Here is a 106131-nt window from a genome sequence, read left to right as displayed (position 1 = left end):
TAGGTATCACCATGTCGGCATCGGTGTCGGCATCCAGGAAACGGTTTCTGTGCGATAACTTAATTATTTATTGTCCGATTTCAACCAAATTTAGTATACTGCTTTATATCAATGAGATCCCGGATGAGTTCGATAATGGTCAAAATCCAAAATTCAAAATATTTGCAAGAGTTATTTGCAAGAGTTACGGGACTTTAAGATTGTCAAAGCAGATCAATTCATGGTTTCCGGTCAATAACTTTAGTATTTATTGTCCAATTTCAACAAAATTGTATAAGTTGCTTTATATCAATGAGATCTCAGATGATTTCAATAATGGTTGAAATCCGTCAATATTTGCAAGAGTTACGGGACTTTAAAATCGTCAAAACAGATAAATCCATGGTTTCTGCTCAATTACTTTAATATTTATTGTCCAATGTCAACCAAATTTGGGATAGTGCTTTATATCAATGAAATCTTAGATGGGTTCGATACTGGGCAAAATACGTCAATATTTGCAAGAGTTACGGGACTTTAAAATCGTCAAAACATGGTTTCCGCTCAATAACTATAGTATTTATTGTCCGATTTCAACCAAATTTGATGTATTGCTTTATATCAATGATATCTAAGATGGATTCGATACTGGTCAAAATCCATCAATATTTGCAAGAGTTACGTGATTGGATATCTTCACCTAATTATTAACAAGGACATAGTCATTCAGATCCCCCTCCAATGGAGATATCAAAGCTGAAGTAAGTTTGATTGTGGAGACTTATGTGTATGAAAAAAAACAGGAAAAAGGAAGTTGAGCTAAAGAAATATGGAGTATAATTCAAGTAGAGCGGGACTGCAATTGTTGAATCAGGTATACAGCCTTGACATTTATATTAGACTATATACACAAAGATGGGTGGAGTTTTGCAAAGTAACATTTACCATTTACCATGATATTTTCAGCAATGTTTTCATGGTAACGGAAAAAGTGCAAAAAATGAAAACCTTAAAATAGCAAAAGGTACTACTAGACCATAAAAAAAATGTGTCTATGAAGTTTCGAGGAAATGTCTCTGCTGGTTTTAGAGTTATGCTCCGGAAATGATCCTGCCACAAAAATGATATTTTCAGCAATGTTTCTATGGTTACAGAAAAAAGCACAAAAAGTGAAAACCTAAAAATAGCAAAAGGCACTACTAAACCATAAGAACAATGTGTCTATGAAGTTTCATGGAAATATCTCTGCTGGTTTTAGAGTTGTGCTCCGGAAACAATTCTTACACAAAAATCTGCCATTTTCAGCAATGTTTCCATGGTTACAGAAAAAAGTACAAAAAGTGAAAACCTTAAAATAGCAAAAGGCACTACTAGACCATAAGACTAATATGCCTATGGAGTTCCGTGCATATATCTCAACCGGTTTTCCAGTTATGCTGCGGAAACGAACCTGGTACAAAAATATGATATTTTCAGCAATGTTTCCATGGTTACGGAAAAAGTGCAAAAAATGAAAACCTAAAAATAGCAAAAGGCACTACTTGACCATAAGAACAATGTGTCTATAAAGTTTCATGGAAATATCTCTGCTGGTTTTAGAGTTGTGCTCCGGAAACGATTCTTACACAAAAATCTGCCATTTTCAGCAATATTTCCATGGTTACAGAAAAAATGCAAAAAATGAAAACCTAAAAATAGCAAAAGGCACTACTAGACTATAAGACCAATGTGTCTATGAAGTTTCGTGGAACTATCTCTGCTGGTTTTAGAGTTATGCTCCGGAAACGAACCTGGTACAAAAATATGTTTTGGTTTGTTTATTTTTACGTCCTATTAACAGCCAGGGTCATGTAAGGACGTGACAGGTTTGTTGGTGGAGGAAAGCCGGAGTACCCGGAGAAAAACCACCGACCAGCGATCAGTACCTGGCAACTGCCCCACATGGGATTCGAAAAATAGCAAAAGACACTACTAGACTATAAGACCAATGTGTGTATGAAGTTTTGTGGAAATATCTCTACTGGTTTTAGAGTTATGCTCCGGAAACGAACCTGGTACAAAAATATGTTTTGGTTTGTTTATTTTTACGTCCTATTAACAGCCAGGGTCATGTAAGGACGTGACAGGTTTGTTGGTGGAGGAAAGCCGGAGTACCCGGAGAAAAACCACCGACCAGCGATCAGTACCTGGCAACTGCCCCACATGGGATTCGAACCCGGTTCCCAGAGGTGGAGGGCTTGTGGTAATATGTCGGGACATCTTAACCACTCGGCCGTCCACCGCGGGCCCCCACTTATATATGAAAATATGATATTTTCAGCAATCTTTCCATGGTTACTGGAAAAAAATGCAAAAAATGAAAAACCTAAAAATAGCAAAAGACACTACTAGACTATAAGACCAATGTGTGTATGAAGTTTTGTGGAAATATCTCTACTGGTTTTAGAGTTATGCTCCAGAAACCATTCGTACGGACGGACAGACGGGTGGACAGATGGACGGAACCAATTTGTATATCCCCCGCCAACTTCGTTGGGCGGGGGATAACAATATTTTCAACTGTAAATAACTGTTTTTTGTGATGCTTTGCAGGCGACACATCCACTTCCATGGAATTCTTGTTATTGCTATCCCTTAAAAACACTAGACTAAAGCAAGAATAAAATATCTTTGGAGGGGGATTCAAAAGGAACTCTTTCCAAAATATATAATTATAGAATGCTATACACCACTTTAATTTTGCAAGATACAAATTTTCACTTAAAGTTGCGTAAGAGCTTGAACATAAATTGAAATGTTTTGTGAATAATTGTATATATAAAATGTTTACATTTAAATGAATGCATGTTTATCAGTAAGAGCCTCTAGGTCGTTCATTAATTTTTTTCAAAATAACAAAGACATAAACTATTGTATACATAACAAGAGGCCCATGGGCCTTAACGGTCATCTGACTATTAGCACAACACAATGTAGTCGTTTAAAGATTTTAGCATATTTGACCTCTGTGACCTTGAATGAAGATCAAGGTCATTCATTTGAACAAACTTGGTAGCCCTTCATCCCAGCATGTCATAGGCCCAATATCAGGTCTCTAGGCCTCCTAGTTATTCTCAAGAAGTTGATTAAAGATTTTAACCTTTTTGACCCCTGTGACCTTGAATGAAGGTCAAGGTCATTCATTTGAACAAACTTGGTAGCCCTTCATCCCAGCGTGCTGCAGGCCCAATATGAGTATCCTGGGCCTTTTGGTTCTTGAGAAGAAGTTATTTAAAGATTTAAGCCAATTTGACCCCTGTGACCTTGAATGAAGGTCAAGGTCATTCATTTTATCAAACTAGGTAGCCCTTCATCCAAGCATACTGCAAGCTCAATATGAGTATCCTGGGCCTTTTGGTTCTTGAGAAGGTGTCCTTTAAAGATTTAAGCCTTTTTGACCCCTGTGACCTTGAATAAAGGTCAAGTCATTTATTTTAACAAACTTGGTAGCTCTTCATCCCAGCATGCTGCAGGCCCAATATCAGGTCTCTAGGCCTCTTAGTTATTCACAAGAAGTTGTTTAAAGATTTAAGCCTATTTGACCCCTGTGACCTTGCATGAAGATCAAGGTCATTCATTTAAACAAACTTGGTAGCCCTTCATCCCAGCATACTACATGCCCAATATCAGTACCCTGGACCTACTGCTTCTTGAGAAGAAGTTGTTTAAAGATTTTAGCCTTTTTGACCCCTGTGACCTTGAATGAAGTTCAAGGTCATTTTTGAAAGATTTTAGCCTTTTTGACCCCTGTGACCTTGAATGAAGGTCAAGGTCATTCATTTGAACAAACTTGGTAGCCCTTCATCCCAGCATGCTACAGGCCAAATATCAGTACCCTGGGTCTTCTGGGTCTTGAGAAGAAGTTGTTAAAATTTTTTAGCCTTTTTGACCCCTGTGACCTTGAATGGAGGTCAAGGTCATTCATTTGAACAAATATGGTAGCCCTTTATCCCAGCATACTACAAGCCAAATATCAGTACCCTGGGCCTTTCGGTTATTGAGAAGAAGTCGTTTGAATGAAGAGTTTATGCACGGCGCACGACGTCGGACGGTGCATGATGACAAGATGACCTAAAAATTAAGTGGTTTAAGTCCTTATATTGATATTCTGAAGTAAATACGATACATTTCACATATCATTTCCCAAAAGCAGTTAGTTAGTTGGTTAAACAAAGCATACCAAAATTTGTCTTTGACCTTTCACCCCAAAGCCCTGGACCTAATTGACCAACTTTTTTGCTTAATTATAATTTCAAGAGAAAATACAAAGTTTGACCTTGGGATCGTCAACTCAATCATCTGACCATCTTTGTCAAATTTCAGTTTGACCTTTAATCTAAATAGCAATCCATAAATAAGAGAAAGTCACTAGTCCAACTCGATTTGCGCTCTTCTAAGCAGAGAAATCTTCTCAAATCGAGAGAACGGCAGTTATATTCTTGAAGTAGAAGAGATAGGACAAATCAAGTTAGGCTACTGTTTTCTGGAAGTTCAACAAGAGGCCCAGAGGGCCTGTATCGCTTACCTGCCCGAAGGGCAAGTGAGCTTATGCTATGGTGCAGCGTCCCTCCGGCCGTCCGGCGTCAACTTTTCCATTTAAACAACTTCTTCTCCAAACCTTGGAGACCTAGAGTCCTGAAATTTCAGTTATAGCATGCTGATGAAGGGCTACCAAGTTTGTTCAAATGAATGACCTTGACCTTCATTCAAGGTGACAGGGGTCAAATAGGTGAAAATCTACAACAGACTTCTTCTATATAACCAAGAGGCCTAGAGACCTGAAATTGGGCCTGTGACATGCTGGGATAGAGGTCTACTAAACTTGTTGAAATGAATGACCTTGACCTTCATTCAAGGTCACAAGGGTCAAAAAGGCTAAAATCTTTAAACGACTGTACCTGCTGCCCCTATTGCATGATCGTAAAAGGCGACTAAATTTAGGATCTTATCTTTTCTTTCTTCCTAACTGACTTTTGTCTTTCCTAATGCCTACCTTGGCACCGCCTCACTTTTGGCCTTGGGTTGAGCGTTCGCCCCTGTGAGGAAGGCTTTGGGTTCTGTCCCCTGGCCGAGACACACCAAAGTCTATTAAAGTGGTAGTTTCTACTCCTGCTTAGCGCTCAGCAAACAGGGAGTGGGACGACTGGTTTGCCCGTTGTCAGTATAATGTGACCGGGTGGGGTGTGTTGCTTTGTGTCTTCGGCGGCATGCTTCAGTGATATAGCACTATAAAAAGGGCAACAGTTCCACTATACAAGAAGACACAACACGAATATACCACAGTCTCCCAAAACACGCACATCGCACACATACACGCAACACACCACATACATGGGAGGCCGTCCTTACATGACCATAGCTGTTAACAGGACGTTAATGAATCAAACAAACAAACAAACAAAACAAACTTAATTACCAAACAGCCCAGGGACCTGATATTGGGCCTGTGGCATGCTGGGATGAAGGGCTACCAAGTTTGTTCAAATGAATGACCTTGACCTTCATTCAAGGTCACAGGGGTCAAAAAGGCTGAAATCTTCAAACGACTTCTTCTTAATAACCAAACAGCTTAGGGACCTAATATTGGGCCTGTGGCATGCTTGGATGAAGCGCTACCAAGTTTGTTCAAATGAATGACCTTGACCTTCATTCAAGGTCACAGGGGTCAAATAGGCTTAAATCTTTAAACGACTTCTTCTTGATAACCAAGAGGCTTAGAGACCTGATATTGGGCCTGTGACATATTGGGATGAAGGGCTACTAAGTTTGTTGAAATAAATGACCTTGACCATCATTCAAGGTCACAGGGGTCAAATAGGCTTAAATCTTTAAACGACTACTTCTTCTTAACTAAACAGAATAGGGACATGATATTGGGCCTGTGGCATGCTGGTATGAAGGTCTACCAAGTTTGTTCAAATGAATGACCTTGGCCTTCATTCAAGGTAACAGGGATCAAAAAGGCTGAAATCTTCAAACGACTTCTTCGTAATAACCAAACAGCTTAGGGACCTAATATTGGGTCTGTGGCATGCTTGGATGAAGCGCTACCAAGTTTGTTCAAATGAATGACCTTGACCTTCATTCAAGGTCACAGGGGTCAAATAGGCTTAAATCTTTAAACGACTTCTTCTTGATAACCAAGAGGCTTAGAGACCTGATATTGGGCCTGTGACATATTGGGATGAAGGGCTACTAAGTTTGTTGAAATAAATGACCTTGACCATCATTCAAGGTCACAGGGGTCAAATAGGCTTAAATCTTTAAACGACTACTTCTTCTTAACTAAACAGAATAGGGACATGATATTGGGCCTGTGGCATGCTGGTATGAAGGTCTACCAAGTTTGTTCAAATGAATGACCTTGGCCTTCATTCAAGGTCACAGGGATCAAAAAGGCTTAAATCTTTAAACGCCTTCTATTTAATAACCAAGAGGACTAGGGACCTGATATTGGGCCTGTGACATGCTGGGATCAACGGCTAAGGTCACAAGGGTCAAAAAGGATAAAATCTTTAAATGACTTCTTCTTGATAACCAAGAGGCCTAGAGACCTGATATTAGGCCTGTGGCATGCTGGGATGAAGCGCTACCAAGTTTGTTCAAATGAATGACCTTGACCATCATTCAAGGTCACAGGGGTGAAAAAGGCTAAAATCTTTAAACGACTTCTTCTTAATAACCAAGAGGCCTAGGGACCTGATATTGGGCCTGTGATATGCTGGGATCAATGGCTACCAAGTTTGTTCAAATGAATGACCTTGATTTTCATTCAAGGTCACAGGGGTCAAATATGCTAAAATCTTTTAAACGACTTCTCCTTAATAACCAAACACCTAGGGACCTGATATTGGGCATGGGACATGTTGGGATGAAGCGCTACAAAGTTTGTTCAAATAAATGACCTTGACTTTTATTCAAGGTCTCAGGGGTCAAATAGGCTAAAATATTTAGATGACTTCTTCTTAATAACCAAGAGGCCTAGGGACCTTATATTAGGCCTGTGACATACTGGGATAGAGGGCTACCAAGTTTGTTCAAATGAATGACTGTGACCTTCATTCAAGGTCGTAGGGGTCAAATAGACTAAAATCTTTAAACGACCTCTTTTTATTAACCACAATGTAAAGGGGCCTCTAATGTGCTTAGGGATGATTTAAATTCTTATTTACTCTATTTGTTAAATATGAACCACGCATGATTACCAAATTGCAGGTGAGCGAATTCGGGCCCATTGGGCCCTTGTTTTTAGTAATTATTACAAAGACTCTGAAAATTAGAATTTTTTTTTAGCAAACTTGACTCCAAAAGTTTTGATTTTGAATCACAACCATATAATGATGTTATCAATACCATACAAATATGCTATCCAATACATAGGTTCAGAGAGGAAGTAATTTATATGAAAATAGTAGCCTAATTGACCTTTTGGACCCCACGTCTATTGCCGTCTAAGGCCCCAAGGATCAAGCCCTATCATTTGTACAATTTCAAATCCCAACCCTATAAGGATGCTACCATTGTATTATGAGTGTTCTTCCATGCTTAGTTGCAGAGAAGAAGTTGTTTATATGGAAATAGCTAAATTGATCCCTTTTGACCCCACCCTTCAGGGGGTCAGCCCCATCATTTCCAAAATTTTGAATCCCAACCCTTTAAGGATGTAACCATTGCATTATGAGCGTAACCATTGCATTATGAGCGTAATCCCACGTTTAGTTGCAGTGAAGAAGTCATTTATACAGAAGTATTCAAATTGACCACTTTTGACCCCACCCCTCAGGTCCGGGGGGTCAGTCCTATCATTGCACAATTTGGAATCCCCATCCTATAAGGATGCTACCATTGCATTATGGGTGCTATCCCATGCTTGGTTTCAGAGAAGAAGTCGTTTATATGGAAATAGCCAAACTGACCCCTTTTGGCCCGCCCCTCACGCCCCTAGGGGGGTCAGCCCCATCATTTGTACAATTTACAGTTAGTAGCCCATAAGGATGCTACCAGTCAAATTTTGTTGAAATCCAACCAGTGATTATGGAGAAGAAGTCGATTGTTGAAGGACGCCGCGGTATCCCATAAGCTCAAATCAGTCCTTCGGACCAGGTGAGTTAAAAACTCAAAATTTAAAACTCTATTTCAATTCCTTTTATTTTGTCAATAAATGCATTCTATACAACCATATTCTACACACATCACAAACACTTCTCTCGTTCACCGTTTCCCCATTAGAGGACTATCGGGCAGGTTTTCACCTCATAATTATATTGCATGCTTTGTCTTTCATTTGAAAACAAATGTTTGTTCATAATATGTATCTTTTCTCTTCATATCTTATCTTTAAAAATGATAAATATTATTATAGATAAACTGCCCATAAATAAAACTTTAAAGGGTAGTTGTCTTTAACTGATAATGGTGTGGGGCTTTTTAACATGTAGGGATACAACTTGTGCAGAAAACATTAAGTTTACATGTACGTAACCGGTATATACAAAAAATATTCGTGAATGACCTAACGTTAAATCAGCTGTGTCAAAACATTGTGCACACACAAACATTACCATGTTCAGGTATATCTACTCACAATTGTAAACTATAGGAGCTCAGCACAAGAATTCAAAATCATTAATTTTATGAAATTTTCAATTATAATTTCTTTCACAAAGATTACAACATAGTGTATATACTGGTCATCACCCTTAATCTCCAAGTCATACTGTCCACATGCACAGTGATAGTAACCCCTGTAGTATCAAGGGTGACTGGACAGAGACTGAACAGGTGTAAAATTTTTGACAACTTTGTCAGATAAAAGTGACGGTGGTCACACCGTACTAACCATCAAAACGTCACATGAAATGTTCACAGGTTGTGTAACAAAACCATAACACAAACTATACTTTACAACCTGAAGAAAATGTTTTCAGAAATTTTGACAAAATAATTTTTTGAAAATTTATTTAATAGCTATAAAAATCTTGATTCAAAATGAATAGTTTTAAATGACAAATCATCGTAAATGTAATGACACACGGTAATGATTTGCAATACTTTTGTTCCTTACTTACTATTTTTTATATAAAACAAAAAAAGATGCATTTTTAAGTCATTAAAATGATTTAATGTGTTCAAATATGTTAATGCAAAGTGAAATAGTCACATTTTATTCCAAAGAAGGAACTGTATAGATCAATGATAAAATGTTAGTTTGATGATGAAAATTATGCTCCAGGCCAAATCCCGGATATAATTTTAGGATCTATACGATATATAGATCCTTAAAAGCTTGCTATAGTCAAGTATATCAATAAAAACGAAAAATTCAACAAAAAATTCTCCTAAAATTTCTAGTATAAAAATGTTGTTAAAGATAAATGCATTCAATACTATCACAATAAATATTTACATGGTTTTACAAGCGTCTTGGGCCTCCTTATATTCTTTAACCCAAACCTCCCCCCACCCCAATAAACAAAAGAAGGGAAAAAACACCCAAAAAGATTTATATGACATGATCCTACAGATTACATACAAACATGCCTATCTGCACATATAACTCAGAGCTCAATGAACACAACTACATTAGGGTAAATTTTTACATTAAAGTCTTTACTGAAAGAAACCTATATTCAAATTCAATATTATTTGAAACATCACGTATACACGAAATTTCATATGTTTTTAGCAGAGTTCAGTAACTGATACGGTTAGTTCCTTCCTCCACTCATCAGCACATGCATTGTAGCTTGCTTATGTAACCAGACACTTGCTTCACAAAAAAAACATTTCATCAGAAATAATAACAACCAACAAAGTACCATCCTCGATACTCCAAGGGTTACTATCACTGTCCTCATGGACTACGTCATAGTGAAATTCAGAATAATTGAGAGAAAAATCACAGAAAACCAAGATAAACAACTTCAAAGTTATACAGTATACTGTTATTCAATTCTTTTGATGTACATAAAAGGACTTAACTACATGACTGTATTATCTGTTGTCACACACAGAACCTTCAGTTTTGCTATGGCATAATGTAAAGGTGGATATAATGGCAGTGATAGTAACCCTTGGAATATCGAGGATGAAAAAGTATACAATGTATATACTAAATCTACATGTGTCTCCACACATACTGGTATATCAATCTGAAAGTACCCTGCATATCATGCATACGAAACTCAACACAAATTAACAAAGCTCATTGGTCCATTCATCACCACTTATCAGAAAGTTGAAAATGAGGTATCAAGGTTTTCTAATAAGTTAACAAGCAATATGGAAAACTGTCAAGGCCTCAAAACTATGAATAATTTTCTTATAGAAAATTCAGATGTAATGATTACATGAATTCCAAATGAGAAATCAAAATGAGTTGATTTCAAAACAATAGCTTTAGATAAATATAAATGAAATGTAAGTGAAATTGCTTGCCACATTAATTACCATTCAGTACCTCTACATTTAGAAACAGAGCTTAATTTGGTTGAATCAAATATGACACGGATGCTGTCAGAAAGGTAAACCTCTGAATTAAATCGAGATGCTCTTAATTACATCAACTCAAAATTGATAATTGTCTATGAACCTCACAGTAACAGCCACAGAAGTACATTTTCAACATTAAAGTTAAATAATGTCTTGTTTCATATATTCTGTATTTGCATATTACAGAGTTTCTACTCTAGCGGGTAGGTATTAACTTTGATGTCAGTGCCCACAAAATAATAATGCCACAATCGATACATACCTGCAAGGGAGGTAAAACGGAATATTTGGTCAATGTTGCGACTTTGGATCTACAAAGCACTAATAACGTGAAATGTCTATGGTAATAATATCTATGTAGGGGTGTCAGGTGGGGAGGCTGTGTCCGTCGATACTTTCCTCTTGGCAGGTGGATCTTCTGTACTTTCTGCTGCACGTTTCTTAGGTGGTGTAGGCTGTGGATAATAAATAATCCTTCAACATATTTTTTCATGAGGAAATCATTTTAAAACTATAAAGTGCTTTCATTTCTGGAGTCTAAATTTCACATTTTCAAATCTTTGCTTTACAGTAATTGTATGATTTATTTATACTCCTTATCGATGATTCCTAAATGATGCAAAAATGACCAGAGTAAACATGAAATAATGAATTATTATATGTAATGTAATTAATATCTTTGAAATTTGTCTTGAAAACACTTTATACTAGTTTATATACATAACTATCATTTTACCGGGTACTAACAAAATTACAGAAACATGTAGTGATTTACCAGAGAAGATGGAGGCGCCATGCCCTCGTGTTCCGGATATAACAGTTTGTTGGCCTTTTGTTTCATCTCTTCATCCTATGATCAATTAACAAATGTTATAATATCTACCATATTCCACATCATTTACAGTTACACAAATCATTTTGTGTTCACAGTTACACAACCTGTTATTCCATGCTTAGTTAAATGTTTTCAACTGACATTACAAATTTCATCTTTGCATATTATAAATATACTGCACAGTTAAGTATAGATAATTAATTTTTAAGCGAAACTCACATTATTTTCTTTTAAATTTATGACGTTTTGCTCATGTAAGCATGAGATTACAATCCATATCTCCCCCATTAATTAGGGAGATAATTCTGTTGTATTTAAAAACGGAGTAGTCAACAGAGAAATATTCTAGTTTCCATCATTATTCTAATACATATCAATTACTGGATTGGTAGTAAACAGAATCTTCCACTTGTTAGAATCTATAGGCTCAAATTATGGAATCTGTTGAACACTTCATGTAATCGTATCCATTTACATCTCACCAACCAAAGAAAGTAAAGCCAAATTACCTTGAACCAGGGGTGATTCACAGCTTCAGATAGCGTGATTCTCTTCTTAGGGTCCACTGTCATCATCTTTTTAATCAGGTCTATAGCTGTAACAGAAAACACATGTTATTTTCTCTTACTCTGGACAGGAATATCTTCAATTTTACCGGTGTGAGATTTTTCTATCCCACCCTAGGGTAAAGACAAGCTGCACATGCTCACGTAGGGTAAGAGAGAAATAATAATTCACCATCTTTGGGGTAAGACAGGAGATCTCAACCCTCGTGATAAAATTCTGAAGCTGTCAAACACTCAGCAAAGCCTGGAGTTTGATAGCTTAAGAATCTTACCCTTCAGGTTGATATTCTCCTGTCTCACTCCAAAGAGAGTGAATGATTGTTTTGTCCTACATCATTTTACTTCATGTTGCACACTCAGAATGTTTGCATGAAATACCGAAACAAAGTGGTGAGAGATCAATTTACCATCCATTAGTCCTACTTTCCAGTAATTGTGACATCATCTTTTGATGTGTTTTGAGTGACATCATAATCATCATTTTGGAGTCTCGAAACCCCACTATAAGGTTAACTAGATCATTTGTATTTAGTGTAGAAGGATTATCTCCCCTGTAAAGGAGCTTTAACTTATCAATTAAAACCACAAAGTCAAGAGTTACAGTGTCATATTTTGCAATATTGACATCTTTGTGATATAAGTTTGGCTATGAAATCAATATTTAATATAACACATCAACTTACCATTTATAAGACCATATAGCCATCTTAACTGATTTTCAATGGCGATATTATTCAATTGCATATTACAGAGTTATTTGCCATTGTATTTAGGTATTAATTGTTACATCTCAATATTATAAGTGTAACATCATATTTTTCACAGAAAACACGGTCATTTTTGCTCACAAAGTTGTGATGTCACAATAGATACCTACCAGCAAGGGAGATAACTCTGTAATTATGCAACACGGAATAAGTTATTGCTGTCTTTACTTACCATTGTCCGAGATGCCGGCCCAGTACTGTTTCGGAAAGGAGTAATGAGCCCCAGTGATTTGTTTGGGTAGGTCCATATCCTTCCTTTCATCAGAGAAAGGGGGATAACCCGCTAGACTGTAAGTTGAATTAAATATTAATGAGCCCCAGTGATTTGTTTGGGTAGGTCCATATCCTTCCTTTCATCAGAGAAAGGGGGATAACCCGCTAGACTGTAAGTTGAATTAAATATTAATTAACAAGTAAAATTTTAAACTTAGAACCCAGATTTAGAAAGAAAAGTTATTTCTGTTTAATGAATAGTAATTTGGTCTAGTGTTATTATCCTGAATTTTGCCTGCTGGTCAAATGTTTTACATTGACATCTTGCATCATCAATCTAAACACAAAAAGCTAGTCTAGGAGTCAAAATCATAATAATGCCATAATTACAGTAAAACTATTATATATATATATATATCTTAATCTTAGTGATGAAAATATTTCATCACTTTTTGCGCTCTAAGACTCTTACTAATTTAAAACCATGTCAGTGCTAAAATCTGATCAAGGAAAAATAATAATTTTTAATTTTGAATCTCTTCATGTAAAAAACGTTTCATGATCTGTATCTAGATAAAATGATGGATTAGATTTGAGACTGAATTCACAATCGGTGAGATGAAGTCAACCATACCATATGAAGAGTATAACACCGAGACTCCAGCAGTCGATACTGTTCGTGTAAGCTCCCGAGCCTGCTGTAAGGAGGATCTCCGGAGCTAGGTAGGTCGGAGTTCCACAAAATGTCTTCATGATTGACCCAGCATCCACAAACTTAGACAACCCAAAATCTGTGACCTGTAGAGAAAAGTACATTTTATAACTTATAAATTTGTTTAAGTTTTCTCTTTAAATCTAATGCATATGTAAAGCAGTGCTAAGCTTTTTCCAACAATGTATCAGAGAAATTGCAAAATTAATTGTATTACACTAGGCCCACCCTTGATACTCCATGGGTTAATATCACTGTCATTAAATTCACCCCTGGAATATGTCATTGCAAATGCTACAACAGATTAATAGGTAGTTTGGTCCTCTGATATACATCTGAATAATCAAATAACGGTACATTGTATGACTTGCTCTCTCTAAATATTCAAATCTGCAGACCTGTGGTTGGTCAGTTTTTTCCCTCTGAAATGACTTTTTATTATGAAATAGTCAAAGGGTGGACATAACATCAGTGTCAGGTGATAGAAACACCTGGAATATCGAGGATGGTCTAGCAAAAGTATTCAGCAGATTTACCGAAATTGGAAATGTTTATACATGCACACATTTCAGTATGTTATTGCTTTTAACATCAGCACACAGTGATATATCATAACATATTAGATATGCTCTGATTTTCTGCTATCTCATTGGCTGGTACACAGTCACCTGGAGGGCAATATTTAGCATATTGACTAAAGGTTTCCATTTTTACAAAGCATATTGACTCAATATTTCCATTTCTAGAAACACCGAGTCAATATTCCCATTGTGACGTCACTCCCAAGTCAATTTTGCGATTATGGCATCACAATACCCAGATGTCAAGTTCTTTGGGAAGATGTAGTCGAGCCATTCTCCAGGCATTTCTGTATTCCTTAGCACAAAGCAAACATTTTTAATAATTATTAAATCTAATATAAAAATTAAGGACCTTTTGTTTTTGTCCATATGGTGTTATATTACCCTTGTAGAATTTCAAATAATGACCTCGGGCTACACCCTCCGTCCTTATTTATTCTACTGGGCAATATAAAACCATATGGATCTCAACAAATGTCCATAAATGATATATATGTAGATAATACTTACCTTGATTAATGTTTCATTACTGTCTGTGGCAAGAAGTATATTTTCTGGCTGAAAACACAAATATTCAGTTTAAAAAGCTTGTCTTGTTATTGAGCCTAGAAATGCAACTTTGAAAGTTAGTGAATTTACCTGTTGCATTAAAGAGGTATACATTCTGTATTTTCATATTACAGAATTTATTACTTCCCTTTTCCGGAAGGTTATCAAAGTTATGTTATTGTTTGATAGCGAAACTCATACGATTTTTTTCTGTAAAGTATATATGAAGGGCAGATAACTCGAATATGCAAATGCAGAATAACATGAGTAGTAAATATCACTATTTAGGCAATATGTACAGCTGTGGGATTATTCAATGTAACTAAAGCTGTGTGCACGCATTTTGCATATATCACACTTTTTGTAACATTTCCACATGTTATAATACCTTAAATAAGTGGTAGATGCATGAATATAACAGGTTTCTTTTTAAAAACAATTGTACACATCCAGCAAACATGACTTACCTTTAAATCTCTGTGTGTAATTCCTTGATCGTGAAGATACTGAAACAACACCAATAATATCCTATTTAATGTAATTTAAGTGTTTATTTTAAGCCTGACAATCAAGGCTGGACGAAACATTAATAAATCATGATCTGTCACTAATATTAATTAAAAGCCAATAGATCTCCCTTACATACTCCGTAACGTCATATGTGTACAGTACGTATATTGCAGTTCCATTCTTTATATGTTAAATGAAAATTACATTCAACTTCCTTCCACAACTAAGTGAACAAACTCTTTATACAAATTACAAATATTATAAGATTAGATTTGGATTAAGTAGTTAAACATCCTATTAAAAGCGGGGGCTATTTAAGGATGTGTCAGGTTTAGATGGTAGAGAAAAGGCCATCAACCAGCAGTAAGTACAAGGCACCTGCCCCACATGAGATTTAAACAAACGAACCAGAGGTAGAGTGCTTATGGTAATATGTCCATGTTGCGACATCTTCACCACTTTGGCAGCCCCTCTCAGATTGAAACATCTCATTATATAATTACAGGTCTGATTAAATGATCTAAGAAGGACATGCTTGGTAACTTACCTTGCAGGCTAACACCATTTGGTAGAATAGGAGCTTGGCTGTTGGCTCATCATATTGTCCTATACTAACAACCTTGTCAAACAACTCACCTCCATCTACACTGAAAAAGAATCCAATCTTACATCAAAGATCATGGATCATGACGATAAAAACCTTTTATCTCATATCATCAGTATCAAACTAAAGTTTGGTCAATAAATCTTTTGAACAAGTATCAGTGTATTGAAAGGTTTGTCTCAAAAAATTATTTTGGACTGGCTTAGACTATGTAGAGACAGAAGGCAAGAAACAAATACATTTTGTATAACCATTTTATCTTCATTCTATCTTGCGAACAACAGATACATTAATAGAATCTTTCAGGGTGTGACAGGGAAATCTCATGTCAAACAGATGATTTTAAGCTGTTCACTTTCTAATCAATCTAATATCAATATTGTATAAATTATATAAATTTTATTAATATTCGAATGCTATGGATATGACGTCAACACAGCATTGTAATGAAGTCATAGTATTATTGTCATGACATCAAAGAATTGTTTTGTGTGTGCAGGATGTCTTGCCCTAGGTATGCCCTGGGTAAGATAGAAATATCTGAGTAAGATAGAGTTATCTTACCCTCACAGGAAGTATGGACATGTCTGTCCAGGTTAAGAGAAAACACTTCAGTACAGACTTACACTTCCAGGACTATATATAGTGTATCTGGGGTGTCAATCACATCCTCTATTCGAATAATGCCTGGCTGGAATGTAAAATTTACTGTCAGTATTGGTAAAAGATGATTAATCTATACCTGTAGTGTAACATAGCCTAATGATAAAGCTTTACTAATTTCAGAAGTTCGCGGATTCTCAGTTAATTTTATTTGAATAATTTATTATCTACAGGTGAATATTCCGCCTTTGGCATATTACAGACTTAAAATAAATGTACCTAACTTACAGGTACATGTAGGTATCTATTGTGACATTATTATGTGAAAAGTATGATGTACGCTTGCAAACACATAATGTTACCATCAATACCTACACACAAGGGCAGATAACTCTGTAATTTGCGTTTGCAGAATCTTCACGTAGTACGCATAACCTCATATTATACTATTTGTTTAATTAAAATGTCAATGATGAGAAAAAGATATATATAAAGATTAATGAATTAACATAATATACTTACATGTTTTAAAGATTTCAAAATATTTACTTCAGTCATTACTTGTTTACTTAAATTCTGGAAAATAAAGAAAATACCTTCATAAATTTATATTTGAACACAAATGGTAGGAAATCATAATCGTTTTATTTTTCAGGACTATATTTATTCTTTACTTAGTACCGTATTCGACCCAATAAGCGCCCATGTCCCTATAAGTGCCCCTCCCCCTTTTTGAGGCCTCAATTGCAATTGCTCAGGCATAAATAAGGACCAAAACTACATAAAACGGTATAAATTTGCAATAATTTTGACTTATTAGCACCTTTTCATTTTTATCAATTTTTTAAGCGCCCTGGGCGCTTATTGGGTCGAATACCGTAATCATTTTTAACAATTAACTAAATAATGGGTTTCTTTTCTACCTATATCAGATAGTGCAATAAAATAGCATCCCTTCCCAAAAGGATACAACATGTTTTTTAATAAACACATTCATCCCTGAAGACACATTTTATGTACTCTTCAAAATCAAAGACTAGATCAGTTCATTATGAAATTTCATATTAAGCTACAAAATTATTTATTTTGGGATTATGAATATTTAAGTATAAGACAGTTGATTTTTTGCAAGATAAGAGTATGGGCGTTATCTGGTCACAAGATATACATATTAGTCACTTGATATGAATTTTTTTATCAAAACAGCTATGTTCATGTACACAGCTGACATTTTTATCCTAATTTGAAATGCCTTTTCAAACCACATTTCTGCACCTTGCTGTATGCGAATTACTGAGAACATATTTGTATGTTTATATAGATTTTGAGAAAATTGAAAACTTACAACTTGTGATTTGCCTCCAATGGAGAATTTCTTTTTTGATATGATCTTAACAGCAAACCTCTCACACGAGCCCTTGGCGAATGCGAGTTTTACTTCTCCACATGCCCCTCTGTTGGATGTAAATACAGGTCAACAATGAGACTAATTCATATACGTTTGTGCGGGACTAGTATCTCTAGTGGTAATGAAATGTAACTCTTTGTAATCTTTCCGCTGAAATGACGTTAGTGCGGGATATCATCTTTTGATGTCATTTCATCACCAATAGAAACAATAATCCCGCACAGGTATCATGTGGTATGTGAATAAGTCCCATTCATTGGTAGTTATATTTCACAATTACGATAACATAATACATTTAAATTTGTGTACTAGAGGCTTCCAACCTGCCTACCATAATCAATTTTTATACATGATCTTTTAAAAAATATTAAAAAACAAAAGTTTTAGAAAACTGTAAAAACATTGGACTATGCTCTAAATATCAAATTATTGATTTGAAGAGTGACAGACAAAAGCAACAGAAGTAACACATTAGTATTTTAAATTTTTTGAAAGTTTCCTTTAAAGTGAATAGTCGGGCAAGGAAGGCTAAAGTTGGTAAAAATGGTGTGAATGTATCCAGTATAATTTCTTATGAAATAGAAAAATAAAATCTCTCGTTAACATCTCTCTGCATGCGAAGAAATGAATTTTAATTGTGGGAATCCTAAAACGTCCTCCCGGCTAGCTATGTCTGTGGTTACATTTCCACGGAGCCTCGCTTTCAAAGAGTTATTTTTAGAACTTTTCCATTATTTCAATGGTCAGAACTGGGCAACGTAAGCAGAACTTGACTGTCGTTTTGATATGTGACGACTTTTGGAAGGTCAATGAACGCTTTTTGGACTGGTTTTCTTTGCCCAACTATTGACTTTAACACTGAAGGAATTTACTGATGTCTGCTCACTATATACTCACCGACCGAGAGTTTTCGTTAGTGTATACTTTTCGCGTATTTCCTTGGGTAGACTAGTGTCCTCATTGGCGTTATGATCTAGGAACATGTATGCTGGAATCATACAATAATATATGTATATACTTAACCATCGTACATGACTTTCATCGTCGGAACCCATGAGTCACCATTCTATCATTTGTGACCTCTGGGCTATAACAGACGGTGTATCTCTGTTTCTCCAAAAAGATGTCTATTTGGAGATTTTAACCAATCAGAATTGCTCTTACTGCATCGTAACAAACAATAGAGCGGTAACTTGTAAGTTTCCGACAATGAAAACTTTGTAGTACTCTGTTATACAGTGAAAATCATGTAAGATTATAGTGTGAAATGTTTATGATATCATAAAATGTATTATAAATTCATTAATTTCCAGTCCCAACACCGATTATGTCAGCTAAAAAATACATGGGTCATTTTCAAGATAATGACAATTATTGAAGAAAACATTAACAAAGAAATAAAAAGAAAATTCCTGAATTATAGGGGCCAATGGCCAAAGGGCCTATCCAAAATGATACTTGTAGGCCTGTTTGAAATTTCAGGAGGGAATGAGCAAAATCTCCATAATGCGATTGACTACTGAATGCAGTGATTTTCTTGAGTATATTGTTATTGAAACCTCAAAGAACGCATGTTAATTAAGCATGTACCTTTATTTTTCTTCACGGCGAGGGATACCTCGTCATTGTTCCCCAATACTTGTTTGTTTCCTTTACCTGTTTAAAAGAAAAAAAAACAAATAATCATCTTTTCACTAATTATTCATGTACCACATTAAATACAATATTAAAAATCTGGGATAGACACTATCTTTCTCCCTAGCAGACCAGAGAGCTGCCATATTGGTATCTTTGGTAGCCCTGATTCTGTTGTGGGGGCTTACGGATACAAGCATCAAAGCAGTGATTTTTCTCCTTATATAACTGGGGTCGGTAAACGACCCCATTCCCAATGCCAAACCTCCTATTTCTTTCCCAATTACAATGAAAAATTCCCAAATCAAATCACTGAAAAACAAATAAAACCCGAAAATCTCTCCCCTCGTTGTCTAATCTAAAACAAACTACTCTGAAACTGTTTTGATGGTCGTCACCTTTTGATAAAATGAAACAGTTTACTGTTTTACAATATCTAATCACCTATAATACCATGTTTAGTAACTTTTTCCCAAAACTGCTCTTTTTGAGATTAAAAATTCCCAATTTGTTACAAAATCTTTTCCCCCAAAATAACCTGAAAAATCACTGCGAAAATTAAAAACAAGCAATATATTATGTAGGGGTCAAGAGTACTTTTTTGGGTACTGAATTTGCAGATTACAAAACATACCTTTTTTCTTTCTCAACTAAACAAGCACATATGGCTGAAATGTAACAGGCAGCCTGTGGAGTAGCTAATGTATTTTGACATTTTGTGTATTACCGGCTCAACGTAATAGCAAAACAGTTATTTAAAAAAACAAGTGCAATGAAAATTAAATAACTTGCTAGTAAAGTTATCAGTAATTGACACTGAAAGTTTTTTACCAGACCTACACTGCTGTATTTATATTAAGTATTTTTAATTTTGTTTTGTTTTTTGAGGTTTTTTTTTGTCTGTAACACGATACATACCAACTTTTTCTCCATTAATGAATGTTCCGTTTCCGCTTGTGTCTTCCAGAAAAATGTGAAACCCAGTACTTGTTTTTTGCTGAAAAATATAATATGTAATAGTGTGATAATAATATCATACAAAATCAACAAATTTCTTAGCATTCACTTTTTTTTTTACCCTAATTCATCAGTTTCGATATACGAAAATGATGTGGGGTAATTGTGATTGCGGTCGATAAGTCCAACCTTCTGGTGATTGTGACGTCATAAAAATCACATCAAAATATGACATCCCAAGCATCGAAAAGTTGGGCTAATCAATGGTAAATTGTACATAATCCACATTGTTTTAGTATCTCAAAACTGATACATTGAGCTAGCTGCAATCAGATTCAAACCTAATCTGTGATAGTCCCTTCATAGCATAAAGGATGAGTGTCAATTTGGGCCCTCTGGTGGCCATGACGATAAGCATTGTTTTTTGTTTACAGATACCCGGGGGTTAGGACATCATGATATGACATATTATTAAGGTCAGGTCGGAGTCCCTTGTGAGTTATAGGGGGTTAAACAGGAGGGGCAATTTTCTGTTTTGTCCCGTTTTTTTCGAACCAAATTATATATTTGAATTATTTTTTTATGAATTATAATGCATTTACAGTGTATATGTTAAAATGTAAAGATTTTGAAAAAAATATACTTTAAGTGTCAAAAAATAGGTCACAGTGACCTACAGTGTAATTTTGTAAAATGTCAATTATTTAAAAATAAAGTTCATCTGGTGCCATAATATACCTTACAAAATATGCTATACACATTATATCATATTGCATTGAGCAATATATTTGCATGTTATAAACTTAGGCAAAGAATAATGTGGATCAGAAAGGATTGGGGAGGGGGAGCAGGGGGGAGAGGCGAGGGGGATTTTTATTCATAAACAAGAGGCCCAGAGGGCCTGTATCGCTCACCTGGTTTTTTGTTAGTAATTATCACAAGACTCAGACAATTAGAAAAATAAGCAAAATTGACTCCCAAAGTTTAATTTTGAATCACAACCATACAATGATGCCATTGATACCATACAAATATGCTATCCAATACATAGGTTCAGAGACAAAGTAATTTATATGAAAATAGTAGCCTAATTGACCTTTTGACCTCGCATCTATTGCCGTCTAAGGCCCCGGGGGTCAGCCCTATCATTTGTACAATTTCAAATCCCAACCCTATAAGGATGCTACCATTGCATTATAAGTGCTCTTCCATTCTTAGTTGCAGAGAAGAAGTCGTTTATATAGAAATAGCTAAATTGACCCCTTTTGACCCCACCCTTCAGGCCCCCGGGGGGTCAGCCCCATCATTTGCAAAATTTTGAATTCAAACCCTATAAGGATGTAACCATTGCATTATGAGCGTAATCCCATGTTAAGTTGCAGAGAAAAAGTTATTTATATGGAAATTGACCACTTTTGACCCCGCCCCTCAGGCCCCCGGGGGGTCAGCCCTATCATTTGCACAATTTTGAATTCCCACACTATAAGGATACTACCATTGTATTATGGGTGCTATAACGTGCTTAGTTTCAGAGAAGAAGTCGTTTATATGGAAATAGCCAAATTGGCCCCTTTTGACCCCGCCCCTCAGGCCCCCTGGGGGTCAGCCCCATCATTTGTACAATTTTGAATCCCCATCCTATAAGGATGCTACCATTGCATTATGGGTGCTATCCCATGCTTGGTTTCAGAGAAGAAGTCGTTTATATGGAAATAGCCAAATTGAACCCTTTTGACCCCGCCCCTCAGGCCCCCGGGGGGTCAGCCACATCATTTGTACAATTTTGAATCCCCAACCTATAAAGATACTACCATTGCATTATGAGTGCTATCTCATGCTTAGTTTCAGAGAAGAAGTCGTTTATATGGAAATAGCCAAATTGACCCCATTTGACCCGCCCCTCAGGCCCCCGGGGGTCTGCCCCATCATTTGTACAATTTTGAATCCCCACCCTATAAGGATGCTACCATTGCATTATGGGTGCTATCCCATGCTTGTTTTCAGAGAAGAAGTCGTTTATATGGAAATAGCCAAATTGAACCCTTTTGACCCCGCCCCTCAGGCCCCCGGGGGGTCAGCCACATCATTTGTACAATTTTGAATCCCCATCCCTATAAGGATGCTACCATTGCATTATGGGTGCTATCCCATGCTTGGTTTCAGAGAAGAAGTCGTTTATATCGAAGTAGCCAAATGGACCCCATTTGACCCCGCCCCTCAGGCCCCCAGGGGGTCAGCCCCATCATTTGTACATTTTGAATCCCCACCCTATAAGGATGCTACCATTGCATTATGGGTGCTATCCCATGCTTGGTTTCAGAGAAGAAGTCGTTTATATGGAAAATAGCCAAATGGACCCCATTTGACCCCGCCCCTCAGGCCCCCGGGGGGTCAGCCCCATCATTTGTACAATTTTGAATCCCCACCCTATAAGGATGCAATGCATCCCAGAGGTTGAGGGCTTGCGGTAATATGTCGGGACATCTTAACCACTCGGCCACTGTAGCCTCAATTATTTTGATTGATCAAGATAATATTGCTGTAACGGTTCTGGATCAAATACAGTATGCCAGAGACCAAGTAGTTCAAATGATAAAGCACTCCAACTTAGTGTTTGAAGGGCCCCAGGTTTGAACCGCAGTCTGACTGTACATTTTTCCACTCCTGCTTGGTACCTGATAAAAACCCTGTTTCAAGCATTTGCATAGAGGTACACTTTACAGGAGATACCTGAACCTATGAGGTTTTGTGTGGAGTCATCAGAGTGAAGAATTTAGAAAGGGAAGAAGAGGGGTCCGTTCGGAATGGTTCTAACATCGGCCATGAAAGAAAAGGTTTGTCAGGGCCATGTAAGGACGTGCCAGGTTTGTTGGAGGAAAGCCGGCGCAGTACCCAGAGAAATACCACTGATCAGTGGTCAGTATGTATACCTGGTAACTGCCCCACATAGGATTCAAACCTGCATCCCAGAGGTTGAGGGCTTGCGGTAATATGTCGGGACATCTTAACCACTTGGCCACTGTAGCCTCAATTATTTTGATTGATCAAGATAATATTGCTGTAACGGTTCTGGATCAAATACAGTATGCCAGAGACCAAGTAGTTCAAATGATAAAGCACTCCAACTTAGTGTTTGAAGGGCCCCAGGTTTGAACCGCAGTCTGACTGTACATTTTTCCACTCCTGCTTGGTACCTGATAAAAACCCTGTTTCAAGCATTTGCATAGAGGTACACTTTACAGGAGATACCTGAACCTATGAGGTTTTGTGTGGAGTCATCAGAGTGAAGAATTTAGAAAGGGAGAAAGGTGTAATGTTCTGGCAGGGATTGTACAATCAGCAAAGACCAGACAGCTCAATTGGTAGAACATGCACACTGCGACTATGGTCCTGAGGTCCAGTGTTCAAATGCTGGTCTAGACAAGCATTTACACTCCTACCTCCTATCTCGCCGCAGCACTGTACACGTTTCATATACTTACTCTGATCAGTTTAAAATGCACTTTGCTGTATGCTTGAAAGTATGGATGTTTCTTTGTAGGTGCAATGAATGGAACATCACAGTTTTCTCCTCTGCCAAATGTATATTCGTCTTTGTTTAGCTCTGTGAATAGGTAAATGGAAAAAAAAATGAAAAAAAAAGAAGATAATTTTCTAATTTTCTAAGTCAAGATATTATTCTGTTAATTTGTTTATAGAAATTGTACATACAGACAGAAATTTATATAATTAGATGACTTGTATTTATATCTCTGATACTGGTATGTAGCAAAAACAAACAGTTACTCAAATATGGCATTAACTAAATGGGCTTAAATAAATCAATAAAATATTCTTTCAGAATAAAGGGGACATAACTCGTGACTTGAAATCATGGCTTCAGACGAGCGAGTGTGAAGATTTTGAAAATCAATATCAGGATGCTCTGTATTTTCCATAAAACCTACCAGTATGTCTCATGAACTGAACATTGCAGAGCACATAGCTCTGACACTGACATGGACAAAATATGCATCAATGACTGATCGAATATATACAGTACAAAATATGTAAAACATGCGGTGTCAGCTCCTAAACTAACCGATTGCTGTAAAACTCTGTCCTAGTGGAAATAGTTTGCCCCAGCAATCGTCGTCCTGTGAATCGTCTTCCTCGCTGAAATCTCCGTCTATGAAGTCTGCAGGAACAGTCTCCATGCTTGCAGTCGAAGAGCTTTCTTGTGATTGTCCAGCTACCCGTGTTACGGTAGCCTTCTCTAGATCTGTTTTAACAAGCTTTGCTGATACTATTTTTGTCATCAAACCACGAGTTACCTCTCTTCAATACCCGGTGTTGATTGCGCATGCGCAGAAAAGGTTAGCTTAAGACTAATATCAGGATTCGGAGAATAAGCAAGACGGACCCTTATACCGGTAAACGATGTAGGCGATTTTAGTGTGTTTCATTTGATAAATATAAGAAGAAATATAGTATGATAAAATTACCAGTTATGTAGTAAGTATAAATCGACCAATTTCCACATTGTTCATTATATATATCAAGGATTTATAATAAGTCCTCGACATAAATAAATAAATAAATAAATAAATAAATATATAAATAAATAAATAAATAAATAAAATAAGGTTCCACAACACATAAAAAAATTCATACAAATAGAACATAGGACGAACACAACCGACGGCCACTTTCTCATAAAATGTGTTTCAAGTTCTGGAATATATACTATTAATAAATTGTAAAGAAAATACTCACATTTAATTAGTTAGAAATAAAATGATTTATTTTCGTAGTACGAAATATAACATGTTATATATAGTGTTTAGAGACAAAACTTTAAGCACCTGCGGTATCATGACAATATCACATTAGGCCTACAGATGTTTATATATATGTAATATTGTTTACGGAATGCGACTAATCTTAATGCGACATCTTGAGTGCAATAATTTGTGTCATTTCTTTTTTTGAATTACAAGCATTCAATTTTTAAAAGACGCTCATCACCTGACAGAGAATATACGACTTGCCTTGGACTTTTTTGGGACGCAATTCATAATTCTTGATATTTTTATCTTGAAGTAAAATAAGAAGCTCAAACTTTTCAATGCTGATAATGGTGTAAAGTAATTAAGTAACTTTTGTAACTGAAGAATAATACAAATTCGCCTGCTCCTGTATTTGATAAAGAAAAATAACATTTGTCAGTTGTGGCGCATCTTTAACTGTTCTGTACTTATATGTTAATTATTGGAAAATGAATATATCTAGACTTAGAGAAGAAAAATCTATATGAAAACATAGTACAATGTATGTGAGTGGCGATAAGAAAAAGTCTGACTCAGTAAATGTCACTAAACATCTAAATGGGAGGCTAATGAATAATGCAACAAATGTGAAAAGGGAAGGGACGACTAGTTACTCCTAATGTATAGAACATTAATGTGATGATGATGATGATGATGAGGATGATGATGATGATAGATGATGATGATGATGATGATGACGAGAGATGATGATGATGATGATGATGATGAGGATGATGAGGATTAGAGATGATGATGATGATGATGATGATGATGATGATGATGATGAGGCTGATGATGATGATGATGATGATGAGATGATGATGATGATGGTGATGATGATGATGATGATGATGAGGATGATGATGATGATGAGGAGGAGGAGGATGATGATGAGGAGGAGGATGAGGAGGAAGATAATGAGTGACTATGATGATGATGATGAGTAATTATGACAACGATGATGTAAAACATGGCGAGTATTATGATTAAATGTGTTGGAGGATGATAATGATGAAGGGATTTGATTGATGAAAATGATGATAAATGGTTTAGATTGATATGGGATTGAAAAAATTGGGTGTGGTCACTGTGGTGAAGATGAATGGTTTAAAGGATGAGGATAAAGATAATGTTATTATCTTTATACATTTATATATTGCCATTTTGGAAAAAATAGAACAACTAAAAAAAAAAAAAAAAAAACATTGGGAGTTGATTGACCAACACGCCTACGGAAACACATAATATATGCTCTTGGTACAATTTATACAGCTGATGAAAACCCACTTTTCTACTCGTATCAGACAATTAACATTAAAAAAAAAACAATACAAAACCTCAAAAAAAGACGAAGTAAATTTGTAATTAAAGGTGATGTTTTAAATAAGTTTATAACTAATTAAAGGTACATGCAGAAATGTCAAAAAAAGAAACAATAAAAAGAACATCCGAGCTTAAAGATTAAATAAATAAAGTTATCAGCATGAGCCAAAAGAAAGTATGATAGTGTTGAAATCAGATTGGTTCAAGTCTGATACCATCCTCGATACTCAAGGGGTTACTATCACTGACGCTAGTCCACCCCTATATGCTATCTCATAGTAAAAACTGGAGGCAGTTCGGGGAAAAAACTGACCAATCATAGGGCTGCAGAGACTTCCTTTAAAGATTACAAACAGATCTAGAGCGACGCCCAACTTCAAAGCAACACAGTCAACCACAGTGTACCGCCAAGTTATACATGCAACTCTTTATTAAATGTACATCAAAGGACTAAATTACCTGTTCTAATCTGTTGCCTCCAGTTTTACTATGAGATAGGGGTGGATGTATCGTCAGTGATAATAACCCCTGCAGTATCGAAAATGTTCTGATTCTTGTCAGAAAGTGTGAGTTTTTTGTTTTTAAATTCACAGATGAGCAAACGATCTTAGAAAATATAGTGTTTTTCCCAGATGGACAATTCAATGATGCGTAAGAGGAAAAAAATAACGAACCAAAAGAAACAATTGAACAATAAATTATGATGGTGTAAATTAAACGATTCAAACTGACAAAATGTTGCAGTAAATTTTCATTGAATTAGCGGGTAAAGAAATGAGAATATAACTAGTTTTAGTTTGCAGATTTGCTATCTTATCACGTTACCGTACATGTTCAAACTGAAAGTAGGGCATGTAGATAGCTGCTTTACCAGGAATTCCCGAACGTTCCGTTCATTGTATATACGGCTGATATCCTGAATCTGATAGATCTTCAAAATCTTGCAGGTAAGATATTACTGGTAAGGATATTTATTTCAGAAACTTTCCCTAAACGTATGATAACGATCTCCCGTAGTCACTAATGTAAGGTTCATGTAATGTACATGATCATGATTCATGCTCGATATCCTAGCGTTTACTATCACTCTCCGAGTCTTGTTATGTATCCACCCCTGGAATATGTCCTATATCAAACTTGAATGTTGTTGTGCTATATCAGATGAGACAGGTAGATCGATCCTTTGATACATATCAAAAGAATTATTAAAGGTACACTGTGGTTGACTGTGTGGCCACAGGGGCCCGTAACTACTGTTTATATTATAATATATATTTTCAGTCACGTGGGTACGTATAAACAGTAGTTACGGGCTATAACGTACCCAGTGACTGAAAATATATATTATATAATATAAACAGTAGTTATGGGCCCATGTGGTGTGGCTTTGAAGTTGGGCGTCGCTGCCTCTGTAATCTTCAAAGGAAGTCTGCCGGCCTGGGATTGGTCAGCGTTTGTTCTCCTCAACTGCCTTCAGTGATATGATGTAGTAACCTATGGACAAGGACTTATAAGTCATCTACGTCCTTGCCATGGAATATCGATGATGATATAATGATTATACCATTATATATCTACTATCAACTCCGCTTGCCAAGGGTATTCAGTACGATATTCTCCTTGAAACGCATTTGATTTAAACATATTTTATTTGTACAAAAAATAAACAATGGGATCGGGCACAAGTTGAGCAGCTTATTTTAAGCCATCTCCCAACACAATTTAATAAATATAATAACATACACAAACAAGATGACAATATATTTACATATGTACAATTTGAAGAGGGAGAGATAAATTAAGTGTCCTAGGCTCGGTTATAACTGGAGCAAGGACGTTAAGCCCTATCAGAGATTTAAATACAGAGATTTAAATAGTATTTAAATCTCTGGCCATATCAATCAATCAAAGAGATACATGAAGAAGGAAGGGGGAGGAGGTAGAAATATGTACAGTAAGATATATACAGATAGGTGGAGGAGGGAGGGGGAATAAGAGGATTTCATCTACATTTGTTTGAAGATTTTATTTTATTGGTGACAATTTTCTCTGATGCTGACAGCAGAAGATTTAACAGTTCTCTTTTCGTTGCTTTCAGCTGTTTCTAATGTCTGTCACTTCCAGTGCCATATGTGCTTTCGCATACATGCATACAAAGCAAGATGATAGAGAAAGTACATGGCTGCGTGTTTTTATTTTCTTTCCTAATCTTAGTAAAGGAAAATTCATATGATGGTAATTCACAAACTACATTTGTATTCGATCTTCCTATGTTGATGTGAAGCATATATAGAAAAATTGACGAATGGAGACCTAAAAATATGCAGACAGGAGGCCAACATTTTCGGCAACTCCTACCCATCTTAGAACACAGTATAATCTGATTTGCATCAAAGGTTTATAAATGTGTAAGAAATCAGTAATGCGTCACCGAGGTTGTATTAAAGGTTTGTTCCTCTTTCTCCCACTTTTTCGAGATCAAAGGAATTATACAAACACTGGAGAACAATGGCACACCAATTATAGTCTGTTCTAATAAAGCACTGGCTTACAGGTAGATTTTTTACCTGTAATTTTACAAATAGTCACAATTCTATTAACTGTGAATATACCTATTCTGCATTTTATTCCCATTTTAAATGTTTTCATATTTTATCACACCATCTTAAAATGTGAAATGTAACACTTAAACATTAATGAGATATAATTAATTAATTTCAAAACATATATATACAACATATGAAACTTAAAGCACTGCACTTTAACATTAATGAGAGATTATTAATTAAAATTAAAACATTTGTATGTACAACATATTGAAACTTAAAGCACTACACTTAAACATTAATGAGGGATAATTAATTAAAATCAAAACACACACATATATATATACACACATGTACAACATATGAAACCTAAAGCACGTACTAGCATTAATGAGATGCAAATCTTATGAAAGTTTGTTATCATCACTCTAAATGCAGAAGATGGGATGCTGCGTCTGTGTACTGAATCACATCCATTGCGCCAGTCTCCAAACGTTCCTTCAGTTGGCGGCTGTTGATGTTTCGGTACCGTTTAGCTCTGGGTCTGGTTTGTCGTCCGGCTGCGAGTTGGATGTGGATGATTTCCTAGAACACACGGATGATGCTGTAGATATTTGGGTGGGAGTGATCAACCTTCTTCTTGAGTTTGTTGTACCATCCTTCTACATGGTTCGTTATTCGAGGGCCCTTGGACTCAAAGTGGTTCCAGAGTGGTTGGTCGCGCTCTATCCACAGTGTAATGACGTAGTCGGTGAATGCGGTGGTGTCGTGTGGTACATCAGCATCTTCAAGGTCGTTGAGTGCGTGGAACCAGACATCTTCTATATGGTTCAAAGGGACTAGGGGGTAGGGCTGCGGCTCGTCGTAACAGTCGTCTGATGTCGTCGTTGTCGGCGTAGAGTTGTTGAAGTCCGGTTTGCTGGGCTTTCCTCCAAATACACTGCGTGAAATGAAAAAAACATCCCTTCAGTGTGGCTGCTGGGAATACGGAGCGAATGGCATTCTGGGCAGCGGTCTCGAAGTCCAGCAAAACAGTATTCGGGTTGAGTTGGAGGTTCAGTTCAGTATGGCGGGGTAGTCGGGTATGGTGCATCTCTCCTCTAGCTGTTGTTCTTCACACAGTGGATGTAACCATTATAAGCAATGTTCTGTCTTCCAAATTTATTTCTAAGAAATTTCACCTGAATCTGTGCGTTTGCCATGTTAGTGGTTGATAGAGAACTGTGAAAGTCAAACCTCTCTGATGTCCTTACAGACCTACATGTATGCTAATTATTTGATTACTGATTCTTCACTCATCAATTAAGTATTCAGTTGATGGACCCAAACCATCAGGTGTTAATTAACATAAGTAGCAGTGAGCAAAAGCCAAATTAAGTCAGAGTAATCAAATAATTAAATCAACCGCACATTATTGTATTATGCACATAATTAAATAGATAAATAAAATATATTGCCATCATAATAAAAATAATGTCCTATAATGCATTTCTCTCTAATATGTATTAATTCAAATAAAACGTCTCTTTTATATTCTCTGATTTAAAATTCAAAACTGTAAGACATCTCCTTATATATAGTATCACTGTCTTCTAAAGACTTAGCTGATGAAAATGGTATATGATATGTAAATATTGTTTAAATAATTATGAAATTAGATAACTTTAAACAATGTGTAAAATCCAGGTAATGTGGGAAAACACACAGGTAAAATCCAGGTAATGTGGGAGAACAAAGGTAAAATCCAGGTAAGGGATATGTGAAGCAGACTATAACTGCTGTCACAACATAACTGCACATAATCTGATTTGCATCAAAGGTTTATAAATGTGTAAGAAATCAGTAATGCGTCACCGAGGTTGTATTAAACTAACAAGATGCCCATGGACCGTAATTAACGGTCACCTGAGATCTACATGAGTCCATTGCTCCCATCAGGCTCTTGAAGTCAGTCAGGACAAATCATATAGTGTGAATATGTAATTTTTTCATAGTGCCATGGTCAAACCAAAAATAATAATTTCTCCATAAAGGAGGAAGTGATTTTATCAATTTGACCTTTTAATCTGTGAAGCGTATTAGATTGCATCACACCTGTGAATTCAGAAGAAGATTTTTGAAATTTGAGTCCTTTTGACCCCCTTTGGACCCGTACCTCTGGCCCCGAGGGTCAACTGGGCCATTATTTGCTATCTTTGGCTAATAATTCTAACTTTTCAAAAGATAGGGGTAGGGATGAATAATATATATCATTTTATTTATGGAGCTGTTGATTGAAATAAAATTTGTTAAAATGTGTATGCAATACACAGACGAAGATTTTAATTACAATCAGTTTGACTAGTTAGTATCTTCATGTCACGTGGAAAATATGCCCATTTAGGAAACATTTTGTATGATAAGTAGTGTGTTGCTATACGTCTTACTTACAAATATACATGTCTTTTTATCTATGATTATAGTACTTGACATCAAGTGTGTTCAAAGTACATCTGCATAAAGCCTCATTGTGAGATTGTTTTTTCTATTTAGTAGTTACATGTATATGTACATATCTTTATTCATCCCAGTCTTAAGTTTAAACTTGAAATAATTTGTGTATAATTCATATCCAATGTATGCATTACACTGGTAACCGTTGCATCAAGATGACATCAAATATCGTACTTGCATTTTAATTCTCCTCAGTTTACGAGTAAAATCCTGACAGGAATAAATTCAAGAATCAAGATGACATGTAACAGAATGGGCTGATAATTAGTGAAATGTAAGGGAAACTAAGATAATTCAAATGATGAGCTTAAAATACGAGGGGTTAGGAATAACAGGCAAAATGCATCACAGATGGAACAATAGAAGTGATGGACATAGTATATGTTGTGGTCGGTAGTTTTGGGTTCTGTAGCCTCTAGCCAGCGATCTGATAGCACGTAGATGATAGCAATGATCGGGGTGGTCAGTGTGAGGCCAGGCTGTTAGATGAGGGAGACCGAACATGGTATCGCACCGATTTTGAAGGAGTGTGGTGGATGTTGGAATTTAGATAGTTGATTAAGTGTACTTAAGGCCCACTTGCAATTTTAATTATGCACAAGAGGCGAGAACAAAATAGGTGTTTACCAAGTAAGTACATTGGTGTCTCGATAGATCAATGGAAGTGGAAGATTATAGACGGGAGTTGAGGTCAGCCGGTGAGTGAGGTAGAACTCCCCGTGGGAGCTGGGAGCTCCCTAGTCCGCTAAACCTGCCTATATTATTAGGTTTTTTAATTTTTTTTTATTAGGAAAAAAAAGCCAAATAATATAGGCAGGTTTAGCGGACTAGGGGCTCCCCAGCCTGGGATATTCTCATTTTGTGGAATACGGACTTAGTAAGATAAATAATCGCATACAGATACCCATCCTCGATACTCCAGGGGTTCCGATCACTTACGATCTCTACACCCCTGGACTATCTCATAGTGAAATTGAAGGCAGCTCAGCTGAAAACATTTGACCAATCACAGGCCAGCAAAGATTTCCTTTGAAGACTACAGAGAGAGCGACGCCTAACATCAAAGCCACACAGTCAACCAATGTGTACTGTTATACGGTTCTTTTGATGTACTTCAAATGATTAAATTACCTGTTCTATTCTGTTGCCTCCAGTTTTACCATGAGATAGTCCAGGGGTGTAGAGATCGTCAGTGATCGGAAACCCTGGAATATCGAGGATGACAGATACCGGATTATCAATATACTACTTGTTGCGTGTTAGTGGCAAGGACAATGTTTTGTTTACATATAGTTACATGTGATGAACTGCTTATAAGTTATACGCAACGCGAAGTACAATAAATGAGTAGATACCATGATTTGTCGTGTCATATTGTTTCATAGACATTCTGAAGTAAAAATACCACTGGTCGACTGGGCATTTATTATTTTAACTTTCATCATACTGCTTCAGATCATTGAATTATTTAAAATGTGATATTATCTGTGTAATATAACAAATTAGATTATTCTTTTATAAGCAATACGCTATGAACTCCATATACAATGTAGATAGTACATGTATCTAACCTTGATATCATAACAAAGGCAATATTTGTTCATGATGATAATGAAATTTTGTCACCTACATACATGTATGTATGTATTGTTGGTATCATAAATAAACTCTGTTTAGTCATAAAATACAGAGTGCTGATTTACACATATATAAGTGTTACAACCATTTTCGAGCCAGAGTATTATTAACCTATTGCTTAAAAGACAACAAATAATGGAAATGTTGAAAAGCTATTATTAGGATTAAGAAGGTCCTAAGATTAGATGAGTGATATTAACATTGAAAGAAATATAATGACACTCCTGGCGTCAGTGAAGACTACAATTAGAAAATATCATTGTTTGTATTGAATAAAGACCATACAACTACAGTTGTAAATGCTTTTATATAGACCGCAGTGTTAAAGTTTTGTGATAATAAAACAGTCGAATATTAGTTTGCTATTGTATACTGTAATCAAACCCTTTTCTCATATAACACTAGATCAGTAAAAAAAGATCGGGTCCTATAGCTCAAACTCCAACCAGGTAACATTTTTAAATGATGAAATTCTAATGTTTTTTTTACATATTCATTAACAAAATTGATATTTAGAACGTAAATTTCAATCTGGATTTCCAAATTCATATCATAATTACTTAGGAATAATTACTTGAAGACAAACATTTTTACTTAGGAAATTTTAACTAACCAGCCAACAGTGCCGGGTCAAAATTCTATGCAGGACTAAATCTTTCGAAGGTCTATTTTTCATTCAGTTAGTTGTCCCCTTAAATAGATATCATTTAAACTATACCCCACGAAACATACTCACTGTATCAGTAAGCATTTTTTATGACGAAGAATTTTTCAAACAGAGATTATTTCCTGTGCATATATAGAGCTAGTCTTAAACTCCAAATTAAGACTATCAAAACTACAACAGATCACTTGTAAGTAAATTTATCATCAAAATATAAAACTTGAATGATTTTTTGGGTAATTTTCTTCCTATTTTCTTACATAAGTTACGCGTAATTAAGTTTCTTGCCTATCCAGCTTTTCGAATAAATATTATTGAATTTGAAAACAGACAGCATGACATGACACATATTTCTCTTTTAAACTTTTCGTATGTATGGAATAAAATAATAGAAAGAAGGACATGTTTAAGCTAAATAGGATTTTATGTAGATTTTCAAAACCCAAAAGTTTTTTTTTTTACCACAAAATTACAAAAAAATCAGATCTCTGCCCAAGTGTTCTTACGGATTCAAAGAGTAAACTTTACTTGACTAAGATAAAATTTAATCTGAATCGATTAATTTCCAAATCCGCTCCAATTCTGAAATTGTTTATGTAAACATACTACAGCCTGGTAAATATATATGTATACAATGGTGGTAGAGTACTACTGCCAAACACCAGAACTTGATAAAATATTTTGTTCTAGTCCGTGTAGGGTTGTACCAACAAAACCTTTGTCTTGCCGTCTTCGACCAGATCGTCAAAGGCGTGACTAAAATAATAAGTTACCTTTTATTAGTACCTATCAAATACCTTATCTGACACTGTACTGCGTGTGCAAAACAGTACAAAAATTGATTTGATATATACATTAAGAGAAAATTTTCTTGTTTTTCATAGTCCAATAGATCTGACTTGTACAACGAATGCGAAATATTTGATTTAAGATATACATTGGGATATTTTTCATGCTTTTCACAGTGAAATTCTACGAATTTTCACGATGCTTAACACGATTTTATTGATGACGTCACATATACACAGATTTTATTCTGACTGTAGGAAATCTAAAATATTTTCCTCTAGCTCCTCAGCTGTCAGCTCAATTGTAAAAGTTACAAGCTATAGTACATACACACTGATAAAGTAGATAAAGTTATATGTTGATAGCTCCACTGTTGGACAGAAATCAGACGTTGGATATGATAAATTATTTATGTGAACAAACAATCAACACTTTGTCAGTATCTGTATGACCCGTTTATAATATATTATGTCAACACTATGACAACAAAGCGTGTTATTTACTTTCTGTTATGAACCAAATATTCATGATTCATATTTCTTGTTGTTCAACCAGATATCATGATGATTCCGTATTCTTTTTTTATCATATCCAGAGAGATGGATTGAGACGCTGGTCCCGTGTTGTCAGAGAATGTAAACCATGACAGTGACTAAGTCTATGTGAAGGAGTGGAACCCAGATTATATATATATTAAGGTACGTATGTAATCTATGTTTGAGACGCTGATGCTACCTGTAGAACGGATAGAGGTGATATCTGGCGTCTTGTTCTTCATCAAAGGCAGCATGCTTGTAACCTGTATTCAACATCATGGAGTTAATTACTGAACCATATAGATTATAAAGTGCATGTGTAGTATAATATATATAAATGATAAGAATTTTAGAATTTGAAATTTGGACTAATATATAATTATCTACATATATCTTTCAGGTATGTTACACTGTGTAGGTCAAGCACATGTGTTTCATATTTACAATAGTATATGTACGTGCATGTAAAGTCTATTGGAAACCAACCTCTGTTAGGGTCATTGTATTGCTACTAATTACATAGCCATGTTATTAATTATGTTACATGATAAGTTCTAATGAGTAAATATGTTTCCCTATGTAATACAGCATCTGCGTCGGGTCAACTGTTCCAGGTATTGGCTTTCATACCCAAATATTGACATATGTTATCCTGATGTACTGCTATATTAACTCGCCAATAATCTCTGTACAGAGTCGATACCTAAGACTCCATTAAATGTATCGTACCATTCACTGAATCTGCGTTGGAGTTCTACATCTATACACACCACAACAACCTACGAAACTACACGAAGTTATAAATCATCATATTATTGTTGTTTTTAGATCAACAACTTTACATTGTCTTAATACTAGTAATTATTACTTATTAAATATATTTAGATATGTATTAAACAATGTTTAAACATAAATGCCCGCCACTTTTGTTTTCGATTTTTCATTGATATTGTCATAATTGGTAATGTTTAATTGTTTCTGGTCACGAAATGACAAATATGAAATATCTAAATTGCACATGATGATAAAAAAGCGTCATTTGACTAGCTGCATACTTAAATATCAATATAGTACGCTATGACGACAATTGTTCTCCCATACCTAACAGGGTTTTTTCGTTGTGAAATTTTTCTGTCTCTCCCTAGGGTAAAGACAAGCTATCTTTACAGCTTTTCAACAATTTTATGACGTCGCGATAACAATTTTATGACGTCGCAATAACAGTTATATGTCATGACTACAGTAAAATGACGTCCAAAAAGTGGTGCACGCGGTAAGAGGTAAGAAAAAAAAATCAATCTGCCCATTTGGGGTGAAAAAGAGACAAAGCCTCGTGTTTGACAAGTTAAATCCTCCGGGTTGAGATTCTCCTGTATCATCATAAAAGAATTAAGTGATTCTATAGGGTTAGGGAAAAGACAGCTCACACGCGCTAGAAAATGACATTACGTCATTATTACATGCGGCAACCATTGTCGACGACGTTATTAATTTTGACATATTGTGACGTATGAAAATGTTTCTAAATAACATAACGTTCCCCATTTCGTTAAAGTATGTGTGATAACTAATCTAACATGGATCTGGTTGGTGGACAATGGTATCTTACACTTATGTAACCATCATTAAAGATTTTGGTCGGCATGCCTCGGGTTGACCAGCCAAAATATTACACGTGAAGGAAGATATCCCAGTCTGCTTGACATTTGTCGGCATATCTACCCCTGAGGGACCAGTTTCTTCAACATTCTTTACCTTAAAAACTTCCATAGGAAAACATTACAGAAGTTATTAACAAGGAAACGGCTTAATTATTTACATCTTAATCTCTTTTAGTCTCAATCTGTAATGCTTTTCTATTCATAAGTTAGGGAATTCCTTAAAGGTAAGGAATGTTCATGAAAATGGGCCCTGAACTATGCCATAGCAAAACCGATTGCATTTCAGGGGAAATAAAAACGATGAATTATAGGCCCAGAGACTTCCATTGAAGATTACAGAGAGTGAGTCCAATCTTCAAAGTCATACCATGTACTGTTATTCGATTGTATTAATATCCATCAAAAGACCAACTTTTTACTTCATCTGTTGTCGCACATAGAATCTTAAGTTTCGTTATAACATAGTCCAGAGGTGGATATGACGAGAGTGATAGTAACCCCTTGGGTATCGAGGATACAATATTTAAGACATTAGCATTATTCAACATTTTATACAAACATTTAAAATACAAACATTCCTGCATCCGATATCACAAATCAATATCAAGATTATCAAATATAATCTACGGGAGACAACTCCATCAAAAAAATGTCTTGCAAGTAAATAAATATTTGTAGTTGGATGTATTGACTATTGTTTTAATATGGTCATCACAAAAGGCACTTATTATTCTACTGATCAATTTGTTTCATAACTTATGCTTTAATGATTGAATATTCACAGGTGAGCAAACGATTTTTCAGTGTTTTCCCCAGATAGACAATTCAATAATGTGTCAATAAGCGTAAGAGGAAAAAGTACGAAACCATGTTTTGTTATCATTACACATAGTGGATGAAATTGATCATGACGTTCTGATAGGTTATTTATATGTAGGTTTGTTTACAAGTCAGAATTCTAGTATATACAAACGAGGAGAGAGAGAAGGAAAGCGAGAGAGAAAGAGAGAGCGAGAAAGAGTGATTATACATAGTTACATAAGTGGAATGGCTGATATATTTAGATTACGAACCGAAAGTGACAATTGAACAATAAATTATGCTGATCTAAACACGATTCAAACTGACAAAATGTTAAAGTAAATTTTCATTTTATTAAATAAAATGAGAATATAACTAGTTTTATTTTGCAGACTTGCTATTTTATTAAAAATGAAATGTGTATTTTGGTCACGTGACCGGACATGTTCAAACTGAAAGTAGCTAGCTGCATTACCAGGAAATCCCGAACATTCCGTTCATTGTATATACGTCTGACATCTTGAATCCGACAGATCTTCAAAATCTTGCAGGTAGGATATTACGGTTTAGGATATTTATTTCAGAAACTTTCCCAAAACGTATAATAACGGAATCACTAATGTAAAGTACAATGTACATCATGATTCATGCTCGATATCCTAGCGTTTACTATCACTCTCCGAGTCTTGTTATGAACCCACCCCTGGAATATGTCCTAGCAAACTTGAATGCTGTTGTGCTATATCAGATGAGACAGGTAGATCGATCCTTTGATATACATCAAAAGAATTATTAACGGTACACTGCGGTTGACTGTGTGGCTTTAATTTGGAGTTTGGTGTCTGCGTCTGTAATCTTCAAAGGAAGTCTGCCGGCCTGGGATTGGTCAGCGTTTGTACTCCTCAACTGCCTTCAGTTTTTCTATAAAATATTCCCAGAGGTGGATATCACTTAGTGATAGTGTAGTAACCCATGAACAAGGATTTGTAAGTCATCTACGTCCTTGCCATGGAGTATCGATGACGATAATGATTATACCATTATACGTATATCTACCATCAACTCAGTTAACCAAGGGTAATCATATCCTACATGAAACATTTACATTATCGTAAACAAAGCGATGCATTTGATTTAAACATATTTGATTTGTACAAAAAAAAAAAAAAAAAAAAAAAAAAAAAAAAAAAAAAAAAAACAAAAAAAAAACAAAAAACAAAAACAATGGGATCGGGCACAATTAAATTGACGAACTTATTTTAAGCCCTCTCCCAGTACAATTTAATAAATATAATAACATACAAAAACAAGATGACAATACATTTACATATGCACAATTTGAAGAGGGAGAGATAGACGGAATAGGAGGTAGAAAACAGGTACAATAAGATATACAGATAGGTGGGGGATGAGAGGGGAGTTTCATTTACATTTTTGTAAAGATTTTATTTTATTAATGACAATATTCTCTGATGCTGACAACAGAAGATTAACCAGTTCACTTTTCGTTGCTTACAGTTCTTTCAAATGTCTGTCACATCCCGTGCCATATTTTCTTTTGCATACATGCATACAAAGCAAGATGATAGAGAAAGTACATGGCAGCGTGTTTTTATTTTTCTTCCTAATTTTTGTAAAGGAAACTTCATATGATGGTAGTACACACACTACATTTGTATTCGATCTTCCTATGTTGATGTGAATCATAGAAAAATTGACGAATGGAGGCCTAGTAGATCTGCAGACAGGAGGCCAACATTTTCGGCAACTCCTGTCCATCTTAGAAAATAGTATAAGGTGTGGTTGTTGTAGTGTAATCTAACAAGATTCCCATGGACTGTAATTAACGGTCACGTGAAATCTAATACTATATATTGGCCCATTGCTCCCATCATGCTCTTGAAATGATTATATCAATTTCACCTTTTAATCTGTGAATCGTATTTGATTGCATCATACCAGTGAATTCAGAAGATTTTTGAAATTTCAGTACTTTTGACCCCGTTTTGACCCGTACCTCTGGCCCATAGGGTCATTTAGGACCATTATTTGCTATATCTTAGGCTAATAATTCTAACTTTTCAAAAGATAGGGGTAGGGATGAATAATATATTGTATTTTATTTTTGGAGCTCCTGATTGAAATAGAATTTGTAAAAAAATGTATGCAATGATAATACACAGACCAAGATTTAAATTACAATCAATTTGACTAGTTAGTATCTTCATGTCACGTGGAAAACATGCCCATTTAGGAACCATTTTGTATGATAAGTAATGTGTGGCTATACGTTTTACTTACAAATATACATGCCTTTTTATCTATGATTATAGTACTTGACATTAAGTGTGTTTAAAGTACATCTATATAAAGCCTCATTGTGAGATTGTTTTCCTATTTAGTAGTTGCATGTATATGTACATTGTATTAAAATGCTTTGTCATCTTTTAATCTTTATTAATTCTCAGTCATGTGGTCAGTCCTACTAGATACAAAAAACTGACATAAATACTATTTGATTATATACTATTTCAAAATCCAAAAGGTTTTTTTTTTACCTCAAAATTACAAAACTAAATTTCAATCTCAATAAGTGTTCTTACGGATGCAAAGAGTAAACTAAACTGGACTAAGTTAAAATATAATCTGACTCGATTTATTTCCAAATCCGCCCCAATTATGAAATTGTGACTGGAAACATACTAGAGCCTGGTAAATATATATTTATACAATGGTGGTACAGGAGTTCTGATAGACACAAATTAGTAACTAGTAACCAGGTTTCAGTAAAATCTAAATTGATAACAGTTGTTTGTCAAAACCTAGACCATAACTCAAAATCAGCCAACATTTGTTGACCGCCCAAACACCAGAACCGAATTAGATATTTTTCTAATCCCTGTTAATGTGTTTTGACCCATGTCACAGTAACAGCATTGTTTCCTAGTTATAGTGCAATTTAATGTGATTTTACATTGTCAAACGTGACTTAGAATCCCAATGTTGATGTTGCCGATGAGGGTGTAAAACAAATACCTAAAAGCCGTAACTCAAACAATAAATTACTTCCTCCAATAGATCTGACATTGTACTGCGCATGCGAAATATTTTATTTAAAATATACATTGAGATATTTTTATGCTTTTCATAGTGAAATTCTTCGAATTTTCACGAGACGTAAATCGGTTTTGTTTATGACCTCACACATACACAGATACACAGATTTTATTCTGACTGTTGGAAATTAAAAAAGTATTTCCCCTGCTGTCAGCTCAATTGTAAAGTTAACAAGCAATAGTGCATGCACACTTCACTTTGTACATTAAATTGTTGGGAATATAACTAACACGCGTTCTGGTTATTGATAAAGTTATCTGTAGATAGCTTCACTGTTGGACAGAAATCAGACATAAGATATGATAAATTAATTATGTGAACAAACTATCAACACTTTGTCAGTACCTGTTTGATCCATTTATACAGTTTCATGTCAACAATATAAGACTATAAGACTCTTTCATATGTGGATATGAAGGATAGGGATATTCTACCCGAGGGTCACAAAATGTAGTAAAACCCGAGGCATGCCGAGGGTTTTGCAACATTTTGTGATCCCGAGGGTAGAATATCCCTATCCTTCATATCCACTTATGAAAGAGTATTTTTCTTTCATACCTCGACGTTTTATTGAAATTTTACAACTATAATATCCAGCCATTTTGAAATAAATTCGAAGAAATCCACGACTGGAAATCAATTTTCCATACATGAAATTTTATGTGATATTTTCAACACAAATTTCATCGTGTGCATCTTATATAGTAAAACCAGTCATATTTGTGAAAAAAATGTTTAAATTTTACCGAGGAAATAGATATTTTGTTGACGCCGTGACGTCACGAGGCTTTATTGCATGGGTAGACATGCAATACAGCCGCAGGCGACATGAGTGTATTGCCCTGGACCAGCCAGTATTACACCTGTAGGTATGAAAGAAAATATGATTCAACCAGTTATCATGGTGATTCCGTATTCTTTTTTATCGTATCCAGAGAGATGGATTGAGACGCTGGTCCCGTGTTGTCTGAGATGGTAAGCCATGACAGTGACTAAGTCTATGTGAAGGAGTGGACCCCAGATTTTATATATATAAGGTACGTATGTAATCTATGTTTGAGACTATGATGTTACCTGTAGAACGGATAGAGGTGATAAAACATACACAAACTTCAGGTAAGGTACAGTGTCTAGTGGTTCTTGTTTTTGAAGTTTGGTAAAAATCACTGAATGCTTTTGTCGCATATTGTTTGTGATAATTTCCGATATTTTTCATTCTGTATATGTTTAACTTCGTTGATGGTCACTCAGTGTTCTGCGGTTAAAGAGAAAAGTGATTAACATCTAAAAAAAGCATTGTGTTGCACAATAATGTATTAAGACTGTGAAAGAAAAGCCAAGCCAAATAAAAACTTTTTTTTTAAATTTTGTAGGTGCCGCTCTGAAGTTTTACAAGATGTCGACAGATTCATTTACGACATTCCTCTGCAAGGAGATTTGTCAGAAGCTGTCAGAAGGTACGTCGTGCTGACTGTATAATATCTACAGACTAACATTCACAATGTTTATACATTGAACCCTCGATAATCCGGACACATGCATTATCTGTTCATTCAGTCCGAATTTTGAATTCCGGACTGCAGGATTCTGTTAATTTCGTTAATGATATAATCCGTTCTCTGGCATTTCCGTTCGGAAAATGATTTTTCCTGACGGTTGGATTCCATTTTCTTGGATATAAATAAAATAAGTTTCCTAGCATTTCCGTCCGGATTTTGAGTTTTCCGGATTATCGAAGTCCCGATTTCGAGGGTCCACTATAAATGTATTTTCAGTATTGTATCGATTTATTTCTGATCAGATTTACATTAAAATCACGTATATCTTGAGTCTTTTTGGCATTTTCCCACCAAATGATTTGATAAATTTAAAGAAACATCAATTCAAGATAATTTCTTTAAATGGATTATTTGTTTTCAATGCGAAACAATAATTTGTTCCACTTGGTCTCTTGTTGTGCAATTTTTTTTTGGCCAATGGGAATACAACATTTTCGACAGGCGGCTTGATTGTATTGCGATGACAGACATTTTGTCAACCCCACATAAACTAGTTTTACAATAGTTTAGAAATGTTTCAAAGTAGAAGAGTAAAACGAAGAAAAACAGAAGTAAAGATACTATTAGTTGACTAATATAGATGAACTAATGCTCTTAGGTCCCGCTGGAATATCTATAATACTTCATTTTCGTCTTCTTCATATTTTCGTAAACTATAATTTTTTCTCAAAGTTTCCCAAAATTCCAAAAATTATTAAACATTTAAATTCTGCTATCTAAGCATTGTTCTGTGTCTGGAAATCAAGTTGCGCATCACTTTTATGAAAGAAATTAGAATGTCATTCGGCAAACCTCGGCCGATTCCGTTTCTGGTACACTTCATCTAAGGGTACCGGAATCGGCCGATGTTTGCCGAATGATTAGCGCATGTTTATGTTCTTCTTAACATTACAGAAGACGTTAAGAAAATGGCTTTTTGCATTCACGATAAAGTTACGAGGCAAGAATTAGACAACGCCAATACTGGGACAGATTTGTTACGGATAGCCATGGAAGCGAATGTGTTTAGCGAAACTGATACTGCAGGCCTAGAGAACATTCTAGACGCGACCGGAAGGAAGGACCTTTTGCAAACTGTTCGGGAGTACAAGAAGAGCAGGAAAGATTTATCGCTTGGTAAATATAAAGGCATTTCCACAGTAGCTGTGTTGTTTCGTTTTACCATTTTTAGCCCACCATCAGACCTAGGTGGTGGGCTATTCAAATCGCCTTCGTCCGTTGTCCGTTGTCCGTGGTCCGTCCATATGAATACAGCTTGTTACTGCTATATCTTGAGAAGTACTCCACGGATATTTCTCAAATTTTACATGCATGGTTCCCTTAGATTTTGATAGCTGAAGCTATTTCTCAGAAAGTACTGAAGCGATCTGTCACAAATTTTATATATATAGTATGTAGTCAAACTTTGGAAAGCAGAGACAAGATCCATCTTTCCATTGTCAGACATTGATAATTCTTTGATGGGCGCCAATATCCCTCTGGGATCTCTTGTCTTTGTTCTAATTCAGTATTTGTTTTACGATGATAGCAACCATGAAATCAAGGAACATTTCTTTAAAATTAATATTTCATGTTATACAGAAAATTAAGCAGTTGTATAATCACCTTCGTGTATGGACATTGTAGAAAGAGCTCCATGTAATGTAGAAGAGAGTATGATAAGAGGGGCCTATATGGAAACAAAGGCATCACAAAAACTTACGGAGGAATTGGAAAAAGAAGATGGCATTATACTTTCAGGTATGAAAACTAATGATTGCAAACGTAATATTTTAGCGGTAATCTTAATTTATCGCTTTATAGCGTCCATTGTTGCGTTAAATATGTTTCCGCTAATTTTGTTTCTGTATATTATTTATATAGACATTGTGGTGATTGAGCAAATTTATCATTGCGTTTAACCGGTTCAAGGCTGAATTTGCGCTAAAAGTTTGTTGCGCTAAAATGAAGTACATTTACAGTATGCTGTACAAACGATTTGATAACAACTTGTAATACCATTTTAACAAGAGGCTCAAGGGCCCTCACGAAATTGAATAGATACAAAACTACATATGTTTTCAAGATGGTGACTTTTGCGTCCATCTTTGATTTTGCAACGACATATGGTTTTGGATATCGAAAATAAGTTTTTTAATGTTGCACTTCCTTTACATAAAGATGTGTTTTTCATGGTGGTGGCTGTGGTGACATCTTGGATTTCTGACCAACCAAATACAATTACATATGGGCAGAACCATATCAGGATACTATTTAATGATTAAACCTGATTATATTTTTGATGTTGTGGATACATCATACGAGTGTACTCTAAATAAATCTAATAACATTAAAATATATTCAAATTAACCATTAAAATTTATTTTGTAATGCTATATTTGCATCACAATCTACAGCCGCTACTAGCCTGACAAGTTAAAAAAGCTCCATATCCAAGGCAAAATCACAAATTCTACGCTTTTGGAAAGATAAATTATTTCTCGTTAAAGCTGACAATGAAATTTAAAAAGTATGCATTTAAGGTTAAGAATAGTAATAATAATAATAACAAAACTTCGTTTAGACAACCCTTTGCCTTTCTAAGGAAATGCAATCGCCATTTTTTTTAACTCTGCTTGGAAAAGAGTGTAATCAGTCGAACGCTCATGTCACTTGTTCGGGACAGGATGTGTGGAATATTCATTTTGAAACATCTTAATGATAGCTTAGAGGAGTTGACATGCATTTTTTTTTTGCTTAAACAAGTCTTACACAGTTTTACGGGTAAGGGCTTTGTTTACGTATTAGAAGTGATACACAGTGGATAACTGCTAGGTGTATATGTACATGTATAGACTGAGCGCACGTGTGCCGATTCACGCGCTTTATATAGGGGTCGGTGAGCGTGTCGGTATACAAGAAGAGAGAAAAACAAAAATGTCTGACCCCGACATAGGGACGTCTCATAAACGATTCCTGAGATACAAATGTACTTATATTTCGTTTTAAATCATAAATGAATACTTTTTAATTTGTATTGTCAGCTTTAAGGTACGATATGCGTACCTGATATATAAAGACCAATTGTATCCAAAACATGAATTAAAAACATCTATTTCGCTACCGTAGAGTTCATACCTTTGATACTAATATATATATAAATAATGTCGATTAAAAATCCTTGTGTTTTGCAAAGGTTTTGTTTTTCAGCCTCTTCTGTCCCTTTATCGATCTATGCATCACTAACATGTTGAAGATGAACAAAACAGCAGTACGGTACATTTTGTATTATTTTTATTTTATGTAACATATGGTACTTGTAATTATTTTCAGAATCACTTAAATATCATATGCCTTTGTTTATTTCTGTAGGGACGTCGGGATCTGGGAAGACTCAAATGGCCTTGCATTATGGAAACAAGGTTTATAAAGCACATTCTACTTCAACTGTGTGGATGATGCGCTCAAAGGACCAAGCATCGCTGCAGATGTCCATGACAAAACTTGCTAACAAGCTTGGAATCCTTAAAGGAAAAAGTAAAGACACCGAAAGTCCCATCAACGAGCTTGCAGACATGACTGCCAACGTCCTACTCAAGAAAACAGCAGACGTACCACAGATAATAATCTTCGATGAGGTCAATCAATTTTGTCGGGAAATTGTGGTAGACATTGTCAAGAAATTGTTACCAAGCCCACGAGGAAATATAAAAATAATCATTACCACCGTAGATACACTGTTGGAGGTTGGAAACGCTAAGCGCATTATAGTTAATGGGTTTACTGAAGAAGAAGCCATACTGTTCCTGAGTGATGGAAAACGGTGTGAGATTTCAGAAAGGGACGCATTAACGGAGTTGGCTAAGCGAATGAGTTATCTGCCCTTAGGGCTCAACTGCGCGAACGCGTATATGAGAAACTGCTCTAAAAGTGGCATGAAATTTTTAGAGCTTTTAAACGCAAAGACACTGAAAAGACTCGATGGTAAGCTTCAACAGCTGGATGATAATAATCGAGGTCTGTTTAGCAATCTTTACGCGTTTATTACAATCATGGAAAAAGATCTTGATGAAGATGCGATTGAAATGTTTAAGATGACCCAGTTTCTAGAATGTGAAAACATTCCAACAGTAATGTTCGAACTGTTATCTCCGTCGCCTGAATGTGACGTTATGGATAGCGAAAACGAAATGCAGAACGATGCAGTATGTTGTTCATTTAGCACCGACTCGTTAGTCCAAGCTGTGCAGAGATTTTCGTTCGGAACGGTCCAGGGAATCGACGATAGAAGAACATTAAATATGCATTCAGCGGTATCTCTAACTCTGGCCGCTTTCACAGAAGAGGAAACCAAGAAACGGCTACTAAAGAGACTGCTTTGGACATTTGCATTGATCTTGGACAAGGAAAATAGAGATAAAAATGATTATAACCTCATGGTGTCTATTCTTCCTCAAGCAAAATCAGTCCTGCTGCATGCTATGGATTCGAAGATAAAGGATATCGAAACCCTTGTACTTATCGCTGTGGTCAATGATTTGGTGGCATATACTAGCGATTTCGAAGGTCTTTCAGCGCAAGAAAAGTACCACTCACACAAGTCCTTGGAGTATTGGTATAAAGTGATTGGAACAACAGAAAGCGAAATGGAGGAGGAAATATCTTTTCATCTTTGCACCTCGTACGCGGAACATCGAGAATTCGCAAAGGCGAAAGCTGCTGCTATAGATGCTAAATTTGCAACATTGCCAGAGCTTCAAAGCACAGAAATAGAGAGCTTTATCCGACATTTTGTTCTGCAGAAAATACGACCTCAGAGGGAAGTTCTACTATTTTTAAAATTGTTAGAGAATTACGAAGGCAAAACTCTGACAATGCATCAGTATGACATCCTTTGCAAAAAGGAGACGGCAGTTCCTCTAAATCATCTGACAGAACCTTTCATTCAGGAGATGATTACATATTCATTTTACACCTATGGAAGGCGCATATTTTACACTGGAAAGTATGCTGATAACAACGAGAAACGCAAATGCTGTCACTACCTCTTTCTTGCCGATGAACTTGGAGTGATCCTACAAAGCAAGTGTCCAAAATTCACCCCCCTGGTCTCCATGCTAGCTAAGGTAAGCGGTACTCTAGCACTAGTCACTGAAAACATACCTGAGATGGGTATCCCCACAGCTGAAGACTTGCATGACACAGCTAAAAGATACGAAGAACTTCTTCAGGACGAATCATTCTACTTCAAATTTGGTATTTCCAATTCGCAAGCATGTGAAGATAACATTCATAGGTTGAGATGTCAGAAACAGCTTTTGTGTGTGTATATTGAACTTCTGAGGATGACAGGAAACGGTGAAATTGATAAACCAGCAATCATCGAAAAAGGAAAAGTTGTTATAAAAGAGCTGGAGAGTGGTGAAGCTGTCTCCAATGATCAGAAGATTCGTGGGATATGGTCACGGATAGGACAGTTCTGGTTTGTTGCCAGAGAAAACAAAGAGGCAGAAACGGCCTTCAGACGTGCGAGCCCACATTGTATACTTTCAGGTGAAGTATCATCTCGATTTCTCCCGAAACATGAGCTTACAGCTGTGTACGGTTTGGTTGACTGTTACAGAAAAGAGGAAAGACATGAAGAGGCCATTCGCATTCTCCAAAACCTTCTCCATATGCTCCCGGAAACACAAAAACGTGAAATAGATAATGTACAGAAACGAATGGATTATATCCGCAAAGAACTTTAAACTTTATGAATCGCTCTCACTTCGTGATTTTGATTACGCAAAGAAGGCTGCGAGAAAATGAATACACGAAAAATACATGCACTTGTAGTCACATTTCTGTTTGTGAATAACTTTATTTGATTAACTATCTGATCATCTTATGAACTATAGAAAGCATACTTTGTACTCCGAATTAAATCCGAACACCTTAACTGCAGCTACATGTACTTGTTTCAATGGTGGTAGTCAGATAGCCATTTTTTGTGCGCTATATGTTGACCGGATTTCTAACGTTAAAGCTGACAATGCAAGTTAAAATTATTAAAATGATTTTTGTAGAAATAAGTATACTCGTTGATCAAGAATCGTTTATGAGACATTCCCCGGTTGAGAACAGCCATTTTTGTTTTACATTCTGACGACTCACCGACCCCTATATAAAGCGCGTGAATCGACACACGTGCGCTCATTCATGTACCCATACACCTAGCAGTCCACAGTATATATCACCTACAAATAGGTAAACAAAAGCCTCACCTGTAAAACTATATGGGACTTTTTTTAGCAAGAAAACATGTCAACTCCTCTAAGTTGTTCTTTAGATGTTTCTCAAAATAAAATTCCAACGCAAGTGAATAGAAATCCAAACAATAATCCGTCCACATATCTCCACGTATATCATCTCGTACTCGATGCACTCAACTGACCATGTACACGTGACTACGTACCTGACCCGAACGAGCGACAACTATCAAGGACACACACGTGTCGATGTACATGTACGTTTAAAACTTGGTGTATATTGAAGTGTTTTATTAGTTCGTATTGGACATATGTTGGGATATAGCTGACAACACATTCATCTATTACTTCAATGAAATATTGTCAGGTGAGTGCAGTGTTTATTTTCAATTTGACATTGTTATTTGCAATACCGGGGCATGTGTATCTGAGACAAGACATGGTTAGAATGACACACGTGTGTCAAGTGTCCCGTGCTTTATATAGGGGGTTGGCCAATGAAGGTTACTAAGCAGAGCAAAAGAAAAATGGCTGCCACTTCCTTAGATACCACACTGTCATAACTAGGGGATGTCTCAGAAACAATTTTTGAAAAAATATTTCGTTAATATATTTTTTTAAATTTCAAATGCATGTTTTAACTTGCATTGTCAGCTTTAACGATCAACTGACCGGATTTCTAGCGTTAACGATCAACTGACCGGATTTCTAGCGTTAACGATCAACTGACCGGATTTCTAGCGTTAACAATTAACTGACGGTATACCAGATGTTTAATTTAACGAGGAGATAATTCTGCGGCCTGTTTCTATCCGCGTGATGGATTTTGATTACGCGAAGAAGGCTTCGAGAAAAAAAAACCACGAAGAGTACATGGACTCGTAGTCATGTTTCTATTTGTGAATAATTCTATTTGATTACCTATCTGATCATTTTGTGGACTACAGAATTAAATGAAAACCATTACTCTGCTGCTTGTGTATATGGTGGTAGTCAGATAGCGTGCGCTATTCTGTATTTGCATATCATAGAATTATCTGCCCTTGAGGGTAGGTATTGATTGTGACGTCATGTGTTTTCGAGCGTAACGTCATACCTTTCGGAGAGACGACGTGAATTGGGCTCACAAAATAATGACGTAACAATCGATACCTACCCGCAAGGGAGCTAACTCTGTAATATGCAAAGACGGAATGTGATAACCGGATGTCTAGTGTTATGATCAACTACTGTAATACTAGTTTCACAGGTGAACATTTTGTGGTCTCCTATTTGATACTAGTTCGCTGTATTTTTAGTTGTACATTTATCAGTTCTATTCTAGTACTCTGTTATCACTTTATCTAAATTATGCTTGTGTGAGGTTTTGTTTGATAATTTTGTGTGGATATATAATGTATTTGTTTATGTTTGCTACATTTGGATTTGTAACAGGTGCGATTTTAGCAGGATGAGAGGACATCTTTATAAAACTCACTAAATTCTAATGAGTGTAAATAGTTGTGCATGTAATGCACGTGTGTGATTTGAATCGCTTAAAGCTGAAAATGCAATAAAAAAACTAACTTTGAGTTATATCGGTCAGCGTTGCTAAGGAAGTGATGTCCATTTTGATTAAGACTATAAAAGGAAGTGTTACCAGTCAAAACGGGTTTCAGCAAAAAACGAACGCGTGTTCGGTTTCATAAACAGTGAACTCACCTGACAACGATGCAGACCATAGTGAACTTTCATTCAACGCAAAATCAATTAGGCCTTTTTATGGAGTAACTTAGATCGCACCTGTACCCACTCAATGGTTGGCTAATTATATATAATTTCTAATTCACCGCGTTTGTGCCTCTATCTTTGACAAAGTTTGATCCCATTGACTTTATTCGATGTTCAATCGGTGTGAACAGGTAACTACCTGTAGCTGTTTTTGTAGTCAGGATTAGACTTTACTGTCGTTTGACTTTGTAGCCTTTTGTTCGTCTATAACGTATAGGCTATCAATTTGTACTCTTGTTACCTTATCATTTATGTAAACCATCATTATGATAGTGATATGCGATGGCGATGATAATGGTAATTATATGATGATGATGATGATGCTGATGTTGGTGATGTTGGCGATGATGATGATGATGATGATGATGATGATGATGATGAAGATGATGATGATGACGGTGGTGGTGATGATAATGGTGATGATGGTGATGGAATGACGTCAAAAGATGCTAACGTCATTTCATCTAGAAGATTACAAAGACATCACCACTGGAGGTACTATTTCCGTACAAACGTTATCACGTTGTACGTGAATAAGTCACATTAAAGCAATGTCCCGTTATTACAATGAAATGTTTTGTTCTTATGTGTTATATGTTGATGATAATAGAATGTCCTGTGAATAGTTACATGTATGATAATACAAAATATCTCTTTGTGTGCACAATCCAAGAAAGATGCCATTTTTTTCTAAATATTGACATGAATTTATTTACAATTGAAGGAATCAATCAGTATTAGACTTTACTGTCGTTTGGTTTTGTAACCTTTTGTTCGGCTATTACGTATAGGCTGTCAATTTGTACTTTTTGTTTCATTATTATTTACATTACAATATTAGTCTTAAATTAAAACCACAATGGGTAAACAATGCTTCTGGGATAATTTTATTGTAAACGAACGTCCAATTATTTTAGCTGTGATGTCACTCCATTGTGATAAGAGTAAGAACTGTGATATGAATTGCTGTTTTTATAGCAACAACTTTACATTGTCTTAATACTAGTAATTATAACTTATTAAATATATTTAAATATGCATTAAACAATATTTAAACATAAATGCTAACCACTTTCGTTTTCGCTTTTTAGGTCACCTGACCATAGGTCATGGTGACCTATTTCGATAGTCTTTTGTCCGTCGTCGTGCGTCGTCCGTCGTCCGTCGTCCGTTAACATTTCCTGGTGAACATTAACTTGAGAAAATATAAACCGAGCTTAAAGTTGCCCCATCGCCGACAGAGCATAAATGATATTTATCATTTTAACAATAATTGGTGTTTAATCGTGTGTGTATATATATGCAAAATTAACACAAAAAATAATATAAATAATTTGTTTCTCCTTTGGCACATGCGAAATCAGTACTTTATTCCATATAGGATATAGCTATATAGAGCCACGGATTTTTTTCGGTATGTAATTAATAATTTTTCATAGTTTTACCTTAAATAAATATTAGAAGCTCAAACTTTTCAATGGTGGTAATGTTTTTGGTAATGAAAAAAATACCATTTGTCAGCGGTGTTTGTAGACTAACATTGGACAGATCTCGGACGAATTCGAAAATCAGCATGATCGTTATGAATTTACGGAGTTATTGCCCTTTGCTCTAATAAATATGATTGGCCTCTGTGAACGCGATAACTTGAGTAAATATAAACCAAGCTTAATTAAACTTTTTATGTAGACAAACATTGAACAGATCTCAGACGAGATCAAAAATCAGCATGATTCGATTTTAATTTACGGAGTTATTGCGCTTCGCACTAATAATTATTATTTGACATAGTAAACGCGATAACTTGAGTAAATATAAACCGATATTAATGAAACTTTGTATGTATACTAACATTGGAAATATCTGGGACAAGTTCGAAAATGAGCTTGATTCAACTGTAATTTAGGGAGTTATTTTCCTTTGCACTACTTATTATGATTTGACCTTGCAAATACGATAAATATGCACCCAGCTTAATTTAAACTTTGTATGTAGACTAACAATGGAAAGATCTTGGTCCAGTTCGAAAATCAGCTTGTTCAACTTAATATCAGAGTTATTGCCCTTTGCATTAATAATTTTTGAACCTTGTGAACACGATAATGTACCAGTCTTAATGAAACTTTGCATGTAGACCAATTAGATCTATGTTTCTATTTCATGAACAATAAACATCAGTTAGCTAATGAATGACATAACCAATTTTTATCAATTATCATGTGACCGTTATGGTCCATGAGCCTCCTGTTTATTGATATTGTCATAATTTGTTATGTTTAAATATTTTCTGGTCACGAAATGACGAATATTAATTGCTTCAATTGCACAGGATGATGAAAAAGCGTAATTTATAACTAGCTACATACTTCAATGTCAATATAGTACCCTATGACGACAATTGTTCTCCACACACAGGATTATCCCGAAATTTTTCCGGTGTGAATTTTTTCTATCCTACTCTAGGGTTAAGACAAGCTATCTTGACATCTTTTCAAAAATATCATGACGTCGCAACAACAGTTTCATGACATCGCAGTAACATAAATATTTCATGACAACAATAAAATGACGGCACTAAGACAGCGATGACGGTAATTAGTTCAGGTCACCTCGTCCTTGCTTGCGTTACTGTCATTTTATTATCAAAACACATAGTGGTGCAAGAAGTAAGAGGAAAAGAATCATTCATCCACTTTGGAGTGAAAAAGAGACAAAGACTAGTTTTTGACCACTTAAAGTGAACAGTTGGGCAAGGATGGCTAAAGTCGGTAAAAATGGTGTGAATGTATCCAGTATAATTTCTTATGAAATAGAAATAGAAAATCTCTCGCCAAACTCTGTCTGCGTATGAAGAAACTAATTTTAAGTAAAGGAATCCTAAAACGTCCTCCCGGCTGACTATGTCGGTGGTTACATTTCCACGCAGCCTCGCTTTTAATGCTTCAACTTTTCTAAGTTCAATGGTCAGAACTGGGAAATGTAAGCAGAACTTGACCGACGTATTAATATGTGAGAACTTTTGGAATGCCAATGAACGAATTTAGACTGGTTTTCTTTGCCCGACTATTTACTTTAAATGTATCGTGTTTAGATTCTCCTGTCTCATCCCAAAAGGAGGAGTTATACTAGGGTAAGGAAAAGACAGCTCACACGCGCTAGAAAAGACGTGAGGGCTTTAATACAATCGACAACCATTGTCGACTACGTCATTGGTGTTGACGCATTGTGACGTCCATGTGATGACGGCGTATGATCAACTGAATTTTCTTCATTTTGTGTTCAAGTATGGGTAAAAATTAATCTAACTTGGATCTGTAGGTGATAGGGATATCATCACCCTCGTGGGCCGGCATGCCTCGGGTTGGTCAGCCAAAATCTTACACTTGAATGGGGATATCCCTATCTGCTTAGCATTTATCAACACCTCATATCGACCTAAACAATTCCATAAGGAAGCATTACAGAAGTTAAGGAAACGTCTTAAGTTAAAGAACTTTCCTTAACTTCTGTAATGCTTTCTTATGGATAAGTTAGGGAATTCCTTAAAGTTAAGGAATATTGATGAAACTGGTGCCTGAACTATACCTGTAGCAAACCCGAATGTATTTAAAGAAAAATTCATACAACCAATTACAGGCCTGCAGAGACTTATTTCGAAGATTACAGAGAGTGAATCGAATCTCCATAGCCATACAATATATCTGTATTCGATTGTTATAATGTCCATCAGAGAACTAACCTATTGGCCTCATATGTTGTCGCACACAGAAACTTAGCATCGCTATGACATCGTACATGGATATGACAACAGTAACCAGAGGAATACCGAAGATCCGATAGTTTAGGTTATTAACAATACTCAACTAAAAAGTGAAACACCACCAACACAACAAACGAAATAAGAATGACAACACAGGTATTCGTTATAACTAATCTGATAAGGAGTATCGAGTTTCAACCTGTCATCTGTTTGATCACGTGACCGGATATGGTCAAACAGAAAGTAGAAATACTTGGAATCTAATATTAAGGAAGTATGACTTCAAAACGGATGTGTCATTCAATAATGTCAGAATATCGTAAGTACACGAATTTGTGTTATTAACAGAATGAATATATTTGCACGTAAAAGCAAATGGGGTTAAATGATTTACAATAATTTAGACGGTGTAGTTACTCACTTACAACTGTACTATCACTATCGTTAACTCCCCATGGACTATGTCCTGTCAAACCTGAATGCTATAAATACGGCAACAGATGAGACAGATTGTTTGAACTTACGTCAACAGAATTAACAGCGGTACAATGTGGTTGATAATGTGGCTTTGGAATGGAGCGTAGATATATCTGTACCAGTGATTGACCAGGGTTTTACGAGATCGTTTCATAAAATCTCATATAAAATTAACACTCATGTGAGATCCTATGTATCACATACCATATCAGTAACACATACGTAGTCTGTACAATAACTCCATACAGACAATATAATCTAAGAGAGACAACTCCATCATGAAAATTCTTTCATGATAAATGTTTGGGAGAAAAAAAAATAAAATCCGGAAGTATTGACTTTAATAGTGTAATTACTAAGACACTTATTATACAGTTGATTATTCATGTATTTGTGTTGCATAACTTATTGCTTAATAATTGAAACGGAAAATCACACATGCTTAACTGAAAAGGGCGTGGCTATGATAGATTAGCTGATATCGACAGCCGCCATATTGATGTTACTTCTATAAATATTTATTTTTACACCTAATATTTTTTTGTATCTTTTTTATATTCAGAAACAACACATTGTATCATAATCATTTTGAAATACATCTACATCATTCATCTCATTCTTTCATCACCAATTTCAAACTCCCTGGTTTGTGCTACTAATAATCATTCATATCGCTCATTTATCTTCAATTTCAGTTTCGCCTCTAGCACAAGCATTACTACTGGTAGACATCATATATATATATATATATATAAATAAGTATGACCTCTTAATTACTCTCTTTCATCAAAACATTCATAATCTTGCTATCGATTCATACATACTAAAATTACTTGTATATCCTTTTATAGTCAGTTGAATATAAAATATAAACCTGACATGCATTATATATATGTTATTTTGAGATTATTTAGTTATGAGACATCATATTTAATCAGTTATTTTTAAAAGGAATATGCAGTGTTGTTGTTTTTCTAAAGAAGAGGAGAAAGAAGAGAGAAAGTGAGAGAAAGGGTTTGTATAGTGGATAGATAAGAGGATAGAGAGAAAAGAGAAAGAGAGAGAGTTATGGTAAGAATGATCTCAGAATATACAACTAATATTACATATGTAAATTTTTAATCATGATTTACTGATTGATAATATTCCTTTTTAAAATTATTGAACCAGGGTTACAAATTGATTAAGCTATTCCATTTATTCCAATCATTAGTAAAATATACTTTCTAGTTTTATACCTACAGTAGATAACAAAGAGGCATCACAATCAATATCAAACAAACACAAAATACCAGAAAAAGATGAGCTGAATGAAACTACTTTCAAATAAGAAGAAACTCCTCTTCATTCTGTTTTTAAAAACAAGATGAATTTAATTCGCAATCAATGGTTGGACATTTCACAAATAATAACTGAAGTTCACAATCAATAGTTACAATTACCTTTTAGTCATAGTGAATAAAAAAACTACATCTATGTAAGGATATCATGTTACAACAGATTTCATTAAAGTCAGTGAATTGAAATTTGAAACAAGCATAAATTCAACTCCAACAATTTATAAATCAAGGCAAATCTGTATGTATATGTGTATGTGGACGTTATCAAAGAGTATATAGTGTATATAAGTATCACTCAAAATCCTAATGGCCCCCGTTTCTTCCATTATAAACATCGATATTCATCCCTGGAATATATCATAACAAAACTGAAGGCAGTTCATTAAAAAAGTGATGAATCACAGGCAGGCAATTGCTGCCCTTGAAGATCAAAGAGACAGTGGCATCCAACTTCAAAGCCACAAAGTTAACCACAATATACTGTTATTCAATACCTTTGATGTACATCATGGGACCAAACAACCTATCTCATCTGTTGTCACACAGAGAGCCTTCAGTTTTGTTTTGACATAGTCCCATGGTAGACAGTGATACTAACCCCTTGATAATTGAGGATTTGAAATCTTTATAGTATTACCTTGTTATTCTTGCATACAGGGCTGTTTACGAGGTGTTCCTTCTCCGAACTTTGTGGTGAAATGTGAAATATGTAGAGGAAGTGTACACCGGAAGTAGACCCCAGGTGAGATTAAACATCTTTTGGAATAACAGTGTCATCAACATTCCCCCACCCGCCTTCCATGGATATTTCTCTTTATATCATGTAATCTTTTATTTTGCCCTCTATTTTTACACTCACGGATGCCTCCTTTGGAATTTATAAACCCCTAAGATAGTTCTGTGGACCATCTCCTGTTTCTTGTTTCCTATATTCATTATAATAAGTTCAAAGATTGATGCGATTATACTGTAAACGAATTTTTTTTCGCGGCTACTAAATTCGCGATTTTCTTATTTATCTTTAAAAGTTCGCGAATGTTAATGTTTTTGTATTTTAACATATAATGAGAATTGCTATTGCTGTACAAATGTATAAGTTATGTTTCAATTAATCAGCGGACATAAACATTGATTTTGCGAAAAGTGAATTGCACGCGAAAGAAAGTTGGTTGACAGTACACTTATGTTAAAACTGAATAATCTTTACCATAATTATAGTTCCCACACTTATCCAATACTCACAGTATATCATTAATTATATATTAACTGAATATGGGGGTTTCAAGATCCCAAATCGATGTTGGTACAATTTACCGTCAATTAGTCCAAGCTTCCAGTGATTGTGACGTCACAACATTCGCGTCAAATGATGACATCATAATCGATGGCGGGACTAATCGACGGTAAATTGTACTTTAGCCACGTTTTAATGGGGGTCTCAAAACCCTCGCATTCTAAGTGACACTGAAATAAATTATTTGTGCCGTACTTTTCATACTGAAGGAGCAAGAAGAACTTATATTTTGTTACCATCAAAGATTACCTATATTTTGAGAAATACAACACTTAAAATGCCTAGATTTTGATTTTAAGTACAAAAAAGAGCTCAAAATAATATTTACATCTACAGTGCAGTGAAATGAGTACATACGAACACATCATGAAACCAAGTTGTGGCCTACGATTTCATTGCACATTTTTGCAGTGTTATCAGTAATTGTTAAGAGATATCTGCTGGCATGTTTCCATCTAAATAGACATAAGGCAAAGACAACAACAATTTTACAGTGCACACATTCTGTTTTGTAACTGATATTTATAAGGTATAATACATCCATTTGAAAGATTTTCATGTCTAAATTCATCAAACCTGATGTTTTTAATAAATTACTGAAGAAAAAGCCGCATGTAAAATGTTCGCCCAGTTATGGTACATATAGATTAAATAACTCAATTACGAAAAGGTAATTTTTGTTCAATTATAATGTAATTACATAAGTTTTTAGAGAAGAGATCAGGAAAATAGATAAAAATGACATATACAGCTAACCCTACCTAATTTGAAATCGGTTACATTGAAAAACCCACTTAATTCGAAAAGAATTATAATCCCCAATCACACATATCCATAGTCTTTCGTCCTGGTTATATTTAAATATCGATACTGTAAATCAAAATTCTTTTGTGATATTCATTTCAAAACATTTTCGCCGAGATTACTGTAAGTTTCGCGGATTCAAAATTGAATGGAAATACCTTTGAATTTAATAGTGCAAGAATTGTGGAAGATATGAATTCGCGGAAATAAATTTTCACGGATTTACTTTGATCGCGAAAATAAATCGCACGAGAAAGAAAGTTGGTTAACAGTATTGTGGAGAGAGATATCGCATTCATCAAGGAGGACTTCAGTAAAGCCGGTTTCCATTTTAAAACACAACGTAACGAATTTCATTTTTTTGTCTGGTGTTTACTTAGATAACTTAAGAGCCTTTATTATGTACATAGTATATTACAACTGTATAACATAATAGAAATTGTATGCATGCTGTTTTTCCTTTATCGTCTTGTGGTACAAAATTGATTCCACCTTAATGGAACTATTCTCTAATGAAAACGTCAGTCCCTCTATTGAAAACATTAATATATATGAAAACACATGTATGGCTACTCATGAAAGGCTTATTCCAGTATTACAAAAATTGTAGCGTGTGACCTCATTACCTGAGAGGAACATTAAGTTTGTCTTCCTCATTATAGACATATAAGAGTTATTTAACAATTAATCACACCCGTTTGTCTTATTGAATCCTTGCAGTGATAGAAGATGATGTCAACAGACCCTTTTATGACATTTCTCCTTAAGGAGATATGTCAGAATCTTACTTCCGGTAAGTATTAAGTATATTATTCATGTGTATCTACGAACTAATTTGGTGTAATTTAGAAAGATCAATATGAATTTAAACATCACTTTTGATCAGATTAATACATAAGATATTGTGTAAAATATCATCAGATTCCAAATCAAATCACGATCACATTACTATTTTCATTTTATTTACTTGAAAAGAGCAAAAATTTAAATTGAATGATTAAATAAGTTTGAAGTAATATAGACAAAAGATTGCATGAACCGATAAAGAATTTACTTGGACATTTTAACATAAATGTACATGACGATATATTTTAGTTCCTTTTAACATAAAATTGACCAGGAATTAACATTATGCTTTCTTTTTGTAACAATGGGAACCATATTCATGATAAGCCGATGTCAAAAACGCCAATACAGCCTGTTTACAGAATAGAAAAGAAATTTTCTGGCATAACCGTTGGAGATCGTTTCTTGTAATAACAATGGCAAAATTAAGCGAAATGTGTGTACTGAGATCCACGGAAGCTAGATTAGAATAACTGAAAATGTCAATTTTGCCATAATTAAGGTAACTGCTTATAATATATAAGTTATATTGTCTTTATGATCGACAGGAACAACTACGTGTACATGTAATACAGTTGTGATATTAACATTTGTAGTGCTTAATTGATGATATCCAAGCTTCGCTAGGGTAATAGCACAGTTTGTTCACTTCATATAAACAATTGACAAAACAACTTTTTTCTAAGTATGGACTCAAAGTTGAGTTTTTAAAATAGAAACTCTGAGTTAATATGCTATATATCGGACGTCACATGACCATGTATTAACCAATGATAAATAGGAAAATCAGAGCGTATTTAATGCACGTTAAAACTTTTTTTACTTCATCTGACTGGCCAATTATTTTTTAATCAAATTCTTTTTGGTTGTAAACTTTTGTTGCAAACACAATTTATCTCATATCTCGATAAAGAAAAATAGTGGCATCACTGCTAATAATGAATCTTTCGATGAACGATTCCATTGATTTTAAAATGGATTATTCCCTAAAATCAATACGTAACGAAGCTGTATTTCTCTTCATAGAAGTAGGAAGAAAAGAAATGGCCAGACAGAAAGTATCAAAACAAAGAAATTAGTAATATCACTATAAAAATATAATCTGATGATGGTGACAAAGGAGTTGCGTATTGATTTGGAACCTTTTCGAAAAATAATCTCTTAAAAATTAATGGATCATGCACTGAAAATCATTTTATTTTATCCAGTAATCTGACAAAAAAAGTCTTTCATTTCATCGAGTTATGCAAAGTTTTAGCGGTTTCACACAATTTGTAAACATTTATTTCCATACTCGTATGAAATTGAAATATATTGACATTAAATTAAACTTAATATATATCCTAAAGATGCATAATCATTCGACCTCTTTCACGCTCTTATTTCTGTTTATAAATCTGTACATAACAAACGTGTTCGTACGTAGTTTATCTATAATTAGTCAATTTTTCTTCATAGAAAACGTGGATGGAATGGCGTTTTGCATTCGCGGTAAAGTTCCGACACAGCATTTAGAGAAAGCCAAGACCGGTATCGAGCTATGCAGAGTAGCAATGGATTCCAACCTGTTAAGTGATACCAATACTGGTGTTTTAGAAGAAATGCTAGAAGCGATCAGAAGGTATGACCTGCTAGAAAAGGTCAAAAAATACAAGACGAATACAACAGATTCATCACCCAGTATGTAGACTAATTCAATAATGTTGCTATTTATTATAAATGCGGTATATTTGCGATGTTTAATTGACATTCACGTACGCATGTAAAACCGTGTGGTATAGAGTCAATGCGTACATGTATTAGAATTATAATTGTATATAGAAACAAAATATTTGCGATGTTCAAAATGTTGCATTTAAACTACTAAAGATTAAGCAAACAAATCTTCAAAAAATTTAAAGTTCTCCAAGTTAAATATTTATATTCGGGAACTAATTATCGTATACAATATTACATTCTTTGGAGATGGAAGTATAAACTTATGTAAGTTATCGTGTGAACATTCTCCTGTGGACAAAATTTTAAAACTAAGATTCTTCTTTAAACAGAGATAAGTGCTCCATGCAACATAGAAGAAGGTATGCTAAGAAGGACATATATGGAAACCAAGACATCACAAGAACTTAAAGATGCAATGGAAACAGAAGATGGCGTTATACTTTCTGGTATGAAAAGCAATTATGCAACATATATATGTTTACCAGCAATTTTTTTTCTCAGAGAAAACAGCTTGAGTTTCCTCACAAAATACTGACGTTACAATTAATACCTACCCCTAAGGATGATAACTCTGTAATACGAAAAGATCGAAAAACGGTATATAATATATGGAATCGTTTATAGATTGATCGCAAATTGATGTGTTTTGGATATGTTGAAAATAATAAAAACGCAAAATAGAATACACGAGAATAAAAATTGTTTATAAGAGCTTAACTAACTTTTGTTAATTGATTAAAAGTGTTATAATTGATAACACGGAAAAGGTAAACAAATGAAAAAATGTGTTGATAATTAGAATGGAACACATATTAAATTATCGGAAAAGTAAATTTGCTTTCAGTGTTTTTCAATGTAAATTAATCTCACCATTTTTCAGTGTACATCAGTCTTTCAATTTTTTCAATGTCATTAAGATTTTCATTTGTTTCAATCTAAAACTGTCTTTAAAATTTTCTAATCTAAATAAGTCTTTGCAGTTTTTCATTTTCAATACATTTTTAGACTTTTTTGATGTGAACCTACGTTATCAATTTGGTCATTAATGACGATCGCCAAGAAAGGCAGATTGTCAATCATCTCGTTTTTTTGTAATTTGCTCAGGTACGTCAGGTTCTGGAAAGACTCAAATGGCCTTACAGTTTGGATACAAATTCCATAGCAACCACCCAGCCTCAACAGTTTGGATGATGCCCTCAAAGGACCCAGCTTTGCTACAAATGTCTATGACAAAGCTTTCTAACGAACTTAGAATCCTTGAAGGAAAAACTAAAGACAGAGAAAATCCAATCAACAAGCTTGGAGAATTGATTGCATACGCGCTGCTCGAGAGAACGGCAGACGCACCACATCTGATAATCTTCGACGATGTCAATGAATCTTGCCAGAAAATAGTGGTAGAACTTATTCAGAAATTAATACCTAAGAAAGGACAAAGAGGGAACATAAAGCTAATCATCACCACCATAGACAATCTATTGACTGTTCCTATAAAAGTGAACAGCATTGCAGTAACAGGGTTCACTGAAGAGGAATCTGTATCGTTCTTAAGCGAGGGAAAATCATGTAAAATATCTGAAGAAGAAACAGAAGCTCTTAAGCAGCTAGCTAAACGTATGAGTTATCTGCCCTTAGGACTCGGCTGTGCGAAAGCATATATGAGAAACTGCTCTAAAAGTGGCAAAGCCTTTTTAAAGCTTTTAAACGCAAAGACACTGAAAAGACTTGATGGTAAGCTTAAACAGCATGATGATGACAATCGAGGTCTATTTAGCAATCTTAACGCGTTTATTACAATCATGGAGACAGATCTTGATGAAGATGCGATCGAAATGTTTAAGATGACCCAGTTTCTAGAATGTGAAAACATTCCAACAGTAATGTTCGAACTGTTATCTCCGTCGCCTGAATGTGACGTTGTGGATAGCGAAAACGAAATGCAGAACGATGCAGTATGTTGTTCATTTAGCACCGACTCGTTAGTCCAAGCTGTGCAGAAGTTTTCGTTCGGAACTGTCCAGGGAATCGACGATAGAAGAACATTAAATATGCATTCAGCAGTATCTCTCACTCTGGCCGCTTTCACAGAAGAGGAAAGCAAGAAAAGACTACTAAAGAGGTTGCTTTGGACATTTGCATTGATCTTGGACAAGGAGAATAGACACCAGGACGATTATTACCTCATGGTGTCTATTCTTCCTCAAGCTAAATCGGTCCTGCTGCATGCTATGAGACTATTTAAAGATGACATCGAAGCATATGTACTTATAGCTTTTGTCAATGATTTGGTTGCGTATACGAGCAATTTTGAAGGATTATTAGAACAAGAAAGGCACCACTCTGACATGTCCTTGGAGTATTGGTATAAAGTGATTGGAACAACAGAAAACGAAGTGGAGGAGGAAATATCTTTTCATCTTTGCACCTCGTACGTGGAACATCGGGAATTCGCAAAGGCGAAAGCAGCAGCTATAGATGCTAAATTAGCAACATTGCCAGAACTTCAAAACACTGAAATGGAGAGATTTATCCGACATTTTGTTCTGCAGAAAATAAGACCTCAAGGGGATGTCAAACTACTCTCAGATTTCTTAGAGAAGTACGAAGGGAAAACGCTGACAATTCGTCAGTATGACATCCTTTGCAAAATGAAGAAGGCAATTCCTTTCGAAAATCTGACAGAGTCTTTCATCCAGGAGATGCTTACCTATTCATTTTACACCTATGGACGGCGCATATTTTACATTGGAAAGTATGCTGATATCAACGAGAAACGTAGATTCTGTCACTACCTCTTTCTTGCCGACGAACTTGGAGTGATCCTACAAAGAAAATGTCCAAAATGCACCCCCTTGGTCTCCAAGCTGTCTACAGTAAGCGGTACTCTAGCACTAGTCATTGAAGGTATACCCGAGATGAGTATTCCCACAGCTGAAAACTTGCAAGAAACAGCGAAAACGTACGAAGAACTTTTTCAGGACAAATCATTCTTTTTCAAATTTGGTATTTCCAACACCAAAGCATGCGAAGATAAAATTCACAAGGCAACATGTCTGAAACAGATCTTACGCGCGTACATTAAAGTTCTGAAGATGGAAGGAAAAAGTGAAATTGATAAACCAGCAATCATCAAAAATGGAAAAGCTGTTATAAAAAAACTAGAGAGTGCTGAATATGTCTCCAATGATCCTAAGATTTGTGGGATATGGTCATGTATTGGACAGTTCCAGTTTGTTGCTGGAGATTACAAAGAGGCAGAAAGGGCCTTCAGACGTGAGAGCCCACCTTGTATACTTTCAGGTGAAGTATCATCCCGTTTTCTCTCGAAACATGAGCTGACAGCTGGGTACGGTTTGGTTGACTGTTACAGAAAAGAGGGAAGACATGATGAGGCCATTCGCATTCTCCAAAACCTTCTCCATATGCTCCCGGAAATACAAAAACGCGAAAAAGAAAATGCACAAAAGCGAATGGATTGTATCCTCGAAGAATTTTAAACCTTTTCTACCGATTATCGCAAATAAAGCCGCGAGAAATCAACTCATTTTCGTGTACGATGGAATTTTGCGTATTTCGTGGGTGGTCAGATACCAATAAAATTATTCACCGCACAAGTGACTGGAGTAAATCTACTACTTAAGAACAAAATGACCCAAAACAACAATACAAAATCGAATTACCGTAAACATTTTGGTAGTCATGGAAACGCGAAATAAAGTCGCCGCAAGAATAAGTCGATTTACTGTAACAACAGAAAGACATTGTTAATTTATAATTTTCTCATTTTCCTTTATTGTCAATGTCACAAAAGCAAACTGGCGGCCAACTGTCGTTATATATTTCCATCAGTAGTATATATGTTTTTCATTTTATTTTCTTATGGGTCTTTCTATGCAATAACTTAGACCGCACACATACCCACTCGCTGGTTAACTAATTATATATAATTACTAATTAACTGCCTTTGTTTTGTCTTAGTTTAGTTTATCCCATTTAAAATGCTATTATTCGATATTCGATGTTCAATCGGTGTGAACAGGTAACTACCTGTAGCTGTTTATATGACTTTTGGGAGCTTTCATGTTTTTACAAAAATGTAGTCAGGATTAGACTTTACTGTCGTTTGGCTTTGTAGCCTTTTGTTCGTCTATAACGTATAGGCTGTCAATTTGTACTCTTGTTACCTTATCATTTATGTAAACCATCATTATGATAGTGATATGCGATGGCGATGATAATGGTAATTATATGATGATGATAATGATGATGATGGTTGGTGATGTTGGCGATGATGATGATGATGATGATGATGATGGTGGTGGTGGTGGTGGTGGTGGTGGTGGTGGTGGTGGTGATAATGGTGATGATGGTGATGGAATGACGTCAAAAGATGCTAACGTAATTTCATCTAGAAAATTACAAAGACATCACCACTGGAGATACTATTTCCGTACAAACGTTATCACGTGGTACGTGAATAAGTCACATTATAGCTATGTCCCGTTAAATCATGAATATAGCATCCGGGGGATATTATTACAATGAAACGTTTTTTTTCTTTGTTATATGTTGATGATAATAGAATGTCCTGTGAATAGCTATGATAATATCAAATCCCTCTTTGTGTGCGCAATCCAAGAAAGATGTCATTGTTTTCTAAATATTGACATGAATTTATTTACAATTGAAGAAATCCTGCATATGTAACAACAGCTATACTTATTTAGTTGTACGTATTAATTTACTCAATATACTGTTCCTATTATTTAGTCTTATGAAATTATATTTTATGTTATTAATATCAATTTTATATCAACCATCTTATCTTCATGTCCGATTAAATTTCGCGTATTTTGCGGGTGGTCAGAAACCGCGAAAATAAATCACCACAAAAATGACTGAGTGTATATACAAGTACATTAGAACAAAGTGACCCGAAACCACAATACAAAACCATTGCCGAGAAAACTGTTGTAGTCATGGAAACGCTAAATAAAGTTACAACAAAAATAAGTTGGTTTACTGAACATAAAGACATTTTCAACTTAGACTTTTCAAATTTTCCTTTATTGTCATTGTCACAAATGCAAACTGGCGGCCAACTGTCGTTATATATTTCCAACAGTAGTTTATATATTTTTCATCTTTTTCTTATGGGTCTTTCTACGCAGTAACTTCGACCGCACCTGTTCCCACTCACTAATTAGCTAATTATATATAATTACTTATTTACATTTATGCCTTTGTCATAGTTTCATTTATCCCATTGACTTTATTCGATGTTCAATCGGTGTGAACAGGTAAGTACCTGTTGCTGTTTATATGATTTTTATGTGAGCTTTCATGTGTGTAATTAGTATGAGACTTTACTGTCGGTCGGTCTTGTATCCTTTTGTTCATCTATAACTTATAGGCTATCAATTTGTACGTTTTGGTACATTATTATTTATGTAAATTTTACTATTAGTCTGAACTTCAAACCAATCCGGGTAAACAATGAATACATAATGGTGCTTCTGTGATAGTTTATTGTAAATCAACTTCTATTTAATTTAGCTGTGATGTCATTATTGTGATTATAGTAAGAACTGTGATATGAATTGTTGTTTTTAGATCAACAACTTTACATTGTCTTAATACTAGTAATTATTACTTATTAAATATATTTAAATATGTATTAAACAATGTTTAAACATAAATGCCCGCCACTTTTGTTTTCAATTTTTCATTGATATTGTCATAATTGGTAATGTTTAATTATTTCTGGTCACGAAATGACGAATATGAAATATCTAAACTGCACAGGATGATAAAAATGCGTCGTTTGACTAGCTGCATACTTAAATATCAATATAGTACGCTATGACGACAATTGTTTCTCCCATACCTAACAGGGTTTTTTCGTTGTGAAATTTTTCTGTCTCTCCCTAGGGTAAAGACAAGCTATCTTTACAGCTTTTCAACAATTTTATGACGTCGCGATAACAATTTTATGACGTCGCAATAACAGTTATATGTCATGACTACAGTAAAATGACGTCCAAAAAGTGGTGCACGCGGTAAGAGGTAAGAAAAAAAATCAATCTGCCCATTTGAGGTGAAAAAGAGACAAAGTCTCGTGTTTGACAAGTTAAATCCTCCGGGTTGAGATTCTCCTGTATCATCATAAAAGAATTAAGTGATTCTATAGGGTTAGGGAAAAGACAGCTCACACGCGCTAGAAAATGACGTTACGTCATTATTACATGCGGCAACCATTGTCGACGACGTTATTAATTTTGACATATTGTGACGTATGAAAATGTTTCTAAATAACATAACGTTCCCCATTTCGTTAAAGTATGTGTGATAACTAATCTAACATGGATCTGGTTGGTGGACAATGGTATCTTACACTTATGTAACCATCATGAAAGATTTTGGTCGGCATGCCTCGGGTTGACCAGCCAAAATATTACACGTGAAGGAAGATATCCCAGTCTGCTTGACATTTGTCGGCATATCTACCCCTGAGGGACCAGTTTCTTCAACATTCTTTACCTTAAACACTTCCATAGGAAAACATTACAGAAGTTATTAACAAGGAAACGGCTTAATTATTTACATCTTAATCTCTTTTAGTCTTAATCTGTAATGCTTTTCTATTCATAAGTTAGGGAATTCCTTAAAGGTAAGGAATGTTCATGAAAATGGGCCCTGAACTATGCCATAGCAAAACCGATTGCATTTCAGGGGAAATAAAAACGATGAATTATAGGCCCAGAGACTTCCATTGAAGATTACAGAGAGTGAGTCCAATCTTCAAAGCCATACCATGTACTGTTATTCGATTGTATTAATATCCATCAAAGGACCAACTTTTTACTTCATCTGTTGTCGCACATAGAATCTTAAGTTTCGTTATAACATAGTCCAGAGGTGGATATGACGAGAGTGATAGTAACCCCTTGGGTATCGAGGATACAATATTTAAGACATTAGCATTATTCAACATTTTATACAAACATTTAAATACAAACATTCCTGCATCCGATATCACAAATCAATATCAAGATTATCAAATATAATCTACGGGAGACAACTCCATCAAAAAAATGTCTTGCAAGTAAATAAATATTTGTAGTTGGATGTATTGACTATTGTTTTAATATGGTCATCACAAAAGGCACTTATTATTCTACTGATCAATTTGTTTCAATAACTTATGCTTTAATGATTGAATATTCACAGGTGAGCAAACGATTTTTCAGTGTTTTCCCCAGATAGACAATTCAATAATGTGTCAATAAGCGTAAGAGGAAAAAGTACGAAACCATGTTTTGCTATCATTACACATAGTGGATGAAATTGATCATGACGTTCTGATTGGTTATTTATATGTAGGTTTGTTTACAAGTCAGAATACTAGTATATACAAACGAGGAGAGAGAGAGGGAAAGCGAGAGAGAAAGAGAGAGCGAGAAGAGAAAGAGTGATTATACATAGTTATATAAGTGGAATGGCTGATATATTTAGATTACGAACCGAAAGTGACAATTGAACAATAAATTATGCTGATCTAAACACGATTCAAACTGACAAAATGTTAAAGTAAATTTTCATTTTATTAAATAAAATGAGAATATAACTAGTTTTATTTTGCAGACTTGCTATTTTATTAAAAATGAAATGTGTATTTTGGTCACGTGACCGGACATGTTCAAACTGAAAGTAGCTAGCTGCATTACCAGGAAATCCCGAACATTCCGTTCATTGTATATACGTCTGACATCTTGAATCCGACAGATCTTCAAAATCTTGCAGGTAGGATATTACGGTTTAGGATATTTATTTCAGAAACTTTCCCAAAACGTATAATAACGGAATCACTAATGTAAAGTACAATGTACATCATGATTCATGCTCGATATCCTAGCGTTTACTATCACTCTCCGAGTCTTGTTATGAACCCACCCCTGGAATATGTCCTAGCAAACTTGAATGCTGTTGTGCTATATCAGATGAGATAGGTAGATCGATCCTTTTATACTCATCAAAAGAATCATTAACGGTACACTGCGGTTGACTGTGTGGCTTTAATTTGGAGTTTGGTGTCTGCGTCTGTAATCTTCAAAGGAAGTCTGCCGGCCTGGGATTGGTCAGCGTTTGTACTCCTCAACTGCCTTCAGTTTTTCTATAAAATATTCCCAGAGGTGGATATCACTTAGTGATAGTGTAGTAGTAACCCATGAACAAGGATTTGTAAGTCATCTACGTCCTTGCCATGGAGTATCGATGACGATAATGATTATACCATTATACGTATATCTACCATCAACTCAGTTAACCAAGGGTAATCATATCCTACATGAAACATTTACATTATCGTAAACAAAGCGATGCATTTGATTTAAACATATTTGATTTGTACAAAAAAAAAGAAAAAAAACCCAAAAAAACAAAAAACAAAAACAATGGGATCGGGCACAATTAAATTGACGAACTTATTTTAAGCCCTCTCCCAGTACAATTTAATAAATATAATAACATACAAAAACAAGATGACAATACATTTACATATGCACAATTTGAAGAGGGAGAGATAGACGGAATAGGAGGTAGAAAACAGGTACAATAAGATATACAGATAGGTGGGGGATGAGAGGGGAGTTTCATTTACATTTTTGTAAAGATTTTATTTTATTAATGACAATATTCTCTGATGCTGACAACAGAAGATTAACCAGTTCACTTTTCGTTGCTTACAGTTCTTTCAAATGTCTGTCACATCCCGTGCCATATTTTCTTTTGCATACATGCATACAAAGCAAGATGATAGAGAAAGTACATGGCAGCGTGTTTTTATTTTTTCTTCCTAATTTTTGTAAAGGAAACTTCATATGATGGTAGTACACACACACTACATTTGTATTCGATCTTCCTATGTTGATGTGAATCATAGAAAAATTGACGAATGGAGGCCTAGTAGATCTGCAGACAGGAGGCCAACATTTTCGGCAACTCCTGTCCATCTTAGAAAATAGTATAAGGTGTGGTTGTTGTAGTGTAATCTAACAAGATTCCCATGGACTGTAATTAACGGTCACGTGAAATCTAATACTATATATTGGCCCATTGCTCCCATCATGCTCTTGAAATGATTATATCAATTTCACCTTTTAATCTGTGAATCGTATTTGATTGCATCATACCAGTGAATTCAGAAGATTTTTGAAATTTCAGTACTTTTGACCCCGTTTTGACCCGTACCTCTGGCCCATAGGGTCATTTAGGACCATTATTTGCTATATCTTAGGCTAATAATTCTAACTTTTCAAAAGATAGGGGTAGGGATGAATAATATATTGTATTTTATTTTTGGAGCTCCTGATTGAAATAGAATTTGTAAAAAATTGTATGCAATGATAATACACAGACCAAGATTTAAATTACAATCAATTTGACTAGTTAGTATCTTCATGTCACGTGGAAAACATGCCCATTTAGGAACCATTTTGTATGATAAGTAATGTGTGGCTATACGTTTTACTTACAAATATACATGCCTTTTTATCTATGATTATAGTACTTGACATTAAGTGTGTTTAAAGTACATCTATATAAAGCCTCATTGTGAGATTGTTTTTCTATTTAGTAGTTGCATGTATATGTACATTGTATTAAAATGCTTTGTCATCTTTTAATCTTTATTAATTCTCAGTCATGTGGTCAGTCCTACTAGATACAAAAAACTGACATAAATACTATTTGATTATATACTATTTCAAAATCCAAAAGGTTTTTTTTTACCTCAAAATTACATAACTAGATTTCAATCTCAATAAGTGTTCTTACGGATGCAAAGAGTAAACTAAACTTGACTAAGTTAAAATATAATCTGACTCGATTTATTTCCAAATCCGCCCCAATTATGAAATTGTGAATGAAAACATACTAGAGCCTGGTAAATATATATGTATACAATGGTGGTACAGGAGTTCTGATAGACACAAATTAGTAACTAGTAACCAGGTTTCAGTAAAATCTAAATTGATAACAATTGTTTGTCAAAACCTAGACCATAACTCAAAATCAGCCAACATTTGTTGACCGCCCAAACACCAGAACCGAATTAGATATTTTTCTAATCCCTGTTAATGTGTTTTGACCCATGTCACAGTAACACCATTTTTTCCTAGTTATAGTGCAATTTAATGTGATTTTACATCGTCAAACGTGACTTAGAATCCCAATGTTGATGTTGCCGACGAGGCTGTAAAACAAATACCTAGAAGGCGTGACTAAAACAATAAATTACCTTAACTTCCTCCAATAGATCTGACATTGTACTGCGCATGCGAAATATTTTATTTAAAATATACATTGAGATATTTTCATGCTTTTCATAGTGAAATTCTTCGAATTTTCACGAGACGTAACGCGGTTTTGTTTATGACCTCACACATACACAGATACACAGATTTTATTCTGACTGTTGGAAATTAAAAAAGTATTTCCCTGCTGTCAGCTCAATTGTAAAAGTAACAAGCAATAGTGCATGCACACTTCACTTTGTACTTTAAATTGTTGGGAATATAACTAACACGCGTTCTGGTTATTGATAAAGTTATCTGTAGATAGATTCACTGTTGGACAGAAATCAGACATAGGATATGATAAATTAATTATGTGAACAAACTATCAACACTTTGTCAGTACCTGTTTGATCCATTTATACAGTTTCATGTCAACAATATAAGACAATATGATTCGTATTTCTTGTTGTTCAGCCAGTTGCCATGGTGATTCTGTATTCTTTTTTATCGTATCCAGAGAGATGGATTGAGACGCTGGTCTGGTGTTGTCTGAGATGGTAAGCCATGACAGTGACTAAGTCTATGTGAAGGAGTGGACCCCAGATTTTATATATATATAAGGTACGTATGTGATCTATGTTTGAGACTATGATGTTACTTGTAGAACGGATAGAGGTGATATTTGGCGTCTTGTTCTTCATCAAAGGCAATATGCTTGTAACCTGTATTCAACAACAGTAAGTTAATATCCTGAACCATATATTATAAGGTCATGCAGCATACTTATCCTCGAAATACAGTCTACCCTCGTTTTTATAATCTTTTTGTAATTAGCGGTATATATTTTAGGGCGTCGGTGGTATTTGACAAACACAAAGATGTATTTCATATCCAATGACATTTATTGTGACCAAATCAGAAAACCAAAACATTTCATTTCCAGGTACTGTGTAGCGTCTACGTATGGTTATTGCTTTTTGAAGTTTGGTTAAACATCACTGATATGCTTTTGTCGCATATATAGTTTGTGATAATTTCCGATATTTTTCTAAATCATTCTGTACATGTGTGTGTTTAACTTAGTTGATGGTCGTTCAGTTTACGGTACTAAGTATAAATGCCTGCGGTCAATATCTAAACAGGGAAAATAATCCACAACTAAATAGTTTTGCACAATAATGTATTAATGTTGTTAAAGAAAAAAAAGATAAAAACCATTTTAATGATATTTTATAGGTGCCACTTTGAAGTTTTACAAGATGTCGGCGGATTCCTTTACGACATTCCTCTGCAAGGAGATTTGTCAGAAGCTGTCAGAAGGTACGTCGTGCTGACTGTATAATATCTACAGACTAACATTCACAATGTATATACACTGAACCCTCGATAATCCGGACACATGCATCCTCTGTTCAATCCGTCCGAATTTTGAATTCCGGACTGCAGGATTCTGTTAATTTCGTTAATGATATAATCCGTTCTCTGGCATTTCCGTTCGGAAAATGATTTTTTCTGACGGTTGGATTCCATTTTCTTGGATATAAATAAAATAAGTTTCCTAGCATTTCCGTCCGGATTTTGAGTTTTCCGGATTATCGAAGTCCCGATTTCGAGGGTCCACTATAAATGTATTTTCAGTATTGTATCGATTTATTTCTGATCAGATTTACATTAAAATCACGTATATCTTGAGTCTTTTTGGCATTTTCCCACCAAATGATTTGATAAATTTAAAGAAACATCAATTCAAGATAATTTCTTTAAATGGATTATTTGTTTTCAATGCGAAACAATAATTTGTTCCACTTGGTCTCTTGTTGTGCAATTTTTTTTTTGGCCAATGGGAATACAACATTTTCGACAGGCGGCTTGATTGTATTGCGATGACAGACATTTTGTCAACCCCACATAAACTAGTTTTACAATAGTTTAGAAATGTTTCAAAGTAGAAGAGTCAAACAAAGAAAAACAGAAGTAAAGATACTATTAGTTGACTAATATAGATGAACTAATGCTCTTAGGTCCCGCTGGAATATCTATAATACTTCATTTTCGTCTTCTTCATATTTTCGTAAACTATAAATTTTTCTCAAAGTTTCCCAAAATTCCAAAAATTATTAAACATTTAAATTCTGCTATCTAAGCATTGTTCTGTGTCTGGAAATCAAGTTGCGCATCACTTTTTTGAAAGAAATTAGAATGTCATTCGGCAAACCTCGGCCGATTCCGTTTCTGGTACACTTCATCTAAGGGTACCGGAATCGGCCGATGTTTGCCGAATGATTAGCGCATGTTTATGTTCTTCTTAACATTACAGAAGACGTTAAGAAAATGGCTTTTTGCATTCACGATAAAGTTACGAGGCAAGAATTAGACAACGCCAATACTGGGACAGATTTGTTACGGATAGCCATGGAAGCGAATGTGTTTAGCGAAACTGATACTGCAGGCCTAGAGAACATTCTAGACGCGACCGGAAGGAAGGACCTTTTGCAAACTGTTCGGGAGTACAAGAAGAGCAGGAAAGATTTATCGCTTGGTAAATATAAAGGCATTTCCACAGTAGCTGTGTTGTTTCGTTTTACCATTTTTAGCCCACCATCAGACCTAGGTGGTGGGCTATTCAAATCGCCTTCGTCCGTTGTCCGTTGTCCGTGGTCCGTCCATATGAATACAGCTTGTTACTGCTATATCTTGAGAAGTACTCCACGGATATTTCTCAAATTTTACATGCATGGTTCCCTTAGATTTTGATAGCTGAAGCTATTTCTCAGAAAGTACTGAAGCGATCTGTCACAAATTTTATATATAGTATGTAGTCAAACTTTGGAAAGCAGAGACAAGATCCATCTTTCCATTGTCAGACATTGATAATTCTTTGATGGGCGCCAATATCCCTCTGGGATCTCTTGTCTTTGTTCTAATTCAGTATTTGTTTTACGATGATAGCAACCATGAAATCAAGGAACATTTCTTTAAAATTAATATTTCATGTTATACAGAAAATTAAGCAGTTGTATAATCACCTTCGTGTATGGACATTGTAGAAAGAGCTCCATGTAATGTAGAAGAGAGTATGATAAGAGGGGCCTATATGGAAACAAAGGCATCACAAAAACTTACGGAGGAATTGGAAAAAGAAGATGGCATTATACTTTCAGGTATGAAAACTAATGATTGCAAACGTAATATTTTAGCGGTAATCTTAATTTATCGCTTTATAGCGTCCATTGTTGCGTTAAATATGTTTCCGCTAATTTTATTTCTGTATATTATTTATATAGACATTGTGGTGATTGAGCAAATTTATCATTGCGTTTAACCGGTTCAAGGCTGAATTTGCGCTAAAAGTTTGTTGCGCTAAAATGAAGTACATTTACAGTATGCTGTACAAACGATTTGATAACAACTTGTAATACCATTTTAACAAGAGGCTCAAGGGCCCTCACGAAATTGAATAGATACAAAACTACATATGTTTTCAAGATGGTGACTTTTGCGTCCATCTTTGATTTTGCAACGACATATGGTTTTGGATATCGAAAATAAGTTTTTTAATGTTGCACTTCCTTTACATAAAGATGTGTTTTTCATGGTGGTGGCTGTGGTGACATCTTGGATTTCTGACCAACCCAATACAATTACATATGGGCAGAACCATATCAGGATACTATTTAATGATTAAACCTGATTATATTTTTGATGTTGTGGATACATCATACGAGTGTACTCTAAATAAATCTAATAACATTAAAATATATTCAAATTAACCATTAAAATTTATTTTGTAATGCTATATTTGCATCACAATCTACAGCCGCTACTAGCCTGACAAGTTAAAAAAGCTCCATAACCAAGGCAAAATCACAAATTCTACGCTTTTGGAAAGATAAATTATTTCTCGTTAAAGCTGACAATGAAATTTAAAAAGTATGCATTTGAGGTTAAGAATAGTAATAATAATAATAACAAAACTTCGTTTAGACAATCCTTCGCCTTTTAAGGAAATGCAATCGCCATTTTGTTTAACTCTGCTTGGAAAAGAGTGTAATCAGTCGAACGCTCACGTCACTTGTTCGGGACAGGGACGTGACATGGCCAGTTAATTACATCAGGTACGATAATATACGTGGAGATATGTGAACGGATACTTATTTGGAGTTCTATTCAGATGTGTGGAAAACTCATTTTGAAACATCTTAATGATAGCTTAGAGGAGTTGACATGCATTTTTTTTTGCTTAAACAAGTCTTACACAGTTTTACGGGTAAGGGCTTTGTTTACGTATTAGTAGCTGATACACAGTGGATATCTGCTAGGTGTATATGTACATGTATAGACTGAGGGCACGTGTGTCGATTCACGCGCTTTATATAGGGGTCGGTGAGCGTGTCGGAATACAAGAAGAGAGAAAAACAAAAAATGGCTGACCCCGACAGGGGGACGTCTCATAAACGATTCCTGAGATATAAATGTACTTATATTTCGTTTTAAATCATAAATGAATACTTTTTAATTTGTATTGTCAGCTTTAAGGTACGATATGCGTACCTGATATATAAAGACCAATTGTATCCAAAACATGAATTAAAAACATCTATTTCGCTACCGTAGAGTTCATACCTTTGATACTAATATATATATAAATAATGTCGATTAAAAATCCTTGTGTTTTGCAAAGGTTTTGTTTTTCAGCCTCTTCTGTCCCTTTATCGATCTATGCATCACTAACATGTTGAAGATGAACAAAACAGCAGTACGGTACATTTTGTATTATTTTTATTTTATGTAACATATGGTACTTGTAATTATTTTCAGAATCACTTAAATATCATATGCCTTTGTTTATTTCTGTAGGGACGTCGGGATCTGGGAAGACTCAAATGGCCTTGCATTATGGAAACAAGGTTTATAAAGCACATTCTACTTCAACTGTGTGGATGATGCGCTCAAAGGACCAAGCATCGCTGCAGATGTCCATGACAAAACTTGCTAACAAGCTTGGAATCCTTAAAGGAAAAAGTAAAGACACCGAAAATCCCATCAACGAGCTTGCAGACATGACTGCCAACGTCCTACTCAAGAAAACAGCAGACGTACCACAGATAATAATCTTCGATGAGGTCAATCAATTTTGTCGGGAAATTGTGGTAGACATTGTCAAGAAGTTGTTACCAAGCCCACGAGGAAATGTAAAAATAATCATTACCACCGTAGATACACTGTTAGAGGTTGGAAACGCAAAGCGCATTATAGTTAATGGGTTTACTGAAGAAGAAGCCATACTGTTCCTGAGTGATGGAAAACGGTGTGAGATTTCAGAAAGGGACGCATTAACGGAGTTGGCTAAGCGAATGAGTTATCTGCCCTTAGGGCTCAACTGCGCGAAAGCATATATGAGAAACTGCTCTAAAAGTGGCATGAAATTTTTAGAGCTATTAAACGCAAAGACACTGAAAAGACTTGATGGTAAGCTTAAACAGCTGGGTGATAATAATCGAGGTCTATTTAGCAATCTTAACGCGTTTATTACAATCATGGAGACAGATCTTGATGAAGATGCGATCGAAATGTTTAAGATGACCCAGTTTCTAGAATGTGAAAACATTCCAACAGTAATGTTCGAACTGTTATCTCCGTCGTCTGAATGTGACGTTATGGATAGCGAAAACAAAATGCAGAACGATGCAGTATGTTGCTCATTTAGCACCGACTCTCTAGTCCAAGCTGTGCAGAGATTTTCGTTCGGAACTGTCCAGGGAATCGACGATCGAAGAACATTAAATATGCATTCAGCGGTATCTCTAACTCTGGCCGCTTTCACAGAAGAGGAAACCAAGAAACGACTACTAAAGAGACTGCTTTGGACATTTGCATTGATCTTGGACAAGGAAAATAGAGATACAAATGATTATAACCTCATGGTGTCTATTCTTCCTCAAGCAAAATCAGTCCTGTTGCATGCTATGGATTCGAAGATAAAGGATATCGAAACCCTTGTACTTATCGCTATGGTCAATGATTTGGTGGCATATACTAGCGATTTCGAAGGTCTGTCAGTGCAAGAAAAGTACCACTCACACAAGTCCTTGGAGTATTGGTATAAGGTGATTGGAATGGACGAGGAAATATGTTCCCATCTTGGTACGTCTTACGCAGAACATCGGAAATTCGCAAAAGTGAAAGCAGCAGAAATTGATGCTCAAATGGCAACATTGCAAGAGCTTCAAAGCACAGAAATAGAGAGCTTTATCCGACATTTTGTTCTGCAGAAAATACGACCTGAAAGGGATGTTCTACTATTTTCAAAATTGTTAGAGAATTACAAAGGGAAAACTCTGACGATGCATCAGTATGACATCCTTTGCAAAAAGGAAACGGCGGTTCCTCTAAAATATCTGACAGAATCTTTCATCCAGGAGATGATTACATATTCATTTTACACCTATGGACGGCGCATATTTTACACTGGAAAGTATGCTGATATCAACGAGAAACGTAAATGTTGTCACTACCTCTTTCTTGCCGATGAACTTGGAGTGATCCTACAAAGCAAGTGTCCAAAATTCACCCCCCTGGTCTCCATGCTGGCTAAGGTAAGCGGTACTCTAGCACTAGTCACTGAAAGCATACCTGAGATGGGTATCCCCACAGCTGAAGACTTGCATGAAACAGCAAAAAGATACGAAAAACTTCTTCAGGACGAATCATTCTACTTCAAATTTGGTATTTCCAACAAGCAAGCATGCGAAGATAACATTCATAGGTTGAGATGTCAGAAACAGCTTTTGTGTGTGTACATTGAACTTCTAAGGATGACAGGAAACGGTGAAATTGATAAACCAGCAATCATCGAAAAAGGAAACGTTGTTATAAAAGAGCTGGAGAGTGGTGAAGCTGTCTCCAATGATCAGAAGATTCGTGGGATATGGTCACGGATAGGACAGTTCTGGTTTGTTGCCGGAGAAAACAAAGAGGCAGAAAAGGCCTTCAGACGTGCGAGCCCACCTTGTATACTTTCAGGTGAAGTATCATCTCGATTTCTCCCGAAACATGAGCTTACAGCTGTGTACGGTTTGGTTGACTGTTACAGAAAAGAGGAAAGACATGAAGAGGCCATTCGCATTCTCCAAAACCTTCTCCATATGCTCCCAGAAACACAAAAACGTGAAATAGATAATGCACAGAAACGAATGGATTCTATCCGCAAAGAACTTTAAACTTTATGAATCGCTCTCACTTCGTGATTTAGATTACGCAAAGCAGGCTGCGAGAAAATGAATACACGAAAAATACATGCACTTGTAGTCACATTTCAGTTTGTGAATAAATTCGAACATTTTAACTGCAGCTGCCTGTGTCAATGGTGGTAGTCAGATAGCCATATTATATGTTGACCGGATTTCTAGCGTTAACGATCAACTGACGGTATACCAGATGTTTAATTTAACGAGGAGATAATTCTGCGGTCTGTTTCTATCCGCGTGATGGATTTTGATTACGCGAAGAAGGCTTCGAGAAAAAAAAACCACGAAGAGTACATGGACTCGTAGTCATGTTTCTATTTGTGAATAATTCTATTTGATTACCTATCTGATCATTTTGTGGACTACAGAATTAAATGAAAACCATTACTCTGCTGCTTGTGTATATGGTGGTAGTCAGATAGCGTGCGCTATTCTGTATTTGCATATCATAGAATTATCTGCCCTTGAGGGTAGGTATTGATTGTGACGTCATGTGTTTTCGAGCGTAACGTCATACCTTTCGGAGAGACGACGTGAATTGGGCTCACAAAATAATGACGTAACAATCGATACCTACCCGCAAGGGAGCTAACTCTGTAATATGCAAAGACGGAATGTGATAACCGGATGTCTAGTGTTATGATCAACTACTGTAATACTAGTTTCACAGGTGAACATTTTGTGGTCTCCTATTTGATACTAGTTCGCTGTATTTTTAGTTGTACATTTATCAGTTCTATACTAGTACTCTGTTATCACTTTATCTAAATTATGCTTGTGTGAGGTTTTGTTTGATAATTTTGTGTGGATATATAATGTATTTGTTTATGTTTGCTACATTTGGATTTGTAACAGGTGCGATTTTAGCAGGATGAGAGGACATCTTTATAAAACTCACTAAATTCTAATGAGTGTAAATAGTTGTGCAGGTAATGCACGTGTGTGATTTGAATCGCTTAAAGCTGAAAATGCAATAAAAAAACTAACTTTGAGTTATATCGGTCAGCGTTGCTAAGGAAGTGATGTCCATTTTGATTAAGACTATAAAAGGAAGTGTTACCAGTCAAAACGGGTTTCAGCAAAAAACGAACGCGTGTTCGGTTTCATAAACAGTGAACTAACCTGACAACGATGCAGACCATAGTGAACTTTCATTCAACGCAAAATCAATTAGGCCTTTTTATGGAGTAACTTAGATCGCACCTGTACCCACTCAATGGTTGGCTAATTATATATAATTTCTAATTCACCGCGTTTGTGCCTCTATCTTTGACAAAGTTTGATCCCATTGACTTTATTCGATGTTCAATCGGTGTGAACAGGTAACTACCTGTAGCTGTTTTTGTAGTCAGGATTAGACTTTACTGTCGTTTGACTTTGTAGCCTTTTGTTCGTCTATAACGTATAGGCTGTCAATTTGTACTCTTGTTACCTTATCATTTATGTAAACCATCATTATGATAGTGATATGCGATGGCGATGATAATGGTAATTATATTATGATGATGATAAAGATGATGATGATGATGATGATGGTAATGTTGGCGATGATGATGATGATGGTGATGATGAAGATGATGATGATGACGGTGGTGGTGATGATAATGGTGATGATGGTGATGGAATGACGTCAAAAGATGCTAACGTCATTTCATCTAGAAGATTACAAAGACATCACCACTGGAGGTACTATTTCCATACAAACGTTATCACGTTGTACGTGAATAAGTCACATTAAAGCAATGTTCCTTTAAATTATTACAATGAAATGTTTTTTTCTTATGTGTTATATGTTGATGATAATAGAATGTTCTGTGAATAGTTACATGTATGATAATATAAAATCTCTTTTGTGTGCGCAATCCAAGAAAGATGCCTTTTTTTTTCTTCTAGATCTTAACATGAATTTATTTACAATTGAAGGAATCAATCAGTATTAGACTTTACTGTCGTTTGGTTTTGTAACTTTTTGTTCGCCTATTACGTATAGGCTGTCAATTTGTACTTTTTGTTTCATTATTATTTATTTAAATTATAAGATTAGTCTTAACTTAAAACCACAATGGGTAAACAATGCTTCTGGGATAATTTTATTGTAAACGAACGTCCAATTATTTTAGCTGTGAAGCCACTCCATTGTGATAAGAGTAAGAACTGTGATATGAATTGTTGTTTTTATAGCAACAACTTTACATTGTCTTAATACTAGTAATTATAACTTATTAAATATATTTAAATATGCATTAAACAATATTTAAACATAAATGCTAACCACTTTCGTTTTCGCTTTTTAGGTCACCTGACCATAGGTCATGGTGACCTATTTCGATAGTCTTTTGTCCGTCGTCGTGCTTCGTCCGTCGTCCGTCGTCCGTTAACATTTCCTGGTGAACATTAACTTGAGAAAATATAAACCGAGCTTAAAGTTGCCCCATCGCCGACAGAGCATAAATGATATTTATCATTTTAACAATAATTGGTGTTTAATCGTGTGTGTATATATATGCAAAATTAACACAAAAAATAATATAAATAATTTGTTTCTCCTTTGGCACATGCGAAATCAGTACTTTATTCCATATAGGATATAGCTATATAGAGCCACGGATTTTTTTCGGTATGTAATTAATAATTTTTCATAGTTTTACCTTAAATAAATATTAGAAGCTCAAACTTTTCAATGGTGGTAATGTTTTTGGTAATGAAAAAAATACCATTTGTCAGCGGTGTTTGTAGACTAACATTGGACAGATCTCGGACGAATTCGAAAATCAGCATGATCGTTATGAATTTACGGAGTTATTGCCCTTTGCTCTAATAAATATGATTGGCCTCTGTGAACGCGATAACTTGAGTAAATATAAACCAAGCTTAATTAAACTTTTTATGTAGACAAACATTGAACAGATCTCAGACGAGATCAAAAATCAGCATGATTCGATTTTAATTTACGGAGTTATTGCGCTTCGCACTAATAATTATTATTTGACATAGTAAACGCGATAACTTGAGTAAATATAAACCGATATTAATGAAACTTTGTATGTATACTAACATTGGAAATATCTGGGACAAGTTCGAAAATGAGCTTGATTCAACTGTAATTTAGGGAGTTATTTTCCTTTGCACTACTTATTATGATTTGACCTTGCAAATACGATAAATATGCACCCAGCTTAATTTAAACTTTGTATGTAGACTAACAATGGAAAGATCTTGGTCCAGTTCGAAAATCAGCTTGTTCAACTTAATATCAGAGTTATTGCCCTTTGCATTAATAATTTTTGAACCTTGTGAACACGATAATGTACCAGTCTTAATGAAACTTTGCATGTAGACCAATTAGATCTATGTTTCTATTTCATGAACAATAAACATCAGTTAGCTAATGAATGACATAACCAATTTTTATCAATTATCATGTGACCGTTATTGTCCATGAGCCTCCTGTTTATTGATATTGTCATAATGTGTTATGTTTAAGTATTTTCTGGTCACGAAATGACGAATATTAATTGCTTCAATTGCACAGGATGATAAAAAAGCGTAATTTATAACTAGCTACATACTTCAATGTCAATATAGTACCCTATGACGACAATTGTTCTCCCATACAGGATTATCCCGAAATTTTTCCGGTGTGAAATTTTTCTATCCTACTCTAGGGTTAAGACAAGCTATCTTGACATCTTTTCAAAAATATTATGACGTCGCGACAACAGTTTCATGACATCGCAGTAACATAAATATCTCATGACAACAATAAAATGACGGCACTACGACAGCGATGACGGTAATTAGTTCAGGTCACCTCGTCCTTGCTTGCGTTACTGTCATTTTATTATCAAAACACATAGTGGTGCAAGAAGTAAGAGGAAAAGAATCATTCATCCACTTTGGAGTGAAAAAGAGACAAAGACTAGTTTTTGACCACTTAAAGTGAACAGTTGGGCAAGGATGGCTAAAGTCGGTAAAAATGGTGTGAATGTATCCAGTATAATTTCTTATGAAATAGAAATAGAAAATCTCTCGCCAAACTCTGTCTGCGTATGAAGAAATTAATTTTAAGTAAAGGAATCCTAAAACGTCCTCCCGGCTGACTATGTCGGTGGTTACATTTCCACGCAGCCTCGCTTTCAATGCTTCAACTTTTCTAAGTTCAATGGTCAGAACTGGGAAATGTAAGCAGAACTTGACCGACGTATTAATATGTGAGAACTTTTGGAATGCCAATGAACGAATTTAGACTGGTTTTCTTTGCCCGACTATTTACTTTAAATGTATCGTGTTTAGATTCTCCTGTCTCATCCCCAAAAGAGGAATTATACTAGGGTAAGGAAACGACAGCTTACACGCGCTAGAAAAGACGTGAGGTCTTTCATACAATCGACAACCATTGTCGACTACGTCATTGGTGTTGACGCATTATGACGTCCATGTGATGACGGCGTATGATCAACTTAATTTTCTTCATTTTGTGTTCAAGTATGGGTAAAAATAATCTAACTTGGATCTGTAGGTGATAGGGATATCATCATCCTCGTGGGCCGGCATGCCTCGGGTCGGTCAGCCAAAATCTTACACTTGAATGGGGATATCCCTATCTGCTTAGCATTTATCAACACCTCATATCAACGTAAACAATTCCACAAGTAAGCATTATAGAAGTTAAGGAAACGTCTTAAGTTAAAGAACTGTCCTTAACTTCTGTAATGCTTTCTTATGGATAAGTTAGGGAATTCCTTAAAGTTAAGGAATATTGATGAAACTGGTGCCTGAACTATACTTGTAGCAAACATGTATTTAAAGAAAAATTCAAACAACCAATTACAGGCCTGCAGAGACTTATTTCGAAGATTACAGAGAGTGAATCCAATCTCCATAGCCATATAATGTACCTTTATTCGATTGTAATAATGTCCATCAGAGAACTAACCTATTGGCCTCATCTGTTGTCGCACACAGAAACGTAACATCGCTATAACATAGTACATGGATATGACAACAGTAACCAGAGGAATACCGAAGATCCAATAGTTTAGGTTATTAACAATACTCAAGTAAAAAGTGAAACACCACCAACACAACAAACGAAATAAGAATGACAACACAGGTATTCGTTATAACTAATCTGATAAGGAGTATCGAGTTTCAACCTGTCATCTGTTTGATCACGTGACCGGATATGGTCAAACAGAAAGTACATGTAGAAATACTTGGAATCTAATATTAAGGAAGTATGACTTCAAAACGGATGTGTCATTCAATAATGTCAGAATATCGTAAGTACACGAATTTGTGTTATTAACAGAATGAAAATATCTGCACTAAAAGCAAATGGGGTTAAATGATTTACAATAATTTAGACGGTGTAGTTACTCACTTACAACTGTACTATCACTATCGTTAACTCCCCATGGACTATGTCCTGTCAAACCTGAAGGCTATAAATACGGCAACAGATGAGACAGATTGTTTGAACTTACGTCAACAGAATTAACAACGGTACAATGTGGTTGATAATGTGGCTTTGGAATGGAGCGTAGATATATCTGTACCAGTGAATGACCAGGGTTTTACGAGATCGTTTCATAAAATCTCATATAAAATGAACACTCATGTAAGATCATATGTATCACATACCATATCAGTAACACATACGTAGTCTGTACAATAACTCCATACAGACAATATAATCTAAGGGAGACAACTCCATCATGAAAATTCTTTCATGATAAATGTTTGGGAGAAAAAAAAAAGCCGGAAGTATTGACTTTAATAGTGTGACTACATAGGACACTTATTATACAGTTGATTATTCATGTATTTGTGTTGCTTAACTTATTGCTTAATAATTGAAACGGAAAATCACAAATGTTAAAATGAAAAGGGCGTGGCTATGATAGATCAGTTAACATCGACAGCCGCCATATTGATGTTACACTTCATTAAATATTTATTTTTACACCTAATATTTTTTTGTATCTTTTTTATATTCAGAAACAACACATTGTATCATAATCATTTTGAAATACATCTACATCATTCATCTCATTCTTTCATCACCAATTTCAAACTCCCTGGTTTGTGCTACTAATAATCATTCATATCGCTCATTTATCTTCAATTCCAGTTTTGCCTCTAGCACAAGCATTACTACTGGTAGACATCATATATATATATATATATATATAAATAAGTATGACCTCTTAATTACTCTCTCTTCATCAAAACATTCATAATCTTGCTATCGATTCATACATACTAAAATTACTTGTATATCCTTTTATAGTCAGTTGAATATAAAATATAAACCTGACATGCATTATATATATGTTATTTTGAGATTATTTAGTTATGAGACATCATATTTAATCAGTTATTTTTTAAAGGAATATACAGTGTTGTTGTTTTTCTAAAGAAGAGGAGAAAGAAGAGAGAAAGTGAGAGAAAGGGTTTGTATAGTGGATAGATAAGAGGATAGAGAGAAAAGAGAAAGAAAGAGAGTTATGGTAAGAATGATCTCAGAAGATACAACTAATATTACATATGTAAATTTTTAATCATGATTTACTGATTGATAATATTCCTTTTTAAAATTATTGAACCAGGGTTACAAATTGATTAAGCTATTCCATTTATTCCAATCATTAGTAAAATATACTTTCTAGTTTTATACCTACAGTAGATAACAAAGAGGCATCACAATCAATATCAAACAAACACAAAATACCAGAAAAAGATGAGCTGAATGAAACTACTTTCAAATAAGAAGAAACTCCTCTTCATTCTGTTTTTAAAAACAAGATGAATTTAATTCGCAATCAATGGTTGGACATTTCACAAATAATAACTGAAGTTCACAATCAATAGTTACAATTACCTTTTAGTCATAGTGAATAAAAAAACTACATCTATGTAAGGATATCATGTTACAACAGATTTCATTAAAGTCAGTGAATTGAAATTTGAAACAAGCATAAATTCAACTCCAACAATTTATAAATCAAGGCAAATCTGTATGTATATGTGTATGTGGACGTTATCAAAGAGTATATAGTGTATATAAGTATCACTCAAAATCCTAATGGCCCCCGTTTCTTCCATTATAAACATCGATATTCATCCCTGGAATATATCATAACAAAACTGAAGGCAGTTCATTAAAAAAGTGATGAATCACAGGCAGGCAATTGCTGCCCTTGAAGATCAAAGAGACAGTGGCATCCAACTTCAAAGCCACAAAGTTAACCACAATGTACTGTTATTCAATACCTTTGATGTACATCATGGGACCAAACAACCTATCTCATCTGTTGTCACACAGAGAGCCTTCAGTTTTGTTTTGACATAGTCCCATGGTAGACAGTGATACTAACCCCTTGATCATTGAGGATTTGATATCTTTATAGTATTACCTTGTTATTCTTGCATACAGGGCTGTTTACGAGGTGTTCCTTCTCCGAACTTTGTGGTGAAATGTGAAATATGTAGAGGAAGTGTACACCGGAAGTAGACCCCAGGTGAGATTAAACATCTTTTGGAATAACAGTGTCATCAACATTCCCCCACCCGCCTTCCATGGATATTTCTCTTTATATCATGTAATCTTTTATTTTGCCCTCTATTTTTACACTCACGGATGCCTCCTTTGGAATTTATAAACCCCTAAGATAGTTCTGTGGACCATCTCCTGTTTCTTGTTTCCTATATTCATTATAATAAGTTCAAAGATTGATGCGATTATACTGTAAACGAATTTTTTTTCGCGGCTACTAAATTCGCGATTTTCTTATTTATCTTTAAAAGTTCGCGAATGTTAATGTTTTTGTATTTTAACATATAATGGGAATTGCTATTGCTGTACAAATGTATAAGTTATGTTTCAATTAATCAGCGGACATAAACATTGATTTTGCGAAAAGTGAATTGCACGCGAAAGAAAGTTGGTTGACAGTACACTTATGTTAAAACTGAATAATCTTTACCATAATTATAGTTCCCACACTTATCCAATACTCACAGTATATCATTATTTATATATTAACTGAATATGGGGGTTTCAAGATCCCAAATCGATGTTGGTACAATTTACCGTCAATTAGTCCAAGCTTCCAGTGATTGTGACGTCACAACATTCGCGTCAAATGATGACATCATAATCGATGGCGGGACTAATCGACGGTAAATTGTACTTTAGCCACGTTTTAATGGGGGTCTCAAAACCCTCGCATTCTAAGTGACACTGAAATAAATTATTTGTGCCGTACTTTTCATACTGAAGGAGCAAGAAGAACTTACATTTTGTTACCATCAAAGATTACCTATATTTTGAGAAATACAATACTTAAAATGCCTAGATTTTGATTTTAAGTACAAAAAAGAGCTCAAAATAATATTTACATCTACAGTGCAGTGAAATGAGTACATACGAACACATCATGAAACCAAGTTGTGGCCTACGATTTCATTGCACATTTTTGCAGTGTTATCAGTAATTGTTAAGAGATATCTGCTGGCATGTTTCCATCTAAATAGACATAAGGCAAAGACAACAACAATTTTACAGTGCACACATTCTGTTTTGTAACTGATATTTATAAGGTATAATACATCCATTTGAAAGATTTTTCATGTCTAAATTCATCAAACCTGATGTTTTTAATAAATTACTGAAGAAAAAGCCGCATGTAAAATGTTCGCCCAGTTATGGTACATATAGATTAAATAACTCAATTACGAAAAGGTAATTTTTGTTCAATTATAATGTTATTACATAAGTTTTTAGAGAAGAGATCAGAAAAATAGATAAATATGACATATACAGCTAACCCTACCTAATTTGAAATCGGTTACATTGAAAAAAAACCACTTAATTCGAAAAGAATTATAATCCCCAATCACACATATCCATAGTCTTTCGTCCTGGTTATATTTAAATATCGATACTGTAAATCAAAATTCTTTTGTGATATTCATTTCAAAACATTTTCGCCGAGATTACTGTAAGTTTCGCGGATTTAAAATTGAATGGAAATACCTTTGAATTTAATAGTGCAAGAATTGTGGAAGATATGAATTCGCGGAAATAAATTTTCGCGGATTTACTTTGATCGCGAAAATAAATCGCACGAGAAAGAAAGTTGGTTAACAGTATTGTGGAGAGAGATATCGCATTCATCAAGGAGGACTTCAGTAAAGCCGGTTTCCATTTTAAAACACAACGTAACGAATTTCATTTTTTTGTCTGGTGTTTACTTAGATAACTTAAGAGCCTTTATTATGTACATAGTATATTACAACTGTATAACATAATAGAAATTGTATGCATGCTGTTTTTCCTTTATCGTCTTGTGGTACAAAATTGATTCCACCTTAATGGAACTATTCTCTAATGAAAACGTCAGTCCCTCTATTGAAAACATTAATATATATGAAAACACATGTATGGCTACTCATGAAAGGCTTATTCCAGTATTACAAAAATTGTAGCGTGTGACCTCATTACCTGAGAGGAACATTAAGTTTGTCTTCCTCATTATAGACATATAAGAGTTATTTAACAATTAATCACACCCGTTTGTCTTATTGAATCCTTGCAGTGATAGAAGATGATGTCAACAGACCCTTTTATGACATTTCTCCTTAAGGAGATATGTCAGAATCTTACTTCCGGTAAGTATTAAGTATATTATTCATGTGTATCTACGAACTAATTTGGTGTAATTTAGAAAGATCAATATGAATTTAAACATCACTTTTGATCAGATTAATACATAAGATATTGTGTAAAATATCATCAGATTCCCAATCAAATCACGATCACATTACTATTTTCATTTTATTTACATTCATTTTTACATGAAAAGAGCAAAATTTTAAATTGAATGATTAAATAAGTTTGAAGTAATATAGACAAAAGATTGCATGAACCGATAAAGAATTTACTTGGACATTTTAACATAAATGTACATGACGATATATTTTAGTTCCTTTTAACATAAAATTGACCAGGAATTAACATTATGCTTTCTTTTTGTAACAATGGGAACCATATTCATGATAAGCCGATGTCAAAAACGCCAATACAGCCTGTTTACAGAATAGAAAAGAAATTTTCTGGCATAACCGTTGGAGATCGTTTCTTGTAATAACAATGGCAAAATTAAGCGAAATGTGTGTACTGAGATCCACGGAAGCTAGATTAGAATAACTGAAAATGTCAATTTTGCCATAATTAAGGTAACTGCTTATAATATATAAGTTATATTGTCTTTATGATCGACAGGAACAACTACGTGTACATGTAATACAGTTGTGATATTAACATTTGTAGTGCTTAATTGATGATATCCAAGCTTCGCTAGGGTAATAGCACAGTTTGTTCACTTCATATAAACAATTGACAAAACAACTTTTTTCTAAGTATGGACTCAAAGTTGAGTTTTTAAAATAGAAACTCTGAGTTAATCTGCTATATATCGGACGTCACATGACCATGTATTAACCAATGATAAATAGGAAAATCAGAGCGTATTTAATGCACGTTAAAACTTTTTTTACTTCATCTGACTGGCCAATTATTTTTTAATCAAATTCTTTTTGGTTGTAAACTTTTGTTGCAAACACAATTTATCTCATATCTCGATAAAGAAAAATAGTGGCATCACTGCTAATAATGAATCTTTCGGTGAACGATTCCATTGATTTTAAAATGGATTATTCCCTAAAATCAATACGTAACGAAGCTGTATTTCTCTTCATAGAAGTAGGAAGAAAAGAAATGGCCAGACAGAAAGTATCAAAACAAAGAAATTAGTAATATCACTATAAAAATATAATCTGATGATGGTGACAAAGGAGTTGCGTATTGATTTGGAACCTTTTCGAAAAATAATCTCTTAAAAATTAATGGATCATGCACTGAAAATCATTTTATTTTATCCAGTAATCTGACAAAAAAAAAGTCTTTCATTTCATCGAGTTATGCAAAGTTTTAGCGGTTTCACACAATTTGTAAACTTTTATTTCCATACTCGTATGAAATTGAAATATATTGACATTAAATTAAACTTAATATATATCCTAAAGATGCATAATCATTCGACCTCTTTCACGCTCTTATTTCTGTTTATAAATCTGTACATAACAAACGTGTTCGTACGTAGTTTATCTATAATTAGTCAATTTTTCTTCATAGAAAACGTGGATGGAATGGCGTTTTGCATTCGCGGTAAAGTTCCGACACAGCATTTAGAGAAAGCCAAGACCGGTATCGAGCTATGCAGAGTAGCAATGGATTCCAACCTGTTAAGTGATACCAATACTGGTGTTTTAGAAGAAATGCTAGAAGCGATAAGAAGGGAAGACCTGCTAGAAAAGGTCAAAAACTACAAGACGAATAGAACAGATTCATCACCCAGTATGTAGACTAATTCAATAATGCTGCTATTTACTATCAATGCGGTATATTTCCGATGGTGTAATCGACATTCATATACGCATGTAATACCGTGTGGTATAGAGTCAATGCGTATTAGAAATATAATTGTATATAGAAACAAAATATTTGCGATGTTCAAAATGTTGCATTTAAACTACTTAAGATTAAGCAAACAAATCTTTATAAAATCTAAAGTTCTCCAAGTTAAACATTTATATTCGGGAACTAATTATCGTATACAATATTACATTCTTTGGCGATGGAAGTATAAACTTATGTAAGTTATCGTGTGAACGTTCTCCTTTGGACAAAATTTTAAAACTAAGATTCTTCTTTAAACAGAGATAGGTGCTCCATGTAACATAGAAGAAGGTATGCTAAGAAGAACATATATGGAAACCAAGACTTCACAAGAACTTAAAGATGCAATGGAAACAGAAGATGGCGTTATACTTTCTGGTATGAAAAGCAATTATGCAACATATATATGTTTACCAGCAATTTTTTTTTCTCAGAGAAAACAGCTTGAGTTTCCTCACAAAATACTGACGTTACAATTAATACCTACCCCTAAGGATGATAACTCTGTAATACGAAAAGATCGAAAACGGTATAAAATATCGGGAATCGTTTATAGATTGATCGCAAATTTATGTGTTTTGGACATGTTGTTAATAATAAAAACGCAAAATAGAATACACGAGAATAAAATTGTTTATAAGAGCTTAACTAACTTTTGTTAATTGATTAAAAGTGTTATAATTGATAACACGGAAAAGGTAAACAAATGAAAAAATGTGTTGATAATTAGAATGGAACACATATTAAATTATCGGAAAAGTAAATTTGCTTTCAGTGTTTTTCAATGTAAATTAATCTCACCATTTTTCAGTGTACATCAGTCTTTCAATTTTTTCAATGTCATTAAGATTTTCATTTGTTTCAATCTAAAACTGTCTTTAAAATTTTCTAATCTAAATAAGTCTTTGCAGTTTTTCATTTTCAATACATTTTTAGACTTTTTTGATGTGAACCTACGTTATCAATTTGGTCATTAATGACGATCGCCAAGAAAGGCAGATTGTCAATCATCTCGTTTTTTTGTAATTTGCTCAGGTACGTCAGGTTCTGGAAAGACTCAAATGGCCTTACAGTTTGGATACAAATTCCATAGCAACCACCCAGCCTCAACAGTTTGGATGATGCCCTCAAAGGACCCAGCTTTGCTACAAATGTCTATGACAAAGCTTTCTAACGAACTTAGAATCCTTGAAGGAAAAACTAAAGACAGAGAAAATCCAATCAACAAGCTTGGAGAATTGATTGCATACGCGCTGCTCGAGAGAACGGCAGACGCACCACATCTGATAATCTTCGACGATGTCAATGAATCTTGCCAGAAAATAGTGGTAGAACTTATTCAGAAATTAATACCTAAGAAAGGACAAAGAGGGAACATAAAGCTAATCATCACCACCATAGACAATCTATTGACTGTTCCTATAAAAGTGAACAGCATTGCAGTAACAGGGTTCACTGAAGAGGAATCTGTATCGTTCTTAAGCGAGGGAAAATCATGTAAAATATCTGAAGAAGAAACAGAAGCTCTTAAGCAGCTAGCTAAACGTATGAGTTATCTGCCCTTAGGACTCGGCTGTGCGAAAGCATATATGAGAAACTGCTCTAAAAGTGGCAAAGCCTTTTTAAAGCTTTTAAACGCAAAGACACTGAAAAGACTTGATGGTAAGCTTAAACAGCATGATGATGATAATCGAGGTCTATTTAGCAATCTTAACGCGTTTATTACAATCATGGAGACAGATCTTGATGAAGATGCGATCGAAATGTTTAAGATGACCCAGTTTCTAGAATGTGAAAACATTCCAACAGTAATGTTCGAACTGTTATCTCCGTCGCCTGAATGTGACGTTGTGGATAGCGAAAACGAAATGCAGAACGATGCAGTATGTTGTTCATTTAGCACCGACTCGTTAGTCCAAGCTGTGCAGAAGTTTTCGTTCGGAACTGTCCAGGGAATCGACGATAGAAGAACATTAAATATGCATTCAGCAGTATCTCTCACTCTGGCCGCTTTCACAGAAGAGGAAAGCAAGAAAAGACTACTAAAGAGGTTGCTTTGGACATTTGCATTGATCTTGGACAAGGAGAATAGACACCAGGACGATTATTACCTCATGGTGTCTATTCTTCCTCAAGCTAAATCGGTCCTGCTGCATGCTATGAGACTAATTAAAGATGACATCGAAGCATATATACTTATAGCTTTTGTCAATGATTTGGTTGCGTATACGAGCAATTTTGAAGGATTGTTAGAACAAGAAAGGCACCACTCTGACATGTCCTTGGAGTATTGGTACAAAGTGGTAGGGACGACAGCAACCGATGTGGACAGGCAAGTATCTTTCCAACAAGATAGTTGCACCACATATGAAGAACATAGGAAACTCGCAAAGGCGAAAGCAGCAGTTATATATGATAAATTAACAACCATTTCACAACAGCACAAGACAAAGATACAGAGATTCATCCAGCACTTCATCCTGCATAAGACAAGAACTCGAGCAGATGTCAAGCTACTTTCCGAATGCTTTCCCAATTATGAAATGGGTACCTTGACGATTGATCAATACCAAACACTATGTGAAATGAAGAAGGCTGTTCCTCTCGAAAATCTGACGGATACATTTATCAAGGAGATGATGGTTTGCACATTTTACACATACGGAAGGCGTATATTTTACATTGGAAAGTATGCAGATATTGATGAGAAACGCAAGTTTTGTCACTATTTGTTCCTTGCTGATGAACTCGGAGAGATGATCAGATGCAGCCTTCCCACATTCACCCCTCTGTACGCCATGCTTGCGAAGAGAAGCGGCACTCTAGAGCTAGTATTTGAAGAAATACCTGGGATGGGCCTTGCTACTGTTGACAGCTTACAAGAAACTGCTAAAACATTCGAGCGGCTTATTGGGGACACATCAATTTATTATAATTTTGGTGTATATAAGATGCATGCAGTTACAGATAAAATCCACAGGGCGACATGTCTGAAACAACTGTTGCGCACGTACATTGATCTTATCAAGTTTGATGGAAATAGTGAAAATGATAAAGCGATTATCATCAGAAAAGGGCAGTCAATTGTTAGTGAACTGGAAAACGTTGAGTCCGTGTGCTATGATCCAAAGAATAGCGGGATATGGTCACGGATAGGGCAGTTCCAGTTCGTTGCTGGGGATTACAAAGAGGCAGAAAACGCCTTCAGGCACGTGTGTCCACCAAGTGTACTTTCAAGCGAAGTAGAATCCCGATTTCTCTCGAAACATGAAATTACAGCTTCACACGGTTTGGCTGACTGCTATGAAAAAGAGGGAAGACATGAAGAGGCCATTCGCATTCTCCAAAACCTTCTCCATGTGCTCCCGGAAATACAAAAACTTGACAAAGAAAATGCACAAAAACGAATGGATTCTATCCGCGACAAACTTTAAACGTTTTGATATCGATCTCACTTCGTGGATTTTGATTAATTAAGACTGCGTGCTTTGCTGTGAATGCTTACACTTTACCTATAACTGCTTGAGTCAAAGATTACTGTATTACTTACGGTCATTGTCAAACGCCAAAACAGTGAAAGTCGTTAGAAGTTAGATGTGCTTGGTGACATTTATAGTTCTATATATTTGAGATATTCCGAACTGGCACCTATGAACTAATTTACGAACACGTATTTATCACAAAATCCGCCTGATATCCAATGATTTCGCCCATGCAATACCTTTGCATATGTTTCTTGTGTAATATGACCTAGAGGGATTTTCATTGGTTGGAAATTCATTGTGATGTCAAGTCGGAAACTCCGCTAGATTTTCGCAAAACATTTTGACGTGAAATTCTTTGAAATAGAGGTTTCTGTAGTTATGTGATAAAGAGTATCTTAAATGTGTGTTTATTTCATATGAGATTTTATGAACTCGTCTCGAATTTTTTTAAAAATTTTTTTCTCGCCAAGGCTCGCAAAATCAAAACTTCTTGGACTCGTTTTCATAAAATCTCATATGAAATGAACACATATTTAAGATACTATATTTATTACAAATTAAGAAACCAGGATTGCCTCGTTTTATGTGATTTTCCGTGTGACAGTATACTAGAATATGTAAGTATTATTATTTTATAAATTTCGTTTTGTTGAAGGACATCCTTCATAGACGCTTCGCTTCTATAAATAAGAATATCCCTCCATTTTTTGTCTACGACTTCATAACTCCAATAGATATTGAGAATATTGCTTATAATTTAATTCAGATAACTCAATCAGGTACTAATTAGGCATAAATTTCCGTGATTTTACTTACTTTTACAATAAAACAAATTGAGTTATGGTCCAATAATTCAGTTTGGCTAATGACTTTGCCGCTTTTGAAATTCCCCGCGAAAACGTTCTGTATTTATGACGTCATAATACTTGACGTACAATTCTTTCGGTCTTTGAAAAAATAACCTCAAAGGTCTAACCATTAGAAATGAGTGTAACATATGAAATTAAATTATAAGACTGGGCTGATTGCTCGAAAAAAAAAATCATAACATAATTAAGTCAACATTATTATATCGGCAAAGTCGAGTCACAATAAGACAACATATTGAAATAACACAACACTAGTAATATAACATTACTAACTGTATGTATAGTATTGATTATATCACGATTGTAGTTTTTTAATCCTGTATACCATACCGTCAATTATTTTCCGGCGCCATTTTTTCGTATTTTAACTAAAAATACAGAAATAAAATTTCGCTTTAGTATTTTTGCGATTTGGATAAAAATCATTATATGATTCAACCATTTCCCGACATTCCGCGGATCACATTTTCGCGATCATAGCAATGTGACATGAAATCACGAAAATACTCCTGCGAAAATAATGGAATGTAACGTTATTTTCAGAAACTATGATGTTTTTATTTTTTCTTAAACAATATGCAAACAACGGGATTTGCGTTAAGATATCACGCATTTTTTTATATAGAGAATTTATTTGCAGATGCGGTAACGGAATTGTAAAATTGTAGTGAAACATCATGGTATGACAGAAAAATACTCTTCCACGCGTGATATGAAGGAGGATAGGGATATTCTACCCTCGGGATGCTAAAAAATGATGTGAATGATGTATCATAATATCAAAGTTAACTTGTCGACATTAAAAAGTTCAGATTTTTTGTCGGTGAGTACCGGTTTTCAGTTGTTTTCTCAAGTACTTTAGCATTAACGTTGTATGCACCTATTGGATGAATATATACCTATATAGCTACAATAATATAATGTACCTAGTTTCTGATTTATTATTATCACGGCTTCGCCTACTTATTATTATTTTTGTGTGTGTGTGTGTGTGTTTTTTTTTTTTTTTCAATTCTGGATAATGTATTATAATGTAGCCCTTTAAGCTTTGTCATTTTGTGATAATTTTTAAAGCTTTTTAGAAGAAATTATAATTTATCACTGGACATACTCATTCTCGCGGTGACGTAATTGTTTTTCGCGTTTTCATTCCTAGCGACTTTTTTTTTATTGAAATTTGATTTTGCGAATTATTACCTTATTACAAATATATACTTTATATCGCCCGCAAAATATTCTTATATAGTCAATTCTTCGCGATCCATTCCATATATCGATACCCTACTCAACTTTATCCTTCGATAGAATCACCAGAAAGATACTTTAATTCTTCAAAAACTTGTGGAGTGTGTCTGACTTCGTTGTACCGTCATCTAGGCGGATGCTCCGAAAAATAAACGGAGGAATTTACGTTGTTACATAAATACATACATGGCGGTGATTGAAGGCACTTTATTCAAACCAGAAATATATGATCCCTGGATTTCGGCTCTCTTATAGGCCGGCATATACTTTTGGGGAGCTAAATCATCAAGTTACATTTCAATGTTCAAATCTCAAATGTTTAATTGACATATCGTTACAGTGAAATGAGCATGCAAATTAACTTAATTTAAGAAATCCCTAAACTTAAAATATTTCATAGGAAAGCTTTACATATTTAAAGGAAGGCTCGTTAACTAAGATTGTTTCCTTAACAACTGTAAGGATTTCCTATGGGGAATTTTAAGTGAAGGGATTCCTTCAAATTAAGGAATGTTGGTGAAACTAGGTCCAGTAATTATTCGTAACAGGATGTTGTGTAATGAAGGTTTAGTATGGTTCAGTCTGTCAGTGTATATTAATGGTAGAAACAAACGTTACAAAGAATGAGACCTAACCACGAAATTTTCGAAGTATTTCCCTGAAGTTTCGACCAAGATAACTGCGATCAGTCTTTCAGATTTTAATTTTGTTTGTAACGCAAGTTTGCATTGGATAGATAATTTGTCATAAATCGAAAAATCTACACGCAAGTTTTGATGACGTCATAACCAAACGACTAGTTCTCAAGCAAATGACATTATCTTTTAAGGAGTTTTGAATTAATTATCCGTCTCTGCCTCGCAAACCTAATATTTTGGCCGATTTTCAAACATTTTATGAAAATCTAGAAAAATGATTATGATGGAAAGGGTTTTATAAGCAGATTACTAAAACAAAACTGGTAAAAAGGTCAATTTTCCGTCGATTTTCACGAAAAGGTTTAATTTCGATTTTTGTACACGTCAAAATCAAGGGCCAAAGAGAACTGTTCTTATGGTTTGTAAGTTTTCAAATATATTTACATTTACATTTTCATTGCATTCCACTGAGTAACCTTACCAATCGCAGTTGGCATTCATCAGTCTGTTGACTGCCATCCGCTTATTATGACGTCATTATTATTGTCGAACCAGCAATCACCGAAGATAGCTGTTCAAATGGCTGTTCCATCTTTGACGATGAAGAATTATTAATTCATTATAGATGCAAAATTTCACGAGATCATAAAATTGTTATCAAATTAATGTAAATATAAGCATTGAACGTTAGCGATCCATGTAATTTGCCTCTGTCCAGTTGTATTCATATTGGCTCTGAATACCAACTGAAAGACGTTCAATATTTTAGATTAAGGATTACGTCAAGAATTAGGATCGTATTCAAAAACAATATCGTTTTGCTTTAAATTGAATGAGAATATTTCCGAAACAGATATACAGACTTTTAATGACACTCAATTGTGTTTAGAAACAAGGATTTCTCCCTACTATCATAAAATGTGCAGAATGAGATATTACGTGAAATATACAACTGAATTATTTCATTTATATTATTCGTTTTTATAATTCAGAATGATAATCTAGAGTTCCTGTGTGGTCTGCAAATACCTATTGTTATATAGGATTATATTGATTTACCTCAGAAATGTTTGCTATCTCTCTATGTTCATATATACGGTGCATTAAGGTAGAAGTGATTCCCGTGGTATATAGGAATAACAGAGCACTTCTACCCGGCCTTGCACCCAGGAGAGGTTCAGTGATGGCGTTATTACTTAGTATATCGACAGAGTGCTAATATCACCACCTTTGCCGTTACATGATAGTATCATTATGCTTTTATGAATATTTAATCTTGTCGGATTGGTATTTGCATTTGTGAGTCGATTTAATGAGCATGAACGTGCATTGTGGAGAAGCGTTCGTATACTACATCGATCAAAGATACATTAGATATATCATGTGTCGCCGTTATTTTCGCATTATGCACTGTTGGAAGCTTTGAGAGACAAATGAACTACAACAATATGGATGAGAAAATCAAGTTTAATATCCGTGGGACTACATTTGTTACAAGACGTTCAACGCTAGATAACCTCATACCTTCGCGTTTATCGAGACTTACAAAAGAATCAAGTGAATATGAGAAAAATACAGATGAATATTTCTACGATCGGAGTCCTTCCTTTTTCAATTGGATTCTGGACATTCATAGTTCTGGGGAAATTCACGTGCCGTCCTGGATGTGCTCCGTGCGTGCATTACAGGAACTGGAATTCTGGGAAATATCCTGTAAGGTTCAGCCATGTTGTTGGAAGACACTGTACGAGAACGACAATGGTATACTTGAGAGTATGATGGTCATGGACAACGATGAGATAGCGTCAAGAGGAAGCGAAGTATGGCCGGAGAAAACACATGGCCGCGTTTGTAGTCCTGTTATAAAGGTACTCAGGGACGCTTACGACCACCCATTCAAGTCAAGGACAGGAAAGGTATACCTCAACAAGGCAAACATTGATAAAGCTAAAATATGCGTTGTAGATTTCGCTGGTTGTTGTATCCATAGTCCTGATACCGTACATAGTTTTATATGAAATAAAGGGATTCTGATTTAGATTCGGTGTTAATTTCTAAGACCTAATCTAAATCAGAATCCATTTATTTAAATATTTAAATGTTTACATATGGTATCCTCGATACTACAAGGGTTACTATAACTGATGTAAAAGCAACTTCTAGATTATTTCAGTAAAATTGACGGTACTTCGAGACAAAAATATGACCAATCACAGGTCAGCAAAGACTTTCTTTAAAAAATACAGTTAGAACAACGCGTAACTTCAAAGCCACACAGCCAACCACACTGTAGCATTCCTTTGATTTACAACTGTTCTTTTGCCTTCAGTTTTATTATGAAAAAGTCCAGGAGTGTATATGATGATAGTAATAGTAATCCCTGGAGTATCGAGGATGCATTTATGGGTAATATACATGTAAGATAATTTCGGAGGTAATCATCTTCTGTCGTTCCTCGAGCATAGACTTTCCCTGGAAATATTTATGAATGGCATTCATAATGATCATAGTAATGGGACCTGAGAGATGGCGCTTAATGAATCAGATACAGTTTCTTCATGTGATTGACAGAAATGATAAAATTCAATATATTTCATCTACGTTAATCAGATTGGTCCTGAATAAGCCAAAGGGGCACAAAGGAGAGTAAATTAATGGATATATCCCATATACAATGTTGCCATTAAGACCCACAAGTACAATCTCATCAATCTAAAGCTAAATATTTATTCTTAGTTTCGATCATAAGTCTTCATTATTAGAAATTCTTTCTGAGCAATTCTTTACTTTTTCAATATATACGTGTATAACCATATTCGAGATTCCATAAGATACTATCACTGTCGTTATACGTTATATTCACCCCTGGACTATGTCATAGCAAAACGGAAGGCTCTGTTTTCGACATAATGGGAACGTGTATGCTATTTGAGCTAGGCGTTGCTCTCTGTTATTTACAAAGGCCATCTCTATACAGGACTATGACTGGTCATTTTTTTCTCATGAAATACTTTCACTTTGCCATAATACATGAGTGGATATGACGACAGTGATAGTAACCCACGCAATGTCGAGGATAGTGTTAGATAAAATAATGCATAAAATGCATTGTCATTTGTTATGGAACTATTTTGTAATAAATTGTATCAACACATATTTTCCCAAAATGTCTATGACTTTCCATAAAGGACTAACTCTTTTTGACTAACTTAGTATTTGTTTCATCTTTGACAGGTGTTCTTTAGTCTGGCTCTCATGCTGACACTGACATCCATTTTCACTTACGCACTTAGCGTTCATAGTTTCACTAGAGTCATCAGGTCTGATGCTGAGATACGGCAGATTTATCTGAGTTTGGGATACAGCATGTATGATGAAGATTATCCTAATTTGGTTAATGAATTAGATGACACCAGCAACGAAACACAATATGATGATGTCATCAGCAATAGCGGCGGGTGTGGTGATGAGTGGTTTAATGCTAAGGTAAAAATGTTTGGTCTGACAAGGATGCATCCAGTACTATGGTATACTGAGGTAATCGTGAATGGTCTTTTGTTGATAGAGTTCATAGTTCGACTCTTGATAGCCCGTGGGAAGTTTTGCTTCCTCAGAAACCCGCTTAACGTATGCGACTTAATGTCTATCATTGCATTTGTTTTTGTGATATGCTTGGAAGAGAATCCCGCTTTCTTTATCAATGAGCGAAGCAAACCTATATTGATGATTCTTGGAATAATTTACACAACACGGACATTGCGGATACTGCGACTAGCGTTTGCTGTTGATGAGATGAAGATTTTGGTGTACAGTCTCAAGTCAAGTTTACGAATGCTGTCACTCTTGCTGATCTGTTTTGCAGTATTTTCGATATTGTTTGGTTCACTGATGTACAGTTTCGAGATTTTTAGTAATGATACTTTTGAGAATGTGTTTATATCTGTATGGTGGGCCCTGATTACCATGACAACAGTGGGCTATGGGGACGAGTATCCGAAAACCCCTCAGGGTTACGTCCTCGGGTCAATCACAACAATGTTTGGGGTGGTACTAATCGCCATGCCGATTGCTATCCTGTCAACCAACTTCGCCACATACTACGGCTGTTATAAACTTAAAAGTAAGGCAAAGGTATATAAGCATACGCCGTGCAAGAAACGAGATCATTGCAAGGCAACCTGAAACGTCGTAAAAATGGGAATTGATGTGCTATTGTAGCTTTTTGAAAAATGAATAATGGAAACAGATGATTATACGAAGAAACATGTCGGATGTAAGGCAATGTGAAACATTGAAAATAATGGCATTGCTGTGCTTTTATAAGATATTTAAGCATTGATGCTACTATTATTTTAACTTCATCGGGGTATGAAAGAAATTTTGTTTGCAAACTGTGTTAATCCTCGTAATGAATTTCATACCCCGATGAATTAAAAAAAAAGTAAAATCAATGCTTATAATTAATTTTCCAGCTATCTGATTATATAAAAAAGTTTAAACGTACGATTCCATTGATTATCTAAGGGATTTCTTTATGAATCAATACGCAACGTCAATGTCTCTATTGTGATGTGAGGATTTTCGCGCTGTTCTCGAATTTCTTTCCTCATTGTAGTATGAAGGGGACAAATCTGCCATTAGAAAGTCGGATTTAGTATGAAAACAAATGAAAATTATCTATAGAAGTGTTAAAATAAAACATGAATACAAGACATCCTACATAATTCATTTAAGAACTGATCTGATGATCTGCTACTGTAATGGAACAGACTACTCTCAGAAGAATTTACATGGAACTGAATGCAAAGCAACTTAAAACGCATTCTCGATACTCCAGGGCTTCGATCACTAACGATCTCTACAAACCTGGACTACCTCAAAGAAACATAGAGGCAAATCATCGGAAAACATGTGAACCAAACACAGGTCTGCAAAGATTTCCTTTGAAGACTCCAAAGAGAGTGACGCCCAACTTCAAAGCAACACAGTCAACCACAGTGTATCGTTATACGGCTCTTTTGAGGTATTTGTACATCAAAAGACTAAATTACCTGTTTTGTTGCCTCCAATAGATGTTTTCCGCAGAGTTGCCTCTATTTTTACTATGAGATAGTCCAGGGATGTATAGCCGGGTTGCCTCTATCTTTACTATGAGATAGTCCAGGGATGTATAGCCGAGTTGCCTCTATCTTTACTATGAGATAGTCCAGGGATGTATAGCTGAGTTGCGTCTATCTTTACTATGTGATAGTCTAGGGATGTATAGCCGAGTTGCCTCTATCTTTACTATGAGATAATCCAGGGATGTATAGCCGAGTTGCCTCTATCTTTACTATGAGATAGTCTAGGGATGTATAGCCGAGTTGCCTCTATCTTTACTAGGAGATAGTCTAGGGATGTATAGCTGAGTTGCGTCTATCTTTACCATGAGATAGTTCAGGGATGTAGAGATCGTAAGTGATCGGAACCCCTGGAGTATACAGGATGCTTAAACCGTTGAAACATTGGAAAGTATGGGATATTTAAGGATTAACTTGAATAGATTTTTTATGTTATGGAGATATAACACAAAAATCTGAGTGTACTCTAAATAAACCGCGAAGCGGTTTATGATGAGAGTACACTCAGATTTTTGTGTTATATCTCCATAACATAAAATATATTCAAATTAATCCTTATAATTCAATTTACTAAAGATAATCTCTTCAATATTCAAAATTCATTTTGGGACTCTCTTGTCTATGAAATCCTTACGCCGTCATCTCAACCAATCAGAAGCAACGTTACAAACGGCGACGCCATTTTTTCCTTTATGGGCTGATAAAATAAATTTTTAAGCCAATGAAAATGCTCATAACAAGCAAAATTGAATTATTGTAGCATATAGAAAATTAAAATGAATAATATAACAAAAAGTTCAAGATGGATGTTTTCATAGCTGGTTGCTGTTTCCATATCCCTGCGGGTGTCTAAGAGGTCGAAAATTTTGAAAAGAAGAAACGTGTGCACTGTTAAATCAATAATAGAACAGACGACTTTCAGAAAATTCAAGCTACATACATAGTAACATGAAACGTTGAAAAGTTAAGAATGTATTTGCCATTGTATTATATCAATAGTAAATGAATAGAACGGAGAACTAGCAAAAGAAGCTAGCAAGAATCTGGGCAAGGCAGCCTGAAACGTTGCCATTTTAGAGTTGACGTGCGATTTATCATACAGAAAAGTATTCAAAAAGAACAAACGACTACAAGAAAACGTCGATCATGTCAGCGAGAGAAAAATTACAACTGTTATAACTATTAACTCGAAGCGTCAGTTTGTTGGTGCGTGTAATGAAGCAACTGAGAAAAGGAATTGTGTGCGAGATCGATTGAAATGCCAGACATACTTGATTAATTGTAATACTATTTACTATTAGAACATTTTCTTAAGAAATCTGAAACCACGACGTTTTTATTTGTTCATTAAGCCATGATAATGATGTTCTCTTCATATATATTCGATTTTTTATTTGAGATAGAATGATAAGGGACACTTTAAATAGTTTGACAATACATGACGTATGGACACGGCAACATTGATGATTTGTCGTTTATTTTGTATTTTTTTCTTGATCGATATAAGACAATGTCAATGTATTTGTATTATTTGTCCACAACACAATGACAATAGAAAAAAAATCGGGGAAAATAAACATCTTTACAACATTTTAAAAACAAATGGGGAGCGTTTGAGCAATCTCTTCACATAAGGTTTTGAATTTCACAATAGTGGAAAGTTATATATTAACTGTACGCACTATTTAGCTCGTCCTCTTTTCATAGGCATAACATTTATCATCTTTGGGTGTGGGAGGAGGGGGTGTAAACGCTCTATTGCCCACATGGGAGGGTCCCTCATACTCCAGATTTACAATATAATATAAATTCATTTCGGTTAATGCAAGGTTTACCACATTAATCAAATATGAAAAAATATGAATGAATGAATGTGTACATAAGTAGATTTCATAAGCATACATATTTGAGGTCTGAGAGTAGTTAGAAAGGAAGAATAGAATGAAACTAATGTAGTAAATTTAAGTCTAAGGATGTTTTGATTGCGATGAAAGATATGTGTGATGTGTGAGAGCCCCCCTGTGAGGGGACTTTATTTATATATGAAGGCTGACCCCAAGGTCCCAACCTTGGCAGCCTTCAAATGATAGAGATATGTCTGGGGAATAAAGAATGTGTGGTTTTTTTTAAATAAAAAAAATGAAGCAAGTGAGAAAAGGAACTGTGCGCGAGATCGATTGAAATGTCGGACATACTTGATTAATTGTAATACTATTTACTATTGGAACATTTCCTTTAGAGAGCTATCGATGATATCTGAAACCATGACGTTTTTATTTATTCATTAAACCATGATAATGATGTTCTCTTCATACATATTCGATTTTTTATTTGAGATAGAATGATAAGGGACACTTTAAATAGTTTGACAATACATGACGTATGGACACGCCAACATTGATGATTCGTCGTTTATTTTGAATTTTTTTCTTGATCGATATAAGACAATGTCAATGTATTTGTATTATTTCTCCAGAAAGCGTCAATGTATTTGTATTATTTGTCCAATGCCACCAGAAAACCGGTATTCTGGTATAAGTTATTATATTGCATTTAGATCAATTGCGAAACTGGTTATACAACTTCTTCAAATAAAAACCACTTTCGACGGCTCGGATGTTGGAACGTGAGGGCTTGGTGTTCGTAACGAAATAGCAGGAAAAAAACCAGGTATCATAACAATCAAATATTACACATGTGTACTGAGGTAAATTAACCATGTTGTGTTTCACGTGTGGACTGTGGTAAATTAACTATTTTTTGATACGCATGTGTACTGTGGTAAATTAACAATGTTTTGTTACACATATATGGAGTTTAAATAGATGGGGTTTTTTCAAACACATATGTACTGTGGTAAATTAACTGTGGTCTCGTTAGACATGTGTACTGTGGTAAATAAACCATGTTATGTTACACATGTGGTAAAACCTTGTTTTGTTACACGTGTGTACTGTGGTAAACTGACCATAATTCGTTACACATATGTACTGTGATACACTAACTATGATTTGTTACACATTTGTGCTGTGGTAAATTAACAATGTTGTGTTTCATGTGTGTATTGTGATACAGATATATAAATTAACAATGTTGTGTTTCATGTGTGTACTGTGGTAAATTAACCATGGGCTAAGTTAGTACTATCAGACAATAATAAACTGAGTAACAAACTGTATCAGATATCCAGAAACTTTAACACACTTTGGTCGAATTGTATAAAAAATATTTTTGAAGAATGTAATTTATTATATGTTTTTGAAAATCAAGAATTTTCTAGCGTACAACGGTTGAAGAGTATTGTTTTTCATACACTTAAAAACTTATTCGTATATATTTGGAAAAGTGATGTTTTAACTCATCAAAAGGGACCAGCGATAGAATTTATAAACACGACCTAATATTAGAAAAGTATCAACTGGAACTCCCTCCACGACTAGCTTACCTGTTGCTGTTTGTTTCTGTAATCAGAACGACATTGGTGATGATTTTCATAATTTATTGAATTGTAGTGACCATCAAATATTAATTAGCAGAAAGAAATAGTCATCTCGATACTATTATGAAAGACCCAGCGCTTTTAAAGTCAATACTTTTTTAAAATTTTGTTGTAGATAACAAATTAGTTTCACTTGTAAGATTCATCAAACAGATAGATAGTCAGCTCAATTTCATTTAAGTATTACTCTTGCTTATCAAGTATCTATGTAAGACAAAGTCCTGCCTGCAGGTAATTGTCTTCACTTTACGTTTATGAGAATAATATCATTGTCATTGTCACATTATTCATATATTTAGAAAACCCTTGTAAGCTTTTCTTTACATATCATATACCCGTGTGATTGGTATATTTATGTATGTAAATTATTAGATAGGATATGTTGCTGAATATTTTAATGGAATTGTCTCCCTTTCATCGCCACGCTGAAATCCTTCAATAACAATTATCTAAATTATTATGCAAATCGCGGAGTCTTTTACATAAAAAATGAGAAATAATATTAATAAATAATGATTCCAAATAATTTTTAATGTATTTTTCTTGTAAAATAATGAATCGTGCAGATACAGAACGATAGTAAATTCGACACATTTAAATTCCTGATACCATAAACATCCGTCGTGAGACATTTCATCTAAAATAATTTGATACAAATAGCTATTATTTATAAAAGTACCGAAAATACGAAAATGCAAAATGTTTCTTTTGCCTCATTAACAATCATACGGAAGCCGTCTGGCGCCACACCAACTAGTTCACTTATTTCCATTTTAGAAACGGTAATAGAACAGTCACACAATACTATTGTGAGGGAACACAATCTTATTGTGAGTCCACACAATAAGTATTGTGAGGGAACACAATCTTATTGTGAGGCCACACAATCTTATTGTGAGGGAACACAATATTATTGTGAGGGAACACAATAATTATTGTGAGGCCACACAATAATTATTGTGAGGGAACACAATATTATTGTGAGGCCACACAATCTTATTGTGAGGGAACACAATCTTATTGTGAGGGAACACAATCCTCACAATAACTATTGTGTGGCCTCACAATAACTATTGTGTGGCCTCACAATAACTATTGTGTGGCCTCACAATAATGATTGTGTTCCCTCACAATAATATTGTGTTCCCTCACAATAATATTGTGTGGCCTCATAATAAGATTGTGTTCCCTCACAATAATTATTGTGTGGCCTCACAATAACATTGTGAGGGAACACAATAAATATATATTTTGATATGGCGCCAGACGGCTTCCGTACCATATGTATATCAAGTCAAAGTTTTCAAAATTCAAAAATATATATATTCAATAAATGAAAATATATGTTCAATATTTTTTCAATACTACGGAAGCCGTCTGGCGCCACACCAAAAATATATTTATTGTGTTCCCTCACAATAACATTGTGAGGCCACACAAATACTATTGTGAGGGAACACAATATTATTGTGAGGCCACACAATACTATTGTGAGGGAACACAATCTTATTGTGAGGGAACACAATATGATTGTGAGGCCACACAATGTTATTGTGAGGGAACACAATCTTATTGTGAGGCCACA

General features: G+C 35.0%; 6 protein-coding genes and 1 pseudogene across 8 annotated transcripts; 5 read left to right on the top strand and 2 right to left on the bottom strand.

Moving 5' to 3' along the window:
* Positions 1-10790: 10790 nt before the first annotated feature.
* LOC138331534 (serine/threonine-protein kinase Chk2-like) lies at positions 10791-24781 on the bottom strand. 2 transcript variants are annotated; one of them, XM_069279223.1, is made up of 16 exons: positions 24531-24781; positions 23932-24053; positions 20411-20489; positions 19448-19513; positions 18755-18845; positions 17795-17903; positions 16972-17025; positions 16473-16537; positions 15790-15889; positions 15200-15238; positions 14694-14741; positions 13525-13688; positions 12850-12965; positions 11854-11939; positions 11285-11359; positions 10791-10964 (listed from the first exon to the last, which is right to left on the bottom strand). In XM_069279223.1, exons 1-16 carry the CDS (start codon positions 24745-24747, stop codon positions 10863-10865), a joined length of 1533 nt encoding a protein of 510 aa, XP_069135324.1. In that variant the 5' UTR covers positions 24748-24781; the 3' UTR covers positions 10791-10862. The 2 variants fall into 2 exon arrangements, with proteins under 2 accessions (XP_069135324.1, XP_069135325.1); XM_069279224.1 differs by lacking the exons at positions 10791-10964; positions 11285-11359; positions 11854-11939 and having other exon boundaries at positions 12951-13060.
* A 4640-nt stretch (positions 24782-29421) lies between these two features.
* Positions 29422-30482, bottom strand: LOC138330835 (uncharacterized; annotated as a pseudogene).
* Positions 30483-38127: 7645 nt separating this feature from the next.
* Positions 38128-52539, top strand: LOC138331532 (uncharacterized). The gene is made up of 6 exons (XM_069279221.1): positions 38128-38259; positions 41761-41862; positions 42199-42282; positions 43279-43500; positions 44011-44124; positions 45736-52539. Exons 3-6 carry the CDS (start codon positions 42222-42224, stop codon positions 48111-48113), a joined length of 2775 nt encoding a protein of 924 aa, XP_069135322.1. The 5' UTR covers positions 38128-38259; positions 41761-41862; positions 42199-42221; the 3' UTR covers positions 48114-52539.
* A 1849-nt stretch (positions 52540-54388) lies between these two features.
* LOC138331531 (uncharacterized) lies at positions 54389-66323 on the top strand. Of its 2 annotated transcripts, XM_069279219.1 has the most exons (6): positions 54389-54463; positions 56619-56703; positions 58780-58852; positions 60364-60585; positions 60954-61070; positions 61729-66322. In XM_069279219.1, the coding sequence occupies exons 3-6, from the start codon at positions 58789-58791 to the stop codon at positions 64119-64121; spliced, it is 2796 nt and encodes a 931-aa protein (XP_069135320.1). In that variant the 5' UTR covers positions 54389-54463; positions 56619-56703; positions 58780-58788; the 3' UTR covers positions 64122-66322. The 2 variants fall into 2 exon arrangements, with proteins under 2 accessions (XP_069135320.1, XP_069135321.1); XM_069279220.1 differs by lacking the exons at positions 54389-54463; positions 56619-56703; positions 58780-58852 and having other exon boundaries at positions 60387-60526; positions 61729-66323.
* A 1995-nt stretch (positions 66324-68318) lies between these two features.
* Positions 68319-80431, top strand: LOC138331533 (uncharacterized). The gene is made up of 6 exons (XM_069279222.1): positions 68319-68427; positions 71437-71536; positions 72154-72239; positions 73237-73458; positions 73967-74080; positions 75777-80431. The coding sequence occupies exons 3-6, from the start codon at positions 72179-72181 to the stop codon at positions 78137-78139; spliced, it is 2760 nt and encodes a 919-aa protein (XP_069135323.1). The 5' UTR covers positions 68319-68427; positions 71437-71536; positions 72154-72178; the 3' UTR covers positions 78140-80431.
* A 2911-nt stretch (positions 80432-83342) lies between these two features.
* On the top strand, positions 83343-94871 carry LOC138331530 (uncharacterized). Its single transcript, XM_069279216.1, has 6 exons — positions 83343-83448; positions 85605-85689; positions 87769-87841; positions 89367-89588; positions 89952-90068; positions 90726-94871. Exons 3-6 carry the CDS (start codon positions 87778-87780, stop codon positions 93122-93124), a joined length of 2802 nt encoding a protein of 933 aa, XP_069135317.1. The 5' UTR covers positions 83343-83448; positions 85605-85689; positions 87769-87777; the 3' UTR covers positions 93125-94871.
* Positions 94872-96512: 1641 nt separating this feature from the next.
* On the top strand, positions 96513-105287 carry LOC138331529 (potassium voltage-gated channel protein Shaw-like). Its single transcript, XM_069279215.1, has 2 exons — positions 96513-97843; positions 99162-105287. The coding sequence occupies exons 1-2, from the start codon at positions 97361-97363 to the stop codon at positions 100107-100109; spliced, it is 1431 nt and encodes a 476-aa protein (XP_069135316.1). The 5' UTR covers positions 96513-97360; the 3' UTR covers positions 100110-105287.
* Positions 105288-106131: the final 844 nt, after the last annotated feature.

Source organism: Argopecten irradians, chromosome 9 (assembly GCF_041381155.1).
Source record: "Argopecten irradians isolate NY chromosome 9, Ai_NY, whole genome shotgun sequence".
NCBI lineage: Eukaryota > Metazoa > Mollusca > Bivalvia > Pectinida > Pectinidae > Argopecten > Argopecten irradians.
This window is presented reverse-complemented; position numbering and strand designations above follow the sequence as displayed.

Excerpts from the sequence above, each read along its gene's own strand:
- LOC138331534 (XM_069279223.1), bottom strand. The coding sequence starts at position 24,747 with ATGACAAAAATAGTATCAGCAAAGCTTGTTAAAACAGATCTAGAGAAG. Across the intron at positions 15,239-15,789 it reads AAATGGTGTTAGCCTGCAAG|TATCTTCACGATCAAGGAAT; the intron begins GTAAGTTACCAA and ends GTGTTGTTTCAG. Across the intron at positions 10,965-11,284 it reads TGGCGCCTCCATCTTCTCTG|CCTACACCACCTAAGAAACG; the intron begins GTAAATCACTAC and ends TATTATCCACAG.
- LOC138331532 (XM_069279221.1), top strand. The coding sequence starts at position 42,222 with ATGTCGACAGATTCATTTACGACATTCCTCTGCAAGGAGATTTGTCAG. Across the intron at positions 42,283-43,278 it reads TTGTCAGAAGCTGTCAGAAG|AAGACGTTAAGAAAATGGCT; the intron begins GTACGTCGTGCT and ends TTAACATTACAG. Across the intron at positions 44,125-45,735 it reads AGATGGCATTATACTTTCAG|GGACGTCGGGATCTGGGAAG; the intron begins GTATGAAAACTA and ends TTATTTCTGTAG.
- LOC138331531 (XM_069279219.1), top strand. The coding sequence starts at position 58,789 with ATGATGTCAACAGACCCTTTTATGACATTTCTCCTTAAGGAGATATGT. Across the intron at positions 58,853-60,363 it reads ATGTCAGAATCTTACTTCCG|AAAACGTGGATGGAATGGCG; the intron begins GTAAGTATTAAG and ends TTTTCTTCATAG. Across the intron at positions 60,586-60,953 it reads TACAACAGATTCATCACCCA|AGATAAGTGCTCCATGCAAC; the intron begins GTATGTAGACTA and ends TTCTTTAAACAG.
- LOC138331533 (XM_069279222.1), top strand. The coding sequence starts at position 72,179 with ATGTCGGCGGATTCCTTTACGACATTCCTCTGCAAGGAGATTTGTCAG. Across the intron at positions 72,240-73,236 it reads TTGTCAGAAGCTGTCAGAAG|AAGACGTTAAGAAAATGGCT; the intron begins GTACGTCGTGCT and ends TTAACATTACAG. Across the intron at positions 74,081-75,776 it reads AGATGGCATTATACTTTCAG|GGACGTCGGGATCTGGGAAG; the intron begins GTATGAAAACTA and ends TTATTTCTGTAG.
- LOC138331530 (XM_069279216.1), top strand. The coding sequence starts at position 87,778 with ATGATGTCAACAGACCCTTTTATGACATTTCTCCTTAAGGAGATATGT. Across the intron at positions 87,842-89,366 it reads ATGTCAGAATCTTACTTCCG|AAAACGTGGATGGAATGGCG; the intron begins GTAAGTATTAAG and ends TTTTCTTCATAG. Across the intron at positions 90,069-90,725 it reads AGATGGCGTTATACTTTCTG|GTACGTCAGGTTCTGGAAAG; the intron begins GTATGAAAAGCA and ends TAATTTGCTCAG.
- LOC138331529 (XM_069279215.1), top strand. The coding sequence starts at position 97,361 with ATGAACTACAACAATATGGATGAGAAAATCAAGTTTAATATCCGTGGG. Across the intron at positions 97,844-99,161 it reads TCAAGTCAAGGACAGGAAAG|GTGTTCTTTAGTCTGGCTCT; the intron begins GTATACCTCAAC and ends CATCTTTGACAG.